The following is a 144,179-nucleotide window of genomic DNA, read 5'->3' as shown; positions in this document are numbered from 1 at the left end:
TTCCACAGTAACAGTTAATGTATTCAGAGCAAATCAACCTCTTACATTTCAAAGCATCAGCAGCTGGACAAGAAGCAAATATACCTACATATAAAACTTTGATCATTGGGTAGGCTTCAGCAAGCACCTGCAAAAAGTATATATTTTTTTCCAAAAGCTTTTCTTTCTAATACATAACAGAACAAATATTAAGCACACGTTAATCAATGTCACATTATCATCTCATTAGAATCATTTCCACCTCAAATCTGTGTGTAACTGACTGGCATAAAGTAATATCATAAAGTAAGGAAGAAGAGCCATATTGGACCCAACGTTAACTCTTTCTCGCTCCACAACTGCTGCCAGATCCACAATTTTTCCAGCATTTTCTGTTTTTATTTGATTTAAAAGAGCTGCAGTATTTTACTTTAATATTATCACATTGTTTCTTATTAACCTTGAGTCCATCATTCAATCAACTAATCTAACTAATCCAGGCAGCCTCCAATCCTTTTAGGTGGTGGAAGCATTTTCTTGTCAAATGCTGAATGTCTGTGCTGAGGGACAGCATCTAGATATGGAGTAAAGACAGTTGACAATGAGACACGGAGGAGTTGACTAGTTCAGACTCAGATGCTTACAGCACAGGAGGCCATTTGGCCCATCATGTCCATGCCAGTCAACAAAGATCTGTACACTAATCCCATTTCCCTGCGCTTGGCCCATACCCCTGGAGCTCTGGCAATACAAGTGAATATCTAAATACGACTTAAATGCTTACGAGCCTTTCTGACTCAAACACCCTTTCAGGCAGTGTTCCAGACTCCCACCACCCGCTGGGTGAAAAAATTTCTCCTCAACTCCCCCTCTTATCCTTCTACCTCTTACCTTAAATCTATGTCCCCTGGTTAATGACCCCTCTAATGGAAAAAGTGCCTTCCTATCAACCCTATCTATGCCCCTCATAATCTTATACACCCCCACCTGGTCCGCTCTCAACCTCCGCTGATCCAAGGAAAACAACCCCAGCCAATCCAATCTTTCCACATAGCTCAGACCCTCTAGCCCAGGCAGTATCCTGGTAAATCATCTCAGCACCCTCTCCAGTACAATAACATCTTTCCTATAATGTGGTGACCAGAACTGCACAGGGCACTCCAGTTGTGGCCTAACCAGTGTTTTATACAGTTCCAGCATAACCTCCCTGCTCTTGTATTCTATGCTTAGGCTAATAAAGGCAAGTATCCCATATGCCTTTTAACCACCTTATCTACCTGCCCTGCTACCTTCAGGGATCTATGGATATGCACACCAAGGTCCCTGTGCTCTTCAGTACTTTCCATGGTGCTACCATTCATAGTGTAGTCCCTTGCCTTACTAGACCTCCCCAAGTGCATTACCTCACACTTTTCCAGGTTGAATTCCATTTGCCACTGCTTTGCCCACCTGACCAATCCATTGATATCCTCCTGCAGTTTATGACTATCCTCACTATTTACCACCCTACCAATTTTAGTGTCATCCCCAAACTTCTTGATCATACCCCCTACATTTAAGTTCAAATCATTTATGTACATGACAAATAGCAAGGGCCTCTGTGGAACCCCACTGGAAACAGACTTCTGTCACAGAAACATCCCTCCATCATCACCCTCTGCTTCCTGCCTCTCAGCCAATTTTGGATTCAATGTGCCACTTTGCCTTGAGTCATGTGGGCTCTTACTTTCTTGACCAGTTTGCCATGAGGGACCTTGCAAAAATCCATGTAGATCACATCTCTCTCTCTCTCGCTCTCGCTCTAGTAAAATTAACCTTTCCCCAGTTTAGAACTTTTATTCCTAGCCTAACCTTATCCTTTTCCATAACTATCCTGAATCTAAATGAATTATGGTCACTAACTTCAAAATGCTCCCTTACTGACATGCCTTCCACCTGCTCGGGCTCATTTCTGAATATTAGGTTCAGAACTGTGACCACCCCCACCCCAATCTTTGGAGGGCTTTCTACGTACTAGCTAAAACAAGTTCTCCTGGACGCAACTTAAGAATTTTGGGTAGTTAAAATCCCCTACTATTATTGCCTTATTATTCTTACACTTCTCTGAAACTTGATTACATATTTGATTGTCTATCTCTCCCTGACTGGGGGCCTATAATACACGCCCAACAGTGTGTTTGCCCCTTTTGTGTTTTTTACTTCTACCCATATGGCCTCATTTGATGATCCTTCCAAGATATCATCCCTCCTCATTGCTATAATTGGTTCCTTGATCAATATTGTGACCCCCCCTACACCCCACGCCTATTCCCCCTCTCTATCTCATCTGAACACCCTATAACCAGGAATGTTGAACTGCTAATCCTGCCCTTTTAGCCAAGTCTCAGTCATAGCTAAGATATCATACTCCCACATGCCTATCTGCCGTTATCTTGTCTGCCTTATTCCTCAGGCTCCTTGCGTTAAAATATATTCCATTTAGCCTTGCTAAACTTACTTCTTTCTTATCTAGCCTATGTGTCCTCTGCCTTGCAGTCTCACTCAGTAGCGTTTTAAGTTCTAATTCCATCTCAGCTTCTCTCCCCTCTGAACTACTTTTCACGATCCCACCCCCTGCCAATTTAGTTTAAATCTGCCCCAACAGCATTAGCAAACCTCCCTGCAAGGATGTTGGTTCCATTTCTGTTCAGGTGTAACCCGTCAAACTTGTACAGGTCCCACCTCCTCCGGAAACAGTCCCAATGCCCAAGGAATCTAAAGCCCTCCCTTCTGCACCATCTCTAGCCATGCATTTATCTGCTCTATCCTTCTGTTGAGGGCAGGAAGTCACCATTGAAACAGGTACGAGTGGAGGTACAAGTGGAGCCCCGGTAAGGAGAGGATGGAGTGCTTGATCAGACTGCAGATCAAAGATTAAGATTCATATTTATAGACACATTAGTTTCCATCCCATGTAGAATAGTAAATCAATTATCAGGAGTAAATCTGAAAATTACCTGATAACAGCTTAATGAACAATAGCAAGCAATGATTCTGAAGGAGAAGATCCCATTGAGTAACATTTTTGATTTCTTTGAAGTGACATCCAAAGTGGACTGTAGTAAGCCTTAAGACCTGTTGTACCCAGACTTCCAGAAAGCTTATGACAAAGTTCCACACAAAAGATTATTGGTCAAGCTCAAAACTGTTGGCTTTCAGGGCAAATCTTATGCCAGAAAAGAAATTGGGAGAGCGTTCAAAAAACAATATTTGTTTAAGAAGTTATGTTAGGATGAGGATCCCCCATGTATTGGTGTTGGGACTACCACTGTTTCTAATTTACACCAGTGACTTGGACTCAGAAGCCCATTACAAGTTGTTCAAATTTGAGATGAAGCTAGGTATGGGTCAGTTGGAGGGGAGACAGTGGAATTAAGGAGGCACCTCAAAAATTATTGAACATATTAGACAAAATACATAAGTGGGCACGATAATGAAATTTAATGCAGAGAAATGTGAAGTATTATTGGTTGGAAAGAAAATAATGGCAATAAATGTACTCCAATGGCATTGAAATAACTAAGGATAAAGTTGAAAGTCATCCAAGAATCTTAGACTTGATGCTCAACATATCCAGCCAATGTACAGTGACAGACAGCAAAACCAAGAGAATACTTTCCTCACCTGTGGCATCTTGTGTCAGCCATGATAGTCTGGAAATAGTTGGCTAGATTTGCAGACTGAGCAGAATAGCATGAATGTGAGTTGGTAACATGGGAGAGATGATAAATCAAGGTAGAAAATTCATGAAAGCATTATAGTAATTTTTATTCAATTAAAATGAATAAATCATGAAATAGATAATGCAAACTTAGTTCGAGATTTTCTGGGAATTAGAAGTTTAACATTGACGCTACTATGTACAATACTGCAGTAAGTAAACCATTGTTCACAACATAACCTTATGTTTAGGATATTTTAAACCCTTTTTTGTTCTGGCATATTCAGTAAGCATTACTGACAGTACTCTTACATATCTTTAAAAAAAAGGTCAAATGCAGTTCTGCTGTAGGGTAACATTTCAGTTTCCCTTAATAGAGGTTGACACTTTTGGATTTTGTACATTGAATTCGTTGCCCCCGCCTCCTCAGAATGTGTGATTATAACCATACTAAAAAATACATATTGGGTGTGTCTTTCCACCAGTGCAATTCTTGACCTGTGTAGTGACCTACTCAAAACATTCTTGCATCCTAGTTGATTATTTTGGACTGGAATCTTCCTGCATTCATTAAAGTTTCAGCTGCCATTTACTTGATATAACATTGATAATGTAAATGCACAATTAGCCTGTGGGATTTGAGTAAGAAATTACAAAAGATTTGGTGCTGGGTGACAATTGTATTGCCTGGTTTTTGCTGTCAGTAGTGAAGGAATGGTGCTCACCTGACATCTCACTGACAGGTGCCCATAGACTTTTTCTGGGTTTGTTGGTGGAAATTGCCTCTAATTCAGCATCAGTTTTAGTATGACACCATCCTATAGGGATAAAATAAGAGCAGAGTCCAAACCAAGAGGTGTAAAGCAGGAACTGTAGATTAGATTTAATTGATGTACAGAAAGCAAAATTAAGATTGCAACATATAGATGAGATTAAGGGAAATATAAATGTGAGACAAGCAGAGAAACTGAACGAAATTTGTTTCTTAAATTTTCAACATTAATTTTCTTCTGAAGGAATGATATCCCACACTTATAAAATTAATTTCCACAGCTGTAGAGATTGTTCAACAGTAATTGTAACTTATCACACCATTAAATACTTATTTACTCCTGAACTCTCCTGCCCTAATTTTGCCTCTTTTAATATGGAACGAATGAGCAAGTACAGCAAGTTCATGTTATTTTAGGCAAGAATGTAGGAAATTAAAGCAGGAGCGGGCCTTAAATCCCCATGAGCTGCGCCACCATTCAATAAAATCATGGCTGTTTATTGGACCTAACTCTACTTACCTGTCTCCCATAGAGTACAAAAATCTTATCGATCCTAACCTTGAATATGCTCAACAACTGAACATCCCCAGACCTTTTAGGGTAGAGAATTTCTAAGATTCACAACCCTCTACATGAAAAAAAATTCCTTTTCTCAGTCCAAATCAGCTAACCTGCTTATCCTGAACCTATTCTCCCTAGTTCTAGACAGTCTAGCCAGGGAAATAGCCTCTCAAAATCTACCCTGTCAAATCTTGCCATTTCGCAGAATCAGAGAGATTTAACAGCACAGAGGGAGGCTATTTGGCCCATCATGTCTGCACTGGCTCTCCAAAAGAGCATTATGACCTAGTGCCATTGCCCTGCCTTTTCCTCATACCCCAGCGCATTGTTTCTATTCAAATAATTATCTAATGCCCTCTTGATTGCCTCCATTGAACCTGCCTCCCCCACACTTCCAGACCATGCATTCCAGACCTGAACCACTCGTTGCGTGAATAAGTTTTTTCTCATATCAGATTTGCTTCTTTTGAAAATCATTTTAAATCTGTGCCCTCTCGTTCTTGATCACTTCACAAGCAGGAACAGCTCCTCCCTATCTACTCTGTCCAGCCCCCTCATGATTTTGAACATCTCTATCATATCTCCTCTTAGCCACCTTGTCTCCAAGGAGAACAGTTGCAACTTCTCCAATCTATTTTCATAACTGAAGTTTCTCATCTCTGGAACCATTCTTGTAAACCTCTTCTGCACTCTCTCCGGTGTGTTCACATCCTTCCTGTAAAGTGGTGTCCAGAACTGTACACAATATCCCAGCTGAGGTCTAATGAGTATCTTATATAAATTCAGTATAACCTCCCTGCTCTTGTACTCTATTAATAAATTCTAGGCTACTATATGCTTTATTAATTGCTCTCTCCACCTGTCCTGCCACCTTCAATGATCTATGCATATATACACCCAGGTCTTTCTGCTCCTGCACCCCCTTCAAAATTTCACCACTTATTTTATATTGCCTGTCCATGTTCTTCCTACCAAAATGCATCACCTCACACTTCTTCACATTGAACTTCATTAGCCAGCTATCTGCTCACCCCACTAATTTGTCTATGTCCTCTTGAGTTCCACACTACCCTCCTCGCAATTCACAACACTCCTAAGCTTGGTATCATCCACCTACTTTGAAATTATCCTCTGCACACCAAGATCTAAATCATTAATATATATCAGAAAGAGCAAGGGTTTCAATACCGGGAATGGGGAACTCCACTACAAACCTTCCTCCAGCCTGAAAAATATCCATTGACCATACCCCTCTGCTTCCTATTTTTCAGCCAATTTTGTATCCACATTTCTACAGTCCCTTTTATTCCATGAGCAATATTTTTTCTCACATGTCTGTTGTGTGGCACTGTATCAAATGCCTTTTCAAAGTCCATGTACACCACATCAACAGCTTTATCCTCATCGACCTTTTCTGTTATCTCTTCAAAAAACTCCAGCAAGTTAGTTAAACGTGATTTCCCCTTTAGAAATCCATGCTGGCTCTTCCTTATCAACCCATGTGTTTCCATGTGACTACTAATTCTATCCTGAATAATTGTTTCTAGAATCTTGCCGATCACTGAAGTTAAACTGACTGGTCTGTAATTGCTGGGATTATCCTTACAACCTTTTTTGAACAAGTGGCATGATGTTTGTAATTCTTCAGTCCTCTGGCACCTCCCCTGAGTCTAGGGAAGACTGAAAAATTATGGCCAGTGCCCCTGCAATTTCTACTCTCACTTCCTTCAATATCCTTGAATGCATCTCATCCAGTCCCGGTGTCTTGTCAACTTTAAGTACTGAAAGTCTATTCAACACTTCCTCCTTATCAATTTTGAAACCTTCTAGTAACAGAGTTTCCTTGTCTGTCACCATAGCCTGGATAATATCTACCTCGTTGGTAAAGACGGATGCAAAGTATTCATTAATACCTCAACCATGGCTCCTTCGCCCATGTGTAAATTCCCTTTTAGGTCCCTAATTGTACCTACTCCTCCATTTACCACTGTTTTGCACTTTATATGCCCATAGAAGAATTTTGGACTCGCCTTTATGTTGGTTGCCAGTCTTTTCTTATAATCCCTCTTCGCTTCTCTCATATGCTTTTGCACCTCCCCTCTAAACCTTCTGTATGCCTTGTGGTTCTCAATCGCTTTTTCAACCTGACACCTGTCATAAGCGCACTTTTTCTTCTTTATCTTAATTTCTATTTCCTTTTTATCCAGGGAGCTCTGGACTTGTTTGCCCTACCTTTCCCTTTCGATGGAATATACCTTGCCTGTGCCCAAACCGATTTTTTTTGAAGGTAGCCCATTGTTCAGCTACAGTTTCTCCCGCCAATCTTTTGTTCCAGTCTATCTGGCCCAGTTCCATTCTTGCCCCATTGAAGTCAGCTCTCCCCCAGTTAATTATTCTTACTCTGGATCACCTATCGTCCTTTTCTTTCATCACCCTAAATCATACAATACAATGATCTCTTAAATGTTCCCCCACTGGCACTTGATCTACTTGGCTCACCTCATTTCCAAGAACCAGGTCCAACGTGCTTTTTTTCTTGTTGGATTGGACACATACTGCTGAAGAAAATTTTCCTGAACACAATCTAGGAACTTTTGCTCTTCTCTGCCCTTTAAGCTACCACTGTCCCAATCTACACTTGGGTAATTAAGACCCCATTATAACTACTCTATAATTCTTGCAATTTCCCTGCAGATTTGTTCTATATCCTTCTCACTAGTTTGCAGTCTATATACTACACTGAGCAATGTAATTGCTCCCTTTTTGTTCCTTAGCTCTAGCTAAGTTGTTTCTGTCCTTGAACCCTCAGAGACATCCACTTTCTCCAGCACTGCAATGCTCTCCTTAACCAATACTGCCAACCCTCCTTTCCTTTCTTTTCCAAACACCTTGTAGACAGGAATATTTAACACCCAGTTCTGCCCTTCCTTGAGATCACCTCATCCTTCTAAACTTTAAGAGTACTGGCCCATTCTACACAACCTCTTCTCATAGGAAAACCCTCCTATCCCAGGAATATAAATGTGAGATGCCAAGGTTGCTATCGGAGATTTACCACTCCACTGTTATCCGTGCGAGAAAAGCATTTTGCTGTCTGCCTCACCATTGACGTACTAAATGGCATGAAGTTGCTATATTTGCACAGTAGATACAAACTTCAATCTTAGGACCTTTATTAATGGTGTGATAAATGTTGATTATTGCCAAACAACCTGTCACTGAAAATGAATTAATACATGTTTGGGAGTGTCCTTCCTTCAGGATATCATTGTTGGAATATTTTTAAAATGTAAAATTTAAGAAAATTGTCTTTTCTGTGTTATTTTATCTTTTATCTCTCGCTCTTAATCCAACCTTCCTTTCCCTCACAAAAACAGAATTACCTGGAAAAACTCAGCAGGTCTGGCAGCATCGGCAGAGAAGAAAAGAGTTGACGTTTCGAGTCCTCATGACCCTTCGACAGAACTGATTGAATGTTAGAAGAGGTGTGAAATATATGCTGGTTTAAGGTGGGTGGGGGGAGAGAAGTGGGGGGGGTGGTGTGGTTGTAGGGACAAGCAAGCAGTGATAGGAGCAGATAATCAAAAGATGTCACAGACAATGGAACAAAGAAGTGTTGAAGGTGGTGATATTATCTAAACAAATGTGCTAATTAAGAATGGATGGCAGGGCACTCAAGGTACAGCTCTAGTGGGGGTGGGGTGGAAAGACTAGCCCGGCATACAAGATTTAAAAATAATGGAAATAGGTGGGAAAAGAAAAATCAATATAAATTATTGGAAAAAAAACAACAGGGGGAAGAAATGGAAAGGGGGTGGGGATGGAGGAGGGAGTTCAAGATCTAAAGTTGTTGAATTCAATATTCAGTCCAGAAGGCTGTAAAGTGCCTAGCCGGAAGATGAGGTACTGTTCCTCCAGTTTGCGTTGGGCTTCACTGGAACAACGCAGCAAGCCAAGGACAGACATGTGGGCAACAGAGCAGGGTGGAGTGTTAAAATGGCAAGCGACGGGGAGGTTTGGGTCTTTCTTGCGGACAGACCGCAGGTGTTCTGCAAAGCGGTCGCCCAGTTTACGTTTGGGGTCTCCAATGTAGAGGAGACCGCATTGAGAGCAACGAATGCAGTAGACTAAGTTGGGGGAAATGCAAGTGAAATGCACTTGAAAGGAGTGTTTGGGCCCTTGGACAGTGAGGAGAGAGGAAGTGAAGTGGTAGGTGTTGCATCTTTTGCCTGGGCATGGAGAGGTGCCATAGGTAGGGGTTGAGGAGTAGGGGGTGATGGAGGAGTGGACCAGGGTGTCCCAGAGGGAACGATCCCTACGGAATGCCGCCGGGGGAGTGAGGGGAAGATGTGTTTGGTGGTGGCATCATGCTGGAGTTGGCGGAAATGGCGGAGGATGATCCTTTGAATGCGGAGGCTGGTGGGGAGATAAGTGAGGACAAGGGGGACCCTATCATGTTTCTGGGAGGGAGCAGAAGGCGTGAGGGCAGATGCGCGGGAGATGGGCCGGACACGGTTGAGGGCCCTGTCAATGATCGTGGGTGGAAAACCTCGGTTAAAGAAGAAGGAGGACATGTCAGAGGAACTGTTTTTGAAGGTAGCATCATCAGATCAGATGTGACGGATGTGAAGGAACTGAGAGAATGGGATGGAGTCCTTACAGGAAGCGGGGTGTGAGGAGCTGTAGTCGAGGTAGCTGTGGGAGTTGGTAGGCTTGTAATGGATATTGGTGGACAGTCTATCACCAGAAATTGAGACAGAGCGGTCAAGGAAGGGAAGGGAAGTGTCAGAGATGGACCGTGTGAAATTGATGGAGGGGTGGAGATTGGAAGCAAAATTAATAAATTTTTCCAAGTCCCGACGAGAGCATGAAGCAGCACCAAAGTAATCATCGATGTACCGGAGAAGGAGTTGTAGGAGGGGGCCAGAGTAGGACTGGAACAAGGAATGTTCCACACACCCCATAAAGAGACAGGTATAGCTGGGGCCCATGCGGGTACCCATTGCCATACCTTTTATTTTATTATCCTTCCTCCAAATAAAAGGTGTGGCTTTGGGTACCCGCATAGGCCCCAGCTATGCCTGTCTCTTTATGGGGTGTGTGGAACATTCCTTGTTCCAGTCCTACTCTGGACCCCTCCCACAACTCTTTCTCCAGTACATCGATGATTACTTCAGTGCTGCTTCATGCTCTCGTCGGGACTTGGAAAAATTTATTAATTTTGCTTCCAATCTCCACCCCTCCATCATTTTCACACGGTTCATCTCTGACACTTCCCTTCCCTTCCTTGACCTCTCTGTCTCAATTTCTGGTGATAGACTGTCCACCAATATCCATTACAAGCCTACCGACTCCCACAGCTACCTCGACTACAGCTCCTCACACCCCGCTTCCTGTAAGGACTCCATCCCATTCTCTCAGTTCCTTCACCTTCATCACATCTGTTCTGATGATGCTACCTTCAAAAACAGTTCCGCTGACATGTCCTCCTCCTTCTTTAACCGAGGTTTTCCACCCACGATCGTTGACAGGGCCCTCAACCGTGTCCGGCCCATCTCCCGCGCATCCGCCCTCACGCCTTCTCCTCCCTCCCAGAAACATGATAGGGTCCCCCTTGTCCTCACTTATCACCCCACCAGCCTCCGCATTCAAAGGATCATCCTCTGCCATTTCCGCCAACTCCAGCATGATGCCACCACCAAACACATCTTCCCCTCACCCCCCCAGCGGCATTCTGTAGCGATTGTTCCCTCCGGGACACCCTGGTCCACTCCTCCATCACCCTCTACTCCCCAACCCCTACCTTTGGCACCTTCCCATGCCCACGCAAAAGATGCAACACCTACCCCTTCACTTCCTCTCTCCTCACTGTCCAAGGGCCCAAACATTCCCTTCAAGTGAAGCAGCATTTCACTTGCATTTCCCCCAACTTAGTCTACTGCATTCGTTGCTCTCAATGCGGTCTCCTCTACATTGGAGAGACCAAACGTAAACTGGGCGACCACTTTGCAGAACACCTGCGGTCTGTCCGCAAGAAAGACCCAAACCTCCCCGTCGCTTGCCATTTTAACACTCCACCCTGCTCTCTTGCTCACATGTCTGTCCTTGGCTTGCTGTATTGTTCCAGTGAAGCCCAACGCAAACTGGAGGAACAGCACCTCATCTTCCGACTAGGCACTTTACAGCCTTGCAGACTGAATATTGAATTCAACAACTTTAGATCTTGAACTCCCTCCTCCATCCCCACCCCCTTTCTGTTTCTTCCCCCTTCCTTTTGTTTTTTCCAATAATTTATATTGATTTTTCTTTTCCCACCTATTTCCATTATTTTTAAATCTTGTTTGCCAGGCAGTCTTTCCACCCCACCCCAACTAGAGCTATACCTTGAGTGCCCTGCCATCCATTCTTAATTAGCACATTCGTTTAGATAATATCACCACCTTCAACACTTCTTTGTTCCATTGTCTGTGACATCTTTTGATTATCTGCTCCTATTACTGCTTGCCTGTCCCTACAACCACACCACCGCCACCACCTCCCCCCCCCCCACCTTAAACCAGCATATATTTCACCCCTCTTCTAACATTCAATCAGTTCTGTCGGAGGGTCATGAGGACTCAAAACATCAACTCTTTTCTTCTCTGCCAATGCTGCCAGACCTGCTGAGTTTTTCCAGGTAATTCTGTTTTTGTTTTGGATTTCCAGCATCCGCAGTTTTTTGTTTTCATTTTCCTATCCCTCTCTTTATTTTCCTTCTGCACCTGATTTTTGCATTGAATTCAATCATTCTAATTCATACATTTCTCAGTCCTTGTGGTGTTAATTTCACAATCTTTAACCTGATTGAAGAGATACACAATTGCTTGTACTGTACACTCAAGTCCAAGATGCCCTGTTTCCCTCAAAGCAACATTATCAGCTTACATTTTCAGAAAATGTGTCACATAAAAAATAAAAATGTCTAAACATGCATTGGCAATTCTGGCTAACTGCAGATATCGATAGATTCAGTCCTACAGCAAATTTGTTACTTTCATAGCCATTGACAGCATAGCATCAAAAAGCTTCTGGCTAAAATTCAGTGTTGGAATTATTAAACCATAAATGTAAATGGTGAGATAATCGGCACTATGTGAGATGTAGCAGCAAGAGCATTCAGTTTGAAACAGAGACCACACCATAGGTGAAAATGATATTTTCATAATGGCAGTTTGGTGAATGAATATTCAGAGCAGAGGACAGAGGAGGGGTGGCGCAGTTTAATTGGAATTTATATAGATTAAAAATATAATCTTACTATAAATGTTAATTGAGTTGTAGCTAAGAAAGACAGCTCAGAAAGGGACAGTGATGTGTGGTTCCAGCAGGATTTTGGAGTTTTGAATAGCAGAAAGTGTCTTTGACTGAGATTACTTGGGCTAGCGATTTCAAAAACTGAGGTGGAACAGAAGACAATTTGACATATCGGATAGGGGGAGAGGTTTCTGGAGTAAACATTTCAGAAGACATTCATCTTACTGAAAGCCAAGGAGCTAGCATTAATACATTTTTAAAAATCTGGAAAATAATGAGAATGGTAAGTATCCATAGGTCAGGGAAAGTGAGGTGAAGCACCCAGATTAAATTACCCTCTCCAGAAAGCTTGAAGCACTGGCTTCCTGGGAAGAGGATGAAGTCTCTGGGTAGGGCCAGCAAATGGATTACAATGGCACCAACAAACACAAGATGGCTCAGGGACATATTAGTGATAACACATGATAAGTGATATTAGCAACACAAAAACAGAATTACCTGGAAAAACTCAGCAGGTCTGGCAGCATCGGCGGAGTAGAAAAGAGTTGATGTTTCGAGTCCTCATGACCCTTCGACAGAACTAGAAATGACTAGAACTAGAAAGTGATATTAGCAATTTGGTTAGGACTGCATTAAGAATAGGAGGCTTGATAATTAGAGGGTGGACACTTTCTTTTGCAATTCAAACTGAAGTTCCTGGTTGTATTGTTGCCTACTGGTATTTGGATGTTGGGACGTAAGGGAGAGCAGCCAATTTCAGTGGTTCATCTGGAAGGCAACCATCAGTAAAGGAAAGGCCCAAAATCCATCCAACAGGACATTATAAAACAATTGTAGAAGTAGATGGTAATCTCTGAATTATTCCCACAACACATACTAGAGTACATTAGAAAGCTCAGAACATGGTTAAAAAAGTGATCAGGGAGACAGTTGCATTTTCATTAGGTATTGACACCAGATCCAGGGAAGATAGGCAATGTTCCCTAAGGATGAGCCGCATCTGAACTAAGAGAGCCAAAGAAATGGCAAAATAGAGAAATATGGAGGAGCCATTGAAAAGGAAGGGGAGTGCATGGAAATTAAGCAATCAGAACAAACAAGTTAGAAGATAGAAATAAACGAGGTAACTATACCAATAAAGAATTTAGCAAAATTTTAGCATACAGAAGGAATAAAGGTGTAGAGGACAAAATTGAATTGACCAGTTGGAAAATATATTAAGACAAAGTTTATGCTTTCATGGGATAAATCAATGCTGTGAATCTGGAGTTACATGTATGTCAGACCAGGTAAGGACAGCAGAAGGGCAAGAGTGAGCCAGATGGGTTTTTATGACAACTGATAGTTTTATGTTCCAGATTTTTAAAAATGTATTAATTAATCATGGTGGAGTTTGAACTCACGTCCCCAGAGCATTAGCTTGGGTCTCTGGAATACCAGTCTTGTGACATTACTACTACACCACTGTCTTCCCCCAACATGCTACCATACAATAGAAATAGAAAATAGAAGCAAAAAAAAGTTCCTATATGGTAATATTCATATTGTGCTAAATGAATTTGGTGAATTAGAAGCTATTTGACACAAGAAGATATAGATTAACTAGCATGAACAGAAATTTGACTGCAAACTGCAAAACTGAAAAATAAATATATCAGGTTATAATAATTTTATAAGGCACAGAGTAGGTAAGTGAGGAGGAGGAGTAGCAAACTTGGTGAAGGAGAAAAAGTGCCATAGAGAGTACACAGAAATATGTTCAGACAAAGTTAATGTTATCAGAGAGCAAAGTTAATAAATTGTTACATTGGTAGGGTAGTATTACAGATCCCATAATAAGGGGAGGAAAAGGTAACCTGTAGAGAGATTAGGGCTAACAGATCTTGTTCTCAGAGATTTTGATTCCTAACTCATTGATTGGGAGGGAGTAAATAGAGAAGAGAGAATGGAATTCCTGAAATGTGCACAAGATTCTTTCATCATGCAGTGCACTTAAAGATAAAGGGATTTTCAGGTTACGAGTAATGAAACAGAACCGGTACATGAATTAAATGTAGGTGAGCACCTCAGGGCTAGTGACAACAATATGATAAAGATTAAGGTCCAAAGATTTAGCATAAAAACAAGAGAACCACACTGCAATAGGTTAGATTAGGGAAACACAAGAAATAGGAGCAGGATAAAAACAAAAAATCTGTGGATGCTGGAAATCCAAAACAAAAACAAAAACAGAATTACCTGGAAAAACTCAGCAGGTCTGGCAGCATCGGCGGAGAAGAAAAGAGTTGACGTTTCGAGTCCTCATGACCCTTCGACAGAACTTGAGTTCGAGTCCAAGAAAGAGTTGAAATATAAGCTGGTTCCAGCTTATATTTCAACTCTTTCTTGGACTCGAACTCAAGTTCTGTCGAAGGGTCATGAGGACTCGAAACGTCAACTCTTTTCTTCTCCGCCGATGCTGCCAGACCTGCTGAGTTTTTCCAGGTAATTCTGTTTTTGTTTTTGTAAATAGGAGCAGGAGTAGGCCGTAAGGCCTGTAGAGCCTGCTCTTCCATTCAATGCTATCATGGCTGATCTTGGGCTTCAACTCCATTTTCCTGCCTACTACGCATATCACTTAATTCCCTGAGGGACCAAAAATCCATCAATCCCAGCCTTAACTGTAGTCAATGCTGGAGGATTCACAGCCCTCTGAGGTAGAGAATTCTAAAGATTCACAACATTTTGAAGTAAATTCTCCTCATGGCTCAGTCTTAAATGATCGCTCCCTTATCCTGAGACTATGCCCCACTGTTTTAGACTCCCCAACCAGCGGAAACAATCTCTGTGTCTACCCTATCAAGCCCCTTCAGAATTTTGTAGGTTTCAGTGAGATCACATCTCAATCTTCTAAACTCCAGAGGATATGAACTCAATTTACTTAGCCTCTCATCATAAGACAACCCCTTCAACTCAGTGACCAATTTAGTGAACCTTCACTGTACCGCCTTCAATACATATATATCCTTTCTTAAATGTAGAGATGAAAACTGCACATAGTATTCCAGATGTGGTCTCACTGAAACTCTTTACAATTGCAGTAACACTTCTTTATCCTTGTACTCCATTTGCCTTCATAATTCCTTGCTGCATCTGCATACTAACTTTGTGTCCCTTGTACAAGCACACCCAAGTGTCTTTGAACATCAATACTCAACAAGTTTTACACCTTTTAAAAATATTCTGCTTTTCTATTATGACCAAAGTGAATAACTTCACACTTCCCTACATTATCATCCATCTGTCATCTTGTTGCCTACTCACCTAACCTGTCAATATCTCTTTGTAGCCTCTCTGTGTCATCCCAACAGCTTACCTTCCCACCTAACTTGGTATCATCAGCAAACTTTAACACATCATTCTGTCTTTTCATCTAAGTCATTAGTATAGATTGTAAATAGCTGAGGCCCCAGCACTGATCCCTGTAGCACTCCACTATTCAGAGCCTGCCAACTTGAAAAAGCCACGTTTATGCCCACTCTCTGTTTTCTATCCATTAACCAATCCTCTATCCATGCTAAAATGTTACCACCAACTCCCTGAGCCCTTATATTGCTGATTAAGCTTTTGTGTGGCACCTTTTAGAAATCCAGGTATACTACATCTTCTGGTTCCCCTTTATCTACCCTAATAGTTACATCCTCAAAGAACTCTAATAAACTTGTTAAATAGGATTTCCCTTTAGTAAAACAATCTTAACTTGTTCTTATCATACTCTGATTTTCTAAGTGCATTGTTAAGACTTCCTTAATAATAGATACCAGCATTTTCCCAACAATTGATGTTAGGCTAAATGGCCTGTAGTTCACTGCTTTCACTCCCCCTCCTTTCTTGAAAAACAATGTAACATTTGCCAACTTCCAATCTAATGAGACAATTCCCAAGCCTTAAGAATTTTGGAAAATCATAGCCATAACATCCACTTTCTCTGCAGCTATCTCTTTTAGAACCCCAAAGTATAAGCCATCAGGTGCCAGGGATTTGTCAGATTTTAGTCCCTTAAATTTTGCCAAAACTTTTTCTCTGATATTAATTTCTTTAATTTCCTCACTGTTTTTAGCACATAGGTTATCACCTACTTCTGGAATGAAACTTGTGTCTTCTACTATGAAGACAGACACAAATATTTGTTCAATGCCTCTGACATTTCCTCATTCCCCATGATAACTTCTCCTGTCTCTACTTCTAAGGGGCCAATGTTTACTTTAGTTACTCTCTTCCTCTTTATATATTTATGAAGCTCTTACAATCTGTTTTTATATTTCTGGCTAGTTTACTCTCATATTATATTTTTCCTCTGTATCAACTTTTTGGTGGCCCTATGCTGGTTTCTAAAACGGAGGTTGTATGGGAAAGAATCTCATGAAATATATCTTTTAAAAGTAAACCTCAAATGAACACCAATCCATACAATAACAGTCATGTGTGCTGATAAAATGGAGGAATATATTTGTTTAAAGTGTTTTTGCACAACATAAAATGTAGCTTTTATTTTACAACAAACTCATTGTTTAAACTTGAAGAATAAAGGCACATTGTAATATACATTTATTTTTCTGATCGACTATATGAAAAGTGCATTTTATCTTTAGTTTTCAAGTATTTTATTTCTGCCTTTTCCTATCATTCACAGTTATGAACTAACTTTTCTGATCCATTTATCAATTTTCCGCATACTGTTTATCTATATACACAGAATGACAATAAGTACATAAAATGTGAATGTTCCTTTCATTGAACAGCATTGAGTTTTGATTGCTTATGTTTGCCAATGGAAGTATCTGTAAACGTAAACTGTCAGATTCTAGGTGCGTCATTACCATTGTCCTTTAGGGATCTGCAAAGGTCAACCTTAATTGTATTAGCTTCAGAAAAGTACATTTCTGTCAAAACATGAGTAGGCTCTACAGTTTTCTAAAGTAACACTGAGTACTTTGCCAAGTTATACAAATACAGAGTACCTCTATGTCTGAGATATAAGGTTATACTAGTGATTCTGCTCATCAAACGTATGGGCTTATTTGCAGGGATCAATGTGTCAAATGGAAAACAGAAGTATTTCCTTACACACAAAAGCAAAATAGTAAATAATATTAGTACTTGCGCTGTTATTTTCAACAGAACACTGGTTAAAAGAAGCAGCAAAAGTATTAAATAGACATTTTATTCAGCTTTATCAATGGCATTTATTCCTCATAAAGTCAGGTGTTTATGGTTGGTCCATTGCAGTTTCTGGTCAATGGTAACCCCCAGGATATTGATAGTGAAGGATTCATTGATGGCAATTCCATTGTATGTCAAGGGGAGATGGTTAGATTCTCTCTTGTTGGAGATGATCGTTGCCTGGAACTTTTGGGCCATGAATGTTACTTGCCACTTATCAGCCGAAGCTTGAATGTTGTCCAGGTCTTGCTGCATATGGACATGGGCTGCTTCAGCATCTGAGGAGTCACGAATGGTGATGAACATTGTGTAATCATTAGCGAACATCCCCACTTCTGACCATACCCTGGAAGGGAGGTCATTGATGAAGCAGCTGAAGATAATTGGGCCTAGGAGACTAACCTGAATTAATCTGAAATAATTAGTTGGTGAATAAATTTTAGGAGATTTGGAGAACTCTCCTATCCTCCTTCTTACAGTGGCATGGGAACTTTTACATCTATCTAATAGGATAAACTCAGTTTGACAGCTCACCCAACGATCGCACATTCGACAGTTCAGCACTCCCTCAGTACTGTTTTGGAGTGTCAGCCTTGATTATGTGTTCAAATCCCAAGTGTGGCCTATAATCAAAAAATGACATTTTTTCCCCTATTCAATTTTCTCCCCTACTATTCTGTTAAAAGCTTTCTTGGCTTTTGACCTCTGCACTATGATGGCCATTATTCTCATCTGAATGCAAATAGCTGGCTATTCCAACACAAGAGCTCAATACTCCTCACAATAGGCACCCACACATAATTCAGATGTGCAGGCTGGATAGCAACGATGACTGGGAGCTCTGGTCAATCTTCCCTACCTTAATTGAAGGGCACTGAGGCCCATTGTCATGGCCCCATTAAGATCAGCTAACTCAGTGTCCACCAGAGACAAAATCTATAACTCAGTAACTCAGTGAATAATCTCATAGAACAATCAGAGGAACTCCTGAAGGTTTCCTCCTTGAGCAGTGCAGATTCTGTTCAACTGATTCACATAAGAGGATGAAGTAATTTCTTGCTGCAACATGGTCCACTTGTGCACTTCAGCCAAAAACTGTATGAATTAATTTAACTGGCTTCTGCCATCAGTCCACCCTCAACCTCAGGTCCTCTGGTCAGAAATTCCAAGCTTCCAGTTTAATTAGATGTTATATTTGGCATGGAGCTAAAAAGGACTCAACTTTTCGTGGACTAACATTTTCCATCACGTTTAGGTACGAACTGGTGGAAGGGAATTCCTTTTATTCAGCTTTTGAACACAGAATAAAACAGGACATTTGATCAGACACAGGAACTCTACTCAGCACACACCTGGAAGTTTTAATTTCACACAGCTGCTTTAAGAAGAGCAGATGAGGCTCTTGCAAAATTATATGATAAATCATTTTTGTTCAAACTTAAATCAGATTGACAGGAAGAGAGTCTGAAGATTAAAGAAGAAAACAAGAAGTTTGCTTTAACACATTAGAAATTTATCCTGGATATTCCAAAGAATTTGAATGCATTATTCTGTAAGTCAATTAATACATTCTGTTGCCAAGGATAATAGTTATCTAGGCAATCAAAGCAGATAAAGAAGCTGGTACATTACATGTAATATTGGAATATCTGTATAACACAGGCACTTACAACAGAATTAGAGATAATATCAGTTGCCATTACATAGAAAAGCATTAGACTTACACAATAAAGCAGGATGTTTATCCCAACCAGCCCGATTTGTTTCCTTCACGTGTAATAGCCCTAATCCCATGTGCATGCTGTTTCCTTTTTATTTGCCTTTCCTTCTACCATCCACCCAAAATATTCTTAAAAGTGGCATGTTGTCGGCTGCCATCACCAACACTAGCATTGCATTCTGAAACCTCAACTGTGTATGATAAAAAAAACTATACCCCCCTCCCCCACCTAGCCCCATTATTGGAAACAGTTTTTGTATCTTCTCTGCCCCGTCCTGTAAGAGTGTGGAGCCCAAAACTGCGCACAGTACCCCAACCATGGTTTTCATAAGGTTTGTATTTGGATCACCATTATACATTAACTTTTATATCCTATGCCTCGTGCCAGTGCTGCATTTGTGTTTTATGATCTTTATCCATTTATAGAACTGTTTTTATGAACCTAAAAGTCACATCCCTTTGCTTATCCCCTCATTGAGCTTTCCCCCATTCAAAGTGTGATTTTCCTCTAAAATGTACCACTTCCCATATACTGGCACTAAGTTCTATTTGCTACTTTTTTGCCCATTCCATCATCTTATGAATATCTCTTTGCAGCTTCCTTTGCTCCTCAGAATTATTTACAATGTCTCTCATTTTAATAATGGGCTTGATTTTGCTGTCGGCGAGCAAGGGGCTGGGCCTGCTCACCGACAGCAAAATGACGTGGGATAACATCGGTGGGAACCCCCGACATCATCCCGCCCCATTTAAATTTTCAGGAAGGTGGGGGCACTGCGAGATCAGCTGTCTGCCCACCGACCTGTCAATGGCCAATTGAGGACATTGACAGGATAATTAAAACAATTAATGGCACTGCCTGTGCAACCTTAAGGTTGGCGGGCAGGCCAGGAGCCCCAGCGGGCTTCTGAAAAAACATGAAACCTCATCCACCAGCGGGATGATGTTTCATGTCGGGTTTTAAAAAGTTTATTAAAGTTTCAGTGAAATTTATTAACATGTCCCATCTCATGTGACATTGTCACTTGAGGGGGACATGTTATGGATTTTATTAATTTTCTATTTTCAAAGTTTATACAGCTGTCAGCGATCTCCCTGAGGCTGCACTTAGCTTCAGGGTGATGTGCACTCTTCCGTGCGCATTCATGAAAGAGCGCACTCTCGCATTTGGGGAACTCCCCCCCCCCAACCCACCCTGCCTGCACAGAAAGCACATAGTGCTTCCCGGCAGACGTCACGCTGTGCGGGCCTTAATTGGCCCGCCCACTTAAAATGGGGGCGGGGCCCACTTCTCCAGTAGGGTTCGGCTCCCTGCCTGCTGGAGATTGGGTCAGGCCTGCCCGCCCGACAGGCAGAAAATTCTGTCCATTATCTGTAAGTTTGAACATCGGTTTCCCATACTCCAAATCAAAATCATTGACGTAAGCATTGATGTAGATGCTAATCCCAGGCCAGAACCCTGTAGGACCCAACTAAACACTTCCAACCACACTGTTTATAACCCCTACTCTCTATTTCATTCCTTCTAACCAGTTTTAATCCAATTTTATGCCCCTTAATTTTATTCCTGCAAAGTACTTTGTAAAAACTAATCCAAAAGTCCATTGTTACGAGCTCCATGGAGACTGATAACTCTTAAGAAGATATGACTTTCCTAGTAACTGACTGAAATAATCACAAGACAAGATATCATATTTTAAGACTTTTACCGTAACAAACAAACTAAAACCAACTTTGACTAAATAGTACTTAATAGGCAACGAGTACACTAAACTACAGAGAAGGTACTTTACCCCATTAACTAATTAAAACAACAAAAAACCCCACACAGTGTTTATACATTATGTTACAATCTCAGCAGATATGTAGCTTTGTAAATAAAGTCCTAAATTGCACCCAGTTTCTCAATAGGGTCCCTTCTCTCTACCACATGAGGGCAAGTCTTCCAGTGTCCTTTTAAAAGTCCCTTCACTCAATTCTCTGAGCATCATCCATCAAACAGTCTTCCAGAAGCAAGGTACCCCCTTGATCGTTAAATTTCTACAAGTTGCATTTCTTTAAACAGGGAAGCCATTCTAAAAGCAGAAAGTGCTGGAAACACTCAGCAGATCTGGCAGCATCTGTACAGAGAGAAACAAAGTTAATTTCTCAAGTTGAATATGTCTCTTCTTCAGAGTCATATTTGACTTAAAAGTTAACTCTATTTCTTTCTCTACAGATGCTGTCAGAGCTGCTGGCTATTTCCAGCACTCTATGTTTTTATTTTGGATTTCCAGCATCTGCAGTATTTTGCTTTTATTTTAGGGAATCCATTCTCACCAGCATTCTGCTTGGTGGTTAACACAAAGAACAGTCTTTCCCTCTGCTTGGCACAGCAGCAGTTATTTTCTGTCTTCCTCTCCAGATCTGTATTTCTGAGAGTCTCCATACAGCAAGAACAGCTGCCCCTGGTGTGAAGACTGGTTCCTGGGTTTCAATGAGTTTCGACCTTGGCCTCTATCCCAATGACAACCAAATTATATGGGCCTGTCTCTGGGAAGTGTTCAATATGGTTCCATACCATTCCCCATTCTAAGATATTCTGTTTTACCTTAAGTTAAAAGAGACCATTTAAAACACCTTATAACGTCTCACATTCATAACACCATGTGTACCACATCCACTGCATTTCTTCCACATACCACATTTGGTACACACTGAAAGAAATCTATCAGGTTTGTCATCCTTCCTATAATTGGTGTTGGTTGCTTGTTTTCATTTTCTCTTCCTCTAGATATTTCATTGTAATTTATGTTCCTGCCCTATAATTGAAAATGTTATGCATGTGAAACATTTGGATTTCTAAGAACATTTTTAATTTGAGATCTTTAAGGAGCCAGTGCCCCAAGGAGCCAAAATAATTATCTCCAATAATGTAAATTAGTTGTAGTATTATTACAAGTTCTGCACAACCTGAAATCCAGACATTCTAATGCTTCATAGAATGATTATATATGTTGATATATAGCAATCGATCTATGTAAAAATTGCTTCTTAAGTTGTTTTACAAGCATGTTTGATGCCAGGTTTTGGCTTTTTTGACCAGTCATGTGCCTAAAACCTGTGGGAATCAATCAGATGTTTTTATTTCATTTGTTCATGGGATGTGGGTGTTGCTGGATTGGTCAGTATTTATTGCCCATCTCTAACTGCACTTGTTCAGAGGGCATTTAAGAGTCAACCACATTGCTTTGGACCTGGAATCATGTAGGTCAGATCAGGTGAGGACAGCAGATTTCCTTCCCTAAAGGGCAATAGCAAACCAGGTGGGCTTTTATGAAAATTGACAATGGTTTCATCATTGGACTTTTAATTCCAGATTTTTATTGAATTCAAATTTCACCATCTGCTGTGGTGGGACTTGAACCCAGATCCCCAGAGCATTACCCCGGTCTCTGGAATACCAGCACAGTGACAACACCACTATGCCACTGCCTCCCCCAAAAGAAGCTCAAACTCTTGCTACTGAAAAAATTACACCGTTATACTTTTTATTTGCTCAGTCCGGATTGCACATTCTCTCCTCAGATGGACACAGCCCACTTATCTCAATCTGAAGAGGTTGGCGGAGGTTGACAAGAACCCTCAGTGCACTGCAGAATTAATAATGCTCTATCATTAGCTGAAGTCATACAGCTTATATATTAACACATATCGAGGAATAATGTATATTAATATAGTGCATTGTATATAACAATGTAGAAACAGTCAATGTCATATGCCTTCAGCTCCTTTATCACCGATATCTCTATCACTTTGTCACCTGTTCTTTTTCAATTTCAAAGTATAATAAGGATGCCAAATATATATTTTTCAAACTTCTTTCGTATGGCTGGAGCAACGAGTATAATTTTGCATCAAGGTGGACAAGCAAGGACATTACGTCAGGAGTGGCGTTGTGTATCGCTGTATGTATACGCCCTTTGTATTTGTGAGTCGGGCATTGAGTCGTTACGTGTTCCATCGTCTGTTCTGGGTGACCACAGTCGCACCCAGAGAAGTTTTTAATTTTCCATTTGTTTTTCAAACTGAGAGTACATGATGCAGACATAATAAACTTCAGTAGTAACCCAGCTTTGCCTTTCTTGAGATTCATAAACTGTTGATCAAGATTTCCTTTCCTGGGTTATAATATTTAACCACTCTGTTTGATTACTATTTTGCAACCCACTTGCCAAATATATCTTTTACTTATTTGTATATTTTTAGAGCTGGAACATGATGGGAAAGCCTACATTTACCAATGCAGCCTGCACTGCACCCCAATCAATATGTGAAGTGACATTACTTGGTCCAAGGAGCATCACAGTGAAACTCTGGCTGTTGCTAGCCTTCCCACTAGAGGAAATTCAATCCAGCTGCCTGACATCCCCATTGATTTGATGTCAAATGATTAATACAAGAAAAACATTTGAAAGCGATTTGAGAAATGTCAGAGCGTTAACCAAGTAGTTCATTGAGTTGCGCTAACAGACAGAAAGTGGATCGATATAAGACTCGGAACAATTAATTATCTCTGCCTTTCACTGCCGATTCCAATACATTTGTTCACCTTATATGACTGATTACATTGATCGTCAAAAATCCTGAATCCTTACTTACCATAGACCTCAAACAGTCAACTAATCCCTCTTGGGCAGTGGCTCTGCTGGTTGATCAATTATTTATCTTCTCCTGATATGCCCGGTTCAATAATCACTAACAAATACATATCTACATCTTGGCGAGGACAAATGAATCGGCTTGAAGCTACACATTATCCCCAAATAGTACATTACAGTCCTAACCACATTCAATCTGAAATTCAGCCTGAAAAACCAAATCCCTGCTATCAGGGTTGATCAGGAAGGAATTTGCCAATTCTTGAGCATAACATCACAGGGTTAAAATATATTTTGAAATGATACAATTCTTTTAATACTAGCTCAGTTTACAACGTCGTTACAATAAAGTCCAACATGGCAAAAGAGATTAAAGCCAGGCAAACTTTCTTTCAACACTCGAAATAGTTTAATTGCTTGAGAGTTCTGTTGTGCCACAGCGGTTCTATAACGCATTACTGGAACAAGTGAAAGCAACAGTATTCCATACAACCAGAGTCTCGCATAATAATTAACTTTTTCTGAATTGTCCTTGCAGTTCCACTTTTTCCAACCTGCTTTCAGCTTGTTGCTAATCTTGACTATTAGACAAAGCACTGACTTGGGGAGAGATGTCCAGCTAGTTGAAACGTGATTGCTACTTATGGAACATTGTCGGGCTAATGGGTAAGTCGCTGGTGTCCATCATTCCCCGTCGCCCTGCAGTTTCCTCTCCGCCTGCGTCCCTTTGCGGCTTCATCTCGCCCATCTCCAAGACTGACATCTGGCCCCTTCAGGACCGCCCGACCTGCCAGAGGGGCTTCCCGGAGAACATTTAAAGGGTGCAAAGATTAGGAGCAGAGCACACACACACACATACCACATACAGTCACTTAGCCTGCAAGCAGACCTGCATGTGAAAATTGAGGAGCAAAAGATGAAGGTGAGTGGGCTTTTATGAACTCGCTGTTTGCTTCAGTGTGCTGAATGGTCGGATAGATTACTGGGACTGTTACCAATTGTTGGCCGGGATTGATTTAAACAGGTGGGAATCATTCTCTATTTGGAAAGGCAGGCTCTGAAGAGAATCTGTCCATTTGATGGTACCAATGACTTTCACAAACACAAATCGCTTTGTTCCAAAAGCGTCATATTAAGTTCAGCTCTTGACTGAAGAATAGTTTATTTAGACTACACAAAAAAAGCATATTTTTAAAGAAAATTATCTTGACGGAACATTTTGGAAAGTAATGTGGAAAAACTGCTGGGGTATTTACTGCGGGTTTTTTTTGCCCCTTTCTTGTCCAGGGTCTGGGGGCTGTCACAGCTCATGTACTCTTGCTGTTCCTTGTCTCGTCATTCGTTGTTCAATCCAGGAGCGCCCCACAGGTACAGAGCCGATTGTTAGAGTGGGGATTCCAATCGTTTCAAATCAATTCAAATTTCACGTTCAAATTTTATATTTCAGTCTCTTTTTTAAAAAAAACATAAAATATAGCTGACAAGCGTATGCTTCTTGTTTGGGCAGGATCGCTTTCAGAGACGGAACTGGACGCCCCAGGCAATGTTGTACTTAAAAGGAACACGTAAGTTAACCCAACTCTCCATTATGGCTGAGTCCAATATTGGAGTTTGTGATTCACTCTTAAATATTTGTTTGACGGGGATTTACATGTTTACATTTGTTCTTCATTTCTACTCTAAAAGCAGACCAATGAGGAGATAATCTAAAGAGATGAACAATAACGTTTTTAGGACTACCTAGATAATAGATTACATAGTTCTTAATAACTGCTTAATATTGAAGAAAACTATACATTAATCATTGGGATTTAGAACTGATATTTTTGGTTATTGCAACTTTAGAGTCTTGAGGTGAGAGGATCACATTGAATCCAGAGTATCTTGATGAATTGAAATGCGCAGTTTGAGGTTTATATCATTAACTTTAATCCGTACAGTTGTTCATTTACGATGAATCCCTTTTAACTGCCTATAATACATTATTTTAGGTCACTTTTATTGGACTTTGCCGAGTACAAATTGAGTGCCATGCGCACCTACCTGACTGCACTCGGAAAGTAATTAATTGACTGTGAAGCGGTTTGGGACGGCCCAGGGACAGAAAAGGCGCTATAGATATATTCAAGGTTCGAATTGCGCTTATTTTGACTGAGTACAAGGGCTGGGTGAGGGCAAGTGCCGGGTAATAGGGAGAGCCAAGTCTTCACATTTCCCTGTATAAACTATCTAATCGACATTCCTAAACTCGTGGCAAGTAGAATCTTTCACAAATCACAAACCCATCGCTGAAAGTGCGCTTTCGCTGCCAATATACCAGCCAAGGTCACACTTGAGAGCTTCCAGAGAAACAGTAGAGTATAAGAAAGTAGATCTGTGAACTTCACAATTATTATTACAGAGGGACGCCGATTCATTGCGGATGATGGAAACGACAGCGACCTCTTTGAAAAAATAGATATTGGTAAGAGAATTGGATTTAGTGCACGTTGGTATTGCAGTGACACAGCTCCATTATTCTCTCGGTCCTGCCGCCCTTTACAGGTGCATAATAATTCTTGTCTTTTATCAGAAACTAGGAGCCAAAACACCAACCCATTAACCCTATCCGAAGCAACGGCTGTGCTCCTGGCTTCCATCAGGCAGGCACAACAAGAAGGCAAGTGTTTTTGCGAATGACCTACGAGTCCATTGTACACTGGGGTATGTCGGATTACAAACCTGAACATTACTGATGTACTATCATTTAGAATTACTCCTGAACTTGTAAGTGCCAGTTTGTGATTTCATTTCCGATAGAAATAGGATGTACCTCAGCAAAAGACCCAACTAGGACCTTGTGAAACTATAGGGTAAATGCATCATTCCATACACCCACCTGAAAGGAAACAAAAGCCTGAGGAATAGCACTGCAGGGTGGCAGCCCAATTCCTATGGGCCATTCCCTCAAGTGGATGTTTAAAGGTATTGAATGTTGGAGAATTTGGAGTATTTCTCCAATGCTGTCCACTTTTTCACTGAAAGGTGGTGACTTTTACTGAGTTTTTGTTCTGCCATTACCAATAGCCTCTAGTATTACACCCCCAAAAATTAGAACCTGTGAGCCTAGTAGCTGAATGTTTTCAGAGTCTTTGACAATGTCAGACATCACTGCAGAACCTAATTCTGGCCTTCAAATACACACACACACACACCCCTAGAGTTAAAAAAATAAATAAAACCAAGGACACACAAACTTCTGCTAATACTTTTTCCCCAGCCAAATCTATAACAGTGAGACTAATTGTAGTGCTTCTGTGGTGCAGTTTTGCTTTCCATATTTAAGGAAGGGCACACTTGAATTGGAGGCAGTACAGTGAAGCTTCACTAAATTGGTCCCAGGGATGAGGGGGTGGCCCTATGATGAAAGGCTGAGTAAATTGAGCTTATATTTTCTGGAATTTAGAAGAATGGGAGGTAATCTCATTGAAACATACAAAATTCGTAAGGGGCTTGATAGGGTAGTTGCTGACAAATTGTTTCCACTGGTTGGGGAATCTAAAACACAGAGGCACAGTCTCAGGATAAGGGCTGACCATTTAGGACTGAGATGAGAAGAAATGACTTCACTCAAAGGGTTGTGAATCTGGAATTCTCGACCCCACGGGGTTATGGGTTCTCCATCACTGAATACATTTAAGACTGGGGTAGACAGATTTTTGGTCTTTTGGAGGATCAAGGGATTTGGGGAGAGTGCAGGATCATCCTTGATCATATTGAATGGTGGAGCAGGCTCAACAGGCCATGTGGTCTACTCCTGCTCCCATTTCTTATGTTCTTGTGGTGACTAATTCATCACAAACCAGGAATTAAACCTAACATCTACCACCTGGTTCTAAACCCAACATCACACCAGTCGGTGCATTCAGCCACTGAGTCATTGGGAAAAACAGACAGGGCTATAGTTTTAAAAGACCCCATGGTACTTTTTGAGGAAGGGAGTGGTGCCCTGGTAAAATCCCTACACCAGCTCAGCAAAGTAGATGAACTGCCTATTGATAACATCTGGTGTTATGTGTGGCCTTGCCCTGTACTAATTGGCTGCTGCACTTTCCTACAAATTAGTGACTGAACTTCAAATGTAATTCATTGGTTGTGAATCAGTTTGGGTCAGACCAGGAACCTGAGAGGTGCTACATAAATTCAAGTTCATATATCACCATTCTTCACATGGAAGAAATGACGGATCTGAACAGTGTTTAGCCTGCAGATGGAGTGTTGAATTGCACAGGTGGAATTCTTAAAAGTTAGCAAAAGATGCAGTTACATCCTTTAATCTATTAGTAACTCTCTTTCTATCTGTTGCTTAATAAACCAGTTAACCTATCAAGCAAAAATCATTGCTAGAAATAAGTTCTAGAGGAATGAAAGCTGGATAGTGACCAAATGTATAGGAGGAAAAGAGAGTTTGATCCTTTGAGGAGAAAATTGGTATAATATTCCAGGGTAGGGCATTTATGTAATATTCATAGGACCAAACTTTAGCTTCTGTAATTATTTGAAACTTTACACAAGTTTCTGATGCACATTTAATACTACAGATAGTATGATAGCTCTGCTAGCCATTTTATATACAACAACCAGGGGGCAACAGATAGAAATAGGGATGGTGCCAAGGGACTGAAAGATTGAAAATGGTATACACTTTTTTAAAAATAAAAGGGAGATATATAAGCTTGGCACTTCCAGGGTAATCAGTTTAACACCATTGATGGGGGTAGCTTTAAGAAACAATAATCTGGGAAAAAAATTAATGTGCACGCAGGTAAGCATGAACTAATAAAGGAGAACCAGCACAGGTTTTTTTTTTAAAGGGAAAACTTTGACTCGGGAGTACAGGGCACAATTTCAAAATGGCTGCATTTGCTGCCAGCATAACTGCAGGGTGTGCATTCACCAGACATGCTTGATGTCACCGCCAGTGCCACCATAGGTAGCTGCTTGCATTAAAGAATAGGACCATCCATAATATTGAGCAATATAAAGAAATTTAAACAAGGGCAGCATCAATAAAATGTTTTTTTTTCACCATGGCTAAGGAGTGCAGTTGTCACAAGCTGCTGAGGTGGTGGGGTTGGTGGCAAGCGAAGTGGCAAGCAGAGCAGCAAGTAGGGCAGTCAGCAGGTGGTTGGCGAATGTTCAACTGGTGCACAATGATGATGTCAGTGGCACAATGCATACAGCTACAGCAGAGTGGGTGCCGACTGAAACTTGAAAGTGTAGAAAACATTGAGAAAAGACTACAAGAGGACATTGACATGCTGGTGGGATCAGTGAATACACAGCAGATGAAATTGAATGTAGAAATGTATGAAATGATGCATTTTGAAAGGATAACTGAGGAAAGACAATGCTACTTAAATGGCACCATGTTAAAAGAGAGACAAGGGACTGCGTGTGCACCAATCTCTGAAGGGAATAGAATGGGTTAACAGAGCAGTTAATAAAACACATGGGATCCTGGGCTTTATTATGGAGGTAGAGTACAAAAGCTTGGGGGGTTATGATAAGCCTATATAGAACACAAGTTTGGCCCCAGCTGGAGATTGTGCCCAATTCTAGATGCTACACATTAGAAAGGACATGGCAGCTGTGGAGTGAGAACGGAAGAGGTTTAATCAAATGGTTTCCAGGATGATGGATCACAGGAATGTAGATAGCTGCTGTTGTTTTCCTTAGAGGAGGAGATTTTATAGAGGTGTTTAAAATCATGAATGATTTAGATGTAGTAAATAAAGAGAAACTGTTTCCAGTGGCTGAAAGGTCAATTACCAGAAAGCACATATTTAAGGTGATTGGTAACAGAATCAGAGGCATGATTTGGAAAACCCTTTTTTTAACTCAATGAATGGTTAGGATTTGGAACGGACGGTCTAATTGGGTGATAGATACAGATTTAATAGTTGCCTTCAAAAAGGGAATTGAATAAATACTCAAAGGAGAAAAAAAATGTTGGGATATGGAAAAAGAGCCAGTGAGTAACTGGATTTCTCATTAGAAGACGCAACCCTACTTTGGCTATACTAATTGAGTTGAAAACTGACTCAAATGAATTGTCACTTATATATACTTTTTTAAAATTACAGAGGAGAATGAGGAAAGTGCACGGCAGTATTTTTGGCAAGAGAACCCAAATTGGAGAAAATTACTCTTCTAAACTTTTGACACACTTCTACAAACCTGGATTTCCCCACATTCACCCATTAGATTTCATCTATGTGCAATGTGACTCTGTACCAAGTGCTTACACAGAAGTATGTTTGTAAATTATTGATTATGTTGTATATGGGAAGGCATTGTATCCTTTTCATAGCCTGTTTGAAATATAAAATTGTTTAATTGTTTTAATGAATTAAAAGTCCTCTAGCTCCTTGAATGCTAATCATTACTATTGAATATTAGGACTTTCAAAATTACATTTTCAGTTCAATTTTATTCACAATTAAATCTAATATCTGGACTCAAAATAGAAAAAAGTGATTTTGTTCCTCAGATGGTCAGCATTTCTGATACTGTTTCAAATTACACAAATTTTTTGACCATAATATGGAGTATGGTTTTGTATAATAAATGAAATCTGACAACATACACACAGACTGCCATTTTGATAGAGCAGCACCACAAAAACCAACACGTGTAAGGATACCTTTTAAAATTACCGGTTTTTTGGCACGTTTACTTGCTGACAAACTAACTTTACAACTCTCTTCACTGTGTAATGTGCACTCTTAGGCCAAAACTGCAAGTTTACATTACCCCTTTCATAAACTGAGTGCAATACATGCAAACATAAGAATTAGGAGCAGTAGACCATTCAGACCTTTTGAGACTGCTTTGCCATTCAATAAAATCATAGCTGATCTGATTGTGGCCTCAGCTCCACATTCCCCTTACCTACTTTTATTGCAAAAGCCTTTTGCAGCTGCTGAAGTTATTTGAAGTGTAATCACTTTTGTACCATAGGAAACAGCGCCCAATTTGTGCAGAGCAAAAAAGGTAAATGACAAAATTATCTGTTTTAGTTGTTGGTTGAGAGGAGAGTATCATCAGGAAACTAGATAATTTTTAAAGTGCTGATTGGCCAACAGCTCCCCTGTCCTTCTTTGAATTGTTTACATTTACCTGAAAGGGCAGAAGGGAGCTTTGGTTCTGCATTGGAGTGTTAAGGTATGCACCCATAGCCCTAAGTGGAACTTCAACCGACAATCTACAGGGGCAAGAGTCCCACCAACTAAGGCATAGCTGATGCCCATAATAGATTACCAAATACCCTTAACAGACAAGGCTATGAAATATGTGATTAACATTGACATTTTTCATTATAAATGCAACAGCTTAATCTGATATCACCAAGGCTTCTTAAACAGCACCTTCCAAACCCACGACCGCTACCATCTTGAAGGACAAAGGCAGCAGACACCACCTGGAAATTCCCCTCCAAGCCACTCACCATTCTGACTTGGAAATATGTTGCCGTTCCTTTGCTGTTGCTGTGTCAAAATCCTAGAACTCCCTCCCTAATGGCACTGTGGGTGTACCTACACCACATGGACTGCAGGGGTTCAAGAAGGCAGCTGTCACCTTCTCAAGGGCAATTAGTGATGGGCAATAATTGTTGGCCCAGCCAATGAAGCCCACATCCCATGAATGAATTAAAAAAAGTTTCATGACACTTCGTCGTCTGCTCCTTAGGCTGTCTCTCAGGATCAAGGAAGACTTGTTTCCACACTAAAAATGAGTTCGCAGATGGCTGAAAAGTCCAATGCGTGACCTACAGTCTCTGTCACAAGTAGGGCAGATGGTGGTAGAGGGAACGGGTGGGTGGGGTGCCCGGGTTGCCACTGCTCCTTTTGCTGTTGACGCTTGACTTCAGCTAGCCCTTGGCAATGAGACTCCAGGTGTTCAGCTCCTTCCTGGATGCTTTCCCTCTACTTCGGGCCATCTTGGGCCAGGGATTCCCAGATGTCGGTGGGGATGTTGCACTTTTTCAAAGAAGCTTTGAGGGTGTCTTTGAAGAACTTCCTCTGCCCTCCTGGGGCCCCGCTTGCCTTGTCGAAGCTTGGAGTAGAGTGCTTGTTTCGGGAGTCTCGTGTCAGGCATGTGGACGATATGGCCCGCCCAGCGGAGCTGATTGAGCATGGTCAATGCTTCAATGCTGGGGGTGTTGGCCTGAGTGAAAACACTGATGTTGGTGCATCTATCCAGCCAATGGATTTGCAGGATCTTGCAGAGGCAGTGCTGGTGATACTTCTCCAGAGTTTTGAGGTGTCTGCTGTACGTAGTCCACATCTCTGAGCCATGTAGGAGGGTGCTTGTGACATTTACTGCACAGTTGTCAGTTATATCTGATCCATGTCAATCTTGTAATATAAGCTATTTGTCCAGTCCAAGTCTTAATGTTTTGTGCTTTAACATAGTTCTTTTTATAGAAGAATAAACTATATGGTTTCTGCACATATGTTTAGTAACAGCAATATTGATTTTAACTGATCAGTATTAAAGTTACCAATATCAGGTTAAGTTAATGTTAAGGGCCAATTAGATGTAGTAATAGACCTGTTAGGGCATTAGGTTAAAAGAGAAGATTCATATGTGGTCTGAAAATTCTGATTCAGGCCTGTGACACAACTAATACAAATACTGAACAGGATGCAAGAATTCCAAAACATTCATTTGCTGTCACTGAGCTTTCCAAGTCAATATTATCAGAATCGATTAACTTTAATTAAATTCAAAAATAAAACATGAGGAACACTTCAGTACATCTGGCAGTGTGTTACAGTTCAATCAGGGAGTTCAAGCTGCTGATAACGTACACTTTTTAGATGCACTTTGTACTCTGGAGTTATGGATAGTGATGGTAGAGGTTCCAATGTTCTTTCCATCACATGACTAACCAGGAATCTCTCTCATCTGCCAGTGGTGTGCATTGAAAAGATTTGTAGGTTGATACTCAATCTTTTTGGCCATGTTATTGGCCTTTAAGTCCTGGGTTGGGACTTGAACCTGGAGCTTCTGAGGCAGGAACACTACCCACTGTGCCACAAGTCCTATGCTCTTTACTATATAGGTGGACCTAAATAAAAACAGCAATGAGATGGAACTACTGTATTGGGCATATTAAATGATGCATGCAAATTAACTTGACAGCTAGCCATTGTGACTGCTTCTATGCCTGAAACCTGATTATGCAAAATGGATCAATTAATGCTGTGAGTGTGGAATAGTGCCCATTAAAAGCAGTCTGTGCACACCATATGTATGTTAATCTGATTCCTACTAAATCACCTTTGGATTTTCGTAGTCAAATTCCTAGAAATGGAAAACTGCACCAGTACCCTGATTACATGGCTCATTGAGATTTTTATTGTCCTTTGCACTGCCCAAAGTACAGTAGCACATTTGGAATCAAACTTTACAATAGGTACCTGGGGCTTTTGACTATCATTGGAGCTTAGGGCTAGGATTGTGTTCAAGACATCTGCCCTGCTAACTCATGGCTGAGCACATTTCACCTTCTACCCTTCATGGGCTGACAAAGTGATTTCATGAATCACCTTCATTCCTCCTTATTCTATACAAACCTATGTTGCAAGGGCAGGAAACGATTTCCTTGTGAAGTACATTTTAAAACAATGAAGCCAAGTGTCTTTCTGTTCAATGGCGACACAGGAGGATATAAATGAGGGTTTGCAGAAAACAGAAAGCTTCCTCACTCTTTTATGGCTCTTGCCACAAAAATTAATCTAGCCATTGCACTATTTAACTTTTGTTTCAGCTAGTTCTTGGAAGTTAATTTACTTTCGACACAGTCTCACGGTGACTAGCTGCCCTGTATGTTAGTGGATTGTCCCTTATTTTGACTGTCCCATGTCCCTTAAGGGTCCCCTTTTGCCCCTTATTTCTAAGACAGCCTATGGGACTGATCCTGGGAGTCTCCATGGTGAGCTTGAGTGATTTGAGCGGGGCATCAAGTGAGTGAGTCGGCCAACCTAGAGAGGATGATGTTGTGACTCAATAAGATAAATTGTCAGTTTTAGTTGATTTTAACTGGCCCTCATCCCCACTATCATAGTCAGAAGACCCCAATCCCTATCCCCTCCCATGTTGAAACCCCCTTGCTCACGTTTACCAAACCGCAAACCCCCAAAACACCCCACTCCCAGTCACCAGTACCACTCCTTCCCCAGTCCCACAAAGTGTCCCTTATTTTATTTCATAAGAGTTGGTCACAGTGGTCACATCAAATAGCAGCAACAATACATGCTTGTTTAAGAAAAGTCATTTGGAGTATTTAAACAACACTGCTAAAAATATAGGACAGTATTGGTGATGGAGATCTTGCCCACCAGCTGGAGAGCCAGTGAGAACCCAGCATCGCCTTTTTTTGGGAAAGCCCGCTAGCCAGGCACTGAACAAGGCAGCAGCAGGCCTCCCCTGGGATCAAGGAGCCTGGGAGTTGAAGCCTTGCAAGCTGAAAGCTGCCTGCCAACAGAGGCTGGCAGCTCTTTATCACTCAGCAGTGCCACCGGGAGGTGGTGACTGCTGCTGGTAATGCACCCACCAAGGCCTAGGATCATTGAGGGTACAGGTGATGGCAGGAGGGGCATAGCATGAGGAAGGGGTTTGGCAGCAAGGTCATGGGTGGCTCACAGTAACCCTTCCCAATGCTGGGTCCTGCGATCAGTTCTTGAGTGCACTTGAACAAGGGGCACCTTCTGGAAGCCCACAAGCAACCCTGCAAGAGTTTGCTCTTCAGGCTTCCCACATAGTGAGCCCCTTGCTCGTCACTGGGTGAATACCAGCGGTGGTGGGATGAGGGCCTTAAGTGGGCATTAATTGTCTCAATTTGTGGCAGAAAGGCCATCTACAAGCCTTCCCGCCACGGGCTTAATTGGGGTTGAGGCAGAAAGGCAGCAGGGTGCCAATGGCCACCCCACTGCACAATTAAATGCTCCCACCCCCAAACTTGCCAAGGGGGAGGGCATCAAATTCTGCCCAATGTGTCGGGACTTAATGAAGAGGGGGGCATCATGTAAGAGTTGTTGAAGGAGTTTTTGAAAAAGTAGACAACTCTCATTTGATGCATCATTCTTGCACTTAAAGGTCTGTAAACACACCACTTGGTACTTTTCAGAGTTGGTAGTCATGGAGGTGAAAGAACTTAATATTAAAATTGAACATCATCTTATTTCAAGCACGAAAAACAGCATTTAATTCTCTCTGTGTAATATAGTACAGCCAAATTACACCAGTTATAGTATTTTCTATATCCCTCCAACACTTTTCCTGTGCCTCAAGGGAGATGGTCATTTATGCCAACCAACAGTAAATTAGAGGATTTTTATCTTATTTCCCAGTAACTATGTTGTGCTTAACAGAGCCAGATGAGTAACATCTTCATCCTATTGGTTCTGATTCCAGAGATAAGAGGGTGATGTACTAACTCACTGCAACACCCCTTCCCCAGTTGTTTGTTTTAAGATTCTTGCTCCTCACCTCTCACAGATGGATTACAGCACAGAAATCGTTCAGCTATTCGTGTCCACGCCAGATCTCTGCAAGTGACTCAGCTAATCCCACTCCCCTGCCTTTTTCCTGTAGCCCTGCAAATTCTTTTCTATTCAGATTATTACCCAATTCCCTTCTGAAAGCCAACATTGAATCTGCTTCTAACAGAATTACATTTTGTTCTTTGCCAATCACCTTAAATTTGCGTCCTCTGATTGTCAACTCTTCTACCACTGGGAATGCTTCCTCTTCATCTACCCTGTACAAACACCCCATGATTTCAAACACCTATATTAAATCTTCTCTTCTCCAAAGAGAAGAGTTGCAACTTCACCAATCTGTCTTCATAACTGAAGGCCCTCATCCCAGGAACCATTCTCATAAACCTCACAGCTGAGTGGCTAGGTGTTATGATCAGGTGAGGTCAAATGGCTCCCATCTTTTCCCTCTCTGCGCTTTGACTGCAACAGGTTTTTTTGCTAGAAAAAATATATTTTCCAATTCCATGAGTGTTTAATTCATTCTATGTACTGTGACCATAAAATACATGTAGACAGGCTTTCTTGAGTTTTTATAAAGAAGATAGGTTTTAACTGTGCTTAACCCAGTTTAAGTAAAATAATAAAAACATGTTCTGACTTTCACACACACACACAAATAAATTATGGATTGGGGAGGGTAGGTTAATTTTATTAGACTCTAAATTGCTTAAAGGGGTAAAGGGGCCCTCAGGGGTTGGTGGTTTCAGACTGAACTCAGTAGTCCTGCTACTTTTGGAGTTGAGACGGACAATTTAGCTGCTGTTCTGTAGATTCCAGGACTGGAATGAGTTTTTAAAAATTTCTGCTGCATCTGGATAGTCAAAATCAGTAGACAGGGTTCAAAATTTACAAGTTGGATGGAGAGCACAAAAGCTAGAGAGCAAACATGAGGGTGAGCGCAAGAACAAGAGCAAATGCAAAAGCAAGAGTGAGTGAGAACGAGAACACCCACTCAGGGTCTTGCACCTTCAGAGTCTGTTGCTTGTTTTGTTCCGCGGAAACAACAGTTGCTTAAATACACAAATGGTAGCTGGCTTGTCATGTGCTGCACTTTCTCGAATGACCAAGTGACCAAGCTATGGTCATGGCTGGTGTATTCCAGCTGTAAATTGAATAGATCATGGCTGGAAATTCCTCTCTCATCCAGGGTCCCATTGTACAAGTGATTGTCTAATGGTTTGTCTCCTCCCAGGTGATTGTCTAGATGCTTTGTTAATGGGATAGAAGATGGCCCCCATTCAGATACTTTCAAGGCCAATGTTCCTGGTGTGGTTTTGCAGACAAGTAGTCTCAATTTCAATGGTTTTGGAATGTAGAAGGTGCAATGATGCAAATGTGCAGCCATCGGTCACAGGAATGTGGTTTTAATCTTTTTTTAAAAATCAAATATGAGGTTCCAGCCAGTAAATACAAAAACATGTTTTGATATAAAGTATGGCTTCACAACACTATGTAAATGGATAAATTTCTTCTCACAACTAATTATAAATTGGGCAAAAAGAATAGATTACCCTAAAATCATGAGTTTGAAAGAAATAGCTTTTTTTTTTAAAATGTAGAAATGTACCTCAATAAAAGTACTAGAACACACATGACTTGTTGGATTGAAATACCTGGTCTTAAAACCAATCATTAAAGTTATATCTTCAACTGAGTTTAGTTTTTAATGATTTTACAAATATCTTGCAACTGTTTTACTGCATTTTCTCAAACCAAGTAAAACATATTTCACATCTTTCAAGTGGAAATTCCCCAGTTAAAGAATGATTTTTGGGTTAAAAAAGTGCAATGTTCTCATCTCCATGGATCCTCACCTACATGGATGGTGGCAACTGCAATGTTATGGAGGAGCATTTCAAATTGGATTTTCTCCTTTCGTAACAGTGGTAGGAAGATGGATGCACACTATTTCACAAGAGTCCCCAAAAGAAAGGTCACAGGGTCAAAAGATGTAGTGAAATCAGTAAAAGCTAAGCTCAAATGCCTTCAATGAATAGGGTAACTTGTACATGCATACACCACCCCCCCTACCCCTCCAGTGATTATTAATGATATTAGCAAAGAATACATGCAGTGTCCCAAATCACAGAAGTACAAAATAACAATCTTGTCACATTTTAGGACCATACATGTCAAAAAAATGTCAAGCTAAGCTCCAACCCCAACAATAAACACTAGTTCAAATGTTAGGTGCTGTCAGTCCTTTGATACACTGGGAGCTAAGTCAGTTAGAGTAAGAGACAAGCATTACGCACCAGCCTTTATTTCTGAAACAATCATAGAAAACACAATTCCTAATAGGAACCATGAATGAACCAATGGGACATGATTTAAGTATAAAATTCGATAAATATTCTAATAAAATGACCCTTTGTTTATAGGAATGGTGAAGTGTGTTACAGAAATCAAAAGGGAGGTTTTGCAAGTTTGCAAAAATCATTGCTAGAAATAAGTTCTAGAGGAATGAAAGCTGGATGGTGACCAGATGTATAGGAGGAAAAGAGAGTTTGATCCTTTAAGGAGGAAATTGGTATAATATTCCAGGGTAGAACATTTATGTAATATTCATAGGACCAAACTTATCTTTAGCTGCTGTAATTATTTGAAACTTTACACAAGTTTCTGATGCACATTTAATACTGCAGATAGTATGATCGCTCTCCTAGCCATTTTATATACAACAACCAGGGGGCAACATGGATTTAACTTGTCAATCTTTCATCTCCATTTTCCATCATCAAGCTATTGTAACCATAAATGTTCCAAATGGCACAGTTAACCATCTACTCAGTTTTGGTACTCTGCATCTGACTGGTTCTTTCCAACAGGAATTGGACCAGGAAAAAATGGTGCTTTAATGTTTCTTCGATCCTTTTCAGCCTCTTCATCCTCATCATACCGCTCATCATCATCCTCTTCGTCATCACTCTGGTTTGGGCTTGAATGCAAGGACACGGAAGGGGATGGGGGCACTGATGCTGGTCTGGGATACTTGAAACCCTCAGTCTGGTGTGGAAAAAAGTAGTTCATGATATTTTTTTTGAAAAAGTGTGAAGTCTATGTAGAATATAGTTCTGGTAACACTGCCTTAAATACAATTTCAAACAATACAAAACAAGTCGACTTACCAATGGCGGTACAATTGAGTCCATCTGGAATTTTTCTGGGAAAGCTTTGCTCAGTGCAAGATGGCGAGCATACATGTAGTACTGAATATTAAAAGAAACAAGAATTAAAATTAATCAACCAATGCAGAATGCAGCAAGATTTTGAGACCTAATACCATGGGTGCTTGTATATGTTAAGTTATCATGTATGGGAGTGAGCTACATTTCTAGAGCCTATGGGAATATCAGATAATATTTTGAAAAAAAACACCATACTGCAGTAATTCTGCTGTTACAATTATTAGGCTTTTGGTGGATCAGCTACATTCAGTTTTGAAAACACATTGGGAACTTCCGGTGGAGTGGCAATTGAGTCAAATTGCCACTCTGCTCATAGTTCCTTACCTGGAAATCCAGCTGCTCCTATCTCGACCAACCTTCCAATTCAGGCCAAATGAGATCTGTGTAGCACAGCGGGTTCCCACGGCCTTCTGTCCAGAGCTGCAGCATTGGAGGTAAGGAGGGCATGCCCCCTTTTATATGGCATTAAACTTACCTGCTTTATGGCAGCTAAAGGTCCAGCCACTTGGAGCAGCCGGAGATGGGGGCTGGGGATGCACAGTCGGGGGTACCGTGGGCAATCAAGGGGGATAGTCAGGGTTGGGTGGGAGAGGTGGAGGGGGTCGGGGGTGGGGGGTGGTGGTGTTAATAGTTATCCAGAAGTAGAAGTGGTTTTAATTCTTCTAAATTTTTCTGGGTAACCATTACTGTAATACAGTTGGAACCATCCGAAGTTTGTGATTTAAATCACATTACTGGACGGTTCCAAGGCAGGGGAATTGTCCATCGGAAGTTTAATCTGTGCAATCCTTATGTGGGAGCTTTCAGAGTATTGGGGGGGCGGGGGGAAGGTGGTGAGAAGGGTGGTTTCCCAGCACATCTTCAGGGTCCCCCCCCTAGATACACTGCCCCGGAGCTCAGAAGTTAGAAGCTATTGATTTTTTTTTAAGTTTAGAAGCTAAAATTCACATTTCCCAAATTCTATAAGTTGATTTTTTTTCTCTTCCCTCCATCATATTAGCTTCTTCATCAGGAAATTAAAAACCATCAAACCAATCTCCATTCCATTTTTGGAACATGCCAGGAGAGCACTCCAACCATTTTCTCTCTCCAAAAGGCTCCACTAAGCTCAACAACTTCCCCTCCCCTTTCCACAATCTTGAACCCATGTCCTTTGGTCTTTCTGCCCTGGCAGAACTGAAAACATGGTTTCACATTTTCACTCTCCCTGTGCTGTTAAGAATCTTATCCATCTTACTTAAACATCTCTTTTCAACATTAGGAAGCCATTTGTTGGAGCTCTTCCCCTTAGATATCAGGGTTCCTCTACATTGCCTCTGGGGCATGGATTAGTGATTAGTAATGTAAGCAGTGCTTCATCTGTGGTCTGAACAGGGCACCATGCGACTTTGGCATAAATCCCTCAGGGAGTGAAACTGTATTTGATAACCAAATCCATTTGATAAGTCAACCTACATCTCTTTAAATTTTCCCATTGCCAAGTTCTATCTCACCCATGGAAATTCACTTGTTACTGATCAAATTGCAAAAAAGAGCTCTCTTTGTAAGATCTTAGCTGAATCTCTTGACTCTATTATGCTCACGATTTTTGTCTCATCTGTAAATTTAGCTATCTCACTAGGAGACTACAATTTTAATTTACACTACTCAGTACTAGAAATATAGTGACCAGAAAAAAATTGTGCTTTAATGTTTCTTTAAACCTTTTCAGCCTCTTCATCCTCACTGTACCACTCATCATTCTCCTCATCATCACAATGGTATGGGCTTGAATGCAAGGACACGGAAGGGGATGGGGGCACCCCATTGAATATCCTTCATTTCCATCTAATCTCCCTTCTCTGCAATATAGTTTCTCCTTACAGTTGTCATGTGCTTCTGTCTCTTGAGCCTGTTGTCATTAATTTCCATTATTACCCTAGGCAGGCATTGACTTCATTTTCAAAAGGAGTCTCTCATGATTTATTTTGAACACATTCACACGTTACATAACAAGGTTTCTACTGGTTTTCATTAACCTGGGGTGGTACCTTGTCAGGAAAGTCTTGAGGCTGATCAGGCAAGTTCTATCCTTGCTAAAGCCATGTTAGCTGTTCTTTATTATTTTCATACAGTAATCCTCCATTTTGTTTCTAATTCTGAATCCCATTAGGCTTATGATTATAAAGGTGTGCTTAATGTGTCTGGAGTTGACAGGAATGGCTCTGCGATCCTCTTGAGCATGGAAATTACCTTTGCTTGTTTACAGTCCATCAGAAAACTCCCCAGCTCCCTTAGAATGATTTATACTGCTTCATGAATCTCTTTGCTTATTTCCAAGTACCAGGAGAATTATTGGTTTTCAATCACATTAGTTGATGCAGAATTTCCGCTTCACTGATCTCAAAACTCCAGAGTAGACCCATTAGCTGCTTGTACTTACTCTGGCCAAGTATCTCCAGTCTAGAAGCTCGGAAAGCCTTTCAGTTCGATTTCTCTGGATAATTCTCTGGCGACGTGATTGCTTGCAGAATCCAAACATGAACTGGGTCAACTGATTGCAAGATTCATCTAGAGATCGGAATCTACGGTCAACTATGTAAATCCCTGGATACAAGGATAACACAAAAGTGAAAGTAAGCATAAAGCAAATGTAATGTGTCTTGTGGGTGCAGCACTTAATTTATAGAATTTACCATAGGCTGTTGGATCTGCCACATGTTCTTGCATAAAACAACCAAATCCAGAGAGGTTGGTAGTCACACTGGGAATTCCCATCACTGTGCACTCAGCTATAAAAGCAAACAACACAGATCCATTAGGGTAGCACATGCTGTTTAATACTAGTCAAGATTTAATTATTGCCCAAGTAAATACTGAAATATTATGCAAGAAAAGATACACAGGTATATGTGCTAAAGTACAAAGACATGTACACTTTCCTCCTTTGTTGTCTTTCTGCCCTTCTACCGGCTAGCTCCCCAACCACATGACTTAGTTCCCTCTTCCCCAGCAAGTGAATTCAAGTCTTTTTTTCTTGAAAATAACCATTAGAAGAGCATACAGACAGACATCCTTTACTCTGAAGTTCAGTGACAGAGTTATATGGTTAAATGTGGCTGTCATTTTACAGGCTAGGTCCCACACATGAGACAACGTGTTGGCCAGGTGCCAGGACAGTACGTTGCCCTTCTGTGAATAATGCAACAGGAATGTTAAATATCCATCTGAATCACAAGAGGCAGGGGCATCAGTTTACCACCTCACACACAGGAGCTTTGGCAAAGTAGTAAGCCCACTGTGGTGGAACGTCTAAGTTAGGAGCTCAAGTTCGGGACTGAGAATTGAAAACACAACTTTCTGACTCAAGTGACAGTACCACCAACTAAGCAAGACAACACAAGTATAAATTTGAAAATAAAGTCAATACAGATAAAATAAATGAAAAACTGAACATTTGGAATAATCTACTACTCAAAAGTTGTAGAAGGACTAGAGCAGACATGAGGGAAAACATTTTCATCCAGAGGGTAGTGGGCATCTGGAATTCACTGCCTAAATTGGTGGTTGAGGTTGAAAAGCTCAACTCATTTAAAAAGGTCTGAAACAGGAACAAAAATAGCTGGAAAAACTCAGGTCTGACAGCATCTACGGAGAGGAATACAGTTAACATTTCGAGTCTGTATGACTCTTCAACAGAACTAAGGAAAAATAGAAGTGAGGTGAAATATAAGCTGGTTGAGGGGGGTGGGACAGGTAGAGCTGGCTAGGGGGCCAGTGATAGGTGGAGGCAAAGAAGAGATTGCCAAAGATGTCGTAGACAAAAGGACAAAGGGGTGTTGATGGTGGTGATATTAGCTAAGGAATATATTAATGGTGACATTAAGGGTAGAAAGCAGGACAAGCAAGTGACAGATAGCCCTAGTGGGGGTGGAAAAGGATCGAAATAGGCTAAAAGGCGGAGAAAAAACAACAGATGGAAATAAATTTAAAAATAATGGAAATAGGTGGGAAAAGAAAATTTAGTAGTTTTTAAAATATATTTATTGGAAAAAGGGGGATCGGAAAGGGGGCGGGGATGGAGGAGAGAGTTCATGATCTGAAGTTGTTGAACTCAATGTTAAGTCCGGAAGGCTGTAAAGTGCCTAGTCGGAAGATGAGGTGCTGTTCCTCCAGTTTGCGCTGAGCTTCACTGGAAAAATGCAGCAGGCCAAGGACGGACATGTGGGCATGAGAGCAGGGTGATGTGTGAAATGGCAAGCGACAGGGAGGTCTGGGTCATGCTTGCAGACAGACCGAAGGTGTTCTGCAAAGCAGTCACCCAGTCTGCGTTTGGTCTCTCCAATGTAGAGGAGACCACATTGGGAGCAGTGAATGCAGTAGACTAAATTGAAGGAAGTGCAAGTGAAAAGCTGCTTCACTTGAAAGGAGTGTTTGGGTCCTTGGACGGTGAGGAGGAGGGAAATAAAAGGGCACGCGTATCATTTAACCTGCAAGGCTACTGGTGCTGGAAAGCGGGATTAAAATAAGCAGCTAGTTTCTTTTTTCTCTTTTTGGCCAGCACAGACACAATATGCTGAATGGCCTCTTTTTGCAACGTAACTGTTCTATGATTCTAGTCAAAATACATTAGGGAGATGAACATGCAGTTGGATGCTGGGCGCGTAGAAGTACCAATGGGCCAAACTTTGTTGGGATGACTAGTCCTTGGCTTATGTTGTGTTCCTTCAAACATATTTTGATAGGCTGGTTATTCATTAGGGAATTTGACGAATAATTATATATACACATTCCACAATCTTTTTATTTGTGGGCTGTGAAGGGATCTGGGATGAGAAAATGATACCATGAACAGCAAGATTGCTTATCTTGTAGGATTGTACATCATATGACAGAAAGCCTTAATACGTCTTTAGAATGAACTAATCCTGATTGGATCTGGGACACTTACATCTTTTGATCCCAACCTTATTGGAATCATAGTTCAGGGGCAACAAGGTAGTAGCAGAAGTTATACCACTTAATACTCCACTACTGTATTTACTGGGATCTTGCACAGGGCAGGGCTGAATGTAGCCTTCCTGAACCAGGTAAGAGGTTTCAGTACAAAATGGGGTTCTATGGCGTAAATAGGACCCTGATATAAATTGGAGGAGTTACTGAGCAATGCAGCTTGCACCTTCACCCAGTTCAAACAGACAATGAAGATGAAAAGGCTTTCACCAGTAGTCCCTTCTTGTGGATATAAAGCACCATTGCATTCTAGAACGAAGGACAAATGTGCTTCAAGCCGAATCCTAATCTCTAACCTTAGAAAGGCAGTTCCATGGCAAGGTGGCAATTCTTAGACAGTTCTCTCTTCCCTTATCCCAGCACTTGCCCCCACACGAGTAATTGCTAGCATTAATACTATCTATGTCAACTGTCCTATCATTGGTCTGGCTTTCCTACACTAAAAAGTACTTGATTGACATTGAAGCACTTTGCAACAATTCAGAGGTCATGGAAAGGGCAACGTAAATACAAGTTCTTATTTTCCCCCCATGCAATGTGAAGTCCACTTCTCCTTCAGTGAAATGGCCACTTAAACACCTTCTTCCCATACTGCTCATTCGCATAGGCTTTTCCAAGCCTCTCAAGTGGTTAAAACAAAAGGGACACAAGGGTGACACTTACCAGGAGTGTATCCCCAAGGTTCATAATATGATGGAAAAACACCAAGGTGGCAGCCTCGAACAAACTCTTCATAATCCATAGGCAAAAGTGGGCTTGTGGATGACAGAAACTCAGGGTGGAAAACAATCTAGGTAAATGAAAAGCATTAGGATATTGAAACAACACAATTATTTTTGTCAGAAAGCATTTAAGTAGCCACATGTGGCATGAGGTTTAATGAACATTTTTATTACAACTTTAATGTCACAGCAATGCTAATGTTGCAATACTCCACCAGTTGGGTCCTGGTCCGACTCTGGAAGACCTCCAGCCTCTCATAATCTGGGGCTGACTAGTGAGGTCCTGCACATGAATCAATGCAAGAAATTTTGAACAAAGAACAAGAGAAATTTCTGTGCATAGGTAATGTTGTGAGGCTGTGGAATTCATTTCAGGAATTAGAGTTTTAGGCAGAAACTACATCAACAGACAAGCTTTATTGGTGAACAGATGAAGGAAAAGTAGATAAAGGGGGTAAGCAAATTCAATGCATAAATATGATTAGGACTTTTTGCTCACATAAGGAGGGTAAATATGGTCATGGATGTGAAAGGCCAAATGGACAGTTTTTGTGTTGTAACTTCAATGAATGTGAGGCTTGGACCTCCATGTCATTGTTTAAAACTTACTTGGAAGAGAAGCATGTTTGTGCAGAATTCGCTTTGGGACCCGACAGACTAAATCATAGTCATCTACTATCTACAGGCTATTACTGTCCAAGAACAGTTACTGCATACATGCCATTTCAGCACCTTGAAGCATTTCATTCAATAAAATCAGCTTTTTTGGCTGACCTGCACCCCACATTGTCCATTGTCAATGTTTAATTCCAATTGATCAGTTACAAGGCAGGACTGGAAACTTTTAGAATGAAGTGTTGCATCCTCCCTTTGTTGGCTATGCATAAATTTGAAAGAGAGAGGTTTTTAAGATGAACTGATGGTTTGACAGTCACAGTTATGGGCATGTTTTAATAGTCGGCCCCAAGAAGGAATACACAATGAATAGGATCCTATAAAGCAACTTTTTAAACCCGCCGATGTCCCATTGCACGCTCTTGAGAGTAGCACAAAGTCAAACTCAATGGGGTACTGCTAGACAGAATACTTTACTTAACTTGGAGAAATTACTGAGTGAGGGAATTCAATGCAGTGAGGGAAAAGGTACTCTGGCTTTTACAGAACAAGGAGCGGTCCGAGAGAGAGTGAGCGAGAGACAGTGAAACTTCAAGTTCAGAGACATTAATTAGGTACTGTAAGTATGCAGATTGATTGGTGAGTTTTAAGGCTTCTTTTTTATCTCAATTAGGGCAATAGTTTAAATTAGGACCAGGAAAGTATGTGCTGCATTAAATTTACAGCTTAACTAGTTAAACTGCTTGATATAACAACAAATAATTGTTGAATAAAGACTTTAATTAACTAAATAGAATAAGGCTAGCCTGAGATATAGCAGAGCAGCTTGTGTGTCTGGACTGCAGAACGTGGTTGTTTATGGGCAGTGAGACCATCCTGAACAAACACGTCTGCAGGAGATGTCTCGAGTCTCTCCAGCTCAGAGTCATTGGGTTGGAGTGTGAGTTGGAGTGGCTGTGTCACCGAGGGGAGTAGGGGGAGGAGTTTCTGGACAGTTTTACCCAAAATATAGTCACATCCCAGGGGAAAACACAGGTTCAGGAAAGGAAGTGTCCGACTGTTGGAGAGTCCAATAGCAGGGATTAAGAGAGGTAGAGAAGGAGGTCCTGCAGACACAGGTCCTGTCCAATAGGTACGATGCACTCGCTACCTATGAGGTTAAGGAGACAGACTGCAGGGAGGATAGCCACACTGCAGATCAAGACACCATGGCTCAGAAGGCTGCCCAGGTTGGGGAAAGTGCAGAGTAGAAATGTGATAGCAGAGGGGGAGCCTATAAATCGGAGGATAGACTGCCTCCTCTGCAGCCAAGAATGAGAATCCCAAAGGGTGTGTTGTCTGCCCAGTGTCAGCGTTAGGACGTACCACATGACAGCTGGAGAGGAACATGGAAAGGGAGAGAGTAAGCCCAGTTGACATGGTCCATGTTGGAACAAACGGCTTGGTAGGAAGAGGGAAGAGGTCCTGCTGTAAGAATATCTGGAGTTAGCACCAAAAAAAAAATTGCAGGACTCCAAGGGTAATAATCTCTGCTGTATTGCCTGAGCCACATGCAAATTGACAGAAGCATGGGGGACAAATCAGGAGAATTAACCTATGACTAATGGGCTGGTGTGCAAAAGTGGGGTTTCCTTTGAGGGGACACTAGCACCAGTTCTGATAGGAAGGAGCAGAACTGATGGATTGGCATCTATGTCCTTGCTGAAAGATTAAATAGGGAGATGGAAATGCTTTAAACTAGTGGGAAGTGGGGAAGAGAATTACAACATAAGCTGCATAAGTAAACAGAACAGGGCAGGAGAGCATAAGAATAAAGTAGGGGAGAACTTTTGATGGCAAGGAGATAAATAGAGTTACAGAATGGGAGTCTAAAAAATGGTTAAAGTGAGGGGAAATCCTATTAGAAATGAGTCAAGATGCACACAGTGTCTGTAACAAAACAAGAGATCTGGAGATAATCGTGCATTGGGAAGACCCTGACGTAATCAGATTACTGAGACATAGTTGCAGAAAAATCAGGACTGGGAATTAAATATTGCAGAGTGTAGCATAGTTAGAAAAAAGAGGGGCGGGGGGAATGGGAGCTGGAGCAGCTGTACTTATTCGAGATAACATAATGGCAGTTGGAAACAAAGGGATGCAGCTATAAGCAAGACAGAAACATAATGCATGTGGAGTGAGTTAAATGATAATATAGGATCCATCACACTAATAGGTGTAGTCTACAGACCACCCAATAGTAGAAGGGAGGTAGAGCGCAAAATATGCAGACAAATTAGGGAATCAAGTGAAAAACAGAATGCAGGGAAAATATATTTTGCTTAAAAGGAAAGAACAAACTAAACACTAGTGAAACTCTATGAATGAAAAAAGGCACAAAAGGAACAACAGAGTTAGGAAAGAGGCATACATTTATTATGTAGACAGCAGGCACAGGAGTGCATGGTAAAAAGAAAAATACAAAGAGACTAGGAAAGAAGTCAACAAAACAAATAGAAAGGCAAAGAGGAACTATGAAAGTAAATTATCAAGGAACATAAATCAAAAAAATAAAATATTTTACAGACACTTCAATAAAAAAGGAAGGCTGATGTAGTAGGACCATTAAAAGGGATAGACAAGATAATACAGGATAGACAAGATAATACCAGAGATCAGAGAGATGGCAGAAATTTTAAATTATTTCACTTCAGTACTTACCAGGGAGATAGAACAGATAGACAGGACGTTGAATGATCAGGTGAGCAATAAGATAGGCGTATTTAAAATAAAAAGGTGATGTATTGAATAAACTAAAACTCAAAGAGGATAAAGCCCCTGGTCTGGATGGGTTGCATCCATATTTTTAAAAAAGAATCTAGGGAAGAGAAGAGATAGCAGAAACATTACTACTCATATTTAATAATTCATTTGAAAAAGGTGTAGTGCCAGAGGATTGGTGGATAGCTAATACGAGTCTTATAATTAAGAAGGGACAACAGTTCATACCCAGGGAATTGTTGACCTGTCAGCTTAACATCAGTGGTAGGAAAAATAATGGAATCCTTAGTAAAAAAAAGAGACTGGAAGAATGGCTAGAAATGAGAAACAAAATAATGATTTCAAAAGGGAAAATCATGCTTCACAATCTTATTGAATTTTTTGGGGAGTTAACAGAGTGTGGGCAATGTTAATGCAGTAAATGTGGTTTATCTAGATTTTTAAATGACCTTCAATGAGATGCCTCATACTAGACTAATGAATAAGGTCAGACAATGTGAAGTCGGGGGCAGAATGGATTGCTAGCTGGCTTCAAGACAAAGCAGACAGTGGGAGTAAAAGGTTACTCTGTGGCAGAAGGTGGGAAGTGGTGTTTACAAGGATCAACACTGGGATCACTGTTATTCATAATTTACATTCATTATTTGGACTTTGCAACTTCAGAAGTTGCGTTTTTGATTTCAAAAACACCAAACTGTGTAGAGGGGGGATAGTCAATGTTGAGGAGGGCAGCAACAAATTATGAGAGGACATTAACAAACTTGCAGAATGGGCAAATGAATGAATTTATGCGAGGGAGCACATTTTGGCTGGTAGAATAGGGATGTCACTTAGTACATGGGAAGTGTAAGTCTAGGTGGAGCAGAGGAACAAAGGGATCTCAGAGTACAAATACAATCACTAAGCAAGATTACATATAAAAAAAGCAGACCAAACACGAGGTTTTATTTTTTTTAAGAGGGTAGAATTGAAAAATAGGAAAGTTAGAAAGGCATCAAACCTTGGTTAGATGGGGGAGGCAGTGGTGCAATGGAATTGTCACTGGATTAGTAATCCGAAAACTCAGAGGACCTGGGTTCGAATCCCACCATGGCAGGTAAAAATCTGGAATTAAAGGTCTAATGAAGACCATGAAACCATTGGTGACTGTTGTATAAACCCATCTGGGTCACTAATGCTCTTTAGGGAAGGAAACCTGCTGTCCTTACCTGGTCAAACCTACATGTGACTCCAGGCCCACAGCAGTCTGGTTGACTCTTAACTGCCCTCTGAAATGGCCTAGCAAGCCACTCAGTTGTGTCAAACTGCTATGAAATCTATAAGGATGAAACCGGACAAATCACCAGGCATCGAATTAGGCAGCGGAAATGACAATGACAAACTCACCCCTATCGACCCTGCAAAGACCTCCTTACTAACATCTGGGGGCTTGTGCCAAAATTAGGAGAGCTGTCCCATGGACAAGTCAAGGAACAGCCTGATATAGTCATCCTCATGGAATCTTACCTTACCAGACACCACCATCACCATCCCTGGGTATGTCCTGTCCCACTGGCAGGACAGACCCAGCAGAGGTGGCAACACAGTGATACACAGTCAGGAGGGAATTGCCCTGGGAGTCTTCAAAATTGACTCTGGACCCCATGAGGTCTCATGGCATCAGGCCAAACATGGGCAAGGAAACCTCCTGCTGATTACCACGTACCGCTCTCCCCCCAATCCCACCCTCGGCTGATGAATCAGTACTCCTTCATGTTGAGCATCACTTGGGAGGAAGCACTGAGGGCAGCAAGGGCACAGAGTGTACTCTGGACGGGGGACTTCAATGTCCGTCGAATCCTAAAGGTCATAGCTACTAGACTAGGTTTGTTGCAGGTGGTGAGGGAACCATCAAGTGGGAAAAAACATACTTGACCTCATTCCTTGCCAGTCTGCCTGCCGCAGCTGCATCTGCCCATGACAGCATTGGTAGGAGTGACCATAATTGTGGCGACAAAGTCCCATTTTTACATTGAGGATACCCTTCATCGTGCTGTGTGGCACACAGTGGGATAGATTTTGAACAGATCTAGCAACTCAAGACTAGGTATCCATGAGGCGCTGTGGGCCATCAGCAGCAGCAGAATTGTACTCAACCACAATCTGTAAACTCATGGCCCAGCATATTCCCCACTACCATTACCACCAAGCCAGGGAATCAACCCTGGTTCAAAGAAGAGTGCAGGAGGAGCACCAGGCATACCTAAAAATGAGATGTCAACTCAGTGAAGCTACAACATAGGACTACTTGCATGCCAAACAGCATAAGTAGCAAGTGATAGACAGAGCTAAGTGATCTCACAACCAATGGATCAGATCCAAGCTCTGCAGTCCTGACACATCCAGTCATGAATGGAGCAGGACAATTAAACTACTCTCTAAAAGGAGGAGGAGGCTCTACAAATATCCCCATCCTCAATGATGGGGGTGCCCAGCACATCATTGCAAAAGATAGAACTGAAATATTCACAACAGTCTCCAGCCAGAAATGCCAAGTGCATGATCCATTTCCGCTTCCTCTGGAGGTCCCCAGCATCACAAATGCCAATCTTCAGCCAATTCAATTCACTCCACGTGATATCAAGAAACGGCTGAAGGCACTGGATACTGCAAAGGCTATAGGCCCAGACAACATTCCGGCAATATTATTGAAGACTTCTGCTTCAGAACTTGCCATGTCCCTAGTCAGGTTGTTCCAGTACAGTTACAACATGGGCACTTACCTGGCAATGTGGAAAATTGGCCAGGTATGTCCTGTACACAAAGCAGGACAAATCCAATTTGGCCAGTTACTGCCCCATCAGTCTACTCTTGATCATCAGAAGGGGGTCATCAACAGTGCTATCAAGTGACACTTGCTTAGAAATAACTTGCTCAGTGATGCTCAGTTTGAATTCCGCCAGGATCACTCATCTCCTGACCTCATTATAGCCTTGGTTTAAACATGGATGAAAGAGCTAAACTCCAGAGTTGGGGTGAGACTGCCTTTGACATCAAGGCAGCATTTGACAGAGAGTGGCATCAAAGAGCCCTAGCAAAACTGGAGTCAATGGGAATCAGGGGAGAAACTCTCCATTGGTTGGAGTCATATCTAGCACAAAGAATGATGATTGTGGCTGTTGGGGTCAATCATCTCAGCTTCAGGACATCACTTCAGAGTTCCTCAGGGTTGTGTCCTAGGCCTAACCATCTTCAGCTGCTTCACCAATGACCTTTCTTCCATCATAAGATCAGAAGGGGGGATGTTCACTGATGATTGCATGATGTTCTGCACCATTTGCCACTCCTCAGATAATAAAGCAGTCCATGTCCAAATGCAGCAAGACCTGGACAATATCTAGGCCTGGGCTGACAAGTAACATTTGTGCCACACAAGTGCCAGGCAATGACCAACTGCAACAAGACAGAATCTAACCATCGCCCTTTGACATTCAATGGCATTACCATCACTGAATGCTCCACACTCAACATCCTGGGGACTACCGTTGACCAGAAACTGAACTGAACTGGCCATATAAATACTGTGGTTACAAGAGCAGGTCAGAAGCTAGGGATCCTGCAACAAGTAACTCACCTCCTGATTCCCCAAAACCTATCCACCATCTACAAGGCGCAAGTCAGGAGTGTGAGGGAATACTCTCTGCTTGCCTGGATGAGTGCAGCTGTAACACTCAAGAAGCTTGACACCATCCAGGACAAAGCAGCCCGCTTGATTGGCACCCTGTCCATAAACATTCACTCCCTCCACCACCGGTGCACAGTAGCAGCAGTGTGTATCACCTACAAGACGCACTACAGGAACTCACCAAGGCTCCTTCAACAGCACCTTTCAAACCCACGATCGCTACCATCTAGAAGGACAAGGGCAGCAGATGCATGGGAACACCGTCTCCTGGAAGTTCCTCTCCACTCACCATCCTGACTTGGAAATATATTGCTGTCGTTGGGTGAAAATCCTGGAACTCCCTCCCTAACAGCACTATGGGCGTACCTACAGCACATGGACTGCAGCAGTTCAAGAAGGCAGCTCACCACCACCAGCTCAAGGGCAATTAGGGATGGGCAATAAATGCTGGCCCAGCCAGCGAAGCCCACATCCTGTAAATGAATAAAAAAAGAAGATTGCACCTACGGTACTGCATGCAGTTCTACTTACCATATTATAAAAAGGCAATAGAGCCATTGGAGAGGGTGCAGAGAAGATTTACAAGGATGATACCAAAATTGAGTAGGTATACATATCAGGAAAGGATTGACAGGCTGGGTCTCTTTTCTTTTGAAAAAAGGCAGCTGAGGGGTGATCTAATAGCAGTCTTTAAAAAAATGAAAGGCTGTGATAGGTTGGATACAGAGAGAATGTTTCCTCTTGTGGGGAAGAGCATAACTAGAGGCCATCAATATAAGATTGTCACCAAGAAACCCAATGGAGAATTCAGAAGAAATTTCTCCATCCAAAGAGTGAGAAGAATGTGTAACTTGCTAAAAGAGGGAATGCTTGAAGTGTAGATGCACTTAAGGAGACAGAGGGGGAGGGGAACAGATGGTCCCAATGGTAAATTTAGATCAGGAAAAAATTCAGTCTATCTCCATCTATTCATGTGTTGGGAGGCCACATTCAAGGCTGTTTTTGAGCAGTTAGTTTTTTCAGAAGTCAATTCGATTTTGCTAGTTTTCTAGGTTGGCAGGTGTGATATAGGTATTACTGATCGGAGATTGACAGCTACAGTGTAATTGCACAGTTAACTAATCCCCTGTATAAAACAAAAAACTGATTAATGACACCAAGTACAGGATACAAGAAAACAGACTTTTATAGAGTCATAGAGGTCTACAGCACAGAAAAAGGCCCTTTGGCCCACCGAGTCTGCACCGGTTAAACAAGCACCTAACTATTCTAATCTCATTTTCCAGCACTAGGCCCATAGCCTTGTATGCCACGGCATTGCAAGTACACATCCAAATACTTCTTAAATGTTATGAGGGTTTCTGCCTCTACCACCCTTTTGCTCTGCTGAACTAAAGATTTAGAAAGCTGTTAAACATTCACTGATCCATATTCAAGAATTTAAATTACGAACAGGGTCAATTTTTTCTTTGTGCAATTTATAGTCGCATGAAATTATTTAGGCTTTTCAGAAATACTACATGACTAATTTCATAATGCTCAGTGGAGGCACAACACAATCAATAGCTGAAACTTCCTATTCCCTAATGCAACTATTCTAATCTAAAAATGAAAGACCACAATGTCTAATTGTTCCTGTCCTGCAAAACCATGGTTGGATGAGTAAGAAGCTAACAGTTTAGCCATCTGGACCCATGAAAATAATATAGTTCACTTTTATTAAAATAATGAATATTCTTGTTCCACCTCATTAAGATGCCAATCAGCCTATTTTAGTTTCGATTTCAGGTTTATCAAATGTATCTTTTCCCATCAGGCACTCCAGAGACTGAGGTTTATACCACTGGACATTATAGTTATATTGATGTAATTCAATGATACTTGTTCCAGTGAAGCCAAGAACATCATAATGAATTAATGGAGATGATGTGTTAAGGAATGACAGGGAACAGCAGCAGAAAGCATGCTTGGTCAAGCGTAAATAGATTAACATTCAACATAAAACCACTTCAAAAAAGTTACTTCAGTAATATGCAAAATGCAGCAAAGTGCCTTTCTGAAAGGCAAACATTATATATGTGTTGAGCAGACTCCTTTTACAACACTGTAGAAAATGTTACTATCAAACAGAGTTTGGTCAGTTTCCCTGCCATTGGACTCAATATCCAGGCTCGCCACCACCAGCACCCACTTGGCCGCAACCTGTACAATTGACAGAATGCACAACAACATCTCCAGTAGGGTTACCCTCCCCAGTGACCCCCCACAATTATGAAGTGAGGAGCAGCAATGCTGTAGGAACACTGCATCACCTCCATGTCACACACATTATTGATTTGGACATACATTGCCATTCCTTCATCATTGCTGAAATTCCTTATTATCAACCAAATGTCTGCAGTGCTTCAAAGCCCATGGCCACTACTGCCTCAGGGAAATAACAACAGCCTTCCCAGAGTCATCCACAATCCAAAACAAAATAAAACCCTAATTCTTATGTGACCTACAACCAACAAATCTCAAATCAGGCAGTGAAAAGTTTAGGTCACACATTGCCACACCCAGTAGTGGAGTGCAGTACCACCCCAGCATGTCATTAGTGGAATCAATCCTTCCCTGTAATTGCTTATGCTGGTGTTCCCTAACCTCTACTAGAGATCTCTACTTGAAGGAGGTTCCAAAGACAGGCTAGGTCCGTCCCAGAAAGCAAAGCAGATAAAGAGCCAGGATCATGTTGGCACATTTAACTGTCCAGGAATATTGGTTTGGAAAGTGGTTGCTTGCCCACCAACTCAGCAGAGAATAATTGCATGAACTTAATAACACCATCTATGAAAGTGAGTTAGCATTTACCAACTGGATTCAGTCTCCTTTTTAAAAAAAAATAAACAATGTGCATGTACACAAGTATGAAACTGACCTGCCTCAAACATGACTGCTAAAGAGAAGAAATTGATCCCCCAGCTGAGAGATTTACAAAACTGGTTTTAGCCCAAACAATATTTCATTTATTGAGTTCATAAATAAAAAAAAATTTTACATTTCCACAGCACATTTCAGGACCTCAGGATGCCCCAAAGTGCTTTCCAGCCAACGCTGCAGTTCTGAAGTCTAGTTACTGTAGTACTGTGGAGTAACATAACAGCCAACTTGCGCACTGCAAGGTCCCACAAACAGCAACATGAAAACGACAATGTTGAGGGTTAAACATTTGCCGGGAAATGGGGGAGAACTCCTCTGCTCTTCTTTGAATAGCGTCACAGGATTGTTTACATCCACTTGCGGGGATGACTATCTTGCTTCAACATTTCATCTGAAAGACAGTACCTCTGACACTGCAGCATTCCCCAGTACTGCAGTGGAGTATTAGATTTTGTGCTCAACTCTCTGGAGTGGGAAACAAACCAATAGCCTTCCGATTCAGAAGTGAGAGTGCACGCTGCCACAACTGATACAACAGGATCAGGGATGAGTACAGGGGCAGAAATTTTCACTCAGCTGGCAGGCGCATGCCCAACCTGCTTAATCGTGAAATTATGTGCATTGACGTCAGCTGAGTGTGCTGATGTCAACGCACAGTCGTGCGTTCAGTCGGCCATTGTGCACTGGAGCCGGCAGTATGCCCGTTGACAGTTAAAAGGCCTGTTAAGTTCATTAAGTAATCAGTTAACATAAATATTTCACTGCCCGTCCAACCCAACGATTGGCGAGCAGTCGAAAAGGCCAAGCGGCCTTTGCATTTTTTTGGAAACCTCATCCATGGACGGGATGAGGTTTCCTAAAGCAAACATAAATAAGATAAAAACTTTAGTTTTTCATTAATAAACATGTGACAGTCACATGAGTGGGGACATGTTTTATTACTTTTTTAAATTTTTTTTTAATATCTCTTCATCTCCCTGAGGCAGCTCCATGCCTCAGGAAGATTATGCAGTGCTCACTCATGTGCGTGCATGAAGTTCGCACTCTGCTCCCCCTCCCCCGAAACTGGCAGCGCTGCCGCTCACATTTCATGCTGGGCAAGCCTCAGTTGGCCCGCCAGCGTGAAATCGCGGCGCAGTGCCGATCGTGGGCAGCAGCGGTCAGCTTCCTGACCTCCCCCACCAAGCCTGCCCACCAAGGGCAAAATTCTGCCCCAGATGACCAAAACAGTCCATGGAGCACAAAGGATTTTAATGCTGCCAGCACCAGGAAGAATAGTAGCAATTGCAGACGAGACAAAATCTTTTTGACTATTTAGAAAGAAATTTATGACCGCATTATGCCCAAGTAGAACAAACAACGGAGGTATAATTCAATTGAGGACTAGCAGCTGGATACAGAATAGTACAGTAAAAATCTCCTTATTCAAAATTGCCATGATCTAGGGATGTGGAAGATTGACAGGCTGGCTCTCCATTGATATAATTGCAAATATGGATAACCAGGTGGTTGGCCATTAACTCACAGCAGCCAGCTCGCCCTTGGAGTAAAGACGAGGTCTGGGCACCTAGGTCAATAATTGGTGGGCAGGTGGAGTGAATGAAGAGAACTAATCTCCTCACTGCTTCACTTCAATAAATGACTTATTGCACGCATACGATTTTAAAAAATGACCATTTAAAACCCAAAACGTTTTAATAATACAAGCAAAAATAAGTTCCACAAACCACCCATTTTCTGAGAGGAACCCAAGGCACATGTACTCCTTTACCTCTCAGTGTCCCATACAGGAGATGTAATATCTCAGGGAGGGCAGGTTCTGGAATGGGACTATTACCAACCTGCATCCCCATGTTTACATTTAAACAGAAGTGGGAGTCAATGAAAAATAAATGAAATGTAAATATGGATTGTTGGCCAGCAAGATCTGACCACGTGTTTTTGCTCCATCTGATAACCTTAAACCAATGCTGGCAGAAAGGCTGTCAAAACTTGCGGTGCACGCTAGGCCAAACAGTGCTTTTGATTTAACACCTTGAATCCTCAACCTGCATGGCAATAGAAATTCTTACAAAAATTAACCACTAAGGTGAGCAAGAGCCAAAGAGGCAGCTGTAGGATATCCATATTTGAATAATTGCAAATCAAACAATTAAGTTAACTTCCAGGTTTGTAGATTTACTTTAGCAGGCATTCCAACTTGTAGGCTGCAGCATTATCTCCTGCTGGTGGATAATGCCATTTCATTTTGAAGACATAGATAACAGAGAGCACAACAATGCATAAAAGCAAGTACCAAGGCTGGCTCCATAGGCAATGCATTCTCACCTGTGAACAGAAGGTAAAGTGCGTACCTTGACCCTGTCAGCCCGGTTGTTGAACAAGCCAATTCGTCTGATGGTATTGAGGATGGGGTCATTGCTGTCATCGAGCATGTTGTGCGTGGTCACTGGAGGCAGTGTTTGGCGCTGAAGTCAGTTATAACAAAGCTCTAATCAGTGGCTGCAATAACAGAAATGCTAAACAAAAGCTCAATGCTACATGGTGGGCATAAAGCTATTTTAGGATATCAAAGTAAAATCTTAGGCAATAAAACAGATAACAAATCACATCTCAAAAGGACACCTTGACCCAAATCATGTCAAGACATTAAGGGGATTTGACGGAAAATCAGCATTCAGAATATAAATGGACTCATTAATACAGGCACCAACTCCAAATCATTATCATCAAAAATAGTTCTAAACAGGAAAACTACTTACTTGTATTTAAAATGGAAATGTATTCAGACATTTTCAGGTTAGAGCAAGAAGGTAGAAGTTATATAAAACAATCTAGGCATTTTATTCTTCCTTCATTTTTGGAAAAATTCTTCTCCCACCACAGATCGAACAACAGATTTCTGTTTGCTAGCTTTACCCAAGGGATAGGGTTGTGGTCATGATCTAACTAAATGGTGGAACAGGTTCAAAGGGCTGAATGGCCTATGCCTGTTCCAATGCAAAACAATTTGCAGGTTGAGTACCTTTATTTAAATTTCTTTTTAAATACGCAAGGGGTGTGATGGATTGAAATATAGGCCTAATTAGTGTTTTGTGGTGTTAAAGGAATGAACAATCCAAGCTATTTTTTTAAACATTAAATAAATGCATATTCATTCATTGCATTGACTAACTTAATGCAAACTGTTGGATCCAAAATTATAGCCAAACACCATCCATGCTATGTTTCCTTTCCACAGAGGATATTCATTCAAGCGGTCTCAAAAAAGGTATCAATTCCTCTTGAAAATTTCAAAGTTATAAAATGCCTTGCATTTATACAATGCCTTTAATGACCCAAGGATATTCCAAACGCTTTAGCCAATGAATAACTTATTGAAATAATGATCAGTCTGAATGCAAATAGAAAGATTATTCTACTCCCAATTGTACCTGAGTTGCATAGATGGCTCTCTTCATTATGGTCAAGTCATCACGATCAAAGATCTTGTTCATATCTGGAGTTTCCCCTCTGCAAGTTTATAATTGGTAATTATAATTAGTAAGGGTATTAAATCACAAAAGAAGTGGAACAGATCAAAGCAATTTTTTGTGGTTTCTGCAATTTAGCATAAAGTCACCCAATCCCTATGTCTCTAATCTATGGACAAAGATAGATTTATGGCACAGAAGGAGGCCATTCTACCCAAAATGCTCATGCATTGAGTTTAGTCACTTTTTTTGCAAACCATTAAAGCACCTTTTAGTAGTTGGTCATATTACTTGACAGGTTTCACAAAAACTCATTGCAGAACAGAAAAGGCACACACAAGTCTCTATCCATTAGCATGATCCAATCCGTTTCCCCTGCATAACATAAGCTGTGCAAGTTTGATAATGGCAAGGGCTGTAAGTGAATCAGGCAATGTGTAGATGTAAAACAGTTCAATACAACTTTCACCAGCTTTACTCCTTTCATTTGTACTACATGTTCAAAAGGGCAATTTCAATACTCACGCTGTAGATGAAAAGTACAAAGCCTATGAATAATATATATATACATACACACATATATATATATATATACATACACATATACAAACACATATATATATATATATATATAAAAATAAAATTCTTTTCAACGGCCTCAGCATGAATTTGAATAACTTACTTTAACAACGCTTCATAAAGTCGCTTTCCAAATTTCTCCTTGACTAAATGGGCAGTATCCCTGTAGGGGAAAAAATGAAATGTCTTGCGGCTAAATGGTTCAAAGTTTACAGTGAGCACTAGATATTGCATTGCCAGTGTACCATAAAATAGATCAGGCTGTTGCAAGGGAATTTACCTTATAACAAGAAACAGTACATAATGTTGGACCATAGGACTGGTGCTAGCTACATTCCACTTGAAAGTTGTCTATACTCTAATATAGAGCTGAAGACTATCAAGAAGTCCCAATGGTTATTTCAGATGTAAATGCATAAAGGTAAATTTTAGGGTTCACCCTGGCACACAGCCGGATGACAGGAACGAAGATCAGTGAATGAAGTACAGCAGTCAATAAAATTGATGATCAGAAAAATTGGATTTTTGTGAATAGTGCCCTCTACATTTAATTCTCTGATCCAAATTCTCACATGAGGCTCCTGTACTCACTCCCTTTTAGTTCTACACTCAATTCAAGATTTGTAAATTTCGATCATCAACTGGTTATTCTGACATGTCTACCAACTGAGAAGTGTTTGAAGAATACTTTATCCAAACAGTTTTGCCAGACTCACTGACTATTATCTAGTAGGCTGCCCAAGACATCAGTTACGTGCAAATTCAGTGGATGCGCAGGCTATTTAACTGGGGATAGGTGGGTACGGGCAATTACAACCAAAGCAAATCCTGTCCTCATCAAATATTCATAATCACTCTTTCCAGCAGGAGTCGTTGGATTGTAAAGCAAGAACAGGAATCCTCGGTTCATTTGTCCTTTGTTGCCTAAGTGCATCGTAGTCTCAACAGCTGCCCTGACTGAGATCAGCCACTTTAACACAGATTAACAATGGAACTTGGTCTTTCATGTAGCTCACTTTCATACTGATTGGTGATTTTAACAACTAAAGCACAGGGAGAGGTATATCCCACTATCTACGTCCAAGAATTCAAAGAGCTCCCTACTGGAGTTAGCAACACAGCATGGAGTTTAGGGATAACTTTACACAGTGATGAGCTATTTGGGGAAAAAAGGAATAAGTTTACAATAAGCTCATGTACTGGATTTAGTCCATGCATTAAGTCTCCTTCAAACGTAAAGTAGACTGCCAACATAGGGTATCTTCTCTAATTTGTTTTAGAATTTTGAAATAGCTAGAGTTAAAATGAAAGTTGTCTATTATTTTGAATGTCAGTAGATGGGTAGTTTGAGGGAACTTGATCAAATTGATTGATCTGGAAAGAAATCACAATATAAAATCTTTGTTCTCAGTTCTAACTATGCTCCAACATGTATGCAGAATCTATGCGATGTGTGAGCATCCACTCATTAGCATTCCGATCCAATAATTTCTTCTTATTGCACCTTCAATTCACAGATGACTGACAGCTTTGACTTGTACAAATCCCAGGAATTGTTCCAAAAATCTGACAGGAATTACAAATCTATTGGACGAGCCTAAGCTTGCATTATCCAAGCACAACTAGAAGGTCAAGATACAGACTTGTTTAAATGAAAATGAGCTCTAAATAGTTCTAAACTGCTTCTTGACTGATTTCAATTGGATTTTAAAGTATTTGCTGATTAAGTGCCTTGCTGTGCAAATAGATTAGACCAAATGGTTTTATGATTGGTTTCCGTGCAGTATTTCTACAGGAAAGCAAGATACACTATGTGGTCACAATGAACTATACATTTTAACTGGGAGTTAATTACCAAATTTGGACATGAGATCCATTGAAGGTTTCAGTTCATAGGAGATTCAGTCTGCTTGTGGGAACTGCCTTCTCATTCTGTGAACATGTGACAAAGACAAAATTCCAGGAAAAGTCCGAACTGTAACATTCTATTCAAACTTCTTTGGTTATTTGGTATCTAATCAATACACATCCACTTTACTACCTTGAAGTTCATATTTTAAGTTTGGTTCCTGTGCGGCCATGCCTTCCACTACCAAAGCTCCGAATTCCTCTCCCAAATATTGCCACTTCTCTTTCTTCCTTAAAGATGCTCCTTAAAAACCTACCTGTTAGTCCAAACCTTTGGCCACCTGCCCTAATATCTCCTTATGTGGCTTGGTGTCTCATCTTGCTTTATAATATACCTGTGAAGCACCTTGGGACGTATTGTTATGTTAAAGGTGCTATATAAATATAAGTTGCTGTTGTGTGAAACAAAAGCTATACAAAGTAATATCCAGATAGAGTAGCTGAACAGGACGTCAGTAGTCATTGGGAAGCTGATGCTTTTCAGGAGTTTTGACCAAATTTTCAATGGAAGAATTCATAAATGTTCAACAAAAAAATCATACAAGTTAAAACAAAGCCTGGGTAGTTTAAAATCCAGCGTATAGCCAGGGTGAGAGAGGAGGGATGAGGTGTCAAGCTAACTGGACCACCTTTGACTTCTGATCAAACAACTGGGGAGAGGGGTCAGGTTTGATAAGTGTTTTTTCTGTGAACCATCCTAGCTTATTGTGGTTAATAACACTACTCACTCATTCTTCAAGCAGGAGGAGCGCACATTCAGGGAATAATAGGAATCTATTGACCAAGCTCTCAACAGGGAAAAAGCTAGGCATCAAATTGCCAAACTTCCAACATAGAGACAAGTTAAAGAAAACACTTCAGAGGCCGGTTGGGAAAGTTAAGATAGAGCCGGCCAGATTTCAGTAGAGGTGAGCAGTAAAAGAAAGTGCATTTAGCCCACTAAGAGAGAGAGAGAGAGAGAGAGTGGGGCATGTTTTTTTTTAAATGTTTTGTACGCAATATGGAATTGCTATTTCATTCAAACACGTGGTTTCTGCAAACTATAGCAGCTTCTCAATTTTACATCAACTTCCTATTACTGGAGTGTTCATTAACACTGCCTGGTCACAAGGTCATGCATGGAGGATTATGGTATGCTGTCTGGAACAGCTGTTAAGTGTGAGGGACACGAGGTGCACCTTGGTCAATGCAAATTTGTAATGGCAGCCACAGAGTGGTGCAAGATGATTCTTCAATCATGATGGAGTCTTAAATCATTTTGTTTTATTTGAAAATACAGTAGGTCATTAATTGTGGATATATTTTGGCAACTTATATAAATTATGTGGTAATTATTTTGCATCAACTATGTGACACAGGCAGGTTTCATTTGTGATACAAATGGCGTATAAAAAACCCATCCACGAGTTTATGGCAGAGAGTTGCTATGGTTACGTCTCAGGATGCTGATGGGCAGTAAGCGCCCAAGTGTTGGAATTATTTTCATCAGCTGTCAGTGACTTGTAGGAGAACAGAAGCAGTTGTGTTGCAAACCCCACAACATTTATTTGTGCATGAGTTCAGGCGTGTTATTGCTGCAAAATCAAACTCTTCCCATTTTAATACCAAGTATCTGCATTGAACATTCAAGACAGGCACATGCAGCATGACCCAGAAGCAGCCTCAGCAAAGCATCATAGCAGGAGCCAATTCAGGCCTTTGTGTCTGTGCTGCCTCTCTGCAAGAGCAACTCATGTAGTACCAGCCCCTTCCTTTTCCCTGTAGCCCAGCAAATCTTTCCTTTTCAGAAAAATGTTCCAATTATCTTTCGAAAGCCACGACTGAATCTGCTCCAGCACACTCTCAGGCAACACAATCCAAATCCTAACCACTTGCTGTGTTTAAAAAAAAATTCCTCACGTCACTGTTGCTTCTTTTGCCAATCGCCTTAAATTGATGTCCTCTGGTTCTCGATCCTCCCACCAATGGGAAGGGTTTCTCCCTACCTACTCTGCCCAGGCCCCTCATAATTTTGATACCTCAATCAAATTTAAACCTCAGAACATTCCCAACTGCATCATTGTGACATTTGCTTTGCTTCTTGCACCACCCCACCCCTCGCCCTTCCTTTATCATGGCACTAATTGAAAATCACTTATGGGTGACTGCTAAGTTCAGGATGGTTTTGCGTTGTAGGTCCATAACCTCTAGAATAGGATTCAGACTGCTCTAGGCTTACTTTACTTTGGACCCTTATAGACAGGGGAGACTTTCATTATGATAAATTGGGCTGCTTTTGAACCAGTGAACAAGTACCTAACCTAGTACACGACTTTCTTACCCTCACACGAGATTAATATAAAATCAGCACCATTCCAGTTTTGTTTAAGGATGTTAAGATGAGCCATGAATCAGTGAGGCACAATATACAACTCTTAATAATCAAATGGAGTTGCACACAAAATGATCTAGCTTCCTAGTTATAAAACACTCAGGGAACACCATGCTGAAAGACTTGTGTGCCTAGTTCTCAAATGTAACAGATAATTCAAACATAATACAGAAAAGATCGATTTACCATAGCTGTTTTCTGACTGCCTGCCCCTTCAATGTTTCAACATTAAAGTTGTGTGTTTTTGCTGGCATTATGAAAAACACCACAACCGTTACATCACTCTTGTGAACCTAACAAAGAGAGAGAAACATTGTACGTTAAATGAACTGACTCTTGAGCTCCCCACACAAAAAAACATTTCTACAACATGGTATTCACACTATTTAAGTCACTGACTGCTCATTTAAAACCAGATATAGTCTAGTAGTTTCAGCGACCCATTATTTGCCATGTAGTTCAATAAGAACAGAGATTACAATATGACAAATTTTTAAAACATGCTCTTGTGCATAGGGAGGCTCAATAATATTGGAGGAAACAGATAACCTTGACAAAACCTTCACTGGCCAAGGCAATCTTTTTTTAAAAAAATCATTAGAAAAGAACAAACTTGCATTTACAAAGTGGATTAAGAGGATTGCACAAAAGCATTTTAAAAGTGTTAACAATGCTTCATAGCAGTCTCTCCTCAACAATAAGGAGGTTAAGAGTTCAAATCTCACTGCAAAGACTGGAGCACAAAATCTAGGCTGGTGTGTCTGAGTATGGAGTGAGATGTCACCTTTTGGACGCAGACATTAAACCAAGGCCCCGTCTGCCCTCTCAGATGAACGCATAAGATCCCATGGCACTATTTTGATGAAGAATAGGGGAGCTTTCACTGGTTCCCTGGTCAATATTTATCACTTAAGCAATATCATAAAGCAGGTATGCTCATTATATCATTGTTGTTTGCAAGCTGACTGCCGCAGTTCCTTTATTATAAAACTAACCATACTTCCAAAGTGTTTAGTTGGCTGGAAAGTGAAATGGGATGCATTTTACATTAGTGTGATTTTTTTCTTTATAGCCAATGAGTTACTTTGGAAGCACTGTTTTTGTAAGCAAGTGTGACAACCAATCTGTACACAGCAATTTGATGAAGTCAGTCAGTCAGTTTTTTGGTGTTGGATGAATGTTGACTGGAACTCTGGGCAAACTCACTGTTCTTCATCAAAACTTCCCTGCTCTTCGTCAAAAATAAAATAGGTGGCTGAGCCTCTGTTTAACATCTGACCTGAAAGGCAATAATGTAACACTCCCTCAGCATTATCCTGAAGAATGATTCTAGATACTCAAGTCCTGAAGTAGGGATTTGAACTACAATCTTCCATCTCAAAAAGGCAAGAGAGTGTTACCAAGTGAGTCAAGCTGACATTGGTATGTACTCTTTCAATTTTTTTTTAAAAAAAGTGCACATAGGATGAATGTAAAGAACTTAGCAATGACGTTTTACTTCAGATTTGGTGAGAAAGATATGAATGAAATTTAATGTTCGAATAATGAGACACATTAGCAAGAGTATATCTGTGCAGTGTATGGGTACACATGTAAATGTGTACTCATGTATGTGTGTGCATGTACATATGCAACACACACAAACCCTGTCAAAAAGGGTACAAAAAAAGGGCAGATACTTATCTAAATGTTAAACTACCCTTTCCTCCACAAAACTGCACATAACTTTATAAAATTGGTAAATACATGTATTTTTGCTACTACTGCAGTACTAATTTTTAAATGGGCAGAGGTTAAATACTGACATGTTAAAGATATCACTCAAGATAAGCATATTGAACTCCAATAGGAGTCACTAGTCAAAACTCCTGGTTGCCCTGGGTGGACATTGATAGGAGGGCTATTAATTTTTTTTTTTATAAACAGGCTCAGTAAAATTAACACCTAGCAGATAGGTGCATCTAAATGTTTAAGTGATACATTTTGGCAGAACTGATAGGGAGATGCAATATAGACTTAATGACATTGTTCTAAAGAATGTTCAGGGGAAAGGTACTGGGAGCAGCGGGAATGGGGAATCATGTGCGAAGATATTTCAAAATAACTTATTTGATTATATAATAGGTAACAAAGCATATGGGATCCTGTGCTTCATAAATAGAGGCATAAAAAGCAGGGAAGTTATGCTGAATCTCCATAAAGCTCTTGTCAGGCGACTAGAGTATTTTGTCCAGTTTTGGTCACCACACTTTAGGAAGGATGTGAGCGTCCCTGAGAGCGTACAGAGGAGATTTACCAGAATGGTTCCAAGGATGGGGAAATTTGGCTACAAGGTTAGGCTGCAGATGCTGTTCTCCTTGGACCAGAGGAGATTGAGGGGAGATTTGATAGAGGGGTCCAAGATGGTAACAGATTTAGATAATGTAGACAAAGAAATGCTGTTCCCATTAGCTGATGATACAAGGACTAGGGGGCAGGGATTTAAGGTTTTGGGCAGGAGATACAGCGGGGAATGTGAGGAAGAACTTTTAACAGGGTGAGTGGTAATGACTTGGAACTCCCTGCCTATGAGGGTATAGAAAGCCAAAAGGATCAATGATTTCTAAAGGAAATTGGATGGGGTTTTTATGGGGATGGGACTGACAGTGGCTTGCACATAATTTTACCTGACAATCAAACCTGTAAGACACCGTGGGATGCTTTACTACATGAAACACAAGTTGCCTTCCACACAGAAAAGAAAATAGATTCAAATGTGAAATTTGAGCCCCAAACCATTGATAAAATTCATGGAATTTTGTACCAACAGAATGTTACTTATTTGCTCTGATTTTGCTTCTTTTTTTTGAGAGAGTTACAAAACAGTTTAAAATAATACGTCTCAGAAAATGTTAGTTTTTCAGTCACTAAAAATCAGGGACCCGAGTGGGAAAAAAATCAGTCAGCAGCCTCTTTGTACCATTTTTCTTCTCTCTAGAGCCAGAGGTAAGAGTTATTGCATGGGCTCCATATGATGGCATTACAACATGCCAGCTTTGGTCCAGTGGTATCACCCTGGCCTCTGGACCAGAAGATTGTGGGTTCAAGACTTGAGCACAAATATCTAGGCTGACATTGCAGTGCAGTTCTGAGGGAGTGCTGCACTGTTGGAGGTGCTGTCTTTCAGATGAGATATTATATGAGGCCCTGTTGCATTCTCAAATGGCCATGAAAACATCCCATGTTACTGTTTGAAGAGCAACGATCTCCCCAGTGTCCTGGTGAACCCAATTGTACACAATTTTGAAGGCTACAGGTTTAAGCAGAGCTATTATATCCAGATTTGACCAGATCATATTAAGCAATGCTGCACATCCTTTTTTGTGTACTTTACATGACAAGAGGCTGTGTGGTTTGATACAAATGAGTCCATTCTTAACTGCTGTTCCTTTTAAACTGCTATTTATTTCACAGTGAATATTGATTTGAATCAGGATGTAGTTCTGACCATAAATTAGTACAGTTGCTACAGTCCCAGGTTATATTATTGCACATATTATGTAGGGGGCAGTGCGAGTCACTCTCACAGAAGATACTCCAACAACCTACAGGAGAAACAGACTGCCAGCATAGCTTCTCTAGGTTTGATGTACATTGAATCAAATTTGTAACAGTTACGTTTATATTTAACTTCTTCTAGCTCAATTACATCAAATAGTTTCCATCCATAAAAAATGCACACTAAATACATTGTGTTGTTAAACTCTCCTCATTGACAATAATATACTTAAAGCAATGATAAATTCAAAGATATTTTCACTTTTAGACTCTATAAAGTAGGTTTATCATTGTTAAAAAGTGAAAAATTAAATGTACAGAACATACAAACAGTGAGGCTAAACCACATTGGAGATTTACGGTAACCTGAATGATGTTCAAATTGAAAATGGATTTTATATAATGCCAGAACATTACCTCTCATTGTAATCTGACACTGAGGAATGGGTTAAGTATGTACATTAAAGCAGACAGCTAATTAGATCATGTACAATAAAGCTCCTAGTTGGAGATGCACTGAATGTCAGTTTGTCTCTATGGGCATCTTGCAATGTTGGCTACACATTAGGACACTGGAAGCAAATTTTCTGACCACCATCATTGCTAATAGAAAAACATATGAATGACGAGGAGTAGGAGCAGGAGTAGGCCATTTGGCTCCTCGAACCTACTCCACGATTTGACAAGATCATGGCTGGTCTGCTTGTGGCCTCAACTCTACTTTCTTGCCTACCCCCATACCCTTAGATTCTCGATTGACAAGAGATTCAATCTAACTCGGCCTTAAAAATATTCAATGACCCTGCCACCACTGCTTTCTGGGGAGGAGAATTCCACAGACTAATGAAGCTCAGAGAAAAAAATTCTCCTCATCTCCGTCTTAAATGGGAGAACCCTTATTTTTTTTTTAGAACTGTGTTTCCCTAGTTCTAGTCTCTCCCACAAGGATAAACATCTTTTCAGTATCCACTCTGTCAAGTCCCCTCAGGATCTTATATGTTTCAATAAGATCACCTCTCATCTTCTAAACTCTAATGGATATAGGCCCAACCTTTCTTCATAAGATAACCGCCTCATCCCAAGAATCAGCCAAGTAAACCTTCTCTGAACTGCTTCCAATGCAGTTATATCCTTTCTTATGGAAGGAGACCAAAACTGAACACAGTACACTAGATGTGTTCTCAGCAACACCCTGTACAGCTGTTCTGCTTTTATGTTCCATTCGTCCTGCAATAAACGACAATATCCCATTTGTCTTCCTAATCCTTTGCTGTACCTGCATACTAACTATTTTGTGATTCATCTACCAGGACACCTAGATCCCTCTGTACCTCAAGAGTTCTGTAATTGCTCTCCATTTAAATAACATGCTGCTTTTCTATTCTTCCTGCCAAAGTGGACAACGTCACATTTTTCCACATTATGCTTTATCTGCCTCGTTTTTGCCCACTCACTTAACCTGTCTATATTTCTTTGCAAACTCCTCATGTCCTCTTCACAGCTTACTCTCATACCTAGCTTTGTGTCATCAACAAATTGAGCAATCACAAACTTGGTCCCTTCATCTAAGTCATTGATATATAGTGTAAATCGTTGAGGCCCCAGCACTGATCCCAGTGGCACTTGACTAATTACATCTTGCCAACCTGAAAATGACACATTTATCCCTATTCTGTTTCCTGTTAACTAACCAATCCTCTATCCATGCTAATATATGTTACCCCTACACCAGAAGCTCTGTATAGTAGCCTTTGATGTAGTATTTTGTCAAATGCTTTCTGGAAATCCAAGTACATCACCTCTACAGGTTCCTCTTTATCCACTTTGCTTGTTACTTCCACAGAAGAACTCTAATAAATTAGTCAAACATTATTTCCAATCAGTCAAGCACGCGAATGAAGATGATTTTTGCTTCAAGAAGATGATTATTAGAATTTAGAAAGCTTTACTATAAAATGGTTTCTCAGGAATAGATTAGCAGAATTCAAAAATGAATTTGATACGTCCTTGAAAAACTAGGAATTAAGAGGATAGAGGGAAAGGACAATGACATAGGTAGAAAGAGGAATGAGATCCTGCAAGCAGAATTTAGGGAACTAGGAAGCAGATTAAAAAGCAGGACCTCAAAGGCAGTAATCTCTGGATTACTTCCGGTGCCACGCTCAAGTGAGTATTGAAATAGGAGGTTATTCCAGATGAATGTGTGGCTGGAGAGATGGTGCAGGAGGGAGGGCTTTAGATTTCTGGGACACTGGGACTGTTCCTGGGGAGGTTGGGACCTGTGCAAGGCGGATGGGATGCACTTGAACCAGAATGGGACCAATATCCTTGAGGGGAGGTTTGCTAATGCTGTTGGGGAAGGTTTAAACTAACTTGGCAGGGGGATGGGATCCTGAGAGGAGGTTCAGCAGGGGGAGATGCACAGCCAAAATTAAAAGAGCGCAAGTGAGTCTGGAAGGCATAGAAATTATAGGCCAGTTAAGGCACAAGGGAGTTTAGCAAGGTTGGATGGTATTTATTTTAATGCAAGGAGTCTGACGAATATGGGAGATGAGTTGAGGGCACAAATTAACACATGGAAGTATGATGTCATTGCTGTCACAGAGACATGGTTGAGGGTTAGTCATAGTGTGATAGGTTTAGAGGGAGCGGAATTCTTAAGAAGCTCTCCTGGATGCATTTTAAGCCAGTACATAGAAGGCCTTACAAAAGGGGGGCGCGGTCCTGGACTTAATTTTAGGGAATGAAGCCAGGCAAGTGGTAGAGGTATCAGTGCGGGAACATTTTGCAGATAGTGATCATAACTTCATTAGATTCAAGGACCAAGATTTTCCCGTTGGCGATTTGGGGGCGGGGCCCACTCGCCAATGGGAAAATGACGCGGGATGATGTCCAGAAGAGCCCGGTCCCTTTAAAATTTCAGGAAGGCAGGCGGACAGCAAAATCAGCCAATTAAGGCCATTGACAGGCTAATTAAGATTTTTAAAGACCTGCCTGTCCAACCTTAAGGCTGGCGGGCAGGCCAGGAACCCCAGCGGGCTTCTGAAAAAATATGAAACCTCATCCACTGGTGGGGTGAGGTTTCATGTCTGTTTTTAAAAAGTTTCATAAAGTTTGTGTTTCTTATTAACATGTCCCATCTTGTGTGACATTGTCACAGGAGGGGGACATGTTAATAATTTTAATATTTTTCTATTTTTGGAGTTTTTTTACCTGTCAGTAATCTCCCTGAGACAGCACTTGGAGCATGAAAGAGCACACTTTGACAGATGGGGAATCCCTCCCCACCCCCAGATAGGAAGTGCATAGCACTTCCTGTTGGGCAGGCCTTAATTGGCCCACCCACTCAAGGGCAAAATTCTGCCCAAGGTTGATATGGAAAAGGACAAGGATGGGCCAGAAATCAGAATTCTAAATTGGGGGAAGACAGATTTTAATAAGATCAGATATGATTTGGCCAGAGTTGACTGGGAGCAGTGAATTATAGGTAAATCTGCATCAGAGCAGTGAGACCCATTCAAGAAGGAAATAGGGAGAGTACAAGGCCAACATATTCCAGTAAAGATAAAGGGTGGGACCAACAAATCCAGGGAGCCCTGGATGTCGAGGGATATACAGGATTGGATAAAGAGAAAAAGGGAGGCTTATGGTAGATACTGAGGGCTCAAAACAGCAGAAACCCTAGAGGAGTATAGAATAGGTAGGGGGCAACATAAAAAGGAAACTAGGAGAGTAAAAAGGAGGCATGATAAAACGTTGGCAGGTAAAATAATGGAAAATTCAAAGTTATTTTACAAGTACATTAAGAGTAAGAGGATAATTATGGAAAAAGTAGGGCCCATTAAGGACCATTGCGGTAATTTGTGTGTGGAGCTGGAAGATGTAGGTAAGGTTCTAAATGAATACTTTGTGTCAGTGTTCACAAGTGAGAGGGACGACATGGGTATGGAAATCAGGCAGAAGGAGTGTGATATAATTAAAGAAATTAGCACAGAAAGGGAGAAGGTTCTAAGTGGTGTGGCAGGCTTAAAAGTAGATAAAACGCCAGGGCCAGATGAAATGTATCCCAGACTGTTGAGTGAGGTAAGGGAGGAAATAGCAAGGACACTGGCAATAATTTTCAATACCTCTCTGGCCACAGGAGAGGTGCCAGAGTACTGGAGATCAGCCAACGTGGTGTTGTTATTCAAGAAAGGAGAAAGGGATAAACCAGGGAACTATAGGCCAGTCAGTCTAATCTCAGTGGTGGGGAAACTATTGGAAGCAATTCTGAGGGACAGAATTAATCTACACTTGGAGAGGCAGGGATTAATTAAGGACAGTCAGCATGGTTTTGTTAAGGGTTGATTATGTCTGACCAATTTGACTGAATATTTTGGAGAGGTGACCAGGTGTGTAGATGAGGGCAATGCATTTGATGTAGTCTACTTGGACTTCAGCAAGGCTTTTGATAAGGTCCCACATGGGAGACTGATAACGAAGGTAAGAGCCCATGGGACCCAAGGCAATTTGGCAAATTGGATCCAGAATTAGCTGAGTGGCAGGAAGCAGATATAGGCTGGTCAGGTGGGCTGATCAGTGGCAAATGGAACTTAATCCGGATAAGTGTGAGGTGATGCACTTGGGCAGGACAAACAGGGCATGGGAATAAACGATGAATGGTAGGACCCTGGGAAGTACTGAGGATCAGAGGGGCCTTGGTGTGCATGTCTACTGGTTCCTTAAGGTAGCAGGACAGGTTGATAAGGTGGTTAAGAAGGCATATGGGATACTTGCCTTCATTAGCCGAGGCATAGCATATAAGAGCAGGGAGGTTATTCTGGAACTGTATAAAGCGCTGGTTAGGCCACAGCCGGAGTATCGCGTGCAGCTCTGGAATCCGCATAATAGGAAAGATGTGATTGCACTAGAGAGAGTGCAGTAGAGATTTTTAGTTATGAGGAGATTGGATAGACTTGGGTTATTTTCCCTGGAGCAGAGGAGATTGAGGTGTATAAAATTAGGAGGGGCATAGATAGAATAGACAGGAAGGAACTTTTCCTCTTGGTGGAGGGATCAATAACCAGGGAGCATAGATTTAAGGTAAGGGGTAGGAGGTTTAGAGGGGATGTGAGGGAGAATGTGAGGGTGGTGGGAATCTGGAACTCACTGCCTGAAAAGGGCGGTAGAGGCAGAAACCCTCATAACATTTCAGAAGTATTTGGATGTGCACTTGCGATGCCACGGCATACAAGGCTATGGGCCTAGTGCTGGAAAATGGGATTAGAATAGTTAGGTGCTTGTTTGACCGGCGCAGACTCGATGGCCGAAGGGCCTTTTTCTGTGCTGTAGACCTCTATGACTACAACAAGGGATTGGAATGGACAGCTCTAGTTGAAAATAAGCAGCACAGATATGGTGACATCCTATCTGTTGGCCAGCATTGGATGCTATCAATCTGCAGAGGTAATGAAAATCAATAAAAACACAAACTATTGAGAGCCAATAATCTAACCAACAGCACCCAACATGAAACTTACATACTTAAATCCCCTTTCCTGACAGCCTCAAACATCTGGTGAAACCATCAACTTTGCACAGAATAGAATTCATTCATGACATTCATACAAATTACATCAATTATTAGTGATACTTGAGAAAACATTTAATCTGGCAACAAGTTATGATCTAGTACAAAAACCTGATGGAATTTTATGGCTTCTACAAAACTCTCGCATTCTTACCCTGAGGAGGAAGTTTAACCTCGACAAAGCTTCTATGAATAAGTCAGCTCCTTTATTTGTAAATTCGTATCTGCCAGCGATGAAGAAGAAGAGAGTCTTTTCCAAATTGAAATCCAGGTGGCTAGAATCAGATTTATTTTAAAAAAAAAAGGTTCAATTAGCTCTAACAAAAAAGTATTTTAATGATTTGCCTCTTTACAAAATGCATTTCAATGATGTTAAAATAAACTCCATTACTCCTTTTGTAAAAAATAGTGTTCACAGACACATTTGTGGACTACATTGGTGATATAACAAGAGGTCTATTGTCACAGTGAATTTATGCTTTAAGTTTTGGCTTTGCATATCTTTGCATCACACAATGTTTATGTCTTTTTACAAGGATTTGGATTGTTTTGGGACACAGAAATTCTATAAATGAATGCTGTGTTTCAGGAAGTCTAACCAAGTACTAAAAGTAATTTGCAGCGAATGGAAATCTTTGCATCAGAACAGCCTATTTCTTTTCAGATTTGATTACACACTATAAACATTGACAATCCTATCTTTGAAGCAAAAAAAAAACTCACTCCCAGTCACTAAGAGGAACAAATTTGTGCAGAAATTGTTACTTAAAATGGAAGGAACCACAAAGGGCTTATGGATCAAGCCACTGTTAATAATAAAGAGAAAGTATTAGATTGGTAACATTTTTAAAAATTCATGGGATGTAGGCATCACTGGCTAGGCCAGCATTTATTGCCCATCTCTAATTGCCCTCAAGAAGATGATGATGAGCTGCCTTCTTGAACTGCTGCAGTCCATGTGGTGTAGGTTATGAAGGGAGCTCCAGGATTTTCACCCAGTGACAGTGAAGGGACAGTGATATAGTTCCAAGTCAGGAAGGCAGTCAGAAGCAAAGCATGATTTTGCTAGATTCCAGTTGTGTGTGCATGAAATGTTGAATTAGTGAGTACATTGGTGTGATGAGAGAAAGTTTATGGCTGGTCAGGTCATAGCTCATCGTAATGGCTCTGAAGCTTTCAAAGTTGATGAAACCTGCTATGGAATAGTGACCTAAAGGCACCTTCTACTGGACATAAAAATCCTAGCATGTCGGCACGATGCATTAAGAGGGAACGATGAAAAAGCAGCAGACAATACCCGTAGAAATGGCCTCGAATAAATTCCTGGATCCGAGACTTGTACAAGGCATGCAGATTCTGAAATTCATGCATGGCAGAGAACTTCTTGATATTTAAGCCATTAGGTGTGACTACATCTAGAACAAAAAGAACAATGAAAATCAAGTATTGTAGGGATGTCTCTGATATCTCTTAAGTTTCAGTTTTTAAGCAAACATTTAAAAAAAAAACAAACATGAGATTTTTGTACTTCATTATGGATCTACCCAAAGTAGTACTGGGTCAACCTTTTAACTAACTGAGATGAAGGGGATGCAGGGAGTGGCCTCCAGCAGGGATACCTGTGTTGTCATCAAGGATCAGGTAGACCACTCTCCCATCAATAATGGTGCTCCCTCTACAATGGGGAGTCAAGGTGCCAGAAAGCACTCGGGAATCTGGAAGCAAACCTGCTACCGACATCGTTGCCTCAGGTATGGCCCTCCAATGCTCACAGGCCCAAGAGCTGTGATGTGATGAGTATGTTGGCTGGCTACCAAGAAACAAAAGGGAGTCATTCAATCATTGGAGGTGGTGCAAAGAGGAGCCTCTGGAATGATCCCCAATGTTAGGAGGAGAGATTTGGACTTCTTAGCCTTGAATAGCAGAGGTGATCACCAGAGATAGTAAACCGTATGCAAAAGGGAAACATAGAATCGACTTTAAATTAATTCTGACTGGAGAACAAGGAGGGCACAGATTCAGACTAATGAAATCCTATTTGGACAAGTATCAGGAAGTCATCCACATCAATACAATTCATGGAATAGGCTTCCAGATAATGGTAGAGCCAAATAGTTCCAAAATAATTTAAAGAACGCTGGATGTAATGGGGGGACATTAGTTCATCCATCTAGAATGACCCGGAGATGGAACGAATGGCCTTTGACATCTGCGATTATCCAATCTCTGATGGCCCAGACATGAGTCTAAGCAGTCTGCAATCACTGCAGCAATGCCAGACGTAAATAGGAGTTAGCAAGGTACACATATATCCTCTGGAAAATATTGTCATAAGATTTCTAAGCAACAGTCCCCTATGTTAACTGGTGAAATACGTGATTTGTACAGTACAATACACAGTGCCTTCCAGCAATAGTTTTAACGTACTTCCAAAACAGGAATTAATCAAATGCTACATGCATAAATAGCATGCAACTTAAGGGACCTTTGACTCAGAAAACTCACAATGAGAATGCTGCAATGAAAAGCAAATAATCTCCACGAACAGAATGTTTTCCATCACACAAAACCTATAAAACTAGGTGTACCACATAGCAGGATAACAGATTATAAAAGGCATGCAGATTCCACAGAAAAGTCTATGGCATTATGAAATTTGATCCCCATGTACTATGAACAATTTGATTCATTAGTTACTTTTCTTTAGGAGTATGAAAGAGCTAAAAAAAACATTAATTCAGTTCTAATTATAGAATGGCATGATGAAATATACACTTAACCACTGAAGGCATTAAAAGACTAGGTATATTCTAATGACACTTAAAATATACTTAATGTTTATACCCATGAAAGGGTCGGTTCTCCTAGTCTAGAAGGAACTCCCCACTTAATAAGATTTGTTAGGATTGTTTCTCAACTCAAGTATACTAGTTGGTTCTTAATTTTTTTTGGGAATTTCTAGAGTAGCATACTTTGCTATTAGCAAACTGCAAAATAATATTGGACCAATAGGGACACAAAACTGTTAACTTTAAACTGATTATGTTTGGTGAATGATGGCCAAAAAAACCCAAACTTTTATTTCAGAATGGCAGAAAGAACAGTAGCGATCTTCAAAACAGGATCAGTTTACTGAGCTGCAGAGCAAGTTGGGGAGCTTGCTTAGACCAATGTAAACCTTACCTGGTTTTCTCTTTATAATGTTCTCTGCTTCGACAGCGGTGATGGCAGAGACAGTCGTAAACACATGTGCACAGTGGGCACTGGCTCGCTCCATGCAATAACGGTGGTAAATCTGCCTTTCCCCCGCTTCCTTATCAACATTGAACTGATTAGTAAGAGAAAAAAAAGAGACAGTATGATTTTTCCTTTTGTAGTTCAATAATAAGTCATTACTTAAATCTTTGAACCACCGAGGAGATATGATTATGAAATAACCTACAAGACCAAAGAGCTATTCTTGTTAGGTAGCTGCATTTACAATTCTGTAGCCATTATGCATTACAATGAGATTTGACAAACTAACATTTACTTGAAGATCATATGTCCTAACAAGGGCTTTTCTGACTGTAAAAAAAGGTCAACGGGGCCCCAAAAGGCCAGCAGCAAATCACATTTGTTGTGAGTTGCAGTTTACTCATTAAACTACATTGATAGGCAGATCCCTAAAGGCAGGAGAACTTCATGAATGTCAGGTTCAAAGCATCAAGCAATAAGACTTTCATTCCAGTGAGAGCTGCTGAGGGGCAAAGCACATTCTAAAACAGAGTAAAAGGCTCAATGGTAACCTGAGCATTCTACTTTTGGAGAAAGACATTCCTGTACATATAGATGTCTTCAATTTCTTTTAAAAATGTTTTTTTTCCCCCAATAAAGACAAATGAAGCATGCAGATTCAGAATGCCTATAAAACAATATTTTAAATAACAAATTCTGCCATTGGAAAAATTCCAAACCAAGCTTCTTGACAACATTGGTCCTCAACAGTTGCAACTTCAAGCCATTTTGACACAACTTTTTGATAAGGCCAAGTTACAAAATCACATTGTTAACTGGTTCTTGGTACTCTCTCTCTCTACACAGAAAAAGGCTCATTATCCATTAGAGCTTCAAAAGTCTTGAATAAACATGTGTCCAGATCAACTTGAGGCCATGTTAACATGTTGCTGATCTGCAACAGGATGTTATGCAAATTCCTCCCCCACCCCAAGCATTGCATCTATATACCAAACAAATCTAACAATAATGCAGTAGAGTGACAAATCAATGATCTTCACATCAACAAACAAAACTGTTTCCTCACTCCAAGAAAACTGGCCTTCAGAAGACCCAAATATGGTTCTGCATATGTCACCATTTCTTGCCCACCCACAAACATTGCAAAAGGATACCCTTTCCAAAGAAGACTTGATTAGATTGCATGTTACTGCCTTCCCCATCCAAACCCAACATGTGGTGAATTAGCACTGGTCTGCAAGGAGACCCCAAGATACTTTCCTGACAGGCAAAAAGAGAACTCAGAGGACCAATCACAACATTGCAAAATTAACTAACAAGATCTCCAACCTGTTTTCTCTGCCACAGAGTAAAGTGCAAAGGTTAAGAGGAAGAAATGATGGATAGGTGGTATGGGAAGAAGGCAGAAGGAAAAATAACTCTGTCAATGTGTGCAGGATGCATCAACTTTCTGGGGAATGTCAAGAGGAATGGGAGGGGCCATTCAGCCTCTTGACCTTTACCACCATTCAATTAAATCATGGCCGATTTGCACCTCAACTCCATTTATTTGCTTTTGATACCCTTACCCAACAAAAATCGCTCGATTGCAGTCCTATAAATTTCAGTTGAACCACTCTCACCCCCTCATTTCTATATCCTCTCTGTAAAAAAATTTCCTGATTTTGCTCCTGAATAGCTTAACTCTAAATTTTAAAGATAACATCCACTTTATCTTGATTCATCTACCAAAGGAAATTAATTTTTCTACAATACCCTATCATATCCTTTTAATATTTTAAGCATCTCAATTAGATCACCCCTCAAATCTTTTGTACTCAAGGCACTGATCAAATACCAGACACAACTGAACACATGCACTGTGGAAACAGTTCAATTCTGGATTTGGAAAAACACTTAACCATTAGGTTGCACATTTTACAAATTTTTGGCAGTGTTGTGTTTCTTTCAAATAAGACACATCTTTATTTAAAACCCGTTATATTCATTTTATCACTTGCTTTAAAACAATGCCAGTACTATTTTAAACAATTAGTCAACCGCCAATTGTGTTGCATATGGGGGGGATAATATGTAGTAGCAAGGTAAGTCAGCTTAGGCTGAATGGAGTTCTAGCAATTTTTTTCTTTAAATTTGCAAAGTGGCTCATATCAATATGCAGGGTCAGCAGAATGACCTCAGAGCTAACCTGTTTGCCCACCCAATTTGCCAAAATACCACAAGGTCAATGAAAAGTTTCTTGGCTTTGCAATAGCCCTACACACCTCAACAGCAGCACCATTTCATCTGCCCAGAATTCTTACAGGTGAAAAGTAGGTTACTGCTAATCCACCTTTAAGGTAATTCACGGCTCTTTTTTAGCCTTGGATCTTGATTTTCTACAAAACACCCACATGTGCACACCACCACACATATCGCTTCTAGTATTATCTCAGGTGTTAAGTATCACCATCTCAGTCACAGCAGAAGTTCAGAAAAGACAAACTACATAGACTGTACAACGCAGAAAATGTCATTCAGCCCAACCAGTCCATATGGCATTTATAGAAACATAGAAAATAGGAGGAGCAGGCCATTTGGCTCTTTGAGCCTGCTCCCCCATTCATTATCATGGCTGATCATCCAATTCAATAGCCTGCTCCCGCTTTCCCCCCATTGCCCCAACAGCTATATCTAATTCCTTCTTGAAAACATGCAATGTTTTGGCCTCAACTACTATCTGTGGTAGCGAATTCCACAGGCTCACTACTCTCTGCGTGAAGAAATTTCTCCTCTACTTGATCTACTATGCTCTCCTAAAGTTTCTACCCATCCTCCCTTTTCCAAACGTCAACATAAATCTTTGTTCCCTTATCCTTGATATATTTATCTAGCTTCCATGACTATTTAATCATTCCCTATGGTAATGAGCACCACATTCTCACCATTCTCTGGGCAAAAAAGTTCTTTGGAATTCTCTATTTGATTTCTTGGTAATCATCTTACATAGATGGACTCTATTGTTGCTCTTCCCACAGTCTGTCCCCTTTATCAGAACCTTTCTGAATTTTAAGAGCTGCCATTAGATTACCCTGCAGTCTTCTCCAAGACAAAAGAGGCCCAGTCTGTTCATCCTTTCCTGATAGTTATAATCTGAGAGTACTATTCATGCATCCCTTCCAGTGCTTCTATATCCTTTTTTTTGTAATATAGTGACCAGAACTAGGCAAATACACGTTTAGCATAACTTCTCTATTTTTTTCAATTCTATCACACTAGAGATAAACTCTAGTGCACATTTTTGATTTTGTTATGGCTTTATGGATCCACGTCACAACTTTTATTGGTCTCTGTATCTGACGCCCAGAATCTTTGGCACCTTTACCATATTAAATTCTTATTTTCAAAGTCATACATGATCTTTTTTTAAATCAAAATATAATACTTCATAATTATCTATTGCAAAGGAGACTTTATAGTACTTTACCACCACCTTCTCAAGGGGAACTAGGGATGGGCAATAAAGGTTGGCCCAGCTAGCAAAGCCCACATCCTATGAATGAATTTTTAAAAAAACTTCATTTTTTCCTAATATTACTCAGGGGGCTGTGTGTGTGTGGTGTGTGACTGATTTAATTAAACTGAAGACAGCTAGACTGCAAGGTTTAAATCATCAGACGGATTAGATATAAAAGCAGGCATTTTGAAATGGAGATGGTGAGCTAAGATGACATCCCAGTAAATACAGTATGAATGGAATTTGCATTAGGAGATAAGTGAGGGGTAAAGTGTAAACTGTTTAAATTTCAAGAGGCATAACAGAAAGTTTTCCAACTGGCAAAATAGTAAATAAATAAGGCAAAGTTATTAAGTTTATTTTTCCCCAAAAGGGCTGCCCATAATGACAACACAAAAGATTTTTATATTCTGGGAAAGTAACTTCCAAAGAAAGTTTAAAACAATGGATTTAAAGATCAAAGGGCAGAAAATATATTTAAGGAAAGATTGAAAGCTGTATGAGACGAGTGGCTGTGTGAGATCTCAAAAGGCGGACTGTGTGAAGACAGACTTGAGAGAAGCAGCCTCTAGCCACCCCAAAGAAGTGCTTGTTTGTGCCAGAAAGCAAGGTTTTGTTAAAAGCCTTGGAGTTCCATTGTCGATAGAGGGTGAGGGAGAGAGAAGCTGTGAAATACCTCTCCTATAGCAACAGTGGGTGCTTGGGGAATATTACTGGAGGTATTATAAATTAAGAATCTATTTGGACTGTTGCCTGAAAAGGGTGTTTATTTTTGGAGGCTAGCTAAGTAGAAATCTCTTGAGAAATGTTGTAAGACTAACTTTAATTGTGTAACTGTAATCTTAAGGGTTTTTTTGGTTAATAAGTGTTTTAATTTAATATTTAAATCTCCAAAAGTGGTAATGGAATCTTAACTTCTGACTTCAGTGCACATACCTTCTCATAATAAAAATACAAAATTGTAAATCGTTGCGATAGCCTGGCCAAGTTTTCCTTTAGGATTTGGTCAGCCCAGCAATTATCACTTGCCATATAACACTACATCAAAATTCATTTGCTAATTATATGCCCATTCATTTGTCATCTTGTAATTTGTTGCAGTCCTCCTCAGTAATCGATTTTCTCGCCCAATTTGATGTTGGCCACAAATTCAGAAATTGTGCTTTTGACTCCAAAGTCTAAATCATTAATATAAATTGTGAACAACAGTTGTCCTAGCATTGGCACTTGTGGGACCCCAATTCCTGCCACTCTGAATATTTGTCCTTTATCCCTACTCGTGGTCTTTCATCCAGCCAGCTATCCATTTTGCTACTTTTCCCCCCCAACTCCACATGCTCTGACCCTATTCATTAGTCTATTATGTATTATTGGCTATCCCTTGCTTGTGAGTTTGATTTGACTTCCATGAGTCCAAAGATAGCTGATGAGGCCGATCCAGGATCTGCAAACTTTATGGCACGTAGGGCATGTGTTGTCATTTGGGATGTCTGGTCGTGTATTGTCAGTTCAGGTCATGGAATGCTCTTTTTGCTGCTCTCGCTTTTCCTTGTCATCGTTGTTCGAATTGTTGTTGGGTCTCAAAATGCTGGGATCCTTCCCACAGACTCTGCTGCCATCTGGTTTGGACCAAGGCGATGGTCTCCCAGGAGCTGATGTCAATATTGCATTTCTTCATATTGGCTTTCAGCACATTCTCAAAGTGCTTCTTCTGTCCTCCTCTGATGCCTCTGCCCTGACTGAGCTGGGAGAAGATGGCCTTCTTTAGGAGTCTAGTATCTGATATCTGACATCTGGACTATTAGAGCCAACCCAACAAAACTGATGGTGGATGATCATAACCTTGATGCTTGTGGTGCCTGCTTGTGAGATGGCACTGATGTTGGTGCATCTGTCCTCCCACTTAATATGTAAGATCTTCCGCAGGCAGCGTTGATATGACATGACTCCAGAGCTTTGAGGTGCCTCCTATACATTGTCCAGGTTTCATTCCTCTACAGTAAGGAAGGGATCACGACCACATGGTAAATCATGAGCTTGGTCTCAGTTTTGTTGCCACGATCTTCAAATACTCAGCTCCTCAGGTGACCAAAGGCTGCACCAGTAGATTTCAGGTAATGCTGGATTTCTTTAACAACGTCAACCTTCCACAAGAAATAACTTACAAGGTGCTGAACGTATTCCACATTTTCCAGGTACTCATCATGAATCCTGATCAATGGGGCTGGACCGTGTGCATTTGGAGCTTGCTGATGGAGGACTTTGGTTTTCTGAACGTTGAGTGCAAGTCCCATCTTCTTGGATGCCTTAGTAAATACATTGACAATTCTCTAGAGATTTGTTTCTGACAGCACTTAGTCATTGAGCTCCAATATGTTGATGATAATGCAGTGAGGTAGGACTGGTCTTAGCTTTGAATGGAGTTGTCTGGGATTAAATAGTTTGCCACCCATTCGATAAATAAGCTGCACTCCAGCAAGGAGCTTGTCTCTAGTCAGACAGTACTAGGAAGATTTTTTAAAAAAGGTGATAACAACCTTGTTTGACTCTTGTCTTAATCTCAGATGTTAACCTCAAACCTTAAACTATTATGCAGTACCTTATCAAAGGCTTTTTGGATATCCAGATATATTACATCTACTACATTATCCTTATCTACTCCCATGGTTACCTCTAAGAATTCAATGAGGTTGGTCAACCAAGATTTTCCCTTTTGAAATCTATGTTGACTATTCATTTTTGGCTTCTAGATTTTTTCCCCATTTCTCCTTTAGTAATGATTCTATTTTATTAAGTTGGCTGATCTATAGTTCCCTGGACAAATTCTATCCCCTTTTTTAAATATCAGTATAACGTTAGCTATTCCTCAGTCCTCCAACACTGCATGTTTGAACAAATGATTAAAAACGTGTAATAGTCTCTCTCCTAACTCTTCCTTAGATTGAGTCTGGGGATGTAATCTAACCAGAATCAAGTTATTTAATATGTCTCCATTTTTAAACACTGTTGTCATTTCCAATCTCATATTCCAACTTGTCCACTTTATCCCTTGTCCTGGTAAATACGGAAGCAAAACAATTATTTGATATTGCTGCCTGTGATTTTATCATTGGAAAGTTGAATTGGACTTTTTTTAAAAAAGGTGCCAGTTGCTCCCTAATAACAACTTCATTGTCCCTTTTTGCTGCCTTCTTTTTAATTTTGACTTCTCTCCTAGTGTCTTCATATTTTCCCTCATCTTGCTCTGCCATGTACTTGGCTCTGTCCATGTACTTGGTGCCATGCCCCTATACCTACTCTCAATTTTTTTCCTCAAGTCTTTATTCATCCATAGCAACCCATTAGCGTTTAGTTTGTTCTTGATTTGTCAGCAGAATATTTTTTTCCTGAGCTCCGCTGAAACCTGTTTTAAATATTTTCTATTGCTGTTCTACACTATTGTTTGCCAATTTCGTTGTCCACTTTAATTTTCCCCCAAGTTCTATTACTAAGCTCTTAAAATTCAATTTTCTTCAATCGATTACCCTGATTTCTGTCACGCATAGCTCTTAATATTGTCACTATTGTCTAGATTTCCCCCTACTTTTATCACTCTTATCTGCTTTGGTTTATTCTCCATTACTAGATTCAGTAGTGAATCCTCCTTTCAAAAACAAAAACAGAATTACCTGGAAAAACTCAGGTCTGGCAGCATCGGCGGAGAAGAAAAGAATTAACGTTTCGAGTCCTCATGACCCTTTGACAGAACTTGAGTTCGAGTCCAAGAAAGAGTTGAAATATAAGCTGGTTTAAGGTGTGTGTGTGGGGGGGCGGAGAGAGAGAGAGAGAGAGAGAGAGGTGGAGTGGGGGTGTGGTTGTAGGGACAAACAAGCAGTGATAGAAGCAGATCATCAAAAGATGTCAACAACAATAATACAAAAGAACACATAGGTGTTAAAGTTAAAGTTGGTGATATTATCTAAACGAATGTGCCAATTAATAATGGATGGTAGGGCACTCAAGGTATAGCTCTAGTGGGGGTGGGGAGAGCATAAAAGATGTAAAAAAGAATTAAATAAATAAATAAATAAATAATTTTTCTTTTTCTCTTTTTATAATGGAAATAGGTGGGAAAAGGAAAATCTATATAATTTATTGGAAAAAAAAAAGGAAGGGGGAAACAGAAAGGGGGTGGAGATGGGGGAGGGAGCTCATGACCTAAAATTGTTGAATTCAATATTCAGTCCGGATGGCTGTAAAGTGCCTAGTCGGAAGATGAGGTGTTGTTCCTCCAGTTTGCGTTGGGCTTCACTGGAACAATGCAGCAAGCCAAGGACAGACATGTGGGCAAGAGAGCAGGGTGGAGTGTTAAAATGGCAAGCGACAGGGAGGTTTGGGTCATTCTTGCGGACAGACCGCAGGTGTTCTGCAAAGCGGTCGCCCAGTTTACGTTTGGTCTCTCCAATGTAGAGGAGACCACATTGGGAGCAATGAATGCAGTAGACTAAGTTGGGGGAAATGCAAGTGAAATGCTGCTTCACTTGAAAGGAGTGTTTGGGTCCTTGGACGGTGAGGAGAGAGGAAGTGAAGGGGCAGGTGTTGCATCTTTTGCGTGGGCATGGGGTGGTGCCATAGGAGGGGGTTGAGGAGTAGGGGGTGATGGAGGACTGGACCAGGGTGTCCCGGAGGGAGCGATCCCTACGGAATGCCGATAGGGTGGGGGCGAAGGGAAGATGTGTTTGGTGGTGGCATCATGCTGGAGTTGGCGGAAATGGCGGAGGATGATCCTTTGAATGCGGAGGCTAGTGGGGTGATAAGTGAGGACAAGGGGGACCCTATCATGTTTCTGGGAGGGAGGAGAAGGCGTGAGGGCGGATGCGCGGGAGATGGGCCGGACACGGTTGAGGGCCCTGTCAACGACCGTGGGTGGAAAACCTCGGTTAAAGAAGAAGGAGGACATGTCAGAGGAACTGTTTTTGAAGGTAGCATCATCGGAACAGATGCGACGGAGGCGAAGGAACTGAGAGAATGGGATGGAGTCCTTACAGGAAGCGGGGTGTGAGGAGCTGTAGTCGAGATAGCTGTGGGAGTCGGTGGGTTTGTAATGGATATTGGTGGACAGTCTATCAGAGATGGAGACAGACAGGTCAAGGAAGGGAAGGGAAGTGTCAGAGATGGACCAGGTGAAAATGATGGAGGGGTGGAGATTGGAAGCAAAATTAATAAATTTTTCCAAGTCCCGACGAGAGCATGAAGCGGCACCGAAGTAATCATCAATGTACCGGAGAAAGAGTTGTGGAAGGGGGTCAGTGTAGGACTGGAACAAGGAATGTTCCACATACCCCATAAAGAGACAGGCATAGCTGGGGCCCCTGCGGGTACCCATAGCCACACTTTTTATTTGGAGGAAGTGAGAGGAGTTGAAGGAGAAATTGTTCAGCTTGAGAACAAGTTTAGCCAGACGGAGGAGAGTAGTGGTGGATGGGGATTGTTCAGGCCTCTGTTCGAGGAAGAAGCTAAGGGCTCTCAGACCATCCTGGTGGGGGATGGAGGTGTAGAGGGATTGGACGTCCATGGTGAAGAGGAAGCGGTTGGGGCCAGGGAACTGGAAATTGATGTGACGTAAGGTGTCAGAGGAATCACGAATGTAGGTGGGAAGGGACTGGACAAGGGGAGAGAGAAGGGAGTCAAGATAACGAGAAATGAGTTCTGTGGGGCAGGAGCAAGCTGAGACAATCGGTCTACCGGGGCAGTTCTGTTTGTGGATTTTGGGTAGGAGATAGAAGCGGGCCATCCGAGGTTGGGCGATTATCAGGTTGGAAGCTGTGGGAGGGAGATGGAGATGAGGTCAGTGACAGTCCTGGAAACAATGGCTTGATGTTCAGTGGTGGGGTCATGGTCCAGGGAGAGGTAGGAGGAAGTGTCTGCGAGTTGACGCTCAGCCTCCGCGAGGTAGAGGTCAGTGCGCCAGACAACAACAGCACCACCCTTGTCAGCGGGTTTGATGACAATGTCAGGGTTGGACCTGAGAGAATGGAGTGCAGTAAGTTCAGAGAGAAACAGGTTAGAATGGGTGAGAGGAGCAGAGAAATTGAGACGACTAATGTCGCGCCGACAGTTCTCAATGAAAAGATCAAGAGAAGGTAAGAATCCAGAGGGAGGGGTCCAGGTGGAGGGAGAATATTGGAGATGGGTAAAAGGATCCGTTGAACTGGGAGAGGACTCCTGCCCAAAGAAGTGAGCCCGGAGACGAAGACGGCGGAAGAAGAGTTCAGCATCATGCCGAGCCCGAAATTCATTGAGGTGAGGGCGTAAGGGTATGAAACTAAGTCCTTCGCTGAGCACTGAACGTTCAGCATCGGAGAGGGGAAGGTCAGGGGGTATAGTGAATACACGGCTGGGGTTGGGATTGGAAGATGGGGTGGGGATGGAGGGACAGGCCGGGGTGGAGGGTCCTAGATGGGTGTTGGTGTCGATGAGTTGTTGGAGCTTGCGTTCCTTAGCACTTGAGAGAAAGAGAAAAAGTTTCTTGTTGAGGCGTCGGATGAGCCGAAGGATAAAATGAAACTGGGGGCACGCGCAGCTTTGAAAAAGGGTACGGCGATGCTGCTGGAGGGAGAGGTCGAGTGTGTTCATATGGCAGCGCGTGGCACTGAGTGTGGATTTCAGAATGTGACGAGAACAGCAGTCCGAGAAACGTTTTATGTCCCGGAGATACCTGTAATCCTGGGTGGGTTCGAAACATGAGGGGTGGAATTTCAGTTGAAATCCACGTGGGGTAAGTCGGAGATGGAGACAGTCACTGAGAAAGGAGATGTGGCTGTGAAAGCGGGTTTTAGTAAACACCTTGTCAAACACCAGGAGGGAAATGGAAAGCAAGGAAGGTGAGCAGGGCAAAAGAGAGATACGGAAATCTTGTCGCAGAGAGGAACAGAACTTCTTCAAGGAGGTAGGCATTTCTTGAAGAGCAGTGGCAGTCAATTAAACACAGAGATAAAAACAAAAAAACTGCGGATGCTGGAAATCCAAAACAAAAACAAAAACAGAATTACCTGGAAAAACTCAGCAGGTCTGGCAGCATCGGCGGAGAAGAAAAGAGTTGACAAAGGAATCCTCCTTTGTTGGGCTTTTCACATAATAGGTTAGAAAAGACTCCTGTACACATTGCAGGAACTCCATTTCCTTATCCTCTGGCCAATTATTTCAAGTTTGTTGAAATCCCCTATGATTATTCTTCAATGTTTGTTACCCATTTATTTAATTTGTTTGAATACATTTCCTCCAGCCATCAGGTGGTCTAAACACCACTTCTATCAGTTTTATTGTTTCTGCATTATATTTTATCTTTAGCCACATAACTCACTAAAGCTCCTTAGACAGCACCTTCCAAACCCATGACCACTACCATCTAGAAGGACAAGGGCAGCAGACACATGGGGAACACCACCACCTGGAAGTTCCCCTCCAGGCCACTCACTTCCTGACTTGGAAATATATCGCCATTCCTTCACTGTCGCTGGGTCAAAATCCTGGACTCCTTCCCTGACACCACTGTGGATGTACCTATGCCACATGAACTGCTGAGGTTCAAGAAGCAGTTCATCATCACCTTCTCAAGAGCAATTAGGGATGGGCAATAAATGCTGGCCTGGCCAGTGACAGCCATATCCCATGAATGAATATAAAAATTTATAGATTCTGTCATATTACAGCTGTTACTTTTTCCTACAGTCATCGTCATCCCTAATAGTACAGTTACGCCACCTCCTTTTTCCCCTCCATTTCTAAATATACGATAACCCTTGCAAATTTTAATTCCCAGTTTTGATTTCTCTGCAGCCATGCCTCAGTAATCCCAACGCATACTGCTGTACAGACAATTTAGCTCATTTTTAATAGCAGTTCCGCTCCCTTTACTTTTAACTAACCTTTTACACTCCTATTCTACTACTCTACTTGTTCCCTGGCCATTTACGTCCTCCATTAGTTCATTCTGCCCTACAACTTCCTTTCCTATTTAGTTTATATTCATGCTTGTTAGAGATCTTGTCAGTCCCACACTGTGTCCAACCCCCACTCCCCCCAAATCTTACTAGTTTACAGTCTTTGCCACAGCCATTATTTACCCTTTGCACTAGGTCTCTAATTTCATTCCGGTTCAGGTTACATGCATCCCATCTGTACAGCTCCTTCCAGTTCCAGTACTGCTGGAATCTCTTTCCCACACAAGCCCTTTGGTTCTCCTGATCTCTCTGCCCCTATGCCAACTTGCACATGGCTCAGACAATAACCCAGAGATTATTACCTTCGACATCCTGCTTTTCAATTTAACTCCTGACACTTGATGCTCCCTTAACAGGGCTTCCTGCCTGTTCCTACCCCCGTCATTTATTTTAACACGGACCAATATAACCAGAGTTACCTCCCCGCTCCCCTCCATTTCTTAATTCCTGTTCTACCGCCTAGAGATAACCCTTACCTTGGCACTGGTAGACAACACACCCTTCTTATTCATACCTACCGAGAATGCCATCTACTTCCCTAATTATAGAATCCTCTGTCATTATTATATTTCTATTTGGCTTTCCAACACCTACCCCACGCCTCACTGCCTTGGTCTGCATTGTGGCTGTTCTCCCTGCAATCTTTCTCCTTGTCCTTACAGGTAGCAAGTACATTATAAACCTCTCCTCAGAAGTACAAGGACTGGTCCTGTTCCGTGCTATTCAGCTCTTTAAACACTTCATCTTCCCGTTCCTGAACTGGTGCTTTCTTCTTGGGTGTGACTGTATTCTGGATAAAATGGCCCAAATGTTCCACTGGCCTATATTTCAGAGTGTCTCAACTCACACTCCAGCTCAATGACTCTGAGCCAGAGTAATCCAGAACAGAGATGTTTCTGACAGATATGGGAATTTGGGACACAGTCTTGCTGTCCACAAAGTCCCACATACCACAGTGCCAGCACATAGCTGGCCCTGTCCTTTCTAGTCTTTTCTATTTACTTGCTTATTGATAGGCTGAATTAAAACAGGTGGACAACTTTCATTGAATAAAACAAATTACTTTTACATTTTGAAATGTCAATAACATGGGTCATGCCAAGAAACATTGCTAAAACTAATAAACCCAGTGAACAGATTCATCTTTCATTTTGAAAATCATCTGATGAATTAACTATCACTGAATTAGTCAAGCTCACCTTATCAAGTAGGTTGTAAAAATCAGCATTGCCAGCACAAAGGTACCTGCCCAACAGTGTGGCGTGAGTGGTGAAGATTGTTGCTATGGGATACTTTCGGATTCTGCTCAGAATCAGCCCCACTCCTGCCTGCCATTCATGGAAATGGGCAATGAGGTTTGGCTTGTCATGAAACTGATCAGCAAGCTGGAAAAACAATGGAAACAACGGGTATCAGACATAAGCCAATTACAACTGTATATGGAGTGAGAGTAATAGCCCATTAAACATGTAGATGCCAAGGTAAAAGTTCACACATTTAACAACCAACATATTATTTTAAAAAAGGAAGAATCTTTATACATTACCAAACAAATACAGAATTGCACTTCAAAATATATATTTTAAGCCCATGATTTGATGCTGCTCCAACTTACCTCATGGATTCTGAATTTTCAGCTCCCTTTGACCATGTGCTCTGTATACTCCTTCCAGATGAAGCCCCTGCCTGCTTGCCAGTCAACATTGACAAGAGGCTTTATATTTGCTTAAAAATTGCCTGGCTGCAACCAGATTGCTCACGTTAAAAAAGGTGCTAGAGCTCCTTTGGCCAAGATCCGACCTGAATGGAGTTGTGATGGATTTGGTGTTGGTTCTTGCACTTAGCAACAGGAGGAGGCCATTCAGCCTTTTGAGGTGCAGATCAGCCAAAATCTCACTAAATGGTGGAAAGCACTCAAGTCTACTTGCCAGCCATTGTTCCATGCCAGTAAAATGTTCTTTCTAGTGGTTCACACTTTGATCTCAGGTGGACAAGATGGACTCTGACATTAAAATGCCATTCCCCAGTAGCCTTTGCAGTAGCAGGATTGTGACTACTGGCAGACAGGTTAGGGAAGAGCGCCACTCATTCCACAAACTTAAATCTTCTGCAAAACGTACTTTAATCCAAGCTTTCAAAAAAAAAGCACCTTATTAGGCCAGTGTAAGTGTTCTTTCATTTCTCCTTGAGAGAGAGTTGGGCAATGTAACTTGCAATCCAGGACATTTTGTGTCATGAACACATTTGTCAGGAAAGGAGCTAACTTCATTTCTGTATGGGGGAAGAGAGATATTAGAGGATGTTCTGAAGTCAGAGATATTGGAACATTCTACATTAATTCACAACATTTCCTCATAAGAATCTCAGAAACATGTAAAATCTGAAGAATTTAAGAAAGTCAATGTACCTCTTTCAAAAACAAGGCAGTTAAGGACCCAAAAATTACAGCATCATTCGATTCATTGTCATAATGAGGAATGCCAATGTGGCAAGTATCCCAGAATTCTCCTTTCCATCTGTCCAGGTTCCAGGCTGCTGAACCAATATCAAATAGCAGCACATACGGATTACCTTCAATCAGCCATCTGCCAAAACAAACCTGGAAACAGAGATTGCATGAGTCAGGGTGGATTCTGATTGGAAAAGGCTTTTGTGAACATTTTGCATAGATATTACCATCTGACTGATTACTACCAATTCTTTCAAGTTTCTAAACTAATTAAGGAACAGTAAGGTGATGGTAATGTTACTGCACTAGTAATCCAGAGACCCAGACTAATGCCCCAGAGACACGAGTTCAAATTTCACCTGGGGGAATTTTAATTCAATTAATGGATTAGAAATCCATTGGTTCTAATCTTGCCGACTACGTTTCCCATAATTTCTTATTGGGGCGAAAGGGATCAAAGGATATGGGAGAAAGCGGGAGCAGGCTATTGAATTGGATGATCAGCCAGGATCATAATGAATGGTGGAGCAGGTTCGAAGCGCCAAATGGCCTACTCCTGCTCCTAGTTTCTATGTTTCTATGTTTCTAATAAGTTTGGAATAAAATGCAAGTCTGAGTAATAACAATCATGAAAGCACTGGATTTCCATAAAAACCCCATCTGGCTCACTAATGTCCTTCAGGAAAGGAAGCCTTATCTGGTCTGGTCTACATGTGACTGCAAATACATAATATGGCTGATTCTTAATTACCCTCTGAAATGGCCTAGCAAGCCACTCAGTTGCAACAAACCATTACTGAAAGCAGCACAGATGCATGTACACTGCATGAACTGCAGGGGTTCAAAAAGGCAACTCAGCACCATCTCAACGTTAGTTAGAGATGGGCAACAAATCACCTCATCAGCAATATTCACATCCCAAAAACAGATAAAGAAAGAAAAACAGAACAATCACCAAATTGTTCGCTCCATCCCCTTTCTACCACCTGCTGAGCTCTGGGTCCATGGTTGCCCTCCAGTACTTCAATTGTGAGATCATTCGTCATGCCTAGACAGTGAGTGCTAGCAAGCTGTTTGACTGTGCTAGTATCATAGCCAAGCTCAACTCAGAACACACCTGCTTTCCCCCAATGTGGGCCACAAAGAACAGCAAATTAGGAGAGGAAGATCTGTCCCGAATGCCTCTACAGAATGAATTTAAACCAATTGTAGAGGTCTCGCACATTTCTATGATGAAAATTTCTGATTATGACCTGTGCATTAAATCAAGGTTTAATTTCAAGTGCTTCTAGCATTCCAGTGCTGACATTTAAATTCTGCTGTCTAGATCCTAACTCGCACCAAATCCTGTTCGCCCATTACCCCTCTACTCGCTGACCTACACTGGCTCCCAGATAAGCAACACCTTGATTCTCATTTTTATTTATAAACCCCTTATCCCTCCACATCTCTAATCTTCTCCAGCTCTACAACCCTACAAGGTGTAGCTCAGCATCAAATTTTGCTTTATGACACCCCTCTGAAGCACCTTGGAATGTTTTAGTATATTAAGAGCAATATATACATAAAAGTTGTTGTCTTGTATATGTTTTCTTATAGTTTTTACGTTCGTTAAGTTTACGTCCTCAATCATCATGCTCTGTTTATCAATGCACGAGCAGTTAGCCCCTCGCTCGTCATGGTCAAATTGGAAAATTACACAAGACGAAGAGAAATGAACCACCATAAAATTACTGCTTCACCAGATAGACCAAAGGATCAATAAGACAGGAAGGCAGTTCAGTGAGCTACTGGAATTTATATACAAATTATTTACTATCCAATTTCTGAATATAGTTACGATGCCCAGAAAATTAATGCTACATGTATTGAATTTCCTGTATCATTTTAGTCATAAAAAGTCAGAATGTACAGATTAATCAGCATTGAAAAGTTATGTTAGGGGAGCTCCGTCATCAGACCCTCGAGTGTTAATCTATCTTTACCTTTCAACTACTGACTCACCTGCTGCATGTTGTAATTTCACGTTCCAACCACGTCCCCTAGTTGTTTAAGCATTTATACTAATGCTGAATTTGTTACAGTTATTGTCAGCCGTGGTTCAGCTGGTAGCACTCTGGGAGTCAGAGGTTGTGGGTTCAGGTCCCACTCCTGAGACTTGAGCACAAAAATCTCAACTGACAGTACTAAGGGAGAACTGCACTGTCAAAGCTGCTGTCTTTTGTACGAGATGTTAAACCGGGGCCCACTCTGCTCTAAGGCAGATGTAAATGATCCCATGGCATTATTTTGAAGACGATGGGGGTGGTGGGGTTATCCCTCATGTCTTGTCCAATAGTTAACTCAACCATCATCATAAAAAAACAATTATCCAGTTAATATCACATTGCTGTTTGTGGGAGCTTGTTGTGTGCAAATTGACTACTGGGTTTCCCACATTACAGCAGTGACTACACTTCAAAAGTATTTCATTGGCTGTACAGCACTTTAGGACATTGAGGTGATGAGGGGTGCTATATAAATGCAGGCCTTTCTTCTTTTTGAAAGGAATTAGGAGTAGCAAGAGGATTGGTTCAAATTCCAAAAGATAGAAATTGCACTGCTTGGTTTGTATCTATTTTCTAATAACTTCAAAATCATTGGCTTTACATGAATCAATGTTCACTAAATGTATGGAAGTGACTTTCTTCCACAGAGAGATGGCACCCCTTACCTGAAATCCTTGATACTTCATGGAATCCATTGCCTTTTTTATGGCTGGGTTATTTGGCTCACACACTTCCACTTGTGTCTTCACATTATGCTCATAATATGGACCAATCAACACATAGTTTTCTCCCCATTCATCTGCTGTGACTTTGGCCTTAGTCTGGATCACAGTGTAGATACCTCCAACTGAAAGAAAGAAATTAAAACCAGCAATGTGCTATTTGAATACATCATTGCTGGAGCATTCAAGTGTATCCAAATGACTTGTTGAACTGGTCAATAATCTCAGTCGCTCTTTCTGGGATATTGCCATTTCAAAATTGCCTGCTCCTTTTGTCTACAGAAAATTTCAAATAATTCCCTGGCAGTGAATGGAGCTGGACATTGATAAGGTGCAGTTTAGATACAAGTTATTAGTGCAAGGCTTGTATTACAATAGTGTTGGCTGTGGCACTGTTGGTAACATCACATGCAAAAGACAGCAGCTTTGACAGTGCAGTGCTCCCTTGGTACTGCACTGTCAGTTGAGATTTTTGTGCTCAAGTCTCTGGAGTGGAACTTGAACGCACAGCCTCCTGAATCAAAGAGCTACTAACTGAGCCACAGCCAAAACTGACAAGTATTACAAGTTCTTAACAGTCTGATCTACAGATCTCAGAATAGCAGAACTGATAATAGTACCCTCATTGCTTTGGAATCGGAATAAAGTTTTGCATGCAGATATAAAGGATATTAAAATGCTAAGAGTGCATCAACATTAAAGATTGTACCAAGTTTAAGAAAGCACATGTAAAACCTTGTCCAAGCTGATGGTGACTCATGCCATGTCCAAAATGAAGAGTTAAATCAGAATAGGCTGCCTTCATTGGAGATGTAAGCAATGGGACTGAATCACCTACCCAACATATTGATGCCAAGCTCTTATAGGAGTACTGCTACCATGGTCCTCATATTTACTGAATCTTCACAACTCCATTGGCTTCTTCTGACTTAAATTGACTTAAAATCATGACTTTAAACTCCTTCCATTGTTTTGCCCTACTATCCATCAGTAATCACTTTTAGGCTGGTTTGTTCTGAACACAGCTCTGCTCTTCCAACATCTTCTATGCTCCAAAAGCAACACGATCTTCACTGTCCACTCCCTTTGCTATTGGCAGCTGCTCTTGGTTACCAGTCACCATTCAATGGAGCACCCATTCATGGTACCTACAATTTGTCCACCTTCAAAAGCATCCCTTGAAGACTTCTTGAGCCACATTTAAGTCCAACCTCTCATTTACATTACCCTGTAAGAAAAAAAAATTCCCAAAATATTTCTGTGTGCCCAAGGAGATACACAGAAGTGGTTACAGTTCAGTTTTGTATTTTGCGACATGGGGGCATTAATATTTTTATATTTTCAGCTTATTTTCATTATCAGCAAATGAAACACAAACACAGTTTGGCAATCTTGAGGACAGGATAAATGGTAGGAAAAGTCAACTAATACAAAATCAAAACACAGGATTTTTGGCCAGAGGGAAAATTCTCGCCTGCAGCAAGAATCAGCTGTTTGCAGCAGTTTGGTGCCCTCTGCCGACACAAGAGAAAAATCAGGTATCACGGTAGAATTGATCTTTTAATTATAATAAAGATTAAGATCACACTTGCATTCATGGCCTTCAATTAGCAGTTCACAGCCCCCAGCACATTTGCAGACCCAAATTAACTGGTTCCTTTCCAGTCTGCAGAACCTATGAGGGGGGGAAGTAATGGATGAGAGCAAAGGCCAGAATGTCAAGCAGTTCAAGCTGTACTTATAAGTGCAGCATGTTCCAAAGTGTCATACATGATCCCTACTTGTATTGATCTCCAATTCCAACATTCAGGAACTGCCACCACAAGCTTCTGACCGGTGTTGTTCCCCTCATTTCTTCAATGCCCCTGCATCTCAATCCTGCAGTCCACCGGCATCAGTTTTGGTTGTTGTTCCTTCACTCCATCAATGGGAGCTTATTCATGGGTACACCTGCTCTGTTGCTATTCCCAATTCTAGGTGGATTTCTCGTCCTTGGTTCCGCTGGGCTTCTCCTGCCACTGACGTCCGAGTCTGAACTGGGAACTTGTTAGCTGAACAGTCCCAGCTCAAGGGAGGACCGTTACTACAGTCCCCCTATGCTCTGATCCCCATCTAACACTGTCAAAGTCCAGCTGGTTGCCAGCTCTGCCTTAGGACAGTTGCACAAAGAAAATTGAAAGATCGTCCAGAAAACATCCTTCTGGGAAAGACAGCAACATAACTCGCTTCCATCTTTTATCTTCTCCCCAATACTCATCTCCACTGAACTCCAAGCTGAACTTTACTTGCTTCTACACCCTTCTCTTCAGTCTGAAGTCCATTCCCTCACATGCTTCTGGCCTGATTTTCACCCTCTTCCTGATTTCTGGCCTTCATTGTTGCAAACTGCTCCAGTGTTCCCTAGGTTAATTTGCATTTGCCCTCTGGACTTCATGGAATACTCTCCACTTGCCTGGATGAGTGCAGCTCCAACAACATTCAAGAAACTCAACACCATCCAGGACAAAGCAACCCACTTGGTTGGCACCCCATCCACAAACATTCACTCCCTCCACCACTGACTCTCAGTGGCAGCAGTGTGTACCATCTACAGGGTGCGATGCAGAAACTCACCAAGGTTCCTTCAAAAGCACCCTCCAAACCTGCAACCTCTACCACCTAGAAGGACAAAGGCAGCAGACTCATGGAACACCCCCACCTGCAAGTTCCCTTCCAAGTAACATGCTATCCTGACTTGGAACTATAAACGCTGTCTCTTCACTGTCATTAGCAAAAATTCTTCAATTTCCTCCCCAACAACAGTGAATGTATCTACACACTACACAGACTGCAGGTCACCATCCCCTTCTCAGGGGCATTTAGAGATGGGCAATAAATTCTGGACTTGCCCGTGATGCTTACATCCCACAAACGAATAAAAAGAAAACCATGGGGCCAGGGTTTTCCAGCCCTGACTGCAGCAGGATCTGCCGCAGGGTATGCAGTGGGCCAGCCAAAACTCTGTTGCCTTTTGGCAGAACTGGACAATCCGGGCAGTGGGCGGGGCCTGAAAATCCCATCGATGGAGTAGCACCAAGTTGAGCAGGTGCAGAGATTTACCGAAGTTTCAATTAGCTACCTCAATGCTGGTGCAATCTCCACTCCTTCCCACTGATCCTTGCATCAACTATACTCCTCATTGGTCCTAATTTTCTGGTTTGCACTCCACTTTTCCATCAGCTGCTGCATTGCTATATTTTTTTAGCCAGGCTCTTCCACTCACCTCCCAGGTCACCACTACACCCATCCCCCAGATCTCTCTTGAATTAAACTCCTCTATTTCCAAAACTATAGTTTGCTTTATCACCACAACTGCTCCTCCTTCCAATGCGATGTAAGTGTCAGATCTATTGAGTATCTTAGGTCACAACAAACTCAGGTCACTTCTGAACTCTCATGTTGTTTTTAATCTATTCTTTCATGGAATGTGTGCATCACTGGCAAGGCCAGCATTTGTGGCCCATCCCTAACTGCCCTAGAAATGAATGGCTTGCTAGGCCATTTTGGAGGGCAATTTAGAGTCAACCACATTGCTCTGGATCTGGAGTCACATGTAGGCCAGAACAGACAAGGGTGGCAGATTTCTTTCCCTAAAGGGAATTAGTGAATCAGATGGGTTTTTACAACAATCGATGGTATTTTCATGGTCACTATTACCTAGATTAGATTTCAATTCCAGATTTATGAATTGAATTTAAATTCCACCAGGTGCCATGGTGGGATTTGAACCCGTTACCTAGGCCTCTGGATTACTAGTCCAGTGACATTACCACTAATATGAACGTATGAATTAGGAGGAGTAGGCCAGTCGACCCTTCAAGCCTCCTCCGCCATTCTACAAGATCATGGCTGATCTGATTTTAACCTTAACTTCACAGTCCTACCTACCCCCGATAACCTTTCACCTCCTTACTACAGCACCGTCTGCCCCTGATATCGGCAAGGCTTTTAGGTTTTATTTTTCAAAGCAAAAATCCTCCCAAATTGTTAACTGGAATTCGAAAACATAGCCGAAAATCTCAATGCCATGTAATAATATAGAATTAACTTAAGGACTCATTGCCAATCGAGGCATTTTATTTTTGGGCTCTGTAGAAGAGTAGTATAGACTCAAAACGTTAACTCTGTTTCTCTCTCCACAGATGCTGCCAGAGCTGCTGAGTTTTTCCAGCATTTTCAATCTTAATTTATTCCTGGGGATTGCATTATGGGGTTGAGTCAATTTTTTTTTTTTACACAGCAATTTGTCAGCCTCCAGAACAAGGGGGGTAAACTTAAAATTAAAATTAAAGAAAGGCATTTAGGAGTAAAATCAGGAAGCATCTATCCCATATAAAAAGGTGGAAATTTGGAAGTCTCTCCACCTCTACAGGCTGCGAATTCTCAGTCAATTGGCATTTTCAAAGTGGAGGTTAATAGATTGTTAATTAAGGTGCATCAAGAGATATGGAGAGTTCATGGTGCTACTGATCAACCATGATACAAATGAATAGCAGGAGTTCCAGAGCTGGCTACAGAGGAGTGAGATGGTCCAGTCCTCTTCCAATGACTCAGTGATTTGCATCACGTTATTTAAACACAAAAATCAGTTTAAAAAGGACAAACAGGTCCTTAGATAGGCCTATCCATGGGAGAATTAGAGGTCATGGAGAAAGTTCCAGGCTTCGTGAACCCTATTCTAGAACATGAACCGAATCCAAATAGCAAACTCTATTAACTCAAAGTAAAGGACGATTACAACTTCCCAGCTAACAAACCAATCGTGTTTTCTAAATCAAACTCCAGCCTCTCCCCCAGATGTCAACCGGCTAGAAGTTAATGAGCAACTTGGAGAGGTCAAAGGTCCAGGCAGCTGATAACACAGAGGCTGGCAAGCAAATTAAAAATGTTAACTCGCCAGTTGTTCACTGAAAGAGAGAGAACGGGGCAAATCATTCGGAATGACTCGTTCAGCAATTAAAAATCCGACGCCAAATCCGCACCTGAAACCCCCCTAACGGTGTGGGTATGTAGCGGAGCGTCTCGTTACGTTTCAAAGGTTTCTGAAGCCGATTACTGACCTTTGTTGGTGACTTCCCAAGAAATCTCAAAGAACATTAAATCTTCCACAGGCAAAGTTTCATCTTCCCATGGAGGGAGTCCGCTTAAAGAGGTCACCGAAAGTGACCTGACCAGCGGCATTTTTTGAGAAATCCCTAAGGGCGCAATTTGTACAAAAGTTGACTTTCCTTGCTCGGCAGCCGGCTCAGTTAACGTAGGGTTCTGGTTCAGTAAAGTGCTCCCCAAACATTGCTATCCCGATAGGAAACAGGTGATTTAGCCTGACGCGGTTTAAAGGGCCTCGCGGGAGTCAGGTCGAGTTAGATACACAGGAATTCCATGACTGATCGATGATAGAGGAAGGGTCGTCAGCGAGGAGGTCTGCCCAAGAGCCTTTATCACGTGAGTGTCCCAATGCCCTGCCCATTTGCCGAAAGGAACACAGTTCTCCCCCAGTCAGGCTGTGCCTCGCTGTTTAATGTGGGTCAAACCTCAAGCACCATCTATATTGGTTAACAACTTGGATGGATATCATCAACAGTGAACTTTGTTTCATTTACTTTGTGCATAACTTAAACCAGAGCAATTAAACACGTTCTCCACAAGTTTTCTTTTTAAAATGATGTATATTAATCCACGTTTAAAGATGAATCCTGGATCTCCCCAGCAAGCTTGCAGGTCCACAGATGTATGCGGATGTCCAGATTTACATAAAACTGCAGTTTATCTTTTTTAACCAAATCCGAGCGTTTTCGTCTGTAAATGTTTAAAAAAAACCGTGTTATTTAATTTTTTTCCATAAAAACAAAAAATTGCCTGAGTGCCTTCAGGACAGGGATTTACGACAGCAACAACGACTTGCATTTATGTAGCACTTGTAACGCAATAATACCCCCCAAGGTGCTTCACAGGAGCATAGTCCAGCAAAGTTTGAAAAGGAGCCACAGAAGGCGATGTTCAACGGGTAATCAAAATTAGGGTTGCCAGCCCTCCAGGATTGGCCGGGAGCCTCCAGGAATTGAAGTTCAATCTCCAGGATGCTGCTGTGTGCAATTGTGGAGAAAAGATATAGTGATATTAAAAAATGATTATTTTTTGTCATTTTCTTTGAATATTTCTCTTTACCAGATAGACTTTTTGGCTATTTTGAATATTTTTCTGTTCGGGTGACAGTCAAACATCATCCAATTGGGTAATGAGTCTTTTTGCTTTCCAATTGCCATAGGAACGCAGTACATCACAAGGATGGATGTGTTGGCTGACTAATGGCAGGTGTGTGGGGGCAAGTCAAGTGATGAAACCTCCAGGAACACATTTGATCTCAGTTGACAACCCTAATAGCTTGCTCAGAGATTTTCAAGGAATGGCTTAAAGAAGGAGAGAAAGAGATCAAAGAGGTTTACAAAGGAATTCCAAAGCTCAGGGTCCAGACAGCTGAAGGCATGGCTGCCAATGGTGGAGCAATTAACCTAGCGGATGTGCAAGTTGCCAGAAATGAAGGAGCACAGAGATCTTGAGAGTTGTAGGGCTGGAGGAGTTTGCAGAGATAGGGAGGGGCAAGGCCATGGAGGGATTTAAAAACAAGAATTAGAATTTTAAAACTGAGATGTTACTGAATTGAAAGTCAAGGTAGATCAGTGAGCACAGGGATTTAGGGTAAATGGGAATTGGTGCAAGTTAGGATAAGGGTATTTGAGATTTGGATGAGTTCACATTTTTGGAGGATGGGAGGCTGGCCAGGATTCAAGGGAATGATCAATCTAGAGGGAAGAAATATACATAGGTGAGGATTTCAGCAGCAGATCAGTCAGGATACCCACTGATAATACAGTGCCCAGCCACTGTTGGAATGTACATTGGACAGTATTGAGCCCCTCGCTACTGAATAATTTGTCAACAGTCACTGTTGAGCAACCCATGTAAGGAATGGTCACTTAGTGAGGCCAGTTTTAATCGAGTTTTTTCACTCAGTGGCCTGTGGCTTCCTGTCAGTCTTGGCTCAGTGCGTAGCACTCTCTCTCCGAGTTAGAAGTTTATGAATTAAAGCACCACTTCAGAGTCTTGAGCACCAGCTCCAGACTGACATTCCAGTGCAGTACAGAGAGAGGTTATTGTCTCCTGGGTGAGATATTAAACTGAGGCCTGCCTGCCTTGCCACCCTTTCATAAATGATCCCATGGTACTATTCTGAAGTCATGTCCTGGCTGACATTATAGAATTGGGGGAGTGGGGATAGGGTGGGCAACACCACCAAAAGAACAGTTATGTGGTCATTTTCATTTTTGCTCTGCACAAATTGCTGCATTTGTTACATTCTGACAGACACTTCAAAACGTGCTTAATGGCTGTAATGTGCTTTGGAATGTTCTGAGGTTATGAATGGTGCTATATAAATGCAAGTCTTTCTTTTAATGTCAGTATTCCTGCCTCTGAGTAAGAAGGTGCAGGGCTCAAACTCTACTCCATTAAGTAAGATAAAAGCAAAATACTGCAAATGCTGGAAGTCTGAAATAAGAAAAGAAAACGCTGGAAAAACCCAACTGGTCTGGCAGCAATTGTGGAGAGAGAAACTCTCCACAATTGCTGCCAGACCGGCTGAGATTTTCCAGCATTTCCTGTTTTCGTCGCACTCCAAACAATTCGGCCACGTGAAGACTGAAGCTCTGGCTCTGAATTCTCGGCCAGAATCCAATGGGAATACTTGTGGCTGGATGGTTTTGGGGACTTCTCCTCATTATATGGTTCTGGGAACCCATTAAACCCTCCTCCCACTACCCACCTCCCCCCTCCCCCCTCCCAAGCCTTGGATAGGATTAACAATGCTATCTTCTGGTATAAAGATGGTAACAGACACAAAAGGAGTGTTCATATTGTGGCATGTCGAATGGTTAATCAACTCTGGTATCTTTACTCCCAAGGGAGAATAGTGCAAAGACATAAAAATAACTCAATGGCATAACCACCAGAACAATACAGTTGGCAAAATTCTGCAGCACATGCTGATCCTTGCTGAAGGTTAAAAATCTCTTACACCACTCACTCTAGCTCCTCCCATTGACCTCCCAATGCTGCTGATACATTCCACATTGCATTCTCTCTATGACCTTGCCTCCCTCCTCTTGCAAATGACTTTCTTTTAAGAGTGAGGGAAGAACAGGCCAGACAGGATTCTTTTACACTTAGCACAGTAGAGGGTGAATTGTTACAGAACAAAGGTCCGCAAAGTTCTTGAATGTTAAAATAAAGTAAGCCTTGTATTTGTGTTAATACTATTGAATATTGAATATTCACTGAACATTTGCGCTTTTGAGTATTGATGGACAAATCTGATATCTATTTTATTATTAAAAGGTAAAGTATTTGGGAAACACTAATCATTTAGAACCATAGAACCATAGAACACTACAGCACAGAAAACAAGCCATTCGGCCCTTCTAGTCTGTGCCGAAATATTATTCCGCTAGTCCCATTGACCTGCACCTAGTCCATAACCCTCCAGACCTCTCCCATCCATGTATCTATCTAATTTATTCTTAAAACTTAAGAGTGAGCCCGCATTTACCACGTCAGATGGTAGCTCGTTCCACACTCTCACCACTCTCTGAATGAAGAAGTTCCCCCTAATGTTCCCCCTAAATCCTTCCCCTTTCACCCTAAAGCCATGTCCTCTCATGTTTATTTCTCCTAATCTAAGTGGAAAGAGCCTACTCGCATTTACTCTGTCTATACCCCTCATAATTTTGTAAACTTCTATCATATCTCCCCTCATTCTTCTACGCTCCAAGGAATAAAGTCCTAACCTGTTTAATCTTTCCCTGTAACTCAACTCCTTAAGACCCGGCAACATCCTAGTAAATCTTCTCTGCACTCTCTCAATATTACTGATATCCTTCCTGTAGTTAGGCGACCAGAACTGCACACAATACTCCAAAGTTAGCCTCGCCAGTGTCTTATACAACCTCACCATAACATCCCAACTCCTATACTCAATACTTTGATTTATGAATGCCAGTATGCCATAAGCTTTCTTTACAACCTTGTCTACCTGTGACGCCACTTTCAGGGAACTATGTATCTGAACTCCCAGATCCCTTTGTTCCTCCACACTCCTCAGTGCCCTACCATTTACTGTGTATGTCCTACCTTGGTTTGACCTTCCAAAATGTAACACCTCACACTTTTCCACATTAAATTCCATCTGCCATTTTCTGGCCCATTTTTCCAGTTGGTCCAGATCTCTCTGCAAGCTTTGAAAGCCTTCCTCACTGTCCACAACGCCTCTAATCTTAGTGTCATCAGCAAACTTGCTGATCCAATTCACCCACATTATCATCCAAATCATTGATATAAACAACGATGATCCCAGCACAGATCCCTGAGGCGCACCACTAGTCACAGACTTCCAGTCTGAGAAGCAATCATCCACTACCACTCTCTGTCTTCTCCCACACAGCTAATTTCGAATCCAGTTTACAACCTCTCCATGGATACCAAGTGTCCGAACCTTCTGAACTAACCTCCCATGTGGGACCTTGTCAAAGGCCTTACTAAAGTCCATGTAGACAACATTCACAGCCTTTCCTTCATCTACTTGGTAACCTCCTCAAAAAACTCTAAAAGGTTCGTTAAACAGGACCTACCACGCACAAAGCCATGCTTACTATCCCTAATCAGCCCTTGGCTGTCCAAATAATTATATATCCGATCTCTCAGAACACCTTCCAATAACTTACCTACTACTGATGTCAGGCTTACTGGCCTGTAATTACCTGGTTTACTTTTGGAGCCTTTTTTAAACAACGGAACAACATGAGCTACCGTCCAATCCTCAGGCACCTCACCTGTGGCTAAGGACATTTAAAATATTTCTGCCAGGGCTCCTGCAATTTCTACACTAGTCTCCCTCAAGGTTCGAGGGAATATCATGTCAGGCCCGGGGGATTTATCTACCTTTATTCGCTGTAAGGCAGCAAGCACCTCCTCCTCTTTAATCTCTTTATGTTCCATGAAACTATTGCTTGTTTCCCTTCCTTCCTTATACACTATGCCAGTTTCCTGTCTGGCTTGATACAGACCAATGAATCTTATCCATGATGCACAGACTTTAAACATGGCCTCAGCAATTTGGTTGATTTAGGAGTCAGTGTCTAGTTGCTAATTGAATATCTTGTCCTGAGTTACTCTATACTTCTTATTCTCTAATCAGTTTATCCAGCCCCAAGTTATACTTTGGATGCCTTGTTTTATTGTTAATAGCCTTCCGAAATTCCAGGTAAACAGCACAGAGGAGTTCTACTATCCATGTCCTGGTAGAAGTTAGGGTGCTTTGGCAGCCAGGATCTTTCATTTCTAAACCCAGGCTTGCTGATGCTCACCAAATTACTCTAAAGAGTAACTCCTCCAAACCATTCCAAGAATTCTCTCTAAGGCTGATTTCAGGTTGAGGGGCCTAAAGTTACTTGGATCACGTCTCTTGCCCTTGTTAAAGACAGGAACTCCTGTGTCTCCATGTGGAATCATATCGCAAGTGGATTTGTTTTTTGTTTCTACTCCTGCTATCATTGATGCCAAGGTTGGCTTTGATTATCTTCATGCCAAGAGCTTAGTGCTCCCAATATAAAATACCATCAGTGGGATGTGGGTAATGGGGTGGGGACGATGGCGGCATTTCTCAGCTTCTGCTCCCTTGGGAGTTCGCTGAGGAATTTTTCCAGTCCAAACCAGTCAATGTTCTCACCAGCACACATGGTTTTGATGGCAGCATGCATGGACTGGGTGAGCTACACAATCTTGGACCATTGCTGGCGGACCAGCTAGATCTCATTGCAATAACAAAGGATGCTGCCAACAAAGTCCTGGAGCTCCACAAAAATTGCAAAATCCTAAAAGTGTTGGCACACACAGTAACCAGAGGGATACTTCATGCCATGGTTTAAGATTCTATCACTAAGTTAAAGAGAGTCTCAAAGCATGATATGCAAAATGTCACATCTTTCAATAAGAAGCTTAAGTGCGTATAATTGGCAGTGAATGGGATTCAAAGAAATAATTTGGATTATTACAGCATCTTTCATGGCCTCTGAATGTTCCAAAGTGCTTTATAGCTAATGAAGTACTTTTGAAATGTAGCCATTGTTGTAATGTAGGAAACTCAGCAAGATCATACAAATAACAAAGTGATAATGACCAGATAATGCATTTTAGTGAAGTTAGTTGAGAGATAAATATTGGCCAGGGCACTGGAAAGAGGTCCCCTTTTTCTTATTAAAAATAGTGTTGTGGTATTTTTATGTCTCCCTGAAGGAACAGATTTGGTCTCAGTTTAGTGTCTCATCTGAAAGACAGCATCTCTCAACAGAGTAGCACCCCCTCAGTATTACACTGGAGTGCCAGTCTGAATTGTGGGCTCAAGTCTCTAGCAGGGGACTTGAGAGCTACAACCTTCCATCTCTGAGGCAAGGGTGATTCCAATGAGCAATGGTGGACCCTTTAATTCAGGAAGAATAACCATATAAATAGGCGCTAGCCCCCACTAAATTCTAACTTGGTGGCAGGCTGATCATTGCACAATGCGACAGGAGAACATTGAAAAGATATTTATCCCTCAATCAACATCACTAAAACAGATACAGAAGCAAAATATTGTAGATACTGGAAATTTGAAACAAGAACAGAAAGTGCTGGAGAAATGCAACAGTGTTAGGCAGTATCTGTGGAGAGAAACAGAGTTAACGTTACAGGCCAGTGACCAATGACCTTTCATCAGAATGTTCTTATTTCACTAAAATAGATAATCTGGTCATTTTTAAAAATTCATTCACAGGATGTGGGCTTTTCTGGCTATTGCCCATCCCTATTTGCCCTTGGGAAGGTGGTGGTGAGCTCTCTTCTTGAACTGCTGCAGCCCATGTGGTGTAGGTACACCCAAAGTGCTGTTAGGGAGAGTGTTCCAGGATTTTGACCCAGCAACAGTGAAGGAACGGCGATATATTTTCAAGTCAGGAAGTGAGTGGGTTGGAGGGGGACTTCCAGGTGCTACTGCCCTTCTCTTTCGAGATGGTAGTGGTCGTGGGTTTGGAAGGTGCTGTCAAAGCAGCCTTGGTGAATTCCTAAAGTGCATCTTATCAGCTTGCTGTTTAAGGGAGCTGTTGTGTGCAAATTGGCCACCACATTTTCTATTTTGTAATGGTAATTACACTTCAAAAGTACTCAATTGGTTGTAAAGCACTTGGGGACATCTGAAGATCATGAAAGGCACTATATAAATACAAGTCTTTCTTTTAAATTCAGGCAGTGGATTTCGATAAACTAATGTCACCAGGGTGACATTATAGCTGAGCCCTAGCCCATGCTCAAATGCACACTTAATAACAGGATATGAGGTGAGAGGAAAAGCATCATGAGGGATTTTTCTCCCCCTTCCTTACCCGAGAGACAACAATGGACTGTGGTACTTTTGCCTCTTTCTTATCTCTTCACTACCAGCCCTATCAACCTGACTGAGATCAGTTAACTAAAATAGACCTGCTAAGACACAAACATATTGCGATTACAAAAAATCGCTTTTGCTACTCTGAATTTGGAAATGTGGATTGTTACAATATTGCAAGCTGTCCCCTCCTGGTGAAATTTGTCTACTTATTAGACCTCATCATGTAGAAGCAATTTCAAATACTTGGGATTATGAATATCAAATCATACCAGTGACAGTTTACTGGAATAAACAAGCTATCCTTCCCTTTATAACCAAGTGGATGAATCTTATTTTAAACACTCCCTTGTCAGTAGACTCGGTCTAGTACAGGGCAACAGAAAAGATATTAATGGGGAAATTTAACTTTGATGAGGTTACCAAGCAGATGCTAATTAATGGCTTGTTCATTTGTTATACACATCAACTTCAATGCGAAGGTAAATCAGTTAATGCACAACAGGTTAAAAGCAAAACACTGCGGATGCTAAATCTAGAACAAAAACAAAAATACCTGGAAAAACTCAGCAGGTCTGACCGCATCTGCAGAGAGGGATACAGTTGGCGTTTTGAATCCAAATGACTCTTCATCAGAACTAAGGAAAAATAGAAAAGAGGTGAAATATAAGCTGGTTTAAGAGGGGGTGGCACAGGTAGAGCTGGATAGAGGGCCAATGATAGGTGGAGATTGCCAAAAGATGTCATAGACAAAAGGACAAGGAGGTGTTGACACTGGTGATATTAGCTAAGAAATGTGCTAATGGGGACATTAAGGGTTTGTGTGCACAACTGGTGACTGGGCCATGCCCATTACCACCTGTTTTAGGATCACAAAATCATAGGATATTCCGGTCCTGTGAGGATGGTTTCCAATGCATTCCCGCATCTAGGAAGAGTTTCCCAGGCGGACTGGGAACTCGGTGGGCTGCGCACTCTACAGAGCTCGGAAGTCAATTAATGGAATAAGGCCTCAGGCACCATTTTGCGACTGCAGGTACTTCACCGATGTTGGAGCAGCCACCCCATTATGTGTGGAAGCCGCCAGCTCAATCAAGGCAGCCTCCAAGCAACAGGCCAGGAACCAGAGGAGACAGAGGCTCCATGACCCAATGACTGCTGTGTGTGTGTGTGTGTGTGTGTTGGGGGGTGGGGGGAGGGGGCGAAAGGCTGCAGCCCTGTCTGTGGAGGGTTTCCCCTCCAACTCAATGGCCTGAATATCTTCCAACCTCTTTGTTTCATGAACTCAATACAGCAGCCAAGGGTGCCCATGTCGAGGGCCTTATGCTCGCCTGGCAGCGACCACCTCTCCCAGTGGGGTTGTCAGCCTGACATCACTACCGGCACACTCTTAGTATAGTGATCACGGAGGCATCCAATTAGGAGGCAGCATCCTGGAAGGTTGCACCAGTGGGGTGCTAACAAAATGGGAGGGCTCGAGTCCCAATGGTCTCCAGAAAATCCAGCCCAACGCAACATAGAAGCAGGCCATTCAGACCATTGTGCGTTTGCCAGCTCTTTGAAAGAGTTATCCAATTAGTCCCACCTCCCTGCACTTTCTCCATAGTCCTGCAATGTTCTGTTTTCATGTATTTATCCAATTCCTTTTTGAAAGTTACTAATGGAGCTGCTTCCACTGTCCTTTCAGGCAGTGCATTCCAGATCATACCAACTTTGTGCCCCCTCCAAAATCCAATTTCAACCCCAAATGTTTTTTCACTAAGGCCTATGATACCAATGGTTAATTATGAGAAGGCATATCACAGAACCACAGTGCAAAAGAGGCCTTCGGCCCATCGTGTCTGTACCAACACGTGAGAAACACCTGACCTACCTACCTAATCTCATTTACCAGCACTTGGCCCATAGCCTTAAATGTTATGACGTGCCAAGTGCTCTCATCCAGGTACATTTTATAGGATATGAGGCAACCCGCCTCCACCACCCTCCCCGGCAGTGCATTCTCGACCGTCACCACGCCCTGGGTAAAAAAGTTTTTCCTCAAATCCCCCCCTAAACCTCCTATCTCTCACCTTGAACTTATGCCCACTCATGACTGACCCTTCAATCAAGGAGAACAGCTGTTCCCTATCCACCCTGCCCATGCCCCTCAAAATCTTGTACACCTCGGTCAGGTCGCCCCTCAGTCTTCTCTGCTCCAACAAAAACAACCCAAGTCTACCCAATCTCTCTTCATAACTTAAATGTTTCATCCCAGGCAACATCCTGGTGAATCTCCTCTGCACCCCTTCCAGTGCAATCACATCCTTCCTATAATGTGGCGACCAGAAATGCACACAATACTCCAGCTGTGACCTCACCAAGGTTCTATACAACTCCAACATGACCTCCCTACTTTTATAATCTATGCCTCGATTGATAAAGGCAAGTATTCCATATGCCTTTTTCACTACCCCATTAACATGCCCCTCTGCCTTCAGAGATCTATGGCCACACACACCAAGGTCCCTTTGTTCCTCAGAACTTCCTAGTGTCACGTCATTCATTGAATACTTCCTTGTCAAATTACTCCTTCCAAAGTGTATCACCTCACAATTTTCAGGGTTAAATTCCATCTGCCACTTATCTGCCCATTTGACCATCCCGTCTATATCTTCCTGTAGCCCAAGACACTCAACCTCACTGTTAACCACCTAGCCAATCTTTGTGTCATCCTCAAACTTACTAACCCTACCCCCCACATAGTCAGCTATGTCGTTTATATAAATGACAAATAATAGGGGACAGAGCACCCCTATATACCTATATACCATATACCTATCAACATTTTATATTCACATCTTTAATCCATTTACAACTCTTGATACACATTTTATTTCTAAACAAAGGCAAATTATGTTTGGATAGGGGGTTTAGAACAAATGAATAAATATATTTAAAGTTGCACGTGTAGAATAACAAACACATTTTATTTATGCAAGAGAGTATTGTGATCTAGACTGTCCTAGTTTCTACTGACACTGATAGGTTTAAAATTAACTGTGGAATCTTTCCATCAACCCCCATCAACATAAACTCTAAAAGCAGATTGTGAAATATATTAAGGGAACAATCTCCACCTTATTACTTCATTACAGTGTTTAACCATTTATCAGGATCCTTTGCAAATATTTCTGTCACTTACGTTCTCAGTCTAACCCCTGAGGTAGAAAGTTAAAAGAACATGAGATACCAAGCCATGAAATAAAGTCCTGACTCAAATTACTTTCACAGTCACTTGCAACACCTCACCAGGCTGTGAGTTACTTCCTAACTCTATATTGTCCGTTCTCGTGGTTTGCCACAGAGCTACTGAAAATCTCCAGCTTCATTACTCAAATTGGTTTTATTTTGATGGTTGTCTTCTCTCTTTTCTTGAAGAATAAGCTGCTGTCTGAGGTGATCTACACCTTAAGATAACAAGTGAAGTGACCATTATTCTTGTGTGAGACACTGAGTAGTGATAGACTATACAACTAGAGGAGGAATATCAACCAATACTTTCTTCATACAATGTCTCCACCTGTACCCTTCTGGTTAGGGTCATTGGTTAATAATCAGGAGCAAGAGCTCTGGCTAATGATCCTTCCCCTAACTTAGAGGCACTGAGGCCAACTGAAGCTTGCCTACTGATACCATGAATGAGGGCAATTAACTGACCACAACTCTGGAACAGAACCAGGTATATTTCTGGTCTGTAGAGCTTAACTACTCCTTTGATAAATTTGTTTTTCAGGACTCAAGTGTATCAAAACCAAATGTTCCCACCATTTGATTTGAGGGTGGATGATCACAGCCTTCTTTCTTTATCGGTTTCGACTGTGAATTTAAGTAGGTTATGATGACTGTTTCCCAAGAGTATTCCTACTTTCAGATTTCTTATTTGTCCTGCTTTGCTTCTAAGATGCAGATCTGTTGATACATCCTTCCTTGTCTGGCATGGAAAAAATATCAATTTTAGAAAATCCTTTTGTGTGCATTCTAGAAACCCCTGACCATTACGACCGTGAGCCTTTGCCTTATTCCAGAGTAACTTTGAAGTACCCCATTTTTATTGCTGTGCTAATTTGTTATCCTCCTCGATAACATCTCTACTACCTGCCTTAAAGTATATCATAGAAAGATAACATTTTACACAACAAAGGAGGCCATTCAGCCCACTGTGCCTTTTCCAACTCTCTAAAGGAGTAACTTGTTTAGTCCCATCTCCATGCCCTTCTCTTATATCTTTTAAAGTTTTAAAATTTTTTTTTTAGCTATTTATCCCCTTTGAAAGCTAATGTTTGTACAAATATTTCTGCTAAAGGGCATCCATGTCCTAACAAATTATTGTATAAAAAAAATTCTAACCTCTCCATTTTTCTTCTCATTTAAATGATGCTCTCTAGTTAAAAACTCATAGTTTTTCTTGATTTACCTTCTCAAAACCTGTCCTACTTATAAGTATTTTCATCTGCCTCCTCTTTACTTGCTCTGTCAAAACAGCTTTGGTTTCTATTGTTCCCTAATAATGAAATCCTCTGATACCTGCTTTAACCTGAATAAATCTCTTCACACCCACATGAAAGGTAAATGTGGGGCTCCACAATTAATTTTTTCTTAGATTATTGCTCCAGAAGTTTCCTCACCACTGATGTTAGGCTAACTGACCTGTAGTTGCCTGGATTATTCCTCTCCTCAGTTTGAACAGAAGTGTAACATTTACAACCCTCCAATGCCTCCCACATCTATGTAGCATTGGAAGATTATGGTCAGAGCATACGCCACCTCCACCCTTACTTCCCTCAGCAACTGGGGTAATTTCAGCAGCAAGCGTGACACCAAGGCCATGAACAGTCTGGTTCAACCTCAAACAGGATGGGGTTGATAGCTATAGAGTGGCAGGATGGAGTTGATGGCTATAGAGTGGAATTTGTTCTGGGAGTCAAAGACAATGGCTTCAGCCTTCCCAATATTTAGCTATATGAAATATATGCTCATTCCAATACTGATAAACATAGTGCAGTGCTTGTGGTGCACATTGGGCTAAAAATTAATTGCTGTAGTGCCACTGCAAAGCAGTGCTAACAGAATATGTTGATTCCTCAGGGGTGGCCAGTATGCCATCCTCAATCTGAGTGGCCTGTCTGATGTTCATCATTAATATCGCTGAAGAAACCTATGCCTTGAAGTAACCCTACGTGAAGAAATTTTCAACCAATAGATTTTCAAAGGACATTTTGTAAAATACTACATAATAGACTTGTTAGCAAAACTGAAGCCCATGGGCTTAAAGAGGCAGTAGCAGCTTGAATACAAAATTGGCTAAGGACTGAAAATAGAGAGAAGCATACAGTGGTGTCCCCCAGAGATTTAGAAATACTGCTGTTTTTGATATGTATTAATAACCTGACGCATATGGGGCATCATTTCAAAGTTTTCAAATGACACAAAACTCAGAAATATAGTAAACAATGAGGAGAATAGTAATGGCAGAGACATGGCAGATGAAGTTAAACACAGAGAGGCAACATAAACAAAATAATATGATTTTAAAGGAGTGCAGAAACAGAGAGACTTGGGGGAGAATGTATATAAATCTTTGAAGCTGGTAGGTCGAGTTACAAAGGCTGTAAAAAAGGATTCAGGGTCTTTGGTTTCATAATGAGATGCATTAAGTATAAAAGCAAGTTATGTTAGACCTTTAAAAACCACTGGTTAGACCTCTGATGGAATAGAAGGAGGAATTTAATGTCTTCCTCTGTGATGAGTTTGCCGTGGGCGGGGGCAATAAATCAGGCAGGAAGTTGGCAGGTGGGAGGCCTGTTACCTTCCCACCTCCACGCTGACTAAGTCCATGATGGGAAGGCCCATGAAAGACCTTCCTGTCCTGCTGCCAATTGAGGCCCTTAAGTGGGCAATTAATGCTGCTTATGAGTCTCATCCATATTCACCCAGCAGTGGGCAGGGGGCTCACCATGTAGGGAGCACGACAAGCAAACCTGTGTGGGGTTGCTTGCGGGCTCCCGAGGGGGCATCTCTTGTTTCAAAGACATTCCGTGCCTGATCAAAGGACCGGTATCAGGAAGGGGGACCCTCTGAGAGCCCCCTCCACTCCCACACAACCCCCATCCCTTGGCCTCCTTTCTGCCATCACTTAGCTGTGAATGTGGTCCAGTGATGATACTAGGCCTCATGTGGGGTCGTGCCGACAGCAGCCACTGCTTTAGTAGAGCTGCTGACATCTGAATGGCTGGCAGCTCTCGGCAGGCAGGACTTCCACCACCAACCCACCCCCCTCCCCCCACCCCACCCAGGGTCCTTGATCCTGGGGAAGGCCCACTGCTGTCCAATTAAGTGCCTGAGTAGCACTTATTATGGCAGGCCTTCCCTAAAAGAGGCAATGTGGGACTCTCACCAACTCTACATTCATCAGGGGAGACCCCAGTCGCCTCTATTATGTATCGCCTTGTGTCCAATCTGGGCACCACGCTTTAGGAAGGATGTCTAGGCCTCCAAGAGGTCGCAGAGGTGGTTTTACTATAATGATACCAGGGATGTGGGACTTCATTTACATGGAGAGACTGGAGAAGTAGTGATTGTTCTCTTTACAGCAGAGAAGGGGAGATTTCATAGAGGTGTGCAAAATCATGAAGAATTTGGATAAATAAATGAGGAGGAACTCTTTCCAATGGCAGAAGGGTCAAAGGGCATCGACTTAAGACAATTGGGAAAAGAACCAGAGGAAAAATGATGAGAAATGTTTTTGCACAGCAAGTTGTTACAATCTGGAATTCACTTCCCTAAAGGGAATGGGAGGAGATTCAATAATAACTTCCAAAAGGGAATTGAATAAATATGTCCAGAGGAAAAATTGCTGGGCTATGCAACTGTAGTTGCTCAGATGCGTTACATGATTGCAAACTGGAGATACTCGAGAACAAATGTGATCAACTCTGCCGTTCTGTCACGAGGTCATTGCTGAACTCCAAACTTCATTTGTTACCAGCAGACAGATCTCAGCGGCTGCCAGCTATGGAAGTCAAAACAACTAACGGAATTAAGATGTACGACATCAAGATTTAAGAATAGGCAAATGTCACACCTCATCACCGCACAATAACTAAACTCTAGTGACTGCTAAATTTTGAACCCTAATAATGTAAAGACACTAACCTAATAATCAATACATTATTTTTTTCTGCTCTCTTTATCTTTTTTGTGTGTTTTTATACTTGGAAAAATTATTGATTGTAAAACTTACCTCAATTTGGCTCTTGGCCATGTTGGAAGTTGATTTTAAATAAATATATTTTTTAAAAAAGGACATGCTCGCTTGTGGGAAACTAAGGGTGCACTGGGATCACACGACCAGTGCAATGGCACAGAGCCTTGATTGGATCCTGTACAATAAAGATAGCTGACCCTTGATCATCTTGAAACTTGTTTTTATGTCACCCATTGAAAATGAGCCTTTTCATTGTCGGGTGTGCATGGATTCAACATCAGATTAAGTCAATGGTATTTAGCATCATTGTCTAATAAAGTGTAAGGGCTCCCAAAGCCAACCTTTGCACTGGGCTTTCACAAGGCATGTTGCTGGTGAGAAGGTAGCAAAGCCATTTCAGAACAAATACAAAACCAAAAGACTTGCATTTATATGAAACTTCTCATGACCACCTCTCAAAGTACTTCTTGAAGTGTAATCACTGTTGTAATATAGAAAACACGACAACCATTGGACACAGAGCAAGTTCCCACAAACAGCAATGTGATGATGCCATTTTTGTTTCTGTCATGTTGACTGAGAGATAAATATTGGCCAGGACACTGGGGATAACTCCCCTGTTCTTCTTCAAACTAGTGCCATGGGAATTTTACATCCACTAGAGCAGGGAGAGGAGCCACAGTTTAACATCTCACCTGAAAGACACAACCTTCCCTGGAGTGCAACATTGCTTCAGTACTACACTGGAGTAGCATCTTGCACTCTCACCAGTGGGACTTGAACCCAGAACCTTGTGACTCAGAGGTAAGAGTGCTACCACCTGAACCACAGCTGACACTAAGTAAATTAAACAGTTCTAAACCTGCTGTTCAGATGCTAATCATGCTTGGAAAAGAGAAACAAAATGGATTTGATACTTTGCATCAGCCCACATTTATAAAACGTGTTGATTCAGATGATTTCTTCATGGAAAATACAATTGAGTTTTAGCTCCAGTGTTGAACTATTCTGCTGACATACAACACAAACATAGGTGGCAATGGAGCACTTATCCAGCTGGTCAACTAATGCAAATAGAGAAGGGGAAGTTTGGCATTCCGCCATTGCTGACAGAAACTCAGACTCTTTGACTATTATTTGGGGCAGGAATTCCTCATTTTTCTCAGTTTGTTTTAGTAAATACAAATAAACTTACTGAGCTTAGAAAGTTGGAGGAGTAGGCGGGTAGGTAAAGGAAAATGTGGGATTGACACCATTCAGTTATACCCAATTTATCTTGCAGCAACTATAATAGTAACAGCAACTTGCATTTATATACTGCCTTTAATACAGGAAAATGTTTCAAATACATATTCATGGCAAACAAATATTGCTCCACAGGTCTGGACAGATACTGAGGTTCTCCTCCACAATTCCCCCTACAACAACAACAACTTGCATTTATATATCACCTTTAACATAGTAAAATGCCCAATACCGCTTCACAAGAGCATAATGAAACAAACTGAACCACATATGTAAATATTAAGGCAGATGGCTAAGGAGGTAGCTTTTAAAGACCATCTTAAAGGAGGAGAGATAGTGAAGTAGAGAAGTTTAGGGAGGGAATTCCAGAGATTAGGGCCGAGGCAGCTTAAACCACATCCACCAATGATGGAGTAATTAAAATAGTGGATGTTCAGGAGGCCAGAATTGGAGGACAGAGATCTTGGAGGCTTGTAGGGTTGGTGGAGGTTACAGATATGGGGAGGGACAAGGCCATGAAGACATTTGAAAACAAGGATGACAACTTTAAATTTTTTCTATTAGACAGGGTGACAGTGAAAATCATTGGAAAAAGAGAGTGTTCAAGCCTAGTCTCTGCATCATTGTCCCAACCAGGATTTTCCTCCGTGTGTAACCCCTTCCCCACTCCCTGGAACTACCTTGTCTCCCATCGCTGTTGTGATATGATGTGCATGTACCTTTAAGGCTGCATATCTTAAACTACTGTCAATCACTGCTACCTAGAAGGATGTGATGTAGTAATCCCATGATTCTGAACTCAGTCTACATCAGCTTGTAGAAGTCAGACGTGCATACTGAGCTACCCAGTTACCACTGTCTGTATACAGTCTTATCTTCAAATAAAACCTGCTCTATTGTTTTACCAATCCTTGTTGTATGATTGGTACGTTTATGCCGAATAGAAGAACATAACAATCCCCACCTCCACCCCCACACCAGTCCAGGGCAGGGGCCTTGCGCTTTCCAGCAAATTTCCCCACCTCACTTGCTGCTGCTTCCCAAGGCCATAATGGGAATGTGGCAGTAAGTCCCAAGAAGCAGAGATGGTTACCCTAGATCCTCCAATGGAGCCTAGTTGCAACCCTCCCCCTGAATTCCAGATACCGTTCATCGGGTGGGATTTTCCAGTCCTGCCAGTGACAGGAATCATGGCAGATGGGATAGGATGATATGGAGTGAGGCCAAAAGTCAGTTTTCCACCGGTGGGAAGACAGGCTACAATTTCTCTTCCAGACTTTCATGGTGGATCAAGTTTGCTGCTGCACCATGTCAGGAACTATATTTGCATGCTTTTCCATCTTGTGAACGCTCATTAAAAAGCCAGTTCACCAAAATCACATTCGCACTCCTAATCTAATCACCTTGCCAGCGGATAATTAGACCAATCTAATAGTCTGATTCATGGCTGGATATAAGTAGCGTGCACCTGGCGAACCGCACTTCACTCATGACTTTGAGATTTGTAGTCGGGGACCAGAGGAGTGGATCTGGGTGTAACCTGATCGGGGATGGGCCAAAAATTGATGCCTAGGCTGGAGGCCTTCACTTACCTGCAATTGGGGACCAGCGAAGCACTCCACTCCAATCAGCTGCTGAAGAAACAGAGTTAAAACAAACTGTGATGCCTCAGGAACCTCATAAGTTGATTGGTCAGTAAATTCTTAGAGCAAGGGGCTATGTATAAATAGCTGGCTTAGTTTACTATTTTGAGGAAAGGTCTATAAACATCTGGATAAGAAAGAAAATGTAAAACTTTAAACCTCACAACTCAGGTAATTTATTGGTAATTGTACAGTTTTGTTATTATTGGTAATTTTATTGGCAGTAATAAAGCTTAGTGGGTGTTGTAGGAGTCATAAATTATAAATTAACTCCTTAAAAGTAATTAATTAACATTTTATTGTGTTTACTTAACTTCAAATTTTAATGCGGTAAATAAATAATTAGAGGCACGGCAGAACTGCTCATACCCATCAAGTGCGCATCCTGTACCATGTGGGGACTCCAGGATGCTACCCATGTCCTGGATATGTGCAGAAAGTACCAGCAAAAGGAAAAACTTGAGTGATATATCTTGGAACTCAAGGAGCAGCTGGTGTCACCGAGGTGCATTTGTGAGGATGAGAATTATGTGCATAGCATGTTTCGGGAGATGGTCACCCCGCAGCTTAAGGAAGTGCAGGCAGAGAGGGACTTGGCGGCTACCAGATAGACAAGAAAGACAAGGCAGATAGTGCAGCAGACCCCTGAGGACATCCCACTTTCTAACAGGTACTCAGTTCTGAGTACCAATGGGGCAGAGGGTTCGACTGGAGAGAACAACGAGAGTCATGACCACCATGGGTGGCTCAGCTGAGCAGGGAGGGAGGAGAAAGAGAGGAGAGCCACAGTGGTAGGGGATTCTATAGTTAGGGGAACAGACAGGCACTTCTGTGGTCACAGATGTGATTCCAGGATGGTATGTTGCCTGCCTGGTGCAAGGGTTATGGATGTCACCGAGCAGCTAAAAGCATTCTGGAGGGTGAGGGTGCATAGCCACAGGTCGGAGTCCACATTGGTACCAACAATATAGATAGAAAAAGGGATAAGGTCCTGCAGGCTGAGTTCAGGAAATTAGGAAAGAGATTAGTGAGCAGGACCTCAAAGGTAGTTATCACTGGATTACTTCCAAGGCCACGTGCTCATGAGTATGGAAATAGGAGAATACATCAGATGAATGCATGGCTGGAGAGATGGTGCAGGAGGGAGGGCTTCAGATTTCTGAGGCACTGGGACCTCTAGATTGGCAGGGGGATGGGAACCTGAGGGCAGGTTCAGATAGGACAAATTCAGAGCAGGGAGTGGGAGACAGACAATTAGTGAGTGACTCTGAAAGACAGAAGAAGCAAACGTTAAAAAATGTACAGCACAGGAATTTGGCAGTTTTAAAAGGTATATATTTAAATGCAAGGAGCATAGCAAACAAAGCTGATGAGCTACGGGCACAGGTAGACTCATGGCAGCATGATATCATTGCTACAATGGAAACTTGGCTTAAAAAGGGGGCAAAAATGGCAACACATCATCCCTGGATATAGGGTTTTCAGGCAGGATAGAGAGGGGGATAAAAAAGGGTGGGGGTGTAGCATTATTGGTTAAAAAATTAATTCCAGCTATGAGGAGGGATGATCTACTGAATGAATCAGTAGAGGCTGTATGGGTTGAGCTCAGAAATTAAAAAGAGGCAACCATGCTGCCAGGAGTGTACTACACACCCCTAAATAGTGGCAGAAGAGCAAATATGTAGGCAAATTTTTGAATGCAAAAACAATAGGGCAGTAATAGTTGGGGCCTAATCTACCCTAATATCAACTGGGATACAGACAGTGTGAAGGGCACAGAGGGCACAAAATTCTTGAATTGCATTCAAGAGAAGTTTTTTAGCTAGCACATAACAAGCCCAACAAGGGAGAGTGCAATTCTAGACTTTATTTTAAGAAATTAATCTGGGAAAGTGGATGAGATACAAGCGGATGCCACATCTGGAGTATTGTGTGCAGTTTTGGTCTCCTTACCTAAGAAAGGATATACTTGCCATAGAGCGAGGGCAACACAGGTTCACCAGACTGATTCCTGGGATGGCAGGATTGTCGTATGAGGAGAGATTGGGCTAACTAGGCCTGTATTCAATGGAGTTTAGAAGAATGAGAGGAGATCTCATTGAAACATATAAAATTCTAACAGGGATGAACAAACTGGATGCAGGGATGATGTTTCCTCTGACACGGGGGGTCTAGAACAAGGGGTTACTGTCTCAGGATACGGGTTGACCATTTAGGGTTGAGATTGGGAGAAACTTCTTCACTCAGAGGGTGGTGAACCTATGGAATTCTCTACCACAGAAGGCTATGGAGGCCAAATCACTGAATTAAGAAGGAAATAGATAGATTCCTGGACTCTAAAGGCATCAAGAGGTATGGGGAGAATGCAGGAGTATGGCCTTCAGGTGGAGAATCAGCCATGATCATATTGAATGGCAGAGCAGGTTCAAAGGGCCGAATGACCCACACCTGCTCCTATTTTCTACGTTTTCTATGTTCCTATGAAGTAGCAGTGCATGACCATTTTGGAGACAGTCACTATAAAAGTTAGATTTAGCATAATTATGGAAAAGAATAAAGATAGAACAGGAGTAAGGGTTCCAAATTAGGGAAAGACAAATTTTATGAAGCTGAGAGGTGATCTGGTGAAAGTGGACTGTTCACAGCTATTTGAAGGGAAATCAGTGGCAGTGGGAGGGATTCAAAGGTGAGATTCTATGAGCACAGTGCAGACATGTGCCCACAAAGAAAAAGTGTGAGACTACCAAATCTAGAACCCACTGGTTATCTAGAAGCATATAGGGTAAGATAAAGCAGAAAAAGAAAGCTTATGACAGTCACAAAAAAATTAATATGCTAGAAAGCCTAGAGGAGTATAGAAAATACAGCGGTGAATTAAAAAGAGAAATCAGGAAAGCAAAGAGAGGATATGAAAAAATATTGGCAGGTAAAGTCAAAGAAAACCCAAAGATGTTTTACCAATACAATAAGAGCAAGAGGATAACTAAGGAAAGGGTAAGGCCAATCAAGGATATACAAGGTAACTTATGAATTGATGCAAAATATGTGGGCAGGTTTCTTAATGAGTACTTCATCTCTGTCTCCACTAAGGAGAGGGATGATGCAGACATTCTAGTTAATGAGGATTGTGAAATATTAGATACAATAAGCATAGTGAGAAAGGAAGTACTGGAGGGATTGACATCCTTGAAAGTGGATAAATCACCAGGGCCAGATGGATTGTATTCCAGGCTGTTAAAGGAAGCTAAGGAAGGAATAGCGGATGCCCTGAGGATAATTTTTCAATCCTCACTAGGTACTGGCAAGGTATTAGAGGATTGGACGTCTGCGAGTGTTGTACCATTATTTAAAAAGGATGCAAAGGATAGGCCTGAAAATTATAGGCTGGTCAGTCTGACTTTGGATGGCGGACAAATTACTAGAATCAATTCTGAGAGACAGGGTAAACTGTCACTTAGAAAGGCATGGATTAATGCGGGCTAGTCAGCATGGTTTTGTTAAAGGAAAGTCATGTCTTACTAACTTAATTTAATTTTTTGTGGAAGCAACAAGGAGGATGGGCGAGGGTAGTGCAGTGGATGTGCTTTACATGGATTTTAATAAGGCATTTGACAAGGTCCCATGTGGCAGACTGATCAGGAAAGTAAAAGCCCACAGCACACATGGGAATGTGGTGAGTTGGATCCAAAATTGGCTCAGTGACAGGAAGGAAAGGGTAATGATCGACGGATGTTTTAGCGAATAGAAAGCGGTTTCCAGTGGCATTCCATAGGGCTCAGTGTTATGGCCTTTGATGTTTGTTGTATATATTAATGATTTAAAATTAAATGTGGGAGGCATGAGTGGCAAATTTGCAGATGACCCAAAAATTAGCCACGTAGTTGATAGTGAAGATGATAGCTGTTGTCTCCAGAATGATATCAATGGTTTGGTTGAGTGAGCAGAAAAGTGGCAAATGGAATTCAATCTGGAGAACTGTGAGGTAATGCATTTTGGGAGGGCAAACAAAGCAAGGGAATACACAATAAACGGGAGGATATTGAGAGGAGTAGGGGAAGTGAGAGACTTTGGAGTGCCTGTCCACAGGTCCTTGAAGGTGGCAGAACAGGTAGATAAGGTGGTAAAGAAAGCAACAAGGAGGATTGATGAGGGTAGTGCAGCGGATGTGCTCTACATGGATTTTAATAAGGCATTTGACAAGGTCCCACGTGCTGTCCTTTATTGGATGAGGTATAGAATACAAAAGCAGGGATGTAATGATGAAACTGTATAACCGTTGGTTAGGCCACAGCCAGGGTTTTATGTACAGTTCTGGTCACCACATTATAGGAAAGGCATACTTACTGTGGTGAGAGTATAGAGAAGATTTACAAGAACGTTGCCAGGGCTTGAAAATTGCAGCTGTGATGAAAAATTGGATAGGCTAGAGTTGTTTTCCTTAGAACAGAAGTGACTTGATTGAGGTGCATAAAATTATGAGGGACCTAGATAGGGTAGACAGGAAAAACTTCCCCTGGCTGAGGGGTCAATTACCAGGGGGCACAGATTTAAGGTGATTGGTAGAAGGATTAGAGGGGATATTAGGAAAAACCTTCTCACCCAGAGGGTGGTGGGGGTTTGGAATTCGCTGCCCGTATTGGTGACTGAGGCAGAAACTCACAACTCATTTAAAAGATAACTGGAACTGCACCTGAAGTGTTGTAACCTGTAAAGCTATGGACCGGGTGCTGGAAGATGGGATTAGAATGGGCAACTAGTTTCTTTTTTCTCTTTTTCAGCAGGCACAGACACAATGGCCTCTTTCTGTACTGTAACTTTTCTATGGTCGTATGCGCAGCGTTCGCCTACCTTTTACTGCACAGGCAAGAACAGCAGGAAGGGAAGGGGCGGTGGAAGGCACATGCTTGACAAGTGGGGAGGGGAGGGAGGGGTGCGGTGGCAGGGAGAGGGCTTGACAAGTGTTATGACTGGTCCCCTGGTGAGGTCCTGCAATTTGTTATGATCCCAGACAAGATATCCCAAATTGTTAACTTCCTGAATGGGACCCCAATTTTGTTATGCTCCCAAGTGAGGAGGAGTGAGCTGCTCCTCTTTATTCAACTGTCATCATCACTTGGTCACAACAAGGTTAATTTAAAAAGGATCCCTTTCCTCATGGGTACTTTTTCCCAATTCAAATGTATTTGTGTTTTAGAAAGAAGCAATTTAGCCAGGCTTTCTTGAGCTAAAGAAAGCGTGAATTTATTAGTTACTAAAAATCCGAGAAAAAAATAATAAAAATGCAAAATACATACACACAGATTAGAAATGAAAGTTGAGTCTGAACATAAAAGTTAAAAAAGATATACGAATAAGTCTTTGGTTTGTCCATGAGGAGTAGATGGCGAAACCTTATGGCCGTTAAGTTGGCTGATTCTGGTAGAGCTGACTTTGCCAATTGAGCAGTTGGTTTGGAGACACTTGGTTTTTCAGGTTAGCTGAAGGAGTTGTCCTGTTTCTTTTTTGACTGTGGTTTTGCTGAGGAAGAATAGAGACTTTTACCTGCAAGCTGCAGGGATGCCTAGTTGCTGTTCTGCTGTGACCCTCACAGCACCCACTAGCACTCCAGAACCAGAACACATTGATCAGGTTTGCAGCTGGTTTTTTAACCCCTTTTCTTGTGTATTCCTGGAAGGAAAAAACAAATATTTTTTTGCTCAGAATCTGCTTTCTTTCAACTCAAATCATGTCCACATTCTGAGATATAACTCAACAGGAGATGACTTCTGCTGAGATGTGGTAATCAGTCACCATTGTCTACGTAACCACGGAAAATTAAAGTTCAGTCTTTTGCAATGCATCTCTCCCTTTCAAGTGACTCTGTCTGAAGTAGGCCTTGACACGTTTTTAGGTGCAACATTCCAGGGTGCCTCTGGACTAGTTGGTCAAGTATAATCCACATAGGAATTTTCCAGAATGTGGTTACTTTGCAGTTTCAGCTAGCTTTTGCAAGTATGTCCTTTTAAAAAAAATGTCTCCCTCAAAAAGTTCAATATGTCCCTAAGTAATTCAGGCTGTGATCCACTGTCATGATACTAGGCAGAGGCAAGGATAGTGGTGTGGAAGGTACACACTTGACTGGGGGAGTGGGGGAGGTGGCTAAAGCCCAGGAGGGAAGGGGTGGACAGGGACACATGATCGGGGGGGGGGGGGTGGGGTGGGGGGGCTCAGTTTAAAGGTTTAAAGGAAGAGGGGGGATAAGCCTGAGGTAGTCAGGGGCAGTGCGCACCATGCTACAAGGCTATGCTTGGCACGCATGTCTTGGTCTCAGTCCAGGAAAGGGGAGGGCCTGTCTGTGCTGCGTCGGTCATGTACAGCATGGTGCACAGAGTGTGGTCAGTCTTTCACACATTTGGGTCCTGGGGATTGGTGGTTTGGTACTAGGCACAGTCACAGTCAGGGGAAGCAACTGCAGCCTGTATATGAGGAACTGGTAAGTCAGAGGGGGGCAATCGATGGTCTCATGGGGGAGGTCTTGGTAGGTCACTAGGTAGGCCTCAAGATGGGGAGCAGTGAGGTCAACATGGGCATCCAAAGAAAATGGTTCGGGGGAGGACAGCGATATCGACTATCATGACAATGGGCTCCAGGGTTAAAGGAGGAGGCAGGAGAGTGATTGGAGGGAGGGAAACTTGCACATGAGCTTTTCCAGGATGATTGGAGGGACTTGGACAGTGATGAGGTCGGGTGGTTGGGGGTGGTGGGGGGGTGGGGATGGGGAGCAGGGGGTAGGGGGGGTGGAAGGAAGTTGGTTTCATCATCAAACTGGAGCAGCACCATTTTGACAACCGATGGAATGACGGAATTGAAAAATAACCTAGAAAAATATCGCCAGTAGTTGACTCCTCGCTTGTGCAAGGAGTCCATTACTGCACTTTTGGGCTGATTGAAGAAGCACCCTAATAATTTCCGCTTCAGGACATGGAGAGCAAGGCTCAGCTGAGAGATATAAGGAAGCGTCAAATGTCAATTGAAGGATTTGGGCACCTTAACTCATGGTGCACATTCTTGAGAGAACCCATTAGAGCTAGGGGCCAAATGTCGATTGGCTATGAATGATCATTTGTCCCTCTCACAGGAACCGGAAAGGTCAGAAGGATCCAACTGTAAAGAGGCCACCACTAAAGTAGAATATCATAGAATCATAGAATTAGGAGCAGAAGTAGGCCATTCAGCCCTTTGAGCCTGCTCTGCCATTAAATATGAACATGGCTGACCCTCTATCTCAACACCATATTCCTACTTTCTCGCTATACCCCTTGATGCCCCAATATTGAAAAAATTATCAATTCCTTTCTTGAATATACTCAGTGACCCGGCCTCCACAACCTTCTGTGAATTCTGTGAATTCTGAGAATTCCACAGGATGACCACCCTCTGAGTGAAGAAATATTTCCTCATCTCAGTCCAAAATGGCCTGCCTCATATCCTGAGACTGTGGCCCCTCAACAAGAGGAAACATCCTCCCTGCATCTAGTCTGTCTAGCCCTGTTAGAATTTTGTACATTTCAATCAGATCCCCCTCTCATTTTTCTAAACTCTAGTAAATACAGGCCCAGTCAAACCAAACTCTCTTCATACAACAGTCCTGCCATCCCTGGTATCAGCCTAGTGAACCTTTGCTGCACTCCCGCTATGGCAAGTATATCCTTTCTTAGGTAGGGAGACCAAAACTGTATGTAATACTCCAGATGTGGTTTCACCAAGGCCTTGTATAACTGCAGTAAGACATCCCTACTTCGGAACTCAAATCCTCTTGCAATGAAGGCCAACATACCATTTGCCTTCCTAATTGCTGGCTGCGCCTGCCTGTTTACTTTCATTGACTGGTGTTCAAGGGCACCCAGATCCCTTTGTCCATCCACATTTCCCAATATATCAGCATTTAAATAATACTCTGCCTTTCTGTTTTCACACCGAAGCATCTAACTTCACATTTATCCACATTATACTGCATCTGCCCACACAACTTGTCGAAATGAAGTACGTATGCAACACGCTCCAGAAAACCCTACACATTGCAGCTGAGAGGTTCAGGCTTTACATGGTTCAACGATTACAGTCATTGCTTTATGGCAAGTCTACACCAAAGCAGGCAGCCTGACAGAGCCCTGGCTGAGGCTGACTGTACTCATCCAGATCCAAACCCCTGTGCAAATGCACTGTCATGCTGGGGCATAGACAGAGGTTGGGGGTGGGGGTAGATGGGGGGGTTGTGGGGGAGAATCTCAGTTACCAGTGATCCTTCAGGATGTTCAACAGCTGCTAGGGAGGACCTGGGATGGAATGTCTGGAATGAGGGCAGCCCAAGAGCTTCACAATGACTTGGCAATGGAAGGTGGTCATTGCAGGTTAAGGTTCAATCATGTTCCTGAATTATTTTTCCACAAAGATGAGGAGGAGTGCAGAATGCAGGTAGCAGACAATGTTGCCTCCTTCATAGCTTTCATGCAGCTGAGGAGGAGAAGGGCCCATCGCTGTCAGGCAGGGCAAAGGGAAAAGCTTCGCCCTGAGGAACATGGGCCAGTGAGGCCCCTTGAAGATCTAAAGCTGAGGGGGAGAGACCAATTCCATGGAGGTGTTTGGGTGACCCAGGGTGTACAGAAGACGCCTCTCATACTTGCAGATGAGCGAGAGACAGTGCCGTAGACATCTTCATTTGTCAAGGGATGTAGTGGCTCACATCTGACAAATTCTTCAGGAGAATCCGACACTGCAGGGACTGGGGGGTCATCCAATGTCAGTGACTGTAAAGGTGACCACTGCACTCAACCTTTCTGTGAGTGGCTCGCTCCAGGGGTCCACTGGGGACCTCTCTGGAATATCACAATCCTCCACTTGTAAATGCATACGAGAGTTCACTGATGCCCTATTCAGTTAGGTACACAATTATGTCCAGTTCTCCCTGAATGAAGTCAGCCAGGCTGCCAGAGCAGTGGGATTTGCAGTGACCTCCAGCTTCCCACAGGTGCAGGGTGCCATCGACTGCATATATGTGGCATTAAGAGCTCCCTGGCAGCAGCACAATGATTCATCAATAGAAAAGACTTCCACTCTCTGCTGCTGATTTTTTTATTCGTTCCTGAGATGTGGGTGTCACTGGCGAGGCCAGCATATATTACCCATCCCTAATTACCCTTGATCAGGTGCTGGAGAGCTGCCTTCTTGAACCGCTGCAGTCCATGTGTTGTAGGTGCACCCATAATGCTGTTAGGAAGGGAGTTCCAGGATTTTGACCCAACGACTGTAAGCAGCAATATATTTCCAAGTCAGGATGGTGAGTGGCTTGGGGGGGAACTTCCAGGTGGTGGTGTTCCCATGTATCTGCTGCCCTTGTTCTTCTAGGTGGTAGTGGTCATGGGTTTGGAAGGTGGTGTACAAGGAGCCTTGGTGAATTCCTGCAGTGCATCTTGTAGATGGTACACACTGCTGCCTCTCTGCATCGGTGATGGAGGGAGTGAATATTTGTGGATGGGGTGCCAATCAAGGGGGCAGCTTTGTCCTGGAGAGTGTCCAGCTTCTTGAGTGTTGTTACAGGTGCACTCATCCAGGCAAGTGGAGAGTATTCCATCACACTCCTGACTTGTGCCTTGTAGGTGGTGGACAGGCTTTGGGGAGTCAGTAGATGAGTTACACACCCAGGATTCCTAGCCTCTGACCTGCTCTTGTAGCCAGAGTATTTATATGGTTAGTCCAGTTCAGTTTCTGGTCAATGGTAACCCCCATGATGTTGATAGTGGGGGATTCAGCGATGGCAATGCTATTGAATGTCAAGGGGCAATGATTGGATTCTCTCTTGTTGGAGATGGTCATTGCCTGACACTTGTATGGTGCAAGTGTTACTTCCCACCTGTCAGCTCAAGCCTGGATATTGTCCAGGTCTTGCTGCATTTGGACCTGGACTGCTTCAGTATCTGAGGAGTTGCGAATGGTGCTAAACATTGTGCAATCATCAGCGAACTTCCCCATTTCTGACCTTATGATGAGGACAGTATCCTGAGGAACTCCTGCAGTGATGTCCTGGAGCTGAGATGACTGACCTCCAACAACCACAACCATCTTCTTTTGTGCTGGATATGACTCCAACTAGCGGAGAGTTTTCCCCGATTCCCATTGACTCCAGTTTTGCTAGGGCTTCTTGATGCCACACTCAGTCAAATGCTGTCTTGATGTCAAGGGCAGTCACTCTCACCTCACCTTGGGAGTTCAGCTCTTTTGTCCATGTTTGAACCAAGGCTGTAATGAGATCAGAAGCAAGGTGACCCAGGTGGAACCCAAACTGAGCATCAATGAACAGGTTATTACTAAGAAAGTGCTGCTTGATAACCCTGTTGATGACCCCTTCCATCACGTTACTGATGATCGAGAGTCGTCTGATTGAGCAGTAATTGGCCATGTTGGATTTGTCCTGCTTTTTGTGTACAGGCCATACATGGACAATTTTCCATATAGCCGAGTAAATGTCAATGTTGCAGTTGTGTTGGAACAGCTTGGCTAAGGGTGCAGCAAGTTCTGGAGCACAAGTCTTCAGTACTATTGCCGGAATATTGTCAGGCCCCGTAGCCTTTGCAGTATCCAGTGCCTTCAGCTGTTTCTTGATATCACGTGGCGTGAATTGTATTGGCTGAAGACTGGCAGCTGTGACGCTGGGGACCTATGAAGAAGGCCTAGATGGATCATCCACTCAGCACTTCTGGCTGAAGATTGTAGCAAGTGCTTCAGCCTTATCTTTTGCTCTGAAGTGCTGGGCTCCCCCATCAGTCAGGATGGGGATATTTGTGGAGCTTCCTCCTACAGTGGGTTGTTTAATTGCCCATCAGCATTCATGAATGGATGTGGCAGGACTGCAGTGCTTAGATATGATCCTTTGGTTGTGGAACCACTTAGCTCTATTTATCATAGGCTGCTTACACTCTTTAGCATGCAAGTGGTTGTAGCTTCACCCGGCTGACACCTCATTTTTTTAGGTATGCCTGGTGCTGCTCCTGGTATGTCCTCCTGCACTCTTCATTGAACCAGGGTTGATCCCCTAGCTTGTGGTAATGGCAGAGTGGGGGATATGCCAGGCATTGAGGTTACAGATTGCTTCAGAGGAGAGGTACAGTGCGGCTCAATCTGGGACATGTTCCTTGATCAAGCAGAACATTGGCATGCTGAAAGTGCATTTCGGATGTCTGGTGGTGCTCTCCAGTACTCTCCCCAGAGGGTCTCCTGGGTCATCGTGGTTTGCTGTGCTCGATGCAACCTGACACTACAAAGAGGGGATGAGTTGCCAGATGAAGAGATGGAAGAGTTACACATCTCCTCCAATGAGGACGTCGAGAGGAATGAGGTTGATGAGGGTGAGGATGTTGAGGCCCCAATGGAAGAGGCCATAGCATGAGCCAGCAGGACACACACACCCGTGACATACTTATAGCCACAAGGTTCCAGGGCGATGAAGATGACCAGCTCATAAGAACCCATTTCACCTGTCCCCTCGATGCAGGATAAACATTAACACCTTCCTTGTTATCCTCAACACCTCAATGAAGGACATTAATCTCAAAATGAGTAATGGTGCAGCCCTTTCAATCATGGCGCCAACATTTCATTGCCTAGGGCAGCCTTCAGGAGGCAGGAGCAGCATCGCAAACCTCATTTACCCATAGCAGAATGCCTGGCAGCTTGCCAGTTGTCTCAAAGAGGACAATCAGCATTATCGCTTGATCATCTGAGGACTGATCTGAATCCAGACAATGGCATCTCTCCAAAAGCCATCTCTTATAATAAAGACCAGCAGCAGATATTCTGGAGCTCCGCCCTCATCCCATTAGAAGCCTCCACATTTTCATTCTAACACATTGAGAAATGCAAGAGGAAGCTGAGGACACTGTTGGCACTGACACGATCAGAGAACCATATCGATTGCCCCTATGAAAATGAGTACAGGGATTATGTCAAGCCATATAAACCAGACCTTCAAGAGGAGACCAGCATCCTCACATGTAATAGGCCAGTATCATGAGGCTAGACCCACACCTATAACATCACATAGTCATGGCCGTCTAGCAGACATTTCAGGAGTCACCAAGTGCTAACTAGGCCCATAGCTCTGCATCATGCAGATGGAGAGTGGAAACTATTACAGGAGTAATGTTTAGCTGTACACGCAGTCACGGTGTCACGCTGTAGGCTGCCATGAAAGGCTAAGGTCCCCGACTATTATTTAACTGTAATTCACACCAAACCTGACAGACATTACCTGCGGCATTGGAAAATGCGCTTGGCTGGAATGACTCCAAGACGGCTCGTCATTAAAACCAATAACATCCACAGAGAACAGATTACAGTCCAGATACGTCAGGAGAATAAACCAAACTGTAACACCTATACTCATGAGGCCACGTGATATGATCCTCTGACTCAAGTTTTACATATGGATTGCCCAGCCACCATGTTGATAGAGCAACTGGCTTTGTCCATGTCACTTCTGTGGACATAAGGGTGACTGACTGAACTGTGTTTGAGGGAGACACCATAAACCTGAGGGACACGATGGGAGATCAGTGACGTTGGGGGGTGCATTTGTTACATTTGGATGACCTCGGAGCATTGCATCAGATAGAAAAGCCATTCACTAGATAAAACTTTCAGAAAAACAAAATATATTTACAGATGTGCAAAGTTTATACAGTGAGTGAGCACCCATACCACCATTGTGCTCTTAGTACTTCTTAATTTTCCTACCATACTGCTACGTCTAGGTGCATCCCTGACATCTGCAGCTGAGCTGGAGGTGGCCTGCTGACTGCTACGCCCTGTTGTCTGAGGTGACCTCGGCGAGCGTCCTCTGGAGGCCCAAGGCCTGGAAAGTCAGGCCTGATTAGGGCCTCCTGCTCAGGGGCTGGTGCACCCTCCTCGGCCTGAGCAGCCGGTGTTGCTGGGGCCACAGGCAGAGGGGATTTGGAGCAGCTGGACAGCCCAGGAGAGTCCTGGTGGAGGTCTCTGGGGTGTCCGGCTGACGCTCCTCCTCCCTGTGGATGCCTGAGGGCCCCTCCCTGACTCCTTGAGGAGAAGGGGCTCATGGAAGGAGGTCAAAGTGCCCCATCCCCCTCTCACCAAGCCACTGATGAATCCCACTCATGGCTAGAGTGATGGTGTGCACGTCCGAGCACACATCGGCATAAACTGCTGGAGCAGGGCCTCCATGACAGTCGCCACACTTCCAACGGTGCCCTTGACACACTGACATGTCAGAGCCATGACATCAGACTGAACATGGACAGACTCCTCCATCCTCTGTTCTAATCTGGGGACGGCCTCTAACAACCCTGCTCAACCCCTGCCTGTTGTTCCCCTGCTTGTTCAACCCCTGCCTGCTGTTCCCCTGCCTGCTCAACCCCTGCCTGTTCGACCCCTGCCTGTCTTTGGACCTATATTAAAGAGCACTCACAGTTCCAACAGGTGGGCAAAGACTAGTGGATGGGCCTCACTGGCTTGTTGGGAGATGCAGATCTCACCGTCGGTGCAGAAATGGTCCCTGTCTTCTCCAGCCAGTAGTTCCACCTGCTCCATGTAGGGGGTGAGTGGCCTGAGCTCTGGCACCCCCATCTGGTCGGGGGTCTCTCCCTGTTGTTATGGGTGATCTTGTCCTGCATAAATCAGATGGACAGACTGTGAGCAGGACGGATGCAAGAGCAGATGATAAGCTTGCCTGCCTTCTGTGTGTGCTGAGTGGACCTATGTAAGGTCTGAAGGCGTGACTTATGCAGGATGTGACAATAGATGAAGATATTAATGTGTGTGTGTGAGAGTCAGTGATGATGTCCCTTGTGCTGGTAGTGTGTGAGATCCCTGAGCACTGTAACCCTGTGAGTGCCTCATGGCCTAATGAGAGTGAGTTGAAATTGAGAAGTTTGACTTGCCCTGGTAAAGTCGATGAGATCATACATTCTTTTTGGCACTGAAGGATGGTCCTCTTCTAAGGTACACAGGCACTGACCTCCCTGGCAACCTCCCAAGCTTGTGTGGTGAGATTGGTGGACCTCCAGCTCCCAGCTAGGGGAGGAGAGGAACTCCCGCGGTCCTGGACTGCCTGGAGAAGCTTCTCTAGGCACCTGTCGCTGAACTTGGGGGCAAATGGTTTGCTTCTTCTTGGGGCCATTGCTTCACCCACCACAACAAGCCCAGAGTGTGTGTGGATGCATTTACATATAGGGGCTGGAACTTTGACTCCATGAGGTAACGGCAGGGTGGACGAATCCCAACCTGCCCTGCCATGAGATGACGCATATGTAATGAGCTGAAAACCAGATGGGTGCGGCAGCCCACCCTGCCAGCCAGCGGGAGTCATGACAACTTTCCCACCCGCCACTGCATTTAGTCTCTAGAGTGGAAAACATGCCCATCATCTTGTGTAGTCTCCAGTCCTTTCTCAAGGCCTATAAGGAAGTCATTCCTCCCATCGTTGGGGGAATTTCAGCTATCTGGCTGCATCTTCTTGTGCCTCAGAGGCAGTCCTGCTGGGATTTCATAGCCAGACCACAGTGGGCTCTCTCTTGTCACTCAAAATCCTATTAGGGCCTGCGATATTCAAGGAAGACCCAGGAAAATGTGTGGGGGGCTTCCAGTGTTGGTGTTTGGGCTGAAGGAGTGGGGCGGATGAAGAGCCAGTTTTATTTGGCCACCAGTGCAGGGAGAACAATCCCAGGCCTTGTGTCATGGCAGCTAAAGCATCTCAAATACGTCAAATCAGTGAATCATAAAATCTTGCAGATCGGGAGGAGGCCATTCAGCCCAACATGTCTGTTCTGGCTCTTTGAAGGTGTTATCCAACTAGCCCCACTGCCCTGCTCTAACCCCCAAATCCCTGGAAATGTTTCTTTTGCAAGTACAGTGTAACTTCTCCAGTCCAGAAATTTATTGTTCAGAAACACCAGTTATCCAGAAATTCGTTGAGCAGACCCAAGCAACTTACAACATCACTTTAGTACAATATATTTGAAGCAGAAACATGAAAGATACAGTATTTGCATAAGCAAAACAATGTTTATTGCTGTTTTATAATGTTTATTCACTGTGTTATGCTTCAGGTAAATATTCATATACACAGAGTTTTCTGGTTTACACACTTGTAGTTAGGCATTCTAACATCACTCCATAATCCAGAAAATTCCAAAATCCAGAAATGACTTGCTCGCAAGCATTCCAGATGGAGAGGTTACAGCATATTTATCGAATTCTCTTTTTAAAATTGTAATTGAATTAGCTTTCTTTTAGGGAGTGCATCGCAGGTCATAAAAACTCGCCATGAGAAAGAAATATTATTCTCTTCTCTTCCTTGGTTCCTTTTCCAATTACCTCAAATCTGTGTCCTTGGTTAGTGTAACTGCAACTGAACCATTGCAAGTTTGTGTGTCTGCCATTGGATGGGAACCAAATTACGCAGGTACTTTTACCAGGATTTCAACTTCAGCCACCTGCAGGAAAACTCCAAGAAGCGCAAAATCACCTTTCCTAAGTTTACAAGAGCCCAGATTGTTACAAAACAGCCTAAAAGGGCTGGGGACATTCTGAAACAGGGAGTGAAGATCAAACAGCTTATTACTACCAAAACATTTAAAGTTAGAACGCCATCTTGAATGAAGTGTTGCCCAAGACTTAGATTTAGATCAAGCCTAATGATGCATAAGGCAGAAAAAGCACATGCTTATACCTGTAGGTAGCTTTCCCTGTTGCAGGTCACAAGCCTGTCATCAGAGGCTATATTTTGAAGGACATCACTTGACATCAAGCATGACTGACTAAGAGACACTCCCACCTGCTATATTTCGAAGGATTACAGGTTAATACTCAACCTGTTTGGCCATGTTATGAACACACCTGCCATGGTGATCAAGATCTGGGGCAGAATATTACAGTCCCGCTGAAGTCAATGGACTTTTGAACAACTCGCTGCATTTTACGGCCCTGCCCCCCACCACGACAGGGCTGTAAGATTTCACCATTGGAGAGGGACTTGAACCCAGAGATTCAGGCTCAGAGGCAGAGACACTGTGCCACAAGACCTCACGCAGGGATTATGTGACATGGAACTGGACAGGAAGAATTGTATCCTCTCAGGCATCCAAACCAACCTGGTTAATTTATTTTAACTTTAATATCAAATATTTTCTCAGTTTCACTTGCTTTGCATTTCTATTCTGCTTGACGTTGCTGTTCCTATTTCAAATTCTTACCCCAGCCTAAATGTGGAATTTTATTTTTTATAATTGCCATCAGAGATGTTAAAACGAGGTCTTATCTGACCTCTCAGGTGGATGTAAAAGGTCCCATGACACTATTTGAAGAAGAGAGGTCCTGGCTAATATTCATCCTCAACCATCATGACTAAAATAGATGATCTCACTGCTGTTTGTGGGACCTTGCTGTGCACAAACTGGCTGCCATGTTTCCCCGCATGGCAGCTGTGATTCACTTTGAAAATAATTCATTGGTTGTGAGGTGCTTTAGGATGTCCTGAGGTTGTGAAAGGCATTATATAAATTCAAGCTTGTTCTTTCTTCTCAGGATTTGCCCGGGTTGGTTTCCCTATCTCTCTGTTGTATAATGCACTTGTTAACTGTTTACTTTGTACGAGTTTTTGGGTTGGAGTTTATAGCCCTTTGTGGGACAAGCTGGGAGGTGGGAAGGCTGGCAAAATGGTGCGGGAATGTGGCAGGTGGTGTGCCCATGCCTTCCCACCGCCATGCCATTTTTGCAGGAGCAGGAAGGGTCGCAGATGGTCTTCCCACTTGAGCCCAATTGAGCCAGTTAAGTGGTCAATTATAAGAACATGATGCCACCTCTGCTGGCATTTTACCAGAGTTTTGGTCTCACCACTGCATGGGAAGAACACTGGGCACTGTATGGCTCTCTGCCCTCAGTGACCACCCTCCCTATCCAGGGGCCTGCCTGATTGGCTCCTGTGCCCCCAGATCCCACCTAACTGGATGGGATAGTGCCCACCATCGATGTGCCTCTCAGCCTCCAGGTGCAGCCCCAGTAACAGCCACCACATACAGTGATGCTGCCGAGCTGCCAGTCCTCTGATTGGCTAGCAACTCTTGAGGGGGGCAGCAGTCTTAAACTGGCCACTGCCAACAAGATGTGGCCCAGGGTTCCGCTGACCACCAAGGTGGTTTTGACACTTGCTTTTCGACCCTGTGGTCAGACCCCTGCTGTCACCGCAAATCCAGCCTTTGAATCCCACTACAGTATATTTTATAATTCCACATAAAATAAATACATTTTGATATTCACTGTAATGCAAATTTAGGTACTAAATTCATGCTGGAATATAGCCACAAGACCACAAGAGATAGGAGCTGGAGTAGGCCATTTGGCCCTTTGAGTCTGTTCCACTATTCAACAAGATCATGGCTGATTTTCCACTTCAGATCCACCTTCCTGTACAATCCCTATTTCCCTAAATTTGTTTAGTATGCAAAAATCTATCAACCCCAATGATTGAGCATCCACAGCTCTCAGGGGTACGGAATCCCAAAGACTCACAATCTCTTAAGTGAAGAAATTTCTCCTTACCCTAGCACTAAATGGTTGACCCCTTGTTCTGAGACTGTGATGCTGTGTTCTAGCCAGAGGAATTTTTTTTACAACATCTACCACGCTAAGCCTCTTCAGAATTGTTTATGTTCCGATTCTTCTAAACTCCAAGGTCAGGATTTTCAGGTTGTCGGGCGGGCGTGATGGGTGGGCCCGGGAGCGGCCAGGAAACGGGCTGCCGTCCGTGATCCACCCCCGACTGCAATTTCACGCTCGCTGGCCAATTAACGGCCAACCACTGTGAAATGCACGCTGAGAAGCTCAAGGCTGCTGAGTTGGGGATGGGTTGAGGGTGAAGGCTGACATCGGCGCGGGCACAGGGGAGCACGTAATGAAAGCTCCCTGAAGGGCAGGGAGCTGCCTCAGGGAGCTGAGGAATTTTAAAAACAAAAATAAAGGTTATGAATTGCAGAAAAAAGTCCCCCCACCTGAACAAATAAATAATGAAAATTCTGTCAAAACAGTTTAATCTCGGAAACCTCATCCTGCCCATAGATGAGGTTTCCTCAAAAATCCAAAGGCCGCCTGGCCAATTTGCCTGCCCACCAACCATAAGGTTGGGCGGGCAGCGAAAAATTGCTCTTAATTAATACATTAATGGCCTTAATAGGCCTCTTAATTGTCAGCGGGCGCACAGCCAACTCTCACGCATGCCCGCCAAATATCGCACGAGTGCGCGATGACGTTGGGATGCTTGCCCGACATCATCGCGCGCTATTTTACGCCTGATCGGGTCAGGCACACGCCTGCCCGCAGGACGTAAAATTCTGCCCCAGGGAGCATAGACCGAGTCTCCTGCATCTCTCCTCATTCTCACGCAGAAACTCAACACCAGCCACACTTAAATAAATAGTGTCAAATTACGATAGTTTCATCACATCCACGTTCTTGTATGATGTTCCCAAACTTCAGATTGATGCTCCACAGACAATTATCCACTCGCTGCAGTTATACAGTTTTGCCAGCAGGTGGGCATCATACAACGGCTGAAAGAGATTCGAAATTAACTCACCCTCTACTGAATGCAAAAGAGGAAATAAGTGGTTGTTAGAAGTGGGGTAATCATCAAGGTTCAGCGAACATGAGAGAAGAGCAGATTGGGCTTCACTGTTGCTGCGGCCACTAATCCTTCTTCGGAAAATTATCATTACTTCACTGTAACAGATTTCCAATGAAATTCGGAGCAACAGCACGATTATTACCTCTTTCACCCGTCGACAGAGACCCCTAGAATCCCCCATTTCAGCGTCCAATTGTTTTGTTAACCATTCCTGAATATATGCCTCCACCATTCTTCCTGGAAGTAATTTCTACGTGTTGACTGCTCTTTGGGTCAATTTTCATTTCTCTACCTTGGCGTTAATGGAGCAGGGGCGGGGGGGATGTGTGGGAGGGTAATGGCCTCAAAATTATTTCAGTCTTCTTACCCGCACCCCCCCCCCCCCCAACCCCCCGCCACCCCCCCAAACACTGGCAAAGAGACTGGCACCATTTGGAAAGGGGCCATGGGCAGCAGAAGCGCCTGCTAGTTTTAGGCGGCGCTTTCCTTTTAATATTCAAATCAGGATCCCAGAATGTCATTTGAGGCCGGAACTGACTGGAGCTTGCACTGGGCAAGCTCTGAGCAGCTCCATGGGCAGTGGAGCCTAAGAGGCCCAGACAAGGGAAGTCTGGAACTGTTCCTGTATTCCCTAAATATGTGTACCCCAGCCAAAGTGAAACACAACAATATACATGGATACGTAATATGATGAAATGAGCATGGCCGCACAGAGATATAACTGTTATAAATAGAGTGCATTGTTAACAGAGCTGGGAATTTGGTGACGGTGGATCTCTCAGGTAAGTAGTGGGTGAGTGAGTCTCAAACTGAAATTTAGAATTTGACATAACACTTTCAAAACTACAAGTCAGTCAATGTTAACCTGCCAGTCAGTGGCAGTTAATAATTAACAGTGAATCAGCTGTTAGTGATTGTCTGAACAGGGGTGAATTACTATGAGCAGGGAGCAGACTCAGAACCTGTAACTTGGGTGTGACTCGGAGAGGTGTATATAAGTAAACAGTTATCTGTTAATGCACAGCATGGTCATATCGAGTTTTCATAAAAGAAGTGCACAGTAAACAGAGTGTAACGTTGGGATAAAAACAACTTATTACTTCTCCAAATAACAGGTATTGTTATGGGAGCATGTATGGCCTGTCTTACTGTGGGATATATAGAACATTCTTTCTTTCAGTTCCACTCAGGTTCCTTACCACAACTATTTTTTAGGTATGCTGATGACTGGGTTGGTGCTGTTTCCTGCTCTCGCTCCAAGCTGAAAAATTCTATCTGCGGTTAGGCCATCGACCAATATCCACTATTCACTCACTGACTCACACAGCTACCATGACTACACTATCTCCCGTCCCACTTCCTATGAGGACTCTATTCAATTCCCCCAGTTCCTCCATCTCCCTCACATCTGATGACTTCGCCTTCTATTCCAGAGCTTCTGATGTGACATCCATTTGTCCTCAACCAAGGATTCCCCTCCATTGTGGTACAGAGGGCCCTCAACCTTGTCTCCCACACTTCTGCTCTCACCCCTTCCCTCCCAGAAGCATGACAGGGTTCCCCTCATCCTCAACTTCCACCCCGCCTGCCTCCACATTCAACAGATCATCCCATACCATTTCTGATGCGTCCAGTATGAAGCTACCACCAAACTCATCTTCTCTCCTTTCAGATTTCCAAAGGGATAGTTCTTTCTGTGATACACTGATCTATTCATCAATCAGCCCTAACATCCCCTCCCCTTTCCATGGCACCTTCCAATAGAAGCACAAAAGATGCAATACCTGCCCTTTCACCTTTCACCCTTTCACCTGCTCCCGTCCCTCTATCCAGGGCCCCAAAGACTCTTCCTGGTGAAACAGTGATGGTCCTTGTACTTCTTTCAATTTACTGTACTATGTTTGCTGCTCACAATGTGATCTCTTCACATCTCTTGGGAAGACCAAATGTAGATTGGGTGGAATACCTCAATTCAATTCACAAACATGACCCTCCTCCCCATTCCCTCTCTGACTTCTCTGTCCTTGACCTCCTACATTGTTCCAATGAAGCACGATCTAAGTTTGTGGAAAAGCACCTCAACTTTTGACGAGGCATTTTACAGTCTTTCTGACTCAAGAGGAAATTCAATCCTTTTAGAGCCTGCCTACTGCCCCCATTTCTTCAGACGGTACTATTGGTGATGATCCTGCTATACCCTCTGACACCTCCTCAAGACCCATCTTCACTTGTTCTATCACCATCTCCTTTTCTCTTGTACCATCATCCCTATTCTCATTTAATCTTCCAGAATATCACAGACCTTCATTTCCCCTCCCTGCTTTCCCTGCCTCTGATTAAAAGCTAGTACTTATCTCACTTTTTCCACTTCTGACAAAGAGTAAAAGTGTATAAAAATGCAAAAAATAGAGCAGATCCTTGCAAATGGGAAAGACACAACAAACAGCAAAGGGTGTCAAAGCAGATGGTCAGAGCTTCTAAAACCATCTGGTGAAATCAAAATCACACAACACAAAACACTTTCACAATCATTGCTCCTGAACACCCTTTTTTTTCAATGTGGACTCCTTGAAAACTGATAATGGTGATTTTTGCCAATTAAAATACAGAAATAGTGGACATTTCAAATAATTGCATCAGTATTTACAGTAGAGGTCAACATCAGGAAACTAATATTGAATCAGGGACAGGGATTCACCAAAATTAATATTAGCAAAATAACAGCAATGAAGAAAATATCCCCAGGACCAGATGATTTCCATCCCAGGGTTTTAAAGAAAGGAGGAGAAAATTTTTCAGATTTTGTTACTATAATCTTCCAAAGTTCTCTCAACTCAGAAGTAATTCCTTTTGACTGGAAATTGCTGATGTCACTCCACTCTGTAAGAAAGATGACAGAGGGAAAGCATGGAATTATAAACCAGTTTGTCTAACATCTGTTGTCAGGCAAGTACTAGAGTCTATAATGAAATATTGGGTGACTGACACCTTGAAAGTTTTCAGCTGACCGGAGACAGCCAGCATGGATTTGTAATGAGTTAGTCATTCCTGAAGGAACTGATTGAGTTTTTGCAAGAGATAACTAAAGTAGAGGACTGGAGAATGTCTATGGGTGTTCTTTATACAAACTTCCAGAAGGTATTTGATAAGAGACTATTAGCTAAAATTGAAGCTTATGGAAATGAAGACAAAGTATTGATCTGGTTGGGAAATTGGCTGAGCAGAATGGGACAGAGAGTCAGGATTGAAACCTTTAAGATCCTGAGGGGTCTTAACAGGGTGGATGTGGAGAGAATGTTTCCTCTTGTGGGAGAATCTAGAACAAGGGTTCACTGTTTAAAAATAAGGGGTCACCCATTTAAAACAGAGATGAGGAGAATTTTTTTCTCTCAGAGAGTAGTGATTCTTTGAAACTCTCTTCCTGAAAAGGCAGTGGAAGCTGAGTCTTTGAATATCTTTAAGGCAGAGCTAGATAGATTCTTGATAAGCAAGAGGGTGAAAGGCTATCGGGGGTAGATGGGAATGTGGAGTTGAGGTTACAATCAGATGAGTAATGATCTTACTGAATGGTGGAGCAGGCTCGAGAGGCCAAGTGGCCTACTCCTACTCCTGCTCTTAATTTGTATGTTCAGATGTACATATATATGTTTTGGGATAATGCTCTACCTGAAAGGATGTGACTAGTGGTGTACCACAAGGACCTGTGCTGAGCCTCAACTGTTCACTCGATTTATTAATGACTTATATTATGTAATGGAAAGCCAATTATCCATCATATGGCTGTATCATACACAGTGTAAATGGAAGCATAAAATTATAAAGAGAGATTAATAGATTAAGTGAATGAGCAAAACCATGGCAAATGGATTTCAATGTAAACAAACATTAGATCCAAAAAGAATAGAACAGGGAACTTTCTAAATGGGAAAAAGCTAGAACAGTGGAGGTCCAAAGAGGCTTAGGGGTCCAAATACATAGATCATTAAAATGTCATGAACAGTTTTCTACCTCTTAATTTTACCCATAAAGTCTCCATTGCCTGCTTAGCTCTTGGTATATCCTTTTTCATAATTGAAGTGAATTTATCCTTAAAAACTAATGCTACTCCTCCCCCACTACCATGATCCACATCTTTCCTGTGGTCCTTATAACCTGGGATAACTAGTTCTCAGCTCTGACCATCTTGCAGCCATGTTTCATGAATGGCCACCATGTCACACTTTCCAAGTTGAATTTGCCACTGCTGTTCATTCAATTTGTTCCTTCTATTCCATGCATTGAATGCTTCCTGCTTCAAGCTTACATGAAACAGCGTTGGCGGCAAAAAGTGGCATTCCCTTCCCAACCTGCACCAAATTCTCACTTTCACCAAATTCCCAGCTTTCACATTCTGTTTACAATGCACTCTGTTTATGACTGCTCTGTACCTCTGCAAATACTGTTTAGTTTTATTTATTCTTTTCTAGATTTAGTTCTGCCAGGTCTCAGCTGAATTGGCAGCCTTTCCATTGGACACCCATTGAAGTTATTGTGAGAAACTTCCAGAACCCTCACACATTCACTTTCTTTATAACTGATTGTGTGCTTCTTAAAGTCTCCCCATATGAACTTTAATGATTTTCAGTGCAGTCACTTGTATAAACTTCAATCATTTTTTAATAATCATACCAATGTAGACTATATGAAAATGTATAAATTATATAGTTTTACGTATGAGGCTGCAAACCATCAATAGATGATGCAAGAGAAGGAATGAAATTACTTCAGACAGTGCTCATTCAACTTCTGTTTAAAACAGAGGCAAAAATAGACTCAAAATAAGAAGCTATGCACCTTCAGCTGCTTTGAAACACATTGGAATCTGCAAATATTTACAAATTAGCAAGAACCACTTAATAATCATTCACAGCATTTGGGCATCGCTGACAAGGTCAGTATTTATTGCCTGCCCCTAAGTGCCCTTGTGAATGTGTTAATGAACCGCTTTTTTGAACCGCTGAAATCCACATGGCGTAGGTACACCTGCAGCTCTGTACAAGGGGTGGGGTGGGATGGGGTGGGGTGGGGGGGAAGTAGTTGGGGGTGGGGGTATATCTAGCAATTTGACCCAGTGACAATAAAGGAAAGATTATATATTTCCAAGCCAGAATGTGCAATATAAAGGTTTGGTACATAAAGGGTTAATGTGGGACTGAGTACAGCACCACCCACACAGTGATGTAAGAAAGCACATGACCCAGAGCCAGGGTTAGTCAAGAGATGTATAATGACCTCGGATAGAGTCAGCTCCATACCTACACCATCTACTGTAGATATGTATATAGCTATGAGTTGCTGTTGGTATACTCAAGATACTAAGCCTGTCATGATGTCTGAAGCAGGACTCTTCATGGTTGCAGTGGCTGGATCAAAAACCCTTATTCTTACAAGAATGCAGAAAAACTAAGAAAAAGGACTTTCAGTGGATAGTGAACAAAAACAAACCGTCAACTGAAGCTACAGATGCGGAGAAAATTCACCAGAAAGATAAAGCTCCAGAGAGAGAAGAGCCTGGAAGCAAAAAGGTAGAAGTTTTACTCCAGCAGAAGACTCCATTGAATTTCCCTTGGAAGTCCAGCTTCAGCAAGCAGAGCTCAGAGCCTGCAAGGGTGAGATAATTTTTTAAAATTCTAGGCCAGGCTGTCCCGAGAAACCCCTTAACAGTCATTCAGTCAGAAGTGCCATTTGAAAGAAACCCGTCACTTATCCTGCCTGATCCCCAACTCCAAATCTCAACACATGGCTCCCGAGTTTGGCAAAGAGAAAAAAACATTAAATTGATAATTAATTTTGCCTACTTTAGGTACCTCGCGACTGTCTGATTTCCCAAACAGCAAGCTTGTGGTTCGTTTCTATGCGTCCCCACTCACAATGCTATACCGCTGATTAAATTAAGTCAGCAACCAGCCAATGGTGGACCCTTCTTCTTCAGCCAGAAGCACACAGCTGCCATTTGGAAAGCTCACCAAAAATTGGGAAGCGTGGGAAGATCCATTGTTCGGCAGTGAATAGCGATACCATCTTGGAAGCCTGTAATCTCTTAAAGCTTTACACACACTTTTAAAAATCTTCAAAATGGATTACATTTCCACATTTCCAGCTCCACTGATATTCACCTATTGCCCAGACCTGTCACAGAATTGGAGTCTTTGGAGGAAAAGATTTTTAAGATACAGCAATGCTATAAGTCTAAATAAAAAATCAGAAGCAGAATAAGTCAATATGTTTCTTTACTCAATTGTGCCAACTGCAGAAAGCATCATTACACGACAAGCTATCAATGAATCATTTGCTAAATTTAATGATGTTTTAAAATCCATTGACATTTATGTCAACCTAAAACCTGATAAAATATTTGAGAGAGTCAAATTTAATAAGAGAGTCCAACTGCCCAGGGAACCTATCAATTCCTTATAAACAATCTCTACAGACTAGCAGAGAGATGTGAATATGGCCATTTAAAGTCTAAGCTCACCTGAGACAGAATCATGGCGGGTGTTGCAGACAATTCACTCTCTGACCTCCTACAAGCTAAAGAAATGCTGGAATCATCCAAGCCAAGGAAAGCAATTCCTGAACTGCCCAACAGAGTGGCCTTGCCAGCGCTGTGGTGTGAAGCACCTTCACAGGAAAGATCTGTGTCCTGCGAGTACTACCCAATGCATCCAACAGGCACACTTTTGTAAACTGTGCAAGTCCAAATCCCAGTACCCTGCAGACACCTCAAAGGTAATCCATGAGGTCGAGACTGAAAAGCGTGCAGATGCACGGCCATTCTTCTTGGGTGACATCTGAGAATGTGGCTCTTCATTTTGGAATGCTGGGATCCTGGTAAATGGTCATCTAACAAATTTTAAATTAGATTTAGGTGCCAGTGTGGCAGTCCTGTCAGATGAGGAACCAAGGCTCCAAGGCCTCTGGATTCAAATGACAGACACTCCACTCTACGGAACAGGGGGAGTCCGAATCCTGTCCATCGGCATGGTCCTTGAACCACTGAGGTATGGTGACAAACAAAACTTTGAGCTGATGAATGTCATCCGCAATCACCCTTTCTCTCTTCTGAGCAGAGATGCCTGTGTAGCCCTTGATTTTCTCCAGCTGGTGGAAGGTGTCAACACTACCAGTCGTTAGCCAACCATAACAGCATAGTCCTCAGTCCTCAAACACTATAGAGTACTCAGACACTGATTTCACCTATGATCTCTATTCTCTCTTTGTGGAGCAATTTTGTCCATCATCAGTCCAGGTCCTGGAAAATCCCCAGATGTCAGACCAATCCACTGCACACAAGATTACCATAGCACCTCCAGTGGAAGAGGTACCAGAGAATGATCAACAGTCTGAGCAGCCTTTACCTCCAACTACGATGATTGTACAATTGGTAGACACATTAACCACTGTACACACATGGCAGCTTCCAGCCAACATTCCAGAACCACAAGGGATACCAGAACCTGGTAGCAGTCTCATAGCATCAACAACAAAAAACTGAGGTAAAAATGCTACTCAATCTTCTTCTTGCCACAGGAATGCCCTTCATGAGCATCAGAGAGCTCCCCAAAGGCCAAAATAGAAAAAGAAGAAGAAAAGGCACCACCAAGCAGATGGATACCATTTTCATCCACCCTGCAAGAATGGTCAAAGATAACAACAATCATGCACCACAAAACCAGTCAGAAAAATCAGGTGTGGTTTAACATCGAGCAATGAAAGAAATAGATGAAACCATACCCAAACACTAGTCTAACCTCCGAGCTAACAACAACATCCAGAACCCATAAGAGCCTACCACTCTCCTAAGAGAATGAAGAACAAGATGTGGAGGGGTTATAAGGTCTTCAGACTATCTGAACGTCTCACCTCAAGGACTTGAAGGGTAGAGGTAGAGTAGTGAGAATTTTAATGTTAATACTGTCATGGCAATAATATTCAAATAGCATTAAGGTTGAAGCAAAAGGGTAAATGCACAAGACTTATAACAATGTAAGACTTGAAATAAACTGAAGTATCTCTTATATCCATGGGATAAAGACTTGGGGGGAGTGTAGTAATAGGATCTGGTACATACAGGGTTAATGTGGGACTGAGTACAGCACTGCCCACACAGTGATGTAAGAAGGCCATGATTCAGAGCCAGAGTCAATCTAGAGATGAACAGAGATGTGTAAAGAGCTAGGATGGTGTCAGCTCCATACATGAACCTTCCACTGTAAAAATATATATATTATATATGTACATAGTTCTGAGTTGTTAATTAAGATTTGCTATTAGTATACTCAAGACTACGAAGCCTACTTCATGGTATCCAAAGCAGGATTCTTCACAATGGTGTATGACTTGGTGAGGAAATTGGAGGCAGTTCTGTTCCCATGCTGGCTGCTACCCTTGTTCTTCTAGGTAGTAGAGGTGACAGGTTTGGGAGGTGCAACTGAAGAAGCTTTGACAAGTTTCTGAAGTTCCAACAACACCCAAGAAGCTTGACACTATCCAGGGCATAACAGCTGTTTGATCAGCATCCCATCCACAATGAAAATCATCAGCGTTCACCAGCTTTCTGGTGAGTGGACAGGAATATTGCTGAATTACGATCTTGTGCAAAAGCAGTATTTTTTTTGAAAAAAGAAATCTGAAATTCTAGTTATTTAATAAAAGAATGAGGCTGCAAGATTCCATGGTATGAAACAAAAGATTTGTTACAATACAGGAGTCAAACGAAATTAAATTCAGCCCTAGATCACTAAACCTCCAAGTTGTAATAAGCATTAAATGTGTGTCTTAAATCAGGTGTGATGGAATCTGTAGTTTCAAAACTTTTATTTTTTGAGACAAACACTAATTGAAAAGGGAAACTGAAAAGGGAAACCTAGAAAGGAAACTGACCTTCCCAGTTTCTAAGGAAACTGAGACAGAAACTGAGATTGGAAACCAAAACCTCTGGGGAGACTGAAACTGGTGGAAATCTTAAAAAAGGACACAGAGAGCCCTCAGAGTTCAGTAGTAGATGATGAGTCCAATGGTGCAGTGCAGGTAGGTTGAAGAGGACAGAAGTTGAGAATAAGCAAAGGTATGATTGTTGTGGCTGTTTCTGTTACTTGAAAATGACATTGGTAGACCAACATCATCCAGAATGTCATAAGCAGAGCTGAGGGGGTTCTGCAGATGTGTGCCATCTTTGCTGAAGACCATGCCCATGGAACTTGGGTTGTTTGTGCACTGCTGTCTGCTAAGGATCAGGTTAAATCCTAAAAGAAGAGGAGCTGAAATCCTTCATGAGGATGATAGGATTTTGAAGGATTTTGTGATTGAGATTGATGAGTAGGTTGCCAAGCCAATTCATAAGAGTTGACTTTGTTGTATCTGCCATTGAATATGTAATTTATAATTTATAATCAACCATAATTTTCCTGTTAATTCATGTTTAACTTATGTTGATTCTGGGTTTTAGAGTATAGGTGGTTACTTAAAATAATATTTAGTGTCTGTTTCGTTTGACTCCTAAGTTGTAAAAATTCTTTTGTTTTATGCCATGGAATTTTGCAGCCTCATTCTCTTAGTAAATAACTGGAATTTCAGATTTATTTTTTCAAAAAAAATACTGGTTTTGACCAAGATCATAATCCAAGTTATTAGAAAAAGAAGGGAGCGATATATACAAAAGATTGAGAAACTGGAGTGTGATGAAAGGCTGCCATCACCTGGGGGACACAACATCAAGATTAGCGTTATTTGCAAGCACTCATGCCAACAGGTTAACAATCACTTTTTTATGAGTTCTATCATTGACACATAGTCCCTATAAGAGCAATGTCTGATGTAGGAAGGCTATGGAAGATATTAACAAGCTTTCCCAACTCAGAGGTGGTGGCATAGTGGTATTGTCACTGGACTAGTATTCCAGAGACCCAGGGTAATGCTCTGGGGACCCTGGTTCCCATGACAGATGGTGAAATTTGAATTCAATAAAAATCTGGAATGATAAGTCTGATGATGACCATGAAACCATTGTCGATTGTTGTAAAAACTCATTAGGTTCACTAATGTCCTTTAGAGAAGGAAATCTGTTGTCCTTACCTGGTCTGGCCTACATGTGACTCCAGACCCACAGCAATGTGGTTGACTCTTAAGAATGCCCTCTGAACAAGGGCAATTAGGGATGGGCAATAAATGCTGGCCTCACCAGTAATACCCACATCCCATGAATGAATAAATAAAAAAGAACAAAGTTTTGTCATTTTTTTGTTTTAAGCAAGTAGACAGCTTCCGCAATCAGTCATAGTGGTACAAAGATAACTCTTAAGTGAAGGGAAAAATTGCCCCACGTATACACCAGGCCCATGGAAGGTGTGGTCTCTTCACTCATTGCTCAGTCCTTTTCTCATTCTCATCTTCATGGCTGGACTAGCTTCTGTAAACAGATGACATCTCTTGTGTGTTAAAAGCTGCATCATTATTCTCTCCTGTATTAGGATAGTGCCAGGTACAACAGTTAAATTCAAATCTAAATAAATAGTTTATTGGAGAATTTGTGAGCTGCCTACCATGCCCTCCCATCACCTCAGAAGATAGATGGAGGTAGGTCAGGTGGGGGATATCTTGGTAATGCTAATAACATTTCCCAGTATTAAAAATATTTACACGTATTAAAACTGAGAATCTGTAATATAAACAGGTTCCACAGAATGAACATTAATGAGCTATCAGTCTGCAAGGATAGACATGGTATGTTCTAGGTACTGGGTCAGTCACATGATCAGATGACTAAATACCATAGACTAACAGGGAAGTATGAGAAATGATGAGATTGTGAGGTGAAAACCATAAGAAAAGCAGCAATGAAGTCACTCAGAAACACTAAAGAGGATTACATAATTTACAAGATAATATATAACATGTTAACCCATTAAGTTAACTAAAAGTAACCAGAAGCTGTTGACATGTTATCATGATAGCAAGCCATTTCAAAGACTATAAAAGGTTCAACACACATAAACCTCATAATTCCTCATAATAGGAATATTAGAAATATGTGCTTACATTTTTTTGATGAGTTTTCCTATGGGTATTTATCTGCAAAGTTAATCTTATAGTGACTGTATGTAATGGATTGTGTAACGTCA

At 42.0% G+C, this 144,179-nt stretch overlaps 2 protein-coding genes and 1 long non-coding RNA gene across 4 annotated transcripts; 1 reads left to right on the top strand and 2 right to left on the bottom strand.

Annotated features, from left to right (window-relative positions):
* Positions 1–25,122: 25,122 nt before the first annotated feature.
* On the top strand, positions 25,123–30,176 carry spx (spexin hormone). The gene is made up of 5 exons (XM_041201905.1): positions 25,123–25,236; positions 25,376–25,433; positions 26,270–26,332; positions 26,441–26,527; positions 29,994–30,176. The coding sequence occupies exons 2-5, from the start codon at positions 25,412–25,414 to the stop codon at positions 30,062–30,064; spliced, it is 243 nt and encodes an 80-aa protein (XP_041057839.1). The 5' UTR covers positions 25,123–25,236; positions 25,376–25,411; the 3' UTR covers positions 30,065–30,176.
* A 7,609-nt stretch (positions 30,177–37,785) lies between these two features.
* On the bottom strand, positions 37,786–96,913 carry gys2 (glycogen synthase 2). 2 transcript variants are annotated; one of them, XM_041202997.1, is made up of 16 exons: positions 96,793–96,913; positions 91,637–91,818; positions 88,882–89,073; positions 87,674–87,859; positions 74,943–75,087; positions 73,057–73,174; positions 71,914–72,034; positions 62,840–62,946; positions 58,478–58,537; positions 57,757–57,835; positions 56,677–56,790; positions 44,303–44,429; positions 41,323–41,418; positions 41,070–41,233; positions 38,588–38,668; positions 37,786–38,465 (listed from the first exon to the last, which is right to left on the bottom strand). In XM_041202997.1, exons 1-16 carry the CDS (start codon positions 96,911–96,913, stop codon positions 38,247–38,249), a joined length of 2,112 nt encoding a protein of 703 aa, XP_041058931.1. In that variant the 3' UTR covers positions 37,786–38,246. The 2 variants fall into 2 exon arrangements, with proteins under 2 accessions (XP_041058931.1, XP_041058932.1); XM_041202998.1 differs by lacking the exon at positions 88,882–89,073.
* A 22,748-nt stretch (positions 96,914–119,661) lies between these two features.
* On the bottom strand, positions 119,662–132,104 carry LOC121286484. The gene is made up of 3 exons (XR_005944940.1): positions 131,940–132,104; positions 127,810–128,008; positions 119,662–120,002 (listed from the first exon to the last, which is right to left on the bottom strand). It is a non-coding gene; the product is annotated as an uncharacterized LOC121286484 (long non-coding RNA).
* Between the last annotated feature and the right edge of the window lie 12,075 nt (positions 132,105–144,179).

Source organism: Carcharodon carcharias, chromosome 13 (assembly GCF_017639515.1).
Source record: "Carcharodon carcharias isolate sCarCar2 chromosome 13, sCarCar2.pri, whole genome shotgun sequence".
Taxonomy (NCBI): domain Eukaryota; kingdom Metazoa; phylum Chordata; class Chondrichthyes; order Lamniformes; family Lamnidae; genus Carcharodon; species Carcharodon carcharias.
This window is presented reverse-complemented; position numbering and strand designations above follow the sequence as displayed.

What these genes read in the sequence shown, in the direction of transcription:
- spx (XM_041201905.1), top strand. Translation starts at nt 25,412, where the DNA reads ATGTTGTACTTAAAAGGAACAC. An exon ending in GTTGTACTTAAAAGGAACAC is followed by an intron (nt 25,434 to 26,269) that starts GTAAGTTAACCC and finishes TTATTATTACAG; the next exon opens with AGGGACGCCGATTCATTGCG. An exon ending in CAGGCAGGCACAACAAGAAG is followed by an intron (nt 26,528 to 29,993) that starts GCAAGTGTTTTT and finishes TTAAAATTACAG; the next exon opens with AGGAGAATGAGGAAAGTGCA.
- gys2 (XM_041202997.1), bottom strand. Translation starts at nt 96,913, where the DNA reads ATGCCGCTGGTCAGGTCACTTTCGGTGACCTCTTTAAGCGGACTCCCT. An exon ending in CTGCCTTGTTTTTGAAAGAG is followed by an intron (nt 87,860 to 88,881) that starts GTACATTGACTT and finishes TTGTTTTTCCAG; the next exon opens with CTTGCTGATCAGTTTCATGA. An exon ending in GAGCCATCTATGCAACTCAG is followed by an intron (nt 56,791 to 57,756) that starts GTACAATTGGGA and finishes AACTGACTTCAG; the next exon opens with CGCCAAACACTGCCTCCAGT.